At 43.6% G+C, this 144,179-nt stretch overlaps 1 protein-coding gene across 1 annotated transcript; it reads right to left on the bottom strand.

The window, feature by feature from the left end:
* Positions 1-36,559: 36,559 nt before the first annotated feature.
* PKP2 (plakophilin 2) lies at positions 36,560-107,570 on the bottom strand. Its single transcript, XM_056846582.1, has 13 exons — positions 107,366-107,570; positions 96,418-96,530; positions 91,735-92,417; positions 90,493-90,628; positions 78,306-78,513; positions 66,824-67,001; positions 50,293-50,410; positions 48,082-48,243; positions 45,491-45,664; positions 44,874-45,027; positions 43,323-43,515; positions 39,870-39,945; positions 36,560-36,838 (listed from the first exon to the last, which is right to left on the bottom strand). Exons 1-13 carry the CDS (start codon positions 107,568-107,570, stop codon positions 36,770-36,772), a joined length of 2,469 nt encoding a protein of 822 aa, XP_056702560.1. The 3' UTR covers positions 36,560-36,769.
* Between the last annotated feature and the right edge of the window lie 36,609 nt (positions 107,571-144,179).

The following is a 144,179-nucleotide window of genomic DNA, read 5'->3' as shown; positions in this document are numbered from 1 at the left end:
ACCAAACTGTCTATGTGAACATGTGACCTTAGGGAAGGTCTTCAAATGAACACACTAGACTAATATAAGGGAATATCTTTAAACTGTAAGTTCTATCACAACAGATTCTACATTTCTTGTGTTCCCTCTCTTTCATGTGGGTGGGAGGGCATGGCGACAGCAGAGAAGCATGCTGGCATTAGCATGTGTTGGCTAGCTCTTTTCATGTATGGCTGACAGAAGGTGTAGGTGTTCTGCTCTGTGGCTGGTATCAGCAGAATTGCTAGGGACCCCAGTGCGATTGCCATGCTTACAGTTCCTTGGAGTTGGTTTAAAAATAAATAAATATGTGTTCCCTTTTGGGAAAGCGTATGATTCTGACAAATTACACAGGAGACACTCTGGTGTAAGCTGCATTGGTCTTAGGAACAGTGACATACTATGGGAGCGATCCTAAGAAGGTGTACTTAGAAGTAAGACCCATTTTATTCAGTGAGGCTTACTCCCAGGAAAGTTTTCTTAGGTTTGCAGCCTTTGTTCACTGGCAGTAAAACTGGAGAAGTAAACTAATTTCAAGGATACAAACAATTATAGCCTATAAATTGATTATATTTCGCAATTCTGTTTACTGTATGTTGATGTAAATGCCTAATAAAGGTAATGATGATAATGATGATGATGAAAATTGATTATATTTATTTGAAATTATTCTTTTACATAACAAAACTTTCTTTTCCCATAGGTTTTTTTTTTTAGCTAGCTGTTTTCTAATAATATTTTTGTTTTCTTTTTACTTTCTCATTTTGTAGGATTCGGTGGCTTATTTACACTTTAAACAGTGGCACTCTAAGCTGAGTTACACACTTCTAAGTCCATTGACATCAGTTTTTAAGTCATTGAAGTCAATGGACTTAGAAGGGTAAACGGTACTTAGGTACATGGTTAGTCCTCCAGTTAGTCCTTTAGTTTAGCCATGAAATGAGATGTCTGTATCCATTAGTCACAGAACTATTTAATATTGATTCTTAAAGAAAGATGGATTTCTCTGCTCACCAAAACCATCTCAGTTTCAACCATTTGCAGAGTCTTTAACTTGTATTGGGAATGATTACAGACATACTGTTTGTTGTACATAAGGTCAAAGCAATAAGCTCTTTGCACAACAGAAATATTCTAGTTTTAAATCACCTATTGTGTTGCACCATTTCAGTTTCCCAGTAGGTGGCAGTATGGCACTTTCCCAATAATAATGTCTGCATTGTCTATGAGCTGGGATGTGGGATGGTATTGGTATAGCCCCATCTCATCTGAGCTTGGAAGCTAAGCAAGTGGAAGACCACCAAGGAAGACTCTGCAGAGGAAGGCAACTTCTATTGGTGGGGGAGATTATGGTTGTAATGGGCTCGATGACACACTGGGAGCAAGGCAAGCCTTGGGTGCTGCCAGCACTTCAGGGCATGCCTTGGACCTGGTTGACATTTGTGTGGGTCCAGAAGGGGATGATGGTCATAAAACCATGCCCATCATGTTCTCCTATGTTGCCAGTCTAGTAGCACTGTCAGCACCTCAGGGGGGTCTCAGTCTCACCTTGGTAAAGATCTGATCATCTGGTGATTAATTTCATGAAGGTATTAGCAGTCACTTTCATAATTATAAGATCACGGACTAATTTTGCTTTGGACTTGACAAATATTTTTTGATAGTGTTGAAGGCATCATAGATTCTGAGAAAATATCTGAGATTGTTGTGCTCAGACTAAGAACCAAACCAAGTCTGAATTTTCAGGTAACGGCTAATTAAACTGGAAGCAAGAGTATTGTCAAGAGAAACTTGTTAGATCCAGGGTTCCACTTGGTAACTTCTGGTCATTTTTTCAGGGTATTTGGTTAGCTATAAATGCTGATGTCCTTTGAAACTAGAAGGATTAGATACAAGGGCTGCACATCTGATGTATGAGCACAGCTATGCTATTTACAGCCTATAATGTCCCACTGTACTCAAAGACAGACCCCTAATCCTGTAAGAGAGAGCTGTACATAGAAGTAGGTACTTCTACACTCTTTCCTTGTTGATATCCATCTGGAAACATCTGCATAGCAATGTGCATCTGGGCATGAGGTCTCTGATGTGATCTCAATTTTTGCAGCTGGATATGGATATGCACACCATCTATCTTGCAATGTAGATAGAAATGGGAATGCATATCTCTAGGTGCTCAGTGTCCTACTGTGAAATCCAATGCAGAGTTACATCAGTCAGTTTTAATTGTGTGTGTGTGTGTTTTAAAGAAAAGTACTTTTGGGGTACTTTTTAATTGTCCAGTCTCAGTTGTCTGGAGAAAAGGTGAGTGCGAGATAGGTACATTATTTATGTCTGACCACTTTATGGAATAAACTCTCTGCCACAGCCCATTTTGGGAATCATAATGCCGTGGTGTTGGTTTTGTTTTGTTGTTTTATTCCTTGTAAATGCATTAGATGCTTGTTTAGGCATTGGGATACCTTGTTTTAAAATGTGTCAAAACCAACAGCAGTTTTTTTTTTTAGAAGAACCTTTCCCCAAACCCTGTTCTGGCTCTTTTACTGACCTCACTACCCTTCTCACGTATGAATTAGTTTGGTTGTAGACAACTATACAAATTTCAGGCTGTGATCTGGCAGATTTTGCAAGATAAGCATTGAGAAGCCTGGTTAGTGTTTGAGGGTTAGATTTCTGCAGCTGCATTCCAGAAAGATAATACAATGTGATCAATCAGCAGCTCACAGCCTATTCTGTAAGCAGCTCTCACAAATAATGCAAAGAAGGAAAAGAAGATCCTTGCATTTGCTCTTGGGAATGCATTTTAGGGGGTAGTTCCCAGTCCCTTCTCTGCTTGCTCTAGGTACGTCTCCCTCTTTCTCCTCCATAAATGCTCCTCATCTTGTCACATGCACTTCTTCCTCTCTCTGTGTTCTTGTTTGCCCTTGTACAAATCTATGGTGAGACCACACTTGGAATACTGTGTACAGTACACCACACCTAAAAAGGATATTGCAGAGCTTGAGAAGGTACAGAAAAGAGAAACCAAAATGATCAGGGGACTAGAGCAACTTCCCTATGAGGAGCGGTTAAAACAATTAGGGCTGTTTAGCTTGGAAAGAAGGTGGTTAAGGGGAAACATGATGGAGGTCTATAAAATTATGCATGGTATGGAGAAAGCGGACAGGGAGAAGCTTTCCCCCCTCACAATACTAGAACGTGGGGTCATCTGCTGAATCTGGAGGGTGAGAGACTCAAAACAGTTAAAAGGAAGTATTTCTTCACATAACGCATATTTAAATTATGGAACTCCCTACGCCAGGATGTGGTGATGGCTGCCAGCTTGGAAGGTTTAAGAGGGGAGTGGACATGTTCACGGAGGAGAGGGCTATTCATGGCTACTAGTAAAAATGGTTACTAGTCATGATGCATACCTATTCTCTACAGGATCAGATGAGCATGCCTATTTTATTAGGTGCTTTGGAACACAGGCAGGACAATGCTATTGTAGTTGTCTTGTTTGTGGGCTTCCTAGAGGCACCCGATTGGCCACTGTGTGAACAGACTGCTGGACTTGATGGACCTTGGTCTAATTCAGCATTGCCTTTCTTATGTTCTTATGTTTCACCTCTTCGGCTTTCCCTTTCTGAACTGCTGTAAGGCAACATTGCAATTTGCTCACACAGCCTCTGGTCTGTCCTCGCACTGGTAGTGAAATTTAACCCTGGAATGAAGAAAGTCCTCCTCCTGAATCAGCATAAAGGAGTGGTCCAGATCTGGAGCATATACAGACTCAGGGGAGTTTAACGAGAACGCAGCCTCCACCAGGAAAAGAAATAAAGAAGTGTTTATGATAAAATTATAAAAGTGCTGAGTAATCCAAGGCTGTGTAGCTAACCGAACAAGTGACTGTCAAGTCTGCTCCCAATTGTCTCGTGCTCTTTCTGCCCATATCTAGAGTTTACACTGGCAGATTAGAACGGGTCATATTTGCGAGTATTTACTTCTGGGTGTGACTTCAAGGCTGCCAAAATATTAGTCCAAGATACTGTTCATTATTGATTTGAAATGGACTGCTCACATCCGAGGGAGTGCTAAAGCAGACATTTAAAACCTGGTGGGAATTATGTGAAAATTTTACGGTGAACATTTATGCCCTTGCTCTGATGGGAGTATAGAGACCCTTGATTATGTCATGTTTGACTGTAAAAACTATAGCAAGATACGTGAAACCATCTCTGTAATAGATGGCTTCCCAGGGAGATCCAGAGCAATCCGCCTTTCTAACATGCTCTCAGATAAGAACATGGAGCTAACCTTTAAAGTGGCCAAATTTGGATGGCGAGCTAAGAAGACTAGGCGAGCTTGGCTTGAACTTAATGGATAAGCAACTTTTATTTATATTGACTGCAATTATGTATCCTATTTTAAAATCATGTTCTTAATGGCTCCCCCATGAGCGAGTGACTGTTTTTGTAAAATATTTATTGGTGTATATAGTCGTTATCCTGTTACTATGCATATATTTTTATCTGCTGGTCTTGGACCGTATTAAAGTTGTTATTATTATTATGTGAAAATTGAATGAAAGGACAGATTTGAAGACAGGGCTGCCGAGAGACACCATGGGGCGCTGGACAAAAATTCCATCTGGCCCCCCTCGTGACCCTGATCCAAAACAAATATCGTAACTAAACAAATCGCATGGCTTGCTGTAACTGTGAACAGAGTAATACTTGTTCATTAGGTAGGAAACAAGCATGTTATACTAAGAATTGGATAATCGATCCGATGGATATTTTCCATTGTATGTTTTACATGGTCATTTACACTGTGGGAAAAGGTAACACATGAAATGAAATTTAGAGGGCCAGGCATAAAGGAGGCTAAAGTTAATGGAATGAGTAAAATCACAGATTATGTCAGCCATTGAGCAAACGTGAAACATTGAGTTGCTCGTTATTTCTGCCTGTTCATCACAAAATATGCTCACTGCAAAGCAAGCAAAATCACAGTACTTGAGAACAGGAAGTAAGAAGATGCTCTGCTTTCCAAGCATATTTCAAATGGTATCTGTGTCTGGACATGATCAAGACATTACACAGCTTACTCTGAGATTAGCCATCACCAATGCAGGCTACCAGCGTGGGAGGATATATGTGTGTGCTTCCTGATAAGCAACTCAAGTGGATATTAACATCTGGAGAGAAAATGAGAGTCACCGGCTCCTGCCTCTTTTCTGTCCTGGTATGTAGTTGTTTGCCATCCCAGTTTATCCTGTATTTTTCCATGCATGGCTTTGCTGCTGCTGCTTCTTTCTCTTCCTCTCCTTTATCACACTGTTCTTAGTTATCACTCTGTCCATCATGAGGTGGGTATTGTATGGGACACTGCTGTCAGAGAGTTTCAGAGGATAGCTGGGAGAACAGCTAGATTCAAGTCCAGTAGCACCTTAGAAACCAATGAGATTTTTGGAGTATCTGATGAAGGGAGCTTTTTTTTTTTTTAATATAAATTTTATTAGGTTTTATACTAAAAGTTTTCCATTACATTGAACAACATCTATAACAATATCAAATTTCAATTCTAATATAGAGTTGTTGTAAATCCATATCATATAATAAAAAAAAGAAAAAAGAAAAATGGAAAAGTTTTTAGACTTCCCCTTCACCTCTGTCTGCCTCTTAATAAAAAGTTCATCCCGTCGTAGGTAATCTAATCTTAATAAACTATCAATACTATATATAAAAAAAATAAAAAAAAAATCATAGTCTGTTAGTAAATATACTTATACTTAATCATTATAAAAAAGATCAAAAATAATCCTCTGGATCAGATTAGAAAGTATTCTTCCATTCTTCCCATTTTTAACTCATATTCACAATAATGCATCCAGGCCCCCCATTCCCCCAAAAACCGAACGTCATTTTCTTCATTTAGAATGGCTGTGAGTTTTGCTATTTCTGCCACTTCAAACATTTTGACAATCCAGTCTTTTTTCTCAGGAGTTTCTAGCCCTTTCCATTTCGCTGCATAAAGCAGTCTCGCAGCTGCTGTGGCATAAATCAAAAAAGTTCTTTGTATTGCTAAGTCGTCTGGAATCATACTCAGTAGCATCATTTCTGGTGTTTTGGGTATATTCTTTTGTAGTATTAATCTCAATTCATTATAAATCATGTCCCAAAAGTCTTTGGCTTTGTCACAGGTCCACCACATGTGGTAAAAGGAACCAATTTCTTTGTTACATTTCCAACATGTAGGGGACATCGTTTTATAAATCTTTGCAATTTTCTTGGGTGTTAGGTACCATCTATACATCATTTTATAAATGTTTTCTCGCACTGACTGTGCTTTTATTCCTTTTAGATCTTTGGACCATAATCTTTCCCATTTATTTAAAACAATATCATGTCCCACATTTTGAGCCCAATCGATCATAGTTGGTTTAATCGTATCCTGCTCACAATATATTGTTAAAAGGAGATTATACATTTTAGAAATCAGTTTTGTATTATTATCTAGTAAAATCCTTTGAAAAGAAGTTTTTCTTTAGAAAAACCTTTTTTAGCATCTTGTACAAAAACTGATTTGATTTGGTAGTATTGGAGCCATTGTAAATCATCCTTAAGAAGTTGAAAGTCTTTTAGTGAGCATTTCCTTCCTTCCCAATTAATTAGATCTTGATAAGTAATAAATTTGTCTGGTCTAAGTGGGCGCAAAGTTAGCATTTCTTGAGGCGATATCCACATCGGTGTTTCTGGTTCCAAAATGTGTTTATATCTCATCCAGATATGAAGTAAAGAGGACCTGATTATATGGTTACGAAATGTTGCTTGTAATTTAATTTTATCATACCACAAATAACCATGCCATCCACTTAAATTATTATAACCTTCCAAGTCTAACAAACGTGTATTTGACAAGTTCATCCAGTCTTTTAGCCATACTAAAGCTGCTGCTTCAGCATAGAGTTGAAAGTTAGGCAGTGCTAAACCTCCTCTAGTTTTTAGATCCACCAAGTATTTATAAGCAGTCCTTGGTTTTTTCCCTTGCCAGATGAAGTTTGAAATGTCTTTCCTCCAAATTTCAAAATATTTAGTTTGTGATATTATTGGTAAATTTTGGAATAAGAAGAGCATCCTCGGTAAGACATTCATTTGGATCGTTGAAATACGTCCCATTAGTGACAATTTTTTATTTGACCATATAATCATATCAGTTTTAATCTTACCCCATAGCTTGAGGTAATTGTTGGTTATCAGATCTTTATTCTTTGCAGTAATCCAAATTCCCAGGTATTTAACTTTGTTAGCTTTCTCCCAACCAGTATATGATATAAATTCCTGTTGCTGTGTTTCCGATAAATTTTTAAATATTATCTTTGTTTTTTCTTGATTCACTTTAAAGCCTGATACTTTTCCAAAGTCGTCCAAAGTCTCCTGAAGTATATTCATTGACTGTGTTGGATTTTCCAAAATTAGCAGTAGGTCATCCGCGAATGCTCTCAACTTAAATTCATGTTTTTTAATTCTTAACCCGCGGATGTCCTCCATACTTCTTAGTTTCACACATAGCGGTTCCAACACCAACAAAAATAAAAGTGGAGACAAGGGACATCCCTGTCTAGTCCCTTTCGTGATTTGGCAATTATCTGACATTGATTCATTAACCAAAATTTTAGCTTGTTGGGAGGTATAAATAGCCGATATACCTTTCTGAAAACGATCTCCAAAATTCAATTTAACCAAAATCCGTTTCAAAAAGTTCCAAGAGACCATATCAAAGGCCTTTTCTGCATCCAAAAATACAAAAGCTGCAGTTTGTTGAATATTCTGATCATAATATTCCAGTGAGTCTAGTAAAATTCTTACATTGTCTTTTATTTGCCTTCCTGGTATAAAACCTGCTTGGTCCTCGTGTATAAGATCCTTAATAAATTGTTTTATCCTACATGCCAAAACCGAAGCAAAAATTTTGTAATCCACATTTAACAAGGATATAGGTCTGTAATTAGATGTTTTTTCTGGATCTCTTCCTTCTTTGGGTATCAATGATATAAATGCATGTGACCAAGTCTCCGGGGATGTTCCCTCGTCCAAAATTGCGTTGTAAAGTGAGCCAAAAAATCCAACTATATTGTCGCTAAATGATCTATAAAATAATGCAGTAATTCCATCTGGTCCAGGTGTTTTATCCATTTTTTGTCTCAGTATTGCTTCTTGTATTTCTTCCCTTGTTATTGGAGCTTCAATACATTCTCTCTGGGTCATTGACAAAGCTTTCATCTGTATTGAGTCTAGAAATTTATCTATTTTCTGTTTTGGAGTATTTTCTTTCTGATATAACTTAGAGTAGAATGAAACAAATTCTTTCTGGATTTCTGAAGTTGAGTGAACTGGTCCTTTAACAGTTTGGATTTTTGTTATAATCTTCTTTTGGAATGAGTCCTTCAGTTGTGTTGCTAAAAATTTTCCTGGTTTATTTGCATATTCAAAATACTTTTGTTTAGCAAGTTTCAGATTTTTATTCATTTCCTCCATTATTACCAAATTTAATTGGTGTTTAGATGCAGAAATCTTTATTTGAATTTCTCTTTTCTCTTCTTCTTGTGTTACCGATACCAATTTTTGCTCCAAATTTTGTAAGTTCCAAAGTATATTGTTTGTAAATTGCAGCTGGGTCTTCTTCCAGGCCGAATGTTTCTGTATCATAAAACCTCTCAAAACAGCTTTGAATGCATCCCAAACTGTATTCAAAGAAGTTTCCCCATTAAGGTTAATTTCAAAAAAGTCTTTCATTAAGGCCTGTAATTCCTTTTGTATCTTGTTGTCTTTTAAAAGTTTATCATTCATTCGCCATCTAAATGCTTGTTTATTGTTCCAATCAAAAGTAACAGGATTGTGATCAGAAAAAGTTCTAGGTAAGATATGAATTTTACGTAGTTGCGTGAAGATTGATTTACTGGCCCATATCATATCGATTCTGGAGTGTGAATCATGTCTTGCTGAATAAAAGGTATATTCTTTAGCTGTTGTATTCATTGTTCTCCAAATGTCTTGTAATTCTAATTCTGAAGCCATGGTAAAAAAAGTTTTAGGCAAGCATCCATCGTTGATGTCTTTTGCTTTTGATTTTTTGTCCAGTGATGGGAGAATAATTCCATTGAAGTCGCCCATCAATAAAATTTGGTCTTTTGCGTGCTGGAGTATCAAATCGTGTAATTTTTCATAGAAGGATTTTTTCCCTTCATTGGGTGCATAAATTCCAACCACTATTGTCCTTTGTCCCAATATTTTGGTTCTGATAATTACAATTCTTCCTTCATTGTCTTTATATACTAATTCTGGACAAAGATTAGGGTGGGCATAGATTACCACTCCCTTTGTTTTAGTTTTGGCTGAAGCAATAAATGCTTGTCCAAGCACCTGTTTCTCCAAGTATTTTTTATGCTTTGAAGCTATGTGGGTCTCTTGTAAACAAATTAGGGAGTATTTATATTTCTGTAGATATTTGAAGATTCTAGCCCTTTTAGTTTTCTCATTCAGTCCATTTACATTCCAAGAAATTGCTTTTGCCATAATGTAGTATTTTTTAGCAAAATAAAAAGTCTATAATTTGGTACCTCCTTCTGCACCCTGTAGCTCTTCTTCTTCCTCTTCTTCTTCCTCCTTCTCTCCAGGTAATTCTTTAAGGTCCATCTTATATTTTCTCAGAAATTTCCCCACATCTGCTTGAGATAGAATTGTCGTTTTCACTTCTTTGTAGGTGAAAGCCAAACCTTGTGGCATAATCCAACGGTATTTGATACCATTAGCTTTCAATGTAGACACAAAGTCTTTGTAGTTATTCCTCTGTGAAAGTAAATGCCTTGGAATATCCTTCAGTAGTATAAGAGAGGAGTCTCCTGCTGACACTGGATTTTCATAATGAATCTTCATAATCTTATCTTTAACTCTGGTGTCATAAAACACTATCATCAAATCTCTTGGCTTAGATCTTCTCATTCTAGCAGGTAATGGTATCCTATATATTCTATTAATGGCATGTTTTAATTCTTGTTCATCTATCTGAAATAAGTAGGCCAAGTTTGGTATTGCAGTTTCTTTATTGTCTCCCATCATATCTGGAAAGTTGCGTATACGAAGATTGGTCTCTCTGACTCTCATTTCCATCATTGCCATTTGATTTTTTGCCGCCATCTGATCAGTTTGTATTGTTTCAATCTGTTTTTCTTGGCTTGTTAATTTTTTCTTTGTGTCCTTGTGCTCATCCATCACTTTCTTAATTGATACATCCATCGCTTGCATATCTGTCTTCATAACAGTCATTTGAGTTTTTACTTCTTTCAAGTCTCCAGTGACCACATCCAACTTCTGATTAATAGCTTGACCAAGATTTGTCATCATAGAAGTCAGCTGTGCCATCTGTGTGGACATCTGTTCAAACTGTTTATTTGTTGCCTCAGTTTGTTTTGTTAGCATATCCTGTAGCTTTTTTTCCATGGTCGAGGTTTGTAAAGAGTCCCTTAGTTTAGTATAGGCAGGGCTATGTAGTGAGCCAGAACGGGGTCGAGACATTTACATTCAAAAAAAGCTGGCAAAATACATGTCCACAGACAGGGCCTTTAAGGTGCTGATTAAAAGATGATAATTCAAACAACAGCCTAATAATTTTTTCGGGTTGAAAAGAGTCGAAATTGGCTTTAAAATTGCATTTTAAAGTTTTAAAATACCAGTGAGTTTTTTCGGTCGCTCTAGGTCGGGTTGATCAGGAAGTATACCGGAAGTTGCAAGTGCTGCGGACCTTCTACCGCCTCTTCTCGATGGTTATTCCTTCAGGAATGTTTTCAATGTAACTCGAGTGCGACGCATAATCAGTCCCACAGCTACTTCCTGTTGTTTTAGTTCCGATGATAGAGAGGGTGTTGTAGAAAGTCTTCCGTTCCAGGCGCTCCCTTACTACAAACGTGGCAGGAAATTCTTTTCGCCGGAAAATCAGGAAGAAAGATCACCCTCCCCTTCCCTCGGACCTTCTCATTGGTGATAGTTCTTGTCAATCTAAAAGGTATCCTTCCGACTCTTTGTTATGGTTTAGGCTGATCAATTTGATAAAGGTCCTGTCACTAATCCCGATGACTAACTCAGATCAAACTTTTTCAGTTCGAATTAAGGAGGAATGGGGGTCTCAGAAATGTTCTTATCAGCCCCCCGTCTGTTCAAATATTCCAGTAAGTAGACGCAGAGTTCTTTGTACTCACTTGGGTGTCAAGAGGTGAGGTTCTTTTCTTTATGTAGTCCTTATGCTGGTAATAAGGTGGTGGAGGGTAGAGCTTGAGGCCAGAGTTGCGTTTTGGCGATGTCCTTCCCTAGTGCCCTCGCAGGACCGGCATCCAGGACTCCGAGGGGCTTAAAAAGCCCCCTCAGAGTACCTAGGAGGTCAAACCGCGTTTGCGGGCTGCAGGGAGTTCCTGCTTTCCAACCCACTTACAAGGGTCGGATTGGGGTATCTATGTACCCCAGAAATAACGCAAACTTGGATTTCTCCCAGGACAGCCTGGGGAAATGGAGTGCTCTCTCCAACGGCACCACCGGAAGTCTGATGAAGGGAGCTTTGACCCTTGAAAGCTCACATCTTGAAAATCTTGTTGATCTCAAACTTTTTCCATTCGCGACCCCTTTTTGCCCAAGAAATTTTTAGGGGACCCCGCTGGGGATATAGGTATATAAAATTGGTATACAAACAAAACATTTACTGATAATAAATGATAAAGAAATTTATTTTAAAACAATTCATTGGTGTACCTATAATTATACCATTTATTAAAGGATTTTAAGGATGGATTTTTTCCTTACTGAGACTGCACCTGAAAAGTGTTTATACTGCAGAAAAAAAGTTACAACCTGCCCTTCATAGTGCTTAGTGACTGAGGGTGTATGTGTGCAGGGCTGTTTAATATTCGGCTGTTCCACACGATCAGTAATCGCCATCTTTTGCGTTTCTAGCTGTGTGGGTGCTTCTAGTGTTAGTGCTTCAGCTGGCTCAAGGGTGTCAAACTCAATTGTTATGAGGACCGGCTATGACATAAATGTCACTTGGTCGGGCCAGGCCATGCCTCACCAGCCCAGATCAAGAGTGTGTGTGTGTGTGTGTGTGTGTGTGTGTGTGTGTGGCTGGCTCGCAGGCCAGATAAGATCTCTCAGGGAGTCAGAGCCGGCCCGCGGGCCTTATGTTTGACACACCTGGTGTAAGGCTTTAAAGGTCAAAACTAGCACCTTGAACATTCACAGAAAGCATTCTTGGGTTTCACTGGGGAAAGGTACCCCTGTGGCAAACAGGAGCTATGGGCTCAGGGTCCATCCCCAAGAAAGTTGGCAAGAAGGCAATGCTCACCTTTAAGCCAGCAACAGACATGTCAGCCGCAAAACAAGTGGAAGAGTCCAGATGAGAAGCCACACCTTCTCACTTTGGATCCATTGGGGAGGTCCAGTTTAGACTGCAACTGCAACATCGGGCAAGGAGGGTTTTTTTCTATACCAGCCATAGATTAACCATCATGAAAATCACAACAATATCCCTTTTTTAATTAAAGCATCCTCCTGAAAAATGTGGTTCAGATGACATTGGCAGGAGTATGCACACCCTGCCTAACAGGCTGCAGTCATCTGGAGGCAGCTCTATTCCCCCTCCCCAAATGCAAACAGAGTGCTCTGCAGCCAGACAAAGCTCTTCCTGGCAGCCCATACCAATTTACACTCAGGTTGCCAAATGACCAGGAGAAACTCCAGCCTGCCCAGCACCTGTGCCTTTAGCTTAGGTTTCATCTGCAATAATCAGGAAGGGAATCTGTTCCCAGCCTGGAGACAAACTGGATTCCTGCCTGGCTGTCATTCCAGTCCCAGAACACTTGCCAGGCAGCAAGTACTTGAACATGGTTATCATATCCCCTCTGAGTCTTCTCTTCAGGCTAAATATACAGGCTAACTACTACTACTACTACTACTACTACTACTTATTATTATTATTATTATTCAACTAAAACTCACATGACCGACAAGTAAGATTTTTTAAAAATTAGGTGACAGCTCTGTTTAGAACACAGCGATTATATATACACAGGTGTGTTTCCCAGCAATTTGGAGTAAATAAATAGCAGGATAATATATATATATATTTCTGCCCTTAAAAGCCTCCCAAAGTGCGCCCAGTTGAGAACTCAACAAAAATGCCTTGTTGTCAACCCTGTTCTGGAAGCTTTGCAACGGTATGGTGAGGGAGGTTTGAATTTGGAGCACATGATCGCATCAGATCAGAACTGGCTGCCAAGTGGCTCTCCGCAGCCTGTACCTCAGCATATGAATTTGATCACATCGACTGGTCCAGCAAACATTTCTTTTTCAGCTGCTGCCTGGCCAGCAACAACTGCTTATCACATCATATGGCAGAAGCAAGCAAGTCTCCTTTAGGTGTCGCTCTGCACCAAGGAAAGCACTTTCCTAGTTCTCAACAGCTCAGAAAAGAGCAAATGTTTGGGAGAGTGTTTGTGACCAATCACAGAGAACTGAAGGCTCTTGCATTTTTATTTTATTTTATTTTGTGGACATATCCTGCCCTCTGCCCCCGCCGGAGCTGGGGCTCAGGGCGGCTAACATCAATTAAAATATCATACATACGGTAAAAACATCCAGCATTTCAATATTCAGTCAAAATATAAAATGCAATACAAATTCAGGGGGTTACTGCACTTTGTATTCCCAGCGATGTATTAAGCATTTGAAAATGTTATAAAAACATCGCTTTAAAAGGGTTTTTGGATACTATGGCTTATAAATGGTTGGAAGATGTCTTCACAGCTAAAGGGGCCAAACAAAAAGTGAACGGTATTTTTTATAACATTTTCAAACTCTTAATACAATGCTGGGAATACAAGTGGGGTAACCCCCTCAGTTCCATGTTAATTTAAAACCCAACATTGGTTCTTGTAGGTTATCCGGGTTGTGTAACCGTGGTCTTGGAATTTTCTTTCCTGACGTTTCGCCAGCAACTGTGGCAGGCATCTTCAGAGTAGTAACACTGAAGGACAGTGTCTCTCAGTGTCAAGGGTGTAGGAAGAGTAATATATAGTCAGAAAGGGTTGGGTTTGAGCTGAGTATTGTCCTGCAAAAGTATTGTCCTGTAAGTATCAAGATAATGTGCTAATGAGGGTATGGTATGTTAATATGGAACCATTGTATCCTGAAGTGATCTGTTAATGTGTGTAATCCAAAGCTAATCTGTATGGCTATTGTTGAATGTTGTCTTTGTCTGGAGGTTTTTCAGGGCAGGAAGCCAAGCCTTATTCATTCTTAAACTCTCCTCTTTTCTGTTAAAGTTGTGCTGATGTTTATGAATTTCAATGGCTTCTCTGTGCAATCTGACAAAATAGTTGGTAGAATTGTCCAGTCTTTCAGTGTCTTGGAATAAGACCCTGTGTCCTGTTTGTGTCAGTCCATGTTCAGCCACTGCTGATTTCTCAGGTTGGCCAAGTCTGCAGTATCTTTCATGTTCTTTTATCCTTGTTTGTATGCTGCGTTTTGTGGTCCCGATGTAAACTTCTCCACAGCTGCAAGGTATACGATATACTCCTGCAGAGGTGAGGGGGTCTCTTTTGTCTTTTGCTGATCGTAGCATTTGTTGTATTTTCTTGGTGGGTTTAAACACTGTTTGTAGGTTATGTTTTTTCAAAAGTTTCTCCATCCTATCAGTGACTCCTTTAATAAATGGCAAGAATACCTTTCCTATGGGAGACTGTTTTTCTTGAGTTTTCTGATTTTTGTTTGGTTTAATGGCCCTTCTGATTTCATTATTGGAGTAGCCGTTTGCTAGCAGTGCGTGATTTAGATGATTAGTTTCTTCCTTGAGAAACTGTGGTTCACAGATCCGTCTTGCACGGTCCATTAATGTTTTGATTATTCCTCTTTTCTGTCGGGGGTGGTGGTTGGAGTTTTTGTGTAAGTAGCGATCTGTGTGAGTTGGTTTCCGGTAGACCTTGTGACCTAACTGAAGGTTTGTTTTACGGATGACAAGGGTATCAAGAAATGGGAGTTTACCCTCAATTTCCTTTTCCATGGTAAACTGAATGTTTGGATGGATATTATTAAGATGGTTTAGAAAGTCCATTAATTTTTCTTCACCATGGCTCCAAATGGTAAATGTATCATCTACGAACCTGAACCAGACTGTAGGTTTGTAAGGTGCTGATTCTAATGCTGTCTTTTCAAAATATTCCATGTAAAAGTTTGCTATTACTGGACTGAGTGGACTTCCCATAGCTACTCCATCAATCTGTTCATAAAATTCTTGATCCCATAGGAAATAACTTGTTGTCAAACAATGGTGAAATAAGGCTGTTATATCTTCTGGAAAAATCTGGTTAATCAATGAGATTGTGTCTTTTCCTGGAAAAGACACAATCTCATTGATTAACCAGATTTTTCCAGAAGATATAACAGCCTTATTTCACCATTGTTTGACAACAAGTTATTTCCTATGGGATCAAGAATTTTATGAACAGATTGATGGAGTAGCTATGGGAAGTCCACTCAGTCCAGTAATAGCAAACTTTTACATGGAATATTTTGAAAAGACAGCATTAGAATCAGCACCTTACAAACCTACAGTCTGGTTCAGGTTCGTAGATGATACATTTACCATTTGGAGCCATGGTGAAGAAAAATTAATGGACTTTCTAAACCATCTTAATAATATCCATCCAAACATTCAGTTTACCATGGAAAAGGAAATTGAGGGTAAACTCCCATTTCTTGATACCCTTGTCATCCGTAAAACAAACCTTCAGTTAGGTCACAAGGTCTACCGGAAACCAACTCACACAGATCGCTACTTACACAAAAACTCCAACCACCACCCCCGACAGAAAAGAGGAATAATCAAAACATTAATGGACCGTGCAAGACGGATCTGTGAACCACAGTTTCTCAAGGAAGAAACTAATCATCTAAATCACGCACTGCTAGCAAACGGCTACTCCAATAATGAAATCAGAAGGGCCATTAAACCAAACAAAAATCAGAAAACTCAAGAAAAACAGTCTCCCATAGGAAAGGTATTCTTGCCATTTATTAAAGGAGTCACTGATAGGATGGAGAAACTTTTGAAAAAACATAACCTACAAACAGTGTTTAAACCCACCAAGAAAATACAACAAATGCTACGATCAGCAAAAGACAAAAGAGACCCCCTCACCTCTGCAGGAGTATATCGTATACCTTGCAGCTGTGGAGAAGTTTACATCGGGACCACAAAACGCAGCATACAAACAAGGATAAAAGAACATGAAAGATACTGCAGACTTGGCCAACCTGAGAAATCAGCAGTGGCTGAACATGGACTGACACAAACAGGACACAGGGTCTTATTCCAAGACACTGAAAGACTGGACAATTCTACCAACTATTTTGTCAGATTGCACAGAGAAGCCATTGAAATTCATAAACATCAGCACAACTTTAACAGAAAAGAGGAGAGTTTAAGAATGAATAAGGCTTGGCTTCCTGCCCTGAAAAACCTCCAGACAAAGACAACATTCAACAATAGCCATACAGATTAGCTTTGGATTACACACATTAACAGATCACTTCAGGATACAATGGTTCCATATTAACATACCATACCCTCATTAGCACATTATCTTGATACTTACAGGACAATACTTTTGCAGGACAATACTCAGCTCAAACCCAACCCTTTCTGACTATATATTACTCTTCCTACACCCTTGACACTGAGAGACACTGTCCTTCAGTGTTACTACTCTGAAGATGCCTGCCACAGTTGCTGGCGAAACGTCAGGAAAGAAAATTCCAAGACCACGGTTACACAGCCCGGATAACCTACAAGAACCAATGAACTCTGACCGTGAAAGCCTTCGACAATATTTAAAACCCAACAGTTCCAAGCTAAAAACAGATGACGCTCCATTTTGGCAGTGAGTATGTATGTGTTAAGTGTCATCAAGTTGCTTCCGACTCATCCTGCAAACTGAGGGCTGTGGCTTCCTTGATTGAGTCAATCCATCTCTTGCTGGGTCTTCCTCTTTTCCTACTGCCTTCAACTTTTCCTAGCAATGTTTCCCTTTTGGCATTACAGGGCCATATATCTATCTAGCCGTAGTTCGCACAGGTTCAGGATTTCTACAGCCTCCCTCAGATCAACCAGAGAGATGGAACTGAGTGTCATTCACATATTGGTGACGACCCAGAGCAAATCTCCAGATGATCTCACCCAGCAATTTCATGTAGATGTTAAAGAACATAGGAGAGCCCACAGGCCAAAGGCCAAGGATCTGAGCAGGAGTCCCTCAAAACCATCTTCTTAAACCTACTTCCAGTCAGGGCTGGCTAGGGTTGCCAGGTCCCTCTTTGCCACTGGCAGGAGGTTTTTGGGGCGGAGCCTGCAGAGGGAGGGGTTTGGGGAGGGGAGGGACTTCAATGCCATAGAGTCCAATTGCCAAAGCGGCCATTTTCTCCAGGGGAACTGATCTCTATCGGCTGGAGATCAGTTGTAATAACAGGAGATCTGCTACTACCTGGAGCCTGGCAATCCTAGGGCTGGGATCCACATTCCCTGAGGTGGAGCAGCTGCCAGGGCTTCTGGCAGGGTCCACTGCTGTCGACTCCCCGACTCACTTATCTTTCTATGGTATCACTCCGCCATGGTCCCAGCTACACTTACTGCCCAGTGCCACTGGAGAAAGAGCTTCAGGCATAGGGTTGCCAATTTCCAGGTCCTAGCTGGAGATCTCCTGCTATTACAACTGATCTCCAGCCGAGAGAGATCAGTTCACCTGGAGAAAATGGCAGCCTTGGCAACTGGACTCTATGGCATTCAAGTCCCTCCCCTCCCCAAACCCCGCCCTCCTCAGGCTCCACCCCAGAAATCTCCCGCCTGTGGTGAAGAGGGACCTGGCATTCCTATTCAGGCAGCATAGGCAGAAGGAGTGCTCACAAATGGGCAGGGTAAGTACTAGGGTTGCCAACTATGAGTTGGGAAATACCTGGAGAATTTGGGGGTGGAGCCTGTGGAGGGAGGGGTTTGGGTAGGGGAAGGACCTCTGTAGGGTAAAATGCCATAGAGTCCCTCCTCTAAAGGAGCCATTTGCTCCAGGGGAACTGATCTCTGTCACCTGGAGATAAATTCTAATTCCAGGAGATCTCTAAGCCCCACTTGGAGGCTGGCAATGGTAGGAAGGACATGCAGGCAGATGGGAAGCGTGTAGGTGGGTGGGAGGGAAGAAGAGCATGTGTGGGGGCCTGGTGGTGGGTAGAAATGGGGAGGTGGAGGGAGAACCTAAGAACTCTGCCCAGGGCCCTTGAAAACCTGGGACTGGCCCTGCTCCAGGTAGGACTGGAACCACTGCAAAACAGTGCCTCCCATATTGAAAACATGGTTCAGAAGGATACAATGATCAATGGTACTGAAAACTGCTGTGGCTTACCCTGGAAGTGACCTCTTCTGGTCGATGCGCTAGGAACCCCCACATCTCTATGGTATAAACCTAAGAGATTTGGGAGGGTTGCTAGAGGTTGCCCAAATGCACATCATTTCTAGAGCTGGACACCCTTCTCCGCCCCCTTTTCTCCAGCGATGACCATCGGTGGCAAAGGGTAGGGTGGACAGCTGACAAACCTGTATATTACAGTGATCCTTAAAAAAATCCACATTTTTCGGGCATGGAGTATCAACTATTATCTTTTTTTTAGAACCAGAAGTTTCCCCATTCTAAAAACAAGATCTCCTGCTTGAAATTGGAGGCTGTCACAAATGCCTATTTTGGGACATTCGTAGGTAGGGTGACGTTTTGGTCTAGGTGGGACTCTGCTGTATCCACTGGCCCCACCCTGGTTATGGCTCAGATTCTCCCTTCTCAGCTTTAGGACTGGACTCTATTCTGAAATCTACATCCACATTTCTTAATGGGACCACTTAAAAGCACATATAATTATATTCATCTCCTATTTATCTCTCTTAGCATAAATATAAATAGATTGATCCTTTTGGCTTCAACATGCATTGCTTTTGCTGTGTTTACGCTGACATTCCTTCAGGGAGAAAAACAGCTTAATGTGCTGTTTCCCAAATAACAAAACTCCTACACACAAATGTTTGCAGTGGCCCTGATACAAAATGCAATTAAAAGCTTATCCATTCTAATTTTTATTTCCCAAGCCTCCTAGTTAACTTTCCTTACTATAGAGCTGACAAGCGACCAAAACAAAAGCGCTCTAGCTTGGTCTGTTTGTGGGCGTTTAGCAATAACTTGATCACTGGGAATCAGAACAATAAAGCTTTTTTCCCCCACAGAGAAATAAAGATTATCAACTGCTAAAGTGTAGCCACCAAGCTGCTGTTAATGGCACAGCTACACTAGCCTGAAGAGGAGAAGGCTGAGAGGGGATATGATAACCATCTTCAAGTGCTTGAAGGGCTGTCATATAGAGGAGGGTGCCGAGTTGTTTTTTGTTGCCCAAGAAGGTTGGACCAGAACCAATGGGTTGAAATTAAATTAAAAGAGTTTCCATCTAGACATTAGGAAGAATTTACTAACTGTTAGAGTGGTTCCTCAGTGGAACAGGCTTCCTCGGGAGGTGGTGAGCACTCCTTCTCTGGAGGTTTTTAAGAAGAGGTTGGATAGCCATCAGTCAGCAATGCTGATTCTATAACCTTAGGCAGATGATGAAAGGAAGGGCATCTTGGCCATGTTCTGTACATGGAGAGGGGGTCACTGGGGGTGTAGGGGGGGAGGTAGTTGTAAGTTTCCTGCATTGTGCAGGGGGTTAGACTAGATGACCCTGGTGGTCCCTTCCAACTCTATGATTCTATGAAAAACTGTGCACTTGGCATGCAAATATAACTTCATAAATAACAGCTTAAAAGATTCACTATGGGTCTTCAGACAAAGAAATACAAAATTTAGAACAAAAGGGAGGAAAAAAATGAGGTGAAATTAACCCCACTGACATCATTGCACCCTTTCCCCTCTTCAAGTGTCTCACCAATCCTTAAGGAAGGGAGCTTGAAAATGCCCCTCTAGGAAACTGTTTGCACACATTTGCTTAATTAGAAAATCGAGCAAGTGTTATTTTACTGCAGGCAAGCATTTGCTATGATTTCAAGTCAAGCACAGGTTAGAATGAACAATTATGGATTGATAGAGAGTAGAGTTGCCATCTACCTGGAGAAAACATCCTATCCCTTTAATAAAGGCTTCATGTTTCGAAACAGACAGCAGAACCTTTCCTGGCATGGAGGTAAGTAACATCATCTGCTAAATTTTATCCCATCAATCCTCTGTTAAAGGGACAGGACATTTTTCCTCCCAGCAGTAGGCAATCATACTAGAGAGGGTTTAGCTGTTGCTGAAACCACGAGACTTAAGCTTTCACCCCAGACCGACAATTATTGAATGGCTTCTTCCTGGCTTTTCCATGAAAACAAAATGAAGGAAGCGGACTGCCTGGCTTCTTGGTTCACCAGAACAACCTGACCATAAGGAATGTTGTACCCCAGAGTCCCTTTCACAGAAGCCCTGCAAGTAGAGACTTCTGATTCTGCAATTGTGTTGACTGGTCTCCCCAAGGGCGTCTGATAAAATGAGGCTGGCTGCACTCACTTATACATGTTACTGGTGCAAATCAAGGGCTAGGATGTGCTGGAATCCAAGAGGTGTAACATTTGTAGAACCTGAGACGTAGGGATGAAAACAGCTGCACCTGTTGGATTTCTCTTGGCATGCAGCTTGTGAAGATGGCACCTCCGAGAGGAAACTTCAGTGAGGAGGCTAAAGATTATTGACATTAGGATTAACACAATTTGGCAAATACAACTACTACTCAAATATTTTTATTAATCTTCCTGCTGGTACATTCCCGTATTAATGGTTTTGGAGGTGCATCATGGGCATTGAAAGACAGTTTCAGACTGATAAAAAATAAGCTCTCTTGCCTGCTGAATCACTTGAAGCCATTTTGAACTTGTTATAAGAAGCAGAGGTAACTGCTTTTGACAGGCCTGGATTTCTACAGCCATGGAGTTTCAAAATAAACTAGGAGGTATTGAGTAACATTGGAAGAAAGTTGGGAGAATCACGGTGAGTTTTAAAACACAGCAAGTATCCTAGTTCTGAGGAATACTGTCAGGGGTCATAGGACTTGGCAATAATTAGACAGCTGGGTGAAAAAAAGCCGGAGTCTTGAGGCAGCTTGAAGAACAGCAAGTTTTTATAAGCTCTCATGGATTAGAGCTTATAAAAGCTTCATATCATCATAGAGCTTCATATCATCAGAAGGCAAAGGTACAGGGTTATGAAGAAAATGAATTGTCAACAAAATGGTCAAAAGGCCAGGAAGAACACAGCCTGGTTCAAGCTGTGATCCGAACTCATGTCCGTTATTTGTCCAACTGGTTAAATACGAGTAAGCCATTTTATAGCTCCTGCTATTAGACTTGAGTCCAAGATGAAACTCACACATGACATGAAGTGCTTTCCAGCCCATTTTTATACAGGATTCTCAATCTTTTGATGGCCTTGCGGATTTACAATTGTGTTTCTGCCTTCCTTCATTTGGCAGCGCATCTTGGATTTCAGTCCTGTGCTCTTGGGTGTACTTGAATTGTTGTCCTGTTTCCCAGAAACCTATGAAGATCCATTTCTGAACATATTAAGAGCAGAACTATGTTGCTCACAACTTAATGAAGTAAACTCCACAGGGTCTCTGTAACACCTGCTGTTACAAACTGAAGTAAAAGTAGACCTAATCCATGGCTGTTCTTTGAGTTACTTTGTTGGTGCCATTTCTATTTATCAAGATAACCAAAACACTAAAACTCAGTAGAATAGGTTGCTTAGGGTTGCTAGCCCCCAGGTAATAGCTGGAGATCTCCCGCTATTACTACTGATCTCCAGCCGATAGAGATCAGTTCACCTGGAGAAAATGGCCGCTTTGGCAATTGGACTCTATGGCATTGAAGTCCCTCTCCTCTCCAAACCCTGCCCTCCTCAGGCTCCGCCCCAAAAACCTCCCACTGGTGGCAAAGAGGGACTTGACAACCCTAATGTCACTAGAGGCCTGACACTGTTTAGAAATTCTGGAATTTGCTGGAGCGATTTTTCTGTTGCATCTATGTGAGAAATGCAGATTTAATTACGGTACTATCTATAAAAACAATGCCTGAGTGTATTCTGAAGAAACTGACTGTTCACAGAGGGGACCTGTTGGATGAAATTTTCAGAAATCCAGGAAGCTCAGGAATACATTCTGTAATGGTCTACTGAGAACATCCTAATAAAAGTTCTCTTTGTTCTGGTAGGGCATGTTGTGAAATATTTGGCAGTGTCAGGTGTAGGTAGTAAATTACACCTAAATTTAAGCCAGCTTTACATAGTCATCCAGATAATTCAAGCTAGAGAGCTGTTGAGACTCTTTGTTACTCTGTTATGGTTCTGGGAATACCTTGGGTCTAAAGTAAAGTCTCAAGCTAGGGTTGCCACGGCCCCCCGGCCACTGGTGACGGATGGGAGGGGAGGGTTGCCAGCTCCAGGTTGAGAAACTCCTGGAGATTTGGGGGTGGAGCCAGGGGAGGACAGGGACCTCAGTGGGGTACAGTGCCACAGAATCCATCTTCCAAAGCATCCATTTTCTCCAGGGGAACTGATCTCTGTAGTCTGGAGACGAGCTGTAATTCTGGGGGATCCTCAGGTCCCACCTGGAGGTTGGCATCCCTATCTCAGGCTCCACTGTGAACGTTAGCAACAGGGGACAGAAGAGTGTTTTGGTATGAAATATATTTAATCAGACTCATTTTTATTGAAACAAAAGAGTACTAGCTTTTGGGTACACAAGATCTCCTTTAAGAAAAGAGATTTATTTTTAAAAACATTGGCTCTGTTTTTATGAATCTTAATCTTAGCTTAATCAACCTCACAGAATTGCTGCGAGTACAAGCAGATCATTCTTGTCCAATATCCCTCTGGAGCATTTTAGCTGAACAGAAACTGGAATCTGGGCTTCCCACGTCTTAACCCAATCGCCACTGAAGAACAAGGACTCTTGGGATCAAAATGTACATGATACACAGATACGCGTACTTTCCTTTGACTGCAATATATCAGTGTATCAGAGAAAGGTTCATCCTACCATTAATTCATAAATTTTCCAGCCATATGGGACAATTACATATTCTATCTCTGCTACAAGATGTAAACTCTGATACAACGTTTTCAGTTGCTGGATTCTGTGCCGCTGCAATTGATTTATGACGGAGGAGGGTCTGTGCTACTCAGCAGTCTTGAAAATGAAGGGATACAGTTTAATTATATCTGCTCCCCTTTCTCGCCAAGTGGTTTATCTATATTAACAAGTGAACCAGCATGTTTTATTCAGATGTGTATTTTAGACGTATGTAAATTGGTATCTTACCTGTTTTACCTGTGTTGGTCATTGACTGTAATAAAGAATTGTATTTGTATCAGCCAGTAGGTTGATACTGGAAAGTTGTTCAGTGGCTTGATATCTGAGCATTATCAGAGTGGCTGACTGGAAAAGAAAGCCATGTCTCCCGCCACAGCAGGCAATGCCCATTCAGTGGCTTCCTGGCACCATCTGCTCTCCCCAATGGAAACACAGGTGTGCAGGAAGTGGTGTGGGACAGTCAACACCAGGAACAGGTATATCTGGCATCTTGTTTAGAGCCTCCCCCACACACACAGGAGGAAACTGAGATGTGACCCTGAGGCTGAAAGGTTTGCCCTCTCCTTCTCTATGTTCTGCACTACACGGATTTATTTCCTTCCAATATACAGATTGTTCCCATGGGTAGAGTTGCCAGGTCCTTCTTCGCCACTGGCGGGAGGTTTTGGAGGCAGAGCCTGAGGAGGGCGGGGATTGGGGAGGAGAGGGACCTCAAGGCCATAGAGTCCAATTGCCAAAGAGGCCATTTTCTCCAAGTGAACTGATCTCTATCGGCTGGAGATCAGTTGTAATAGCAGGAGATCTCCAGCTAGTACCTGGAGGTTGGCAACCCTACCCATGGTCACTTAACACCTCAGCCTGAAGGTTTAGCAGTTTGGGGTTTTAGTGTGGGAGGTATGTGCTGTCAAAGCATAAATCCAGAGGGAAATAGTTTTACTTGCACAAGTTCTCTCTCTCGTTTCCCCTCCCTCTCTTGCGTTGAAGAAATATATTCCTTTTCATCTCGTCTGTCTTTCCATTTTCCTTTGTTCTTATGAGTAAATAAAGGGCAGCAACAAATTCTGTGCAACCGTTTCGATGCAAAACAGCTGGCTCCAGTGCAAACCCAGTCTGACCATGGGTGCGGCTGTCCTTGTGTGAAACTCAGCCGTCACAATGAAATCCCTTATGCAAGGGTTCACGCACAACCGGAATCGGCTATTATTCATTAGACACACATGGATTGTTCTTTACAATTGCACTTCCCAGTGCAAAGTGGCTGATTGAATGTCCATGAAGGTATAGTGCAGCTCTGAGAATGAATAAACCAGTCATCGTTTCTGGAATCACCCTAGCTAGAATGAAGACAGATGTAATATTTTAAATGTTAATGTGGTTTGAATGCTTCTTTGCTGCCCTGAAAAAGTACATTTCCCCCCTGTCCTGGAGTGAATTTGGAACACAGAGAAAGACATGATTCTACAGTTTGGTAAGGAAAAGCCAGATATGAAGGGATCCTATTGGCAAATGCCAGTGAGGTCATCAACGTCTCCCCTGCACCGATCGCAAAACCGTTTTGCAAGTGACAACATGCTTAATATGTTTTAACTTTAAAAATGTGTTTAAATATGTAAATCTATATATACTCTTGTGAAATCTATTTTCAAAAAGGAAGACATCCTGCCTGAAGCTTGAGGGGAGGGAAAAGACTGAGAGCTAATCCAGCTTGCTGCCTTATATACAGGGTTAGCTCATTAGTCCAAGGTTGCTATTGTGACTTTTAAATCCCTAAATGTTTCAGGTCTAAGGTATTTGAATGAATGTCTCCTCCCTTTTATCCTCACAACAACCCTGTGAGGTAGGTTAGGCTAAAGGTGTGACTTTTCTCCCCAGTGGGCACTCAAAGCAGCGTACAACATTGTCCTACCCTCCTCCATTTAATCCTCACAACAACCCTGTGAGGTAGGATAGGCCAACAGAGAATGACTGGCCCAAGGTTACCCAGCAAGCCTTCATGGCAGAGGGGGATTTGAACCAGAGCCTTCCCAATTCTAATCTTGACACAGTTTAATCTCTCTTTTTTATATGCCTTTTGTGTTGTCATTTTTTAATCCTGCTGTTAAATAACTGTTCATTTAAAAATATTTCTATCTGATTGCACGAAATTAGTCATAACATATTGCTTCTTAATATGTTTGCTGCTTTTGACATTTCGGGTATTAATAATTATTCATTTTACTGTATTTTTATGGAAAGTGTATTCTAGTTGTTTATTATGTATTGTACTTAGGGTTGCCAGCTCGGGGTTGGGAAATACCTGGAGATTTTGGGGATGGAGCCTAAGGAGGGCAGGGCTTGGAGAGGGGAGGGACTTCAAAGCCATAGAGTCCAATTGCCAAAGCAGCCATTTTCTCCCGGGGAACTGATCTCTGCCACCTTGAGATCAGTTGTAATAGCGGCAGATGTTCAACCACTACCTGGAGGCTGGCAATCCTAATTGTACTATATATTCCTGGAACAGAAGAATGAGATAGAAATCAGTTCACTAAGCTGCAAACCTGGGTCCAGGATGCATTTCAACAGAGGGATATCTGGAAAATATCCCAAGGTGCTAGGGATGACAGCCTTCAGGTGGGCCTTGGGGATCCCCCAGAATTACACCTCGTCTCCAGACTACAGACATCAGTTTCCCCGGAGAAAATGGATGCTTTGAAGGGTGGACTCTACGGCATTGTACCCCACTAAGGTCCCTGTCCTCCCCAGGCTCCACCTCCAAATCTCCAGGAGTTTCTCAACCTGGAGCTGGCAACCCTACCCCCCATCCCCTACTGGTGGCCAGTGGGGGACCAGGCAACCTTACCAGGAGCAGTGTGGGCCAACACTAAAACCAACCCTGAAATTCTGCTTGTCAAAGGATGCTCTTGAGCACATGACCATTTTTTTTCAACCCTGTTGCAAAAATCCTTCTATTGACATAGTTTAAGGGAGTTAAGTGCCTAACTGCACTTAACTGCACCCTCCCAAACTGCATGGACTGAGAACAGCACTGTGATGAAATTATTGGCAGCCAACTGATATCCTTTATGGTGATTTAACGTCTAATCCACACTTCTTTATCGGCTGTCAATCCTATTCCAAACATATGGGTGAGATTGCTGGATCCATCTGTAAAGTACCTGTTTAACAGTCTCTTTGCTCAGCTCCATGAATACTCAATGCTGTATTAGGAGTGTGTTACCAACTGGACACCCTTGACAAGCTGCACAGGACATAGGTCAGCTGGGATTCGATCACCTGAGTGACATTTGCAGAGCAATCCTAAATAGGTACACTCAGAAATATATCCCATCAATTTCAAGATCTCCCAGAAGATCTTCCATATTATATTCTGTTCTGTCCTTTGTACCCAGACCCCTGAAATAAATTTCTCACTGGAAGAGTATGTCTCTTATAGTGTGGCAAAGTTTGCCTTGGCAGCCAAGAAAATATAGGCTAGAGCTGTGTCTAAAGGTTGAAATACTTCATTAGTATACAGGGAAGGTGCTTATATGTTTTTAAATACGTTTTAAACTTTATAATGTCATTGTTCTTGCTGCAGTTTGTCTGTGCTCCCTTTTGTGCATCCTAATCGTAATGGCGCAATTGTAATGGGCCTACATGATACATAACACCTACCTACTCCCTAGAGTTGCCAAGTCCCCCCTCGCCACCGGTGGGAGCTTCGTTGTGGTGGGGCTGGGAGAGTGATGGGCACAATAACATCACTTCCGGGTTTACCCTGGAAGTGATGGGAACGCTCTAGCACATTCCTCCAAAAACTCTATGGAAACCATACAGGGCTTTTTTGGAGGAATGTGCTAGCATCCCCGTCACGTCCGGGGTAAACCCGGATGTGACATTAATTGCCTCCCTTCTGCTGGCCTGCTTCCACCCGCTGGCCACCTGAGGAGCAGCGGGTGGCCCCCTTAATTGGCGGGCAATTGCCCGCCATTACTTGGTATCTGGTAACCCTACTACTCCCTAATATGTGTCTTTAGAATTGCAGACTGATGCATTTATTAAAATATTTATGTCAAAGAAAACTATACATAAGGTTGTACAGGGTCTAGGAATTTTGTATTCCACTGTTCAATTAAAAAAATACCCAGTCCCTTACTGATCGATTAGATTGATTGTCCTTTCCTTCACTTCAATTAATAGATTCTTCTATACCGGTCCCTTATCGATGATAGGTTCTTTGATTTCCATGTTTACAATCATCTAGTTCCAATGCAGTTCTTAAAAGAATCCTAACAACAGCATGTTGAATCCAAAGTGTACATAAATAACAGCCTCAAAGGCATGAAATACCATCTCAGATGACATTTATAATAACTTTCTTTCATAGATACCATCATTACATATGCATACATAAACCAGTTCTGCTTCTCGCTTGCCTTGAAAACCCCTTAGCTCAGGTTGCATAAGTCGGTTGCGACTTGACAGCACTTGCATGCATTATTTACAGTAATTTACATTTCCCTGCATACCCAAAGATTCCTCTGAGTGTGCAGAAAGCCCTTATTGGTTCAGCCACCTATTTTACAGTTAGACATAGCAAGGCTGATAAACATATTAATAATCAGCAAAAGATAAATCGCTTATGAAATACTTGGACCCAACAAGCAAATGATGACTTCTGTTATATAGTTACTTCCACTTTAAAAAAAAATAATTCACTCGATTTACTCTTTTTAAGGGTTGTGGAGGTTCCAGTGTTGTGATTAATGATGGATAAGAACAGTGCAACCAAATGAAGCTGAGTGTTCCTGCACATAATTTATGTGGTCTCGACAGATACTGGATGAAAAGAATGAATGCAGAACACACCAATTACCTGACCCGGAGGGTGGAAAGCCTTCTCAAGAAATGCTAGTCATATTTTGAATGTTAAAGTATTTGGCTGAGGAAAAATGTTGTGAAACTTTCTATTGCTTGTACAGATCTTCAGAGATAATCCCTACGGGGTTTTTTTCCCCTACAGCAAAGCAAGTGATAAGCAGCTGTCAACATAAATTATAGGTTCTCCTGAAGAAAACCTCTGTGTTCTGACCTCTAGTAGCCATGGTGGTAGAAGACAAGGAGAGAGTGGTCAGCTTTTGGAAACTAAGTAGGGTCACCCCTGGTTAGTACTTGGATGGGAGGCTACCAAGGAAGAAGAAGAAGAAGATAGGTGTGGGAGGTGGGGCTGAGAGAGCTCTAGGAGAGCTGTGACTAGCCCAAGGTCACCCAGCTGGCTTCATGTGTAGGAGTGGGGAAACCAATCCATTTCACCAGATTAGCATCCGCAACTCATGTGGAAAAGTGGGGGATCAAACCTGGTTCTCCAGATCAGAGTCCACTGCTCCAAACCACTGCTCTTCACCACTGCACCATGCTGGCTCTCAGGAAGTCCAAGGTTGCTCCACAGAGGCAGGCAATGACAAACCTCCTCTAAATGTCTCTTGCCTTGAAAACCCCACGGGGCTGCTATAAGTCAGCTGTGACTTGTTGGCAAAAAACTATTGAAAATTATTGTGTTGTATTTTATTACATTTAAACAAATTAGCGTATTTGGCACTGAAGTAGCCTTTGCCTCTCTTGCGAAGGTGGTTTCACTCCCTTAGGCTAAATTTATATCTGACTTTGGCCAAAAAGCTCCTGACAATTTGAAAGCAGAGCTGTTTGAAAATGATTATTGCTGGGTGTGGGAAGATTAAAGGCATTGTTTGAAGACAGGAAAAACCTGTTGGTCTGTGCCTCCGGTTCAAACCGAAATACAACAGTATTATTAGGCATGGGAACAGCAAACTCAGAGTTAGGACTTCCCTCAATAAAATAACTTATTCTTCCTTTAGGGCATACCTAGACATGAGCTAACAATGTCAGCTTGACATAACCAATTAACTATAAAGTTGGGAGAATGGGGAGGTAGTGTGATTTAAGGTTCAGCAGGCGCAAGCAGGAACCCTTCCCCATCCACCCCCTTTCACTTGAAATCACTTTTCCTTAAGGCCATCCCACCTCTCCTAGTGAAGGCTCAGGGTTGCCATCCTCCAGGTGGAGCCTGGAGATCTCCCAGAATTACAGCTGATCTCCAGACTGTACAGATCAGTAATTTTAAGTTAAAACATATTAGACCAGAAGATTTTCATTCTTTTGGGGAACATGGCCCGCACTGACTTGTCTGCAACAGAAACTCTCATCCAGTATGCATGTATCACCTATCCAGTATTCATGTTCCTCATTTTTGCTACATCTGGTTAACAAAAATGAGGGACATGCATACTGGATGAGGGATACACTTCTGGGCAGCAGTGTGTGAGCAAGATCTTGGGGTATGGGTGGACCATAAGTTAAATATGAGCAGCCATTGTGATGCAGTGACAAAAAAAAAAAAAAAAGGCTAATGCGATCTTGGGGTGTATCAACAGAGGCATAACATCCAAATATCACAAGATGTCATAGTCCACTGTACACTGCATTGGTCAAGCGGCACCTGGAGTATTGTGTGCAGTTCTGGAGGCCTTGCTTCAAAAAGGATGTGGGCAGAATGCAGTGGGTGCCGAGGAGAGTGACAAGGATAACCAGGGGCCTGGAGACCAAGCCTTCTGAGAACAGGCTGAGGGAGTTGGGAATGTTTAGTCTGGAGAAGAGGAGGTTGAGGGGGAACATGATTATTCTCTTTAAGTATTGAAGGGCTGTCACTTGGAGAAGGGGAAGGAGCTGTTCCTGTTGGCAGCAGAGGCTAGGCCTTGCAATAATGGGTTGAAATGATAGGTGGAAAGGTACAAGCTGGATATTAGGAATGTTTTTTAACAGTAAGAGTTGTTCAACAGTGGAATTGGCTACCTAGGGAGGTGGTGAGCTCCCCTTCACTGGCAATCTTTAAGCAGCAGCTGGACAAATACTTGTCAGGGATGCTCTAGGACCGTGTTGGCGAACCTATGGCACGGGTGCCACTTCCGGCACGCGTAGCCCTTTCTGCCGGCACACACGGTTCCTCCAAGCCACTGGTCTTTCCGGCTCTGCCCCACCCCGGATGGGGGAGGCTGTAGCCCAGGGGTGGGGAACCTCCGACATGATTGGCGGTGGCCCCCGGACTCTCCCACAGAAGCTGCCGCCATTGCCGCCGCTGGAGCGTGCGCGGCCAGCCAGGCGGGTGGGAGAGCGGGGAACAGAAGCCGAGCGCTCACACTCGGCATGGCCGGCGGCTTCTCCGGCTCCCTCTGGGCCTGTGCGGGCGGAGGGGCATGGCTGGTCGGTGGGTGCGAAGGAGGCGCCCTCTGCCCCACCCTGCTCGCCTCTCACAAGCCTGCTGCCGCGCCCCACCGAGTGGCAAATCCAAGGCAAAACCTCCCATGCATAAATGGCCTCTTTCTTTTTCTGTCTCCCTCTGTCCTTTTCTTTCTCTCCCTTGCTCCATTTCTTTCTCCCTTTCTCTCTCTTTTTCTTTCTTTCTCTCCCTCCCTTCCTTCCCTTTCCCCCTCCCTTCCCTTCTTTCCTTCCTTCCTTCTTTCCCTCCAGCGGCTTCTCCGGCACCCTCTGGGTCTGTGCGGGCGGAGGGGCGTGCAGTCCTATTCCACCTTTGAAGTGCCCACAAGCTATCCTCCAAACACCTTTCCATTTGTCTTGATATGTAGAGAGAAAACACTAAGGAATTAGTTGCCAATCTCCAGGTACTAGCTGGAGATCTGCTATTACAGGTGATCTCCAACCAATAGAGATCAGCTCCCCTGGAAAAAATTGCCACTTTGGCAATTGGACTCTATGGCACTGAAGTCCTTCCCCAAACCCCGCCCTCCTCAGGCGCCACCTCAAAAACCTCCCACTCATGGCGAAGAGGAACTTGGCAACCCTAGCCTCTCCCTCTGGGCCCCCTCTGGGGGTGGTATTCAGGTTAAATTGCCGCATTGGCACTCGGCGATAAATAAGTGGGTTTTTGGTTGCAGTTTGGGCACTCGGTCTCTAAAAGGTTCGCCATCACTGCTCTAGGATGATCCTTCATTGAGCAGGGGGTTGGACTAGAGGGCCTGTATGGCCCCTTCCAACTCTTATGATTCTGAGTGCAGATTTTTCTGGCGCTTATTCCAGGATGTATCATTCAGGGCACAGCTTGGCCTCAGCATTGCTCAATGTGAACTAATTGTCCTAATCCTAAATTGCTCCTAGCACTCCTTTGTGATACCATTTTACAACTTGTAAGGTATGCCTTAATCTTCGCAGTGTGCAATGCCTAGTAGCATTCCAAGAAACCCCAGTGTTCTTTATGATGTAGTTTGAAAACTGCTCGAGTTCTCTACTATGTGAGGAAAGGTAGAATAGGACTATGTACACATTTAGATGTTGGCTGTTATGCATTGACTTAAGCTATTGCCCTCCTTCACCCATGCACTGCTAAGGTTATAATGGACATGGAAGAATTGTTCATCTGTGATGTCACAGGTCCCATTCAGTAGCTACCTGTGGCCCTTGTACAAGTACATACTGCACAATACTTGGTATAGCTATAGAGAAACACATTTTCCTAGAATCGAAATAAGGTTATGAGAGCTGTCTGATGTTAATGCACGTTTAGAACCCTTGAGGCTGCCAGAAGTCGGGTTTTTTTTCCAGTTGGTATTCTTCCCCCCACAAAAATGCCTAACTACCTGTTTGAATTATCTCTTCCAAAGTATAGAAGGGCATTTATGCTTGCCTGTTTGAACACCTTGCCATTGGCAATGCTGTTAGGAAGATTTAATGGTATTCCACACGCTAGTAGAATCGGCAGATGTGGTACTAACTGAACTGACTCTATAGATCATATTCTTGGATTACCCTGAATTTTCAAATTTGAGAGCTGAATTGATTTCTCCTTTGCTTAAGCAGTACCCTACTTCTTTAGAGGCTAAGTTTCCTTGGTTACTAAGAAATGAAGATAAACAAGTAACTTTATACGTGGCTAAATTTTGGGCTGATGTAATAAAATCATGTTGTAACTCAGGTAGCAAATCTTAGGCTTCTCTTTTAGTGTGTGATGGCTCACTGTTTGTGACTTTTGTTACATGAACAGTAATTAAAAAGAACAGAGGATTAATTGTCACTGGCAAAAACAATGATCAGAGAAGAGTTTAATTGAATAGCTACAAATACAGTAAACACCTCCAAGTCTAAAAAAAAATTAACTTTTTTTTTTTTGCTGCTTAATTTTAAAATTGTACTTCATTGTTTAGAGGACAGGGTCAAAATGAAGAACCAAATGTTTTTGTTACTCGTGAAACTAGCCTGTTAATTGCGGTGGTCCACAAAATCGAGCTCATAGCACAAGTTCCTGTTAGATCAAATACAAAGCAGGATTTCTTTAGTAGCTAAGCCAAACTTAGCGGAACCCTTTTGATGTGGTCTGCTAATCAGTGTTTCAGTTCTCCCTGCTTAAACAGGGCCTTGAACCACCTGCGCCAGGTTAGATGGATCTCTTGAAGGATTCCAGGTCATGTGAAAGAGTTGATTCATTAACTGAAGAGTCTAACACCTGCTGTAAACAGTTTTGGCTGTAGAAACTGAAAGGGGGCTGTCCAAGGCTAGGCAAAAGCCTGTCCAAGGTCAAGGAAGACATCACGAATCCATAAGGCAACAGCAAAGTGTTGAGTGTTCAAAACAGGTAGCAGCCAAGCACTGATATCAGCAGAGTTACCCCAGTCTTCTCATTACAGAAGGGCCCAGCATGGGGTCACCAGCTTTATACCTCCAGGCTAGAACTTATTGGACCCTTCAATCAACTGTTTCCTGAAGCTGTGCTTCTTTCGTTGGCTTTCTTGAGGAGGGTGTTGTGGTGCAGAGTTCTCATCGGGCCATTTTGGGATTTTTTTCCATCTGAAAAACGTATTTTTCTGCATACATGGGGAAGCTTACATTGTGGGTGGCCCATTCCACTCCCCTTTGGTAGGCATGCAACTTGATTGGATGTATAATTTCTTTCACATGGATGGAAAGCGGAATATTCCTGCTTTTAGGGGGGTGGGGGAGCTTTCACACAACATTGTGCTCATTGTGAGTGTCACACAGGGTTTCTGGGATTTTTCCCTTTATGCAAAAAGAACAAAAAACCTCCTTTGGACCAACTTAAAGGGGAAATGTGGGATGGCTGTGGGATGAGCTTCCATCAGCACTGCCCAGAAGGATGTGTGGAGCTGAGCTGTGCATTCCAAATGATACGCCTCAGCTCCACATCCCTCCCTTTTAGGGCTGCATCACTGCCTTGTCAAATGCTGAGAGATTCTGAGGGCAGTGTCTGGTAATATTAGAGTTTGGGGAGGCTGTGACTTTGCTTCCCAGCGATGGCTCTAAGAATTTCCCCTAATCTCTATGGCAAAGATCATAGACACATGGGGAAATTCCTAGAGTGTCAACAGGGAAGCTATTTTCTAGCCATTTTATCCCCAGTGGTCAGTTTCTTGAGGGTGGGGGTTTACCTGCTACAGATGGTTAAATGGCAAGCTTACCCTCTTTTCAGACCTTTTATTGGGGCTTTCCCCCCATTCACAGCTGGAACCGTGGTGCTTTGAGCACTGTGGCCCAGCTCAGGTGGAAGAAGAGAGAAGTTCCTGGGGCATGAGGGGCCGCTGTGATAATGGGTGTGTTGTGCTTCTACACTGACTCAATGGAGGCTGGGGGGGGGACAACCAAACAAGGCTGTTTCCCCCCCCCCCCAAAGTGTGGTGATCCATTCTCCTTTATACACACTATGTGTCCCTGCAAACCAACGTTTACTGCCATATAATGTGTGGAAAGGCTTTGAGTAAAGCCTATTCAGTGTGTAAAAGCACCAAGGGGACAGCAGACGACATTCTAAAAATATTAGCAGCTATAAAAGTGGGCTGTCACTTCAAATGTATTTGACATTTGGCTCTTAAATGTGCATTGCTCAGCATTGCAACAACACACAGAATTTCACAGTGTGATACAGAAGGTCCCACCCTCTAGTGACTCTCCTTCCAGAAAGAATGCATTTTTAGGAAGGGCGTGTGGAAGGCTAAATAAATACCTCCCGTGTACATATTTCTGAAAACAGCTATTTTTGATACTTGGAGTGGCTGGAAATCAACTGAACTACAGGGGAGAGACAGATCATCCTCTGAACAGCTGCAAAGAAACAAAACATGTTATTTTATAAAGGAGGGGAAAATAAAGAAAATAAACCACCCACACTTGGGCCAGCTCTGTTCTGCCAGAAGCAAATCCTAACTCTCCTACTAAGAGGAAGAAAGTATTTGTTAGGATACTACAGCCTTAACGGGTTGGATCCAGATGAAATTTCCCAGGGGCAGAATGGAACTTTCCTGCTACCTCCCTTCAGCCCACTGATCTCCATGACATGCTGCACCTGGGGATGGGGGGTCCTGAGCAATGACAAGGGGGAGGGTCTGCAGCAGGAAGTAGGTATCAGCAAGAATTGCAAATTTAGCCTGTATCCGACCCTGTGTGTGGGAATGGGCAGTTGAAGCCTTTCATGGCATCACCTGATAAATAACAGCCCTGTGACACAGAGTGATAAGCTGCAGGACTGCAGTCAAAAGCTCTGCTCACTACCTGATTTCGATCTCGATGGAATTCGGTTTCAGGTAGCCGGCTCAAGGCTGACTCAGCCTTCCATCCTTCCAAGGTCGGTAAAATGAGTACCCAGCTTGCTGGGGGTAAAGTGTAGATAATTGGAGAAGGCACTGGCAAACCACCCCATAAACACAGTCTGCCTAGTAAACGTTGGGATGTGGCATCACCCCATGGGTCAGTAATGTCCTGGTGCTTGCACAGGGGACTAACTTTACCTTTTTAAACCTGTTAAAGGGACAGGTGTGTATTCTGACAACACACGGCAACTACTGTGGACAGAATCCTCACAATCCTATACTTGGTAACAACCTAATAGGGCTTATGCTTTATGTACTGAGCTGCATTCTTCCCTAGATCAGGAAATGATTGCAGCAGTGAAAATGGGGTCCACAGTTATTTCACTGGCCGTACTCCCACGCCCAACACACAAATGTACAAGTTGGGGTTTGTTTTCTGGCAGGAAAATAAAACGATTGTGAGAGATTTCCCAGCTTAATATCTGCTTGTTGAGCTTTGGTAGAGCTGCCAAGTTCTCAACTGGTCTCTGCAGCTATCTTTTAAATCGCTGCTTCATATGCAATGACTGGCAGCTGAAGCTTTTCATGTCATGAAGACAAACATCCTCTGCGCTAACAGCTGCTCAAGCTGCTATTAAAGGCGCAACAGCAAAATGTAGCTGGAAGGCTGGCAAAACCAGAGTGTTACAAAAGGTACAGGTGAAAAGGTTGCCAGATTTTTCATTGGTCCCTGACTCCTGTGCATTTAACAGTTATTTATAGACATTAGCCATGCTAACGTATAGTCTAATCTCCACCTCCCCCAAAAATTTATAGACATATTGCTGCTGATAAGGCAGCTGTCAAGCACACGGAGAAGCCTGACCAGTCTCATTTTCCTGATCAGCTGGCAAACTTAAGTAAAAAGGTACAAATAATGATAAGATAAAAATTTTAATATAGCAATTTTGCACTGGTAGTCGTCAAACAAGAAAGAATTGTGATCTGGAGAAGTCAGAAGAATGTGGATGTCTACAAGGAATACAGAAAGGCAATCCCAAATTTATATGCATTTTTTTTTTAAAAAAACAGCTTCTTCAAGACCTTATTTCAATTCCACATTTCTAAAAAACCCAAAGTTTTGGTAAACACACATGCATGAGGCAATAACCATTGCAGCAGTACGGCAGAAAACTACACCCGGGATAGTTTCATGTTTCAAAAGCGGTCTTATCTGCTTGCACTTACAACAAGTTGCATAGATGCCTGCTGGACCCAAAGCAGTGTTGTATGAAGCACTGATTAGTAAAAAAGCATAGCAACCCCCTCCCCAAAGCAAACAAAAAGTATGCAACAGAAACTCCCAAAGTCAACTATCTTTGGTTATTGGCTTGTTGTTAGGATTACCAAACTCCAGGTTGTGGCCAGAGATCTCCTGGGATTACAATTGATCTCCAGGTGACAGAGATCAGTTCACCTGGAGAAAAGGGCAGCTTTGGAAGATGGGACTCTATGGCCTTATACCCCATTGAAGTCACTCCCCCCCTAACCCCGCCTTCCTCAGGCTCCACACCCAAAACGTCAAGGTGTTTCCCAACCCGGAGTTGGCAACCCTACTTGTTGTAAAGTAGCATATCGAAACTAGTCTACTGCTGGGTATCACTCTTTGGTATGAATGTCAGATTTTTTGCTAAAAATATTGACTAGGTTGCAAATGGGAATTACAAAAGAGTCCTGAGTTGACACTGGCTACAAAACCATGGTATAAGGCAGATAACATTGGAGGGGGCACATTTTCTTCTCATCATGCATTGAAAGTATAAAATCAGCCTCCTCTGGAAGGTGCTCCGAAATTCTTGCTGGTGGGTTGATGCACCAAAGATGGCTGCCCAAATTTCCAAATGGTTTCATCATTCTCCTGGGGCTTTTGTTGCCTCTTTTTCAGTCTTTGAGTGAATTGTAGGCTCTCAATGTCCGGTTATTGATAAAATCAGTCTTTTTAAAGCCAGCCTTTCAAACGAAAACAAAATATATTAATTTATAGTGAAGAATGCTGTAAATAAAATAACGGAGCTTAATTTATAGAGAGACAGAAATGCTAAGCTGAGTTTGAAAGCATTGTGGTCTGTTATCAGGTATATATAAGCTTGCAGTCCCCGTCCTACTCAGAAATGCAAGATGGACTCCCCCCCGCCTTGTGACTGCAGAACACAGGGAGATGAAGCTTCACTCCTCCACCAGACCATGTAGTTTTCACATCCTCAGACAGCTTTGTGGACCTGCTCCTGGTTCCAATGCAAAAATCACATTACTTATGTGGCTACATGTAATTTTTGCAGCAGAGTCAATCGCCAATTCAATGGCTGGCAACTCCTGGGAGATGGAAGGAGGAGGGAGGAACATCGGTGGTGGTGGTGTTTGGTGCAACGTGATATAACGTCCGGTGAAAACCAGAAGTGACATCACCTGGCTCTAGGAATCGTCAGAAATTCTATGGTAACACCATAAAGTTTCTGGCAACTCCTAGAACGAGGTGATGTTACTTCTGGATGCCACAGTGGGAGACCCTAGGCAGCTTGAGGACGGAAAACAGCAAGAGGAGGAAGGGTGAAGCTGCTTCTCCCCAAGTACCAAGGCTGTGAGTAGAAAAGGGGGAAATGTGGATCTGGGAGGCACAGAACTCTCATTGCAAAGTCCTTGTGTCATCCACCAACAAACATGAGGATTTTGTAATATACAGTGTGGCCTACACTGGGACAGTCGGTACTTTATGCTTGAGTTCCATGACTGGTAATTGAGAGGTGTTATTTGTCCCTACAGGGGCATTTGCATTTGGGTGTCACTTGGGAGCGGGCAGCCTGTATTGAATCTGCGGTTCAGGAGAAGGGCATTTTAACTCTTCCCCCCTTGAACCTTTTTCCTATGATAAAGAATGCTTTAAGTTTTGATTAAAAAAGAAGGCAAATTCCCGTATTGTGCATTACCCCCTCTAGAATAGATAATAACATCCTGGGGAAGGGGCATTTTAAAGGTAATTACAAAGAGGGAGGGAGAGTTAAACCTCTGACTTCTCCAATGCTGCAGCCCTAATCTATATGAGCCCTACAGTTGTTTTTCTGGGTGGAGAAACCATGTTGGGAATCCCAATCATGTAATTAAAAGATCACATGCAGTTTGGGCTATAATCTTAACTATAAGGAATGAGTGGCATCCTTAATAGGATGTTAATTTGTAAACCCCCTAAGCTGTGTTAAAATCGATTTTGGATCCTGTGAGGATGCAATTAATTGCAAAAATGTATATGTAAACAAATAACTGTCAAAACAGCGGCTGGCTGACAAAGGTAGAAGCTGCAATGTTTAAGAGAATCATTCTAAACCCATCTTTGCTTTGTCAGTTGCTCATTTGCAATATATGCATAATTGGAAAGTGCTCATTAATTTGAATACATTCTTTAGCAACGACCTCTAATGTTGTTATTGAAAATGACAGCATTTCAATAACTTCACTTGGAAAGGGAATCATTCTCTTTTTTACTTCTGCCAGCCTAGAAATTTAAGTAATGTGCAAATATACTGGGCTTTGTTTGCTGGATTTCATTTAATAAGGTAAAGGAGAGAGATTTCCCCAAGAGCATTCCATCGGTTGTTTCACAAAGAAAAAGACGAAAACAGAATCGTGTTTGCCATTTTAAAAATGGACTCCTCCGTTATATGGGCTCCTTAGTAGAGTTTATTTACAGAGATTTCTCATTGCAGGGTCTGAAGCATCTGCTTGTTTCTATGAATGCACATGGAGAAAAAGTACAACTATGGACATTAGAAATTCATGGCATACAGTTGTAGTGCAGCTCCAGTGCTGAGTGGTGGGGACAAACAGGAAGTGTTAGGCTGGTGGAACTTATATATCCACAGCTGAATATCCCACCTTGCTGTTCACGAGACACAGAAAGGTGACAACGGCAGCAGCTGGTCAGTCAAAACTCTCAAAGCCCAACAAGTGGTTTAATGGCGGTACTTACACACACTAGGAAAAAATACTCAGATCGTAAAGAGGTGGACGACTAGGGAATTAGTTTTAAAACTGGTCCCCAGCCCCTCAAATTCTGAAGCTTCATGGGAGGACCATCTCCTCCCATATTGTCCAGCCTGCCAGTTTTCTCTTCTCAAGCTCAACTTCCTTTGCCCCCGCCTGCAGAAGTTAATAGTGATCAGAGATGGCCTTTCTACGGTGGCGCCTCACCTCTGAAATGTCCTCCTTCCTTGGGGCTCACCTGATACCACCTTGCTGTCCTTTAGACACCAGGCCAAAACATTTCTTGTTACCCAGGATTTTTAATTAAGGGGTTCCATCTTTTTTTTTTTTTTTTTTGCTGTTTTATGGTCTGCTTCTATCATTTTAGACGGCTCAGTGTTTGTATTATGGTATTTTTATGCTGAGCTTTTTATTGGCTTGGCTTGTTTTTATTGTTTAGTTTAGTTTTTGTATTTGTTATGAGCTGGAGCAGGTCTCTGGAGAGGTCTCGTATTATATACGTTTCCTCAATAAATGTATAGATATGAGATAGTTACGTCATGGGGTGGGAATTTATGATATTACACTGAATAGCGGTACTAATTCTAGAACTTCCACACAACACTAGGAATAGTAAAATGTAATGTGTTTATTTGTGGTTTTGAAGAAATGGAATATTCTGAAGTTATCACTTGAGAACTTCAGCGGAGGGGGCAGGATTGTGACAAGATGGGTGCCAGCTTGTAACATCCAGGCTGTGTATTTTTCTTCCTCCCCTGCTGCAGGTATTTAAAGCCATGTTGTTGCCAGGGGTGTGAGCCAGGGGTCAAAGGACTCATGGCCCTTGGCTTTTGCCCCTTGGCTGGCGGCTGGCGGCCTTGGTCTTGATAGACTAATCAGCCCAGAATGTGTTGTGTACACTTTGTGTTAGGTTTGTTTTTCTACTGCATTTTATTGAACTTTGTTTAAACTATTTTGGGAAAAGCTAGCTAAAATACATTCAAACAACAAGAATCTGCTAGCTTACCTTTTTGTAGGCACCGTGGAGATCAACGTGAGACCATAAAGAATACAAGAGGATGGAAGCAGCTCTACCGGCTTTGCTGTGGATAATAATATTACAATCATCATTACCATCAAGTGGTTCAAACAGGGTTGCCAACCTATTAGGAAATTCAAGGAGATTTGGGGGTGGTGCCTGGGGAGAGTGGAGTTTGGGGAGGGATATAATGCCCCTGGGCATATGATGCCATAGTCCTCCCTCTAAAACTACCATTTTCTCCAGGGGAAATGATTGTTGTAGTTTGGAGATCAGTTATAATTCCAGGAGAACACTAGGCCCCACCTTGAAGTTGAAGCCAAACAACAGCAGTACAAAACCAATACCACGTATATGCAAAAAGTGAACGTTGTTGCAAGTGAGAAGGTATAACAATTACATACAAACAATATACATGACACAAAATAGAAGTCTGGGATCCTAATACGAGAGCCCCAAGAATTATAGTCCAAGTCTAGCATACAGAATAAAGACCAATTATCAACATGTAGATCTAGTTCACATGTTCGTGTGAGAGATTTTTGTACTGCTGTTGTTTGGCTTCAACTCTCTTTGGCAGCAGGCTAACTTGTTTTTTTGCCTGCCCACCTGGAAGTTGGCAACTCTAGGTTCAAACATTAGTTGCTGTACAATACTAAGTTAAAAAGAACAAATTCCACTCACAGGTTTGTAATTTAAATGGACATGGCCTTTAGGAAATAAGGGACATAAAAGAAAGGGTAATGGAAGTGAAATGGCAGAGATAGGATTGCCAGCTCCGGGTTGGGAAACACCTGGAGATTTCTGGGGCAGAGCCAAAGGAAGCTGGGGTTTGGGGAGGGGAGGGACTTCAATGCCATAGAGTCCAATTGCCAAAGCGGCCATTTTCTCCAGGGGAATTGATCTCTATTGGCCGAAGATCAGTTGTAATAGCAGGAGATCTCCAGCTAGTACCTGAAGGTTGGCATCCCTAGGCAGAGATAACAGACAAAAGAGATATTTTCAGTGGGGCAGAGAGAGTTTCAAAGAGAGACAGCAAAAGAGAAAGATTGGAAGCAAGAAACAGAAGAGGTAACAGGAGGTTGAGTCAGGAGGAAATATCAGCAGAGTGGAGATGACAAGAAATCCAAAAGAAAAAGAGAAAAAATAAGGCAGATAGGAAGGAGCCTAGCAGGTTGACAAATAAATGGTGCCATCCTAACCCTAAGCAGACTTGCCCCCTTCCAAGTTCATTGAAATCAACAGACTTTGAAGGGTATAAGTGAAGTCTGCTTATGATGGCACCTCAAAAAGTAGTAACTGAAGCTGAGTGAAATAAGGCCCCAGAAGTCAATGAAGGGAGTGCAACCAAGGAGAAACGTGGGCAAAATAATTTGGGTAAATGTAGGCAAAATAATTTGGGTAAAACAACCACCACCACCTAGCAGCTACATTGAGAACGGAGGAGAGAAAGTGGCAAGGCAGAGCAAAGAGAATCACCACAGTGAAGTGGGAGAAAAAGAACATCTTTGCAATAGAGGTTAATGATAAACAAACAAGATAATCATTCTTAGCAATATAGACAAAAATAAAAGAAGAGACCCTAGAATGGGGAACTCCAGGTCCAAGGTAGGAAAAAAGATGAACGACTGTTAATAGATACGGGGAAAGAATGCTGAGAAAGATAAGCATGAAGCAAAATAAATAAATAACCCCCAAACCATTAAAACACATGACAAAGAGATAACAGAATGAGGAATGGTACCAAAAGTTGCAGATAAGTAAAAGAAAATAATATTGACCATGTTATTTAGCAAGTATGAGGTTACTGAAAATGCAAGAAAGCAGATTCAGTGGAATTTCAAGAATGAAAACAAGACTGAAAGGAATCCAACTATGAATCAGTGGACTTGCTCAGCAATCCTAAGAGAGTTGCACTTTTCTGAATCCATTGCTGTCAATGTGCTTAGAAGGGTGTAACTTTGCTTAGCATTGCAGTCTTATAGAATTTTTAAGTATAGTATAAACATTTTAAATAAATAAGAGAATTGTTAAAAACATGTACTAGAAAAGGAAGATAAGAAAAGCAAGACATTTTAATAAAGTGTTTGGAAGTGGATCCAGCATACAATTCTTTTTGAAAAAGAGAAACAGGGAGCAAGGTAGTCAAACTGACAAAGCTGAGGGAGAGCAAGAAGGCAATTAAAAGTAAAAATGTAAGGAGTTGGCAGAGAAGCATGAATGGTACAAAGTTTATCCACAAAGAACTGACCATCAGTGTGAGAAGAAAGAAGGAAGGCATGATCAAGAAAGAGTGGAAATGTGAATTAAAAGTGGAGTACTAGTGCAGAAGGAAGAAGTAGAGTTGGTTTTTATATGCCAACTTTCTCTACCACTTAAGGGGAATCATACCGGCTCATTCCCCTTCCCCTCCCCACAACATTCCCCTTCCCCTCCCCTGTGAGGTAGGTGGGGCTAAGAGAGCTGTGACTAGCCCAAGATCACCCAGTTGGCCTTATGGTAGGAGTAGCGAACCAACCCAGTTTACCAGATTAGTGTCTGCTGCTCATGGGGGAATGGAGGAGTGGGGAATCAAACCCGGTTCTCCAGATTAGAGTCCACCCCCCCCAAACCACTGCTCTTAACCGCTTAACAGAAGAAGAACAAACAAAAACTAATGAAAAAAAATCTAATATATGCAAGACCAGAAAAAGTGCAGAACACATACAATGCATGCCTAGGAGCATGAAAACAGGAGCATGGATAGTGAAGGAAAAGTGTTAACCAGGGCTGAGGAGAGGAAGGCCAACAAGCATGCAGAAGAAGTGGAGCAAAACATTTGAATGCTGCTGATAACGTAGCAGAAAGCAAAGTGGTAGCAGAGCTCATATGTTGGAATGGTGTCTTATTCCCTTCCCACCATTTCTATACACAGAAAAGCAGAATGCCTTGAAGTACCCTCCTTGTTGTTTAACTTTCTTTGCGGAAGGATTTTTTGCTTTTAGTACTGAGGAGCAGCGTGTCATTTGGACTCCCACCTGCAATCTGGATACAGACCAGATACAAGTTTACCAGCACAGTGGGAGTTACGATGCGAGCAGTTCTTCCAGCGAACTAGGAGAGATTCAGGTACAGCCTGCCACCACATGATTGTAAACAGCAACAGGAGTATGTAAACAGCAACAGGAATATATTGGCACAGATTAGATTCATGTGTACTTTTCAGTATCTGGAAAGCCCACTCTTAAAACCTCTCATTAAACTGAATTATATGTGACTTCTGTCCTAAGCAAGTAATCACTTAAAATATGGCACGTCAACTACAATTGCACTGTAAAGTCATGGAACATGGTACTGTATTTCCTCAGCATTGCAGGGATCCTATTCTAGTACAAATGTGTAGGATGCCTGCTTGCCTGTTTTTTTTTTTTTTTTTAGGGAGGTAATGTCAAAGTGGCTCACCTCTCACTTGTGCTGATGTTCATAACCTTTGAGATGCCATCATCGGAGTTCAGGAGAAGCCGAGCATTCTGGGAGCTGTTCTGAGTTAGGTTGTATAACGCATAGCAGGCCGAAGCGGTGGTCTCACTGGCAATGTCAGAATGTGAGACAAAATCTGGAAGTATGGCGACCAAATCGGACAAGACTCCCCTTGCTAGAAGATGAATGGGAAATGTCCTTATTCTAGCAATTACATTTGCAGCTCCCTGCCTCTATGTGTGTGTGTGTGTGTTAAGTGCTGTCAAGTCGTTTCGGACTCATGGCGACCCCATGGATCAATGTCCTCCAAAGTGTCCTAGCCTTGCTCAGATCTTGCAAATTGAGGGCTGTGGATTACTTTATAGAGTCAATCCATCTCTTGTTGGGTCTTGTTGGCCCTGCCTCTATACTAGTCAGCATTTATAGAAAATGTCTGACTTGCAAAGACCTTGACGATTTTTAGTGCATTCATATTTGTAGCAACCCAATAAGGTATGTTGCTATTATTTCCATTGCAGAGATTGGCAACAGAGTTTGAAAGATATGCTCAAGATCACATTACCCAATGTTACACGTGGAATGGTTGACCTCTCAGCTCCACATCCAACATTTTAACATCTGGTTTTGTCCCTTAAGGAGCACTTACAATTGCATGTTCATTATGCTATGACAGAAAGAGGAAGTGCTCGCTTTCAACATGTAGTCCTATCCTGATGCTCAAGTAATTTTGTATGGTGGAGGACAAAGATCATGTTGGCATACCACACCACCATTGCACGGGGTGTGTTGTAGAAAACATTTGCACAAAGGTCTAAACTGGTAGAGCTCAATGAATGCAAAGCTGATGTGTGCATTCGCCTTGCTTTTGTGGGGTATACATCTCATGGACTAAGTCTAAACACACTGGGCTTTCCATGGCATGATAGATCTCCACTAGAAGGCATTTCCATTGGTGGAATGGGACTTCTTTGCTTCCCCACCACCTGCAGTCTGAAATGATCCCCGAAATGGTGTTACTGGGGGACAGGGGATCTACATGCACAGCATGAAGGGCTAGTCAGAGGTCTGCAGCAGAAGAGGGAAACTGAGGAAAAATAGTGCCCCTCTGTGCTTCTAGAGCAAAGTTACTATGAGATTCAAGTCTATGTGTAGTCCTCTGAGTAAATGGCAGATGACAAACGAACGCCAAGTGATGACACAGGCATGAAAGGGGGGCAGAGGGAAGAGTGTGTCATATCAGTACATTCCCGACACCCTCTATGTGAAGGATTTGAATACCAACACAGAATGAGCGGGGAAAAAAACATCACAGATCAAGCATCTCTCAAAGAGCTTTCATATCACTTCACGCCATTTCAAATGCGAAATGATAAAAGGGATGTAATCCACAGTGGAAGGTTGTTTATTGAAGAAAATATTAGAAGTTCAAGGGCATTTATTCCAACTAAAAATTCTTGCATTTGGCACTTGATATACTATAGCACGCTCTTAACATCCCCTGACAGAACTCTTTGCCAGCTGTTGCGTATTTACCTATCTCATTCCGTAGCGAGGTGTTACGAGACAAATTCCTGATCAGGGAGACCGCTGTTTTCCTGACGCTTGGATTGCTCACATGAAGCATGCTTTGAATACTTGGGAGGCCGTTGGCCTTCTGAACAATGATTTGGGCTACCGCAAATGGCATCTGTCACACAACACAAATAACTGTCAGGCTTTGTGAACCATCCTTTTCTCTCAGATGCATTGTTAATAATATTATTGTCCTTCAAAGATCATTATTAAGACTGTTGAGGCATAAATATTAATAACTCCCTCCCCAAATCTTTTCTCTCCCCAGCAGCATACTTTTATTATTAATTCATTTCTTTAGGCTACTTTTAACCCACTTTTCTCCGCTCAATAGCGGACTCAAAACAGCTTGCGATATTACCTTCACCCTCACCCCCCACAAAAAAATATATCTAAACCCAAGTATGCACCCAAGATTGCAAGTTTCTTGGATCAACAGTGGATAAGGCTGGATCTGTAGATTCTTTTTCACAAAGTAGTTTGAAGAATATTCCTTTGGAATTAGAAGCTATGAAGCAGGAACACGTTAAAGTCTCTCATTATGGTTTCTGATGTCCTACAGAAATGGTGCTACTTACTGGTCCGTTGCCTGCTGTGAGATTTTGGAGCGCTCCCAATGATGCTTCCCAGGTAAAGTTCCTTGTGCTTTTTGCTATTAAGGACAGATATATCCTTATCAGTGTGGAGTGCCAGAGTTTTTCAATGCCAAGGGGGTTGCTTTTTTCCTCTGGCAATGGCAGGTCCTGCTGGTTCTAAACACAAAAGCAGATTAAACTATGAGGATGGAAGTATTTACAGGGTGTCTTTTTTACTTCAAACCAAAGGGCTGCACAGGGGGCCAAAAATACACCTCAGGCATAGCAGCAGCTGCAAGTGGGGCAAGAGTGGTAGCCACACTCTCCATTCCCATGTCACTTGATGAGGCCACTGCCCCACCCTCTGCTCTCCTCTTCTTCCTCTGTCACACCTATACAAAAACACAGGCAAAATGGCAATTGTGCTGGGTCACCCTATTGCCCTGAAACTCACTTTCCCTACAAAGCCATGCTGTAATGTTAGGATTGCCAGGCTGTGAATGGCGACCAGCAGGAGTCCACAGGGATGGGACATGGGGGGCACCATCAGTGATGACAGTCCTCTCTAGGAATTGACAGAAAACCTATGGTAAAACCATAGTTTCCAGCGATTCCCAGAAAGGCCTGACATCACTTCCAGTTCTTCCTGGAAGTGACATCATGCCTATGAATTCCCAGAAACTCTATGGTTTTACTATAGAGTTTCCAGAAAATCCTAGACAGGACTGATGTCTCTTCAGGACCTTCCCTAGAAGTGATGTCACACTGTTGGGCAGCTCCTACTGGCTGATGCAGTGCAGGCGGGCAATGGCTGCTGCTGGTGGGAGATCTCCCAGAGAGTATATGGCAACCCTATGGAATATTACAGGATGGTGAGGGGAAAAATCCCTTTAAAGGGCTATAAGTGTGGGACAGAAGGTCCAGGGCTAGCAAGCTGTCCCATGCCATTTTAAAAGCATAGCTTTATACCCAAAGCCAAATGGACACTTCTCCTGCAGTCGCTGCAGATTCCCAGTTATTTTTTCCTCCAGTTTAAATGAGAAAGCCTCAGGAATTCCACAAATCATGCTTGAACTGAGCATGGTGCCATGTCGACATTCCCCTTTAATACAGGTGCTTCCTGCCTTCCGTGAAGGGAAAAAGTCCCCATTTAGAAGCAGGCCTAGACCATCACTGTCTGCAATACAACAAAAGTTAACAAATTTATTGGGGCATAAGGTATCCCGAGCCAGAGACCACTTCATCAGCTGGCAGACAGGTTTATACCTAAAACTACAAACAGCAGAAAGGGGGAGGAATTCGTTACTCAGGGAGGTCAGTAGGACCAGTTTCCCAGGACAAGGTCCATAACAGCACATTGCAGGGTGAAGATAAAAACAAAATCCGGTCAGAAGAGTAAACATTCCACTGGGAGTGGATGAGGACTGCTCCCAACTGTTGATGAATTGGCAAAGTAAGATGGATCTGAACCGTGCAGATAAACCTAACTGTCTCCAATGATGGCCAGCCCAGCTTAAAGCACAGACCCCCATATCAGATTGAATTGCTGGCTGTAAATCCCTGAGGAAACGTCAGAGACATCTACTTCTCTTCAACAGTTAAGAACAAACTAACACATGTTCACACTTTTTATTTCCCTTTGTCTGCAAGCCCTTTGTAATATGTAGACATTTCTATATTGCTCACTCTATATTGTTTTGGGTTGGATAGATCAGTACGTGACAAGAAACAACTAATAGATTTCAAACATTTTATCCCTTTTCCTCTTCTTCACCAGGAGCACAAACAGTTGGGGACAGGTAGGGCCTGGTATAATGCCAGCCGTGGGGCCATGGCATCTCCAGTAAAAACAAGGAAGTGACGTAGGGTAGCTCTAGGAATCACTGGAAGTACTATGGTAAAACCATAGAGTATCAGCTGTAGGAATTCTAGAGCAATCAGCTCTAGGAATCACCCTCAGGCAGCACCCCTTGCTGAGCAGCCACTGAGGTGTTACGAGGCAAGTTCCTGAGCAGGGGAGTTACAGTTTTCCCTCATTGGGACTTCCTCACTTTTTAAAGGCCATTTTCATTCTGGCCGATAATCTGAACTCCGATAATCTTTCACACAGCACTTTGAGGCTTACTGAGGTCACCATGCCTTAGAGCTTTCCTGTGGCCTATTTGGGCCTCAGCCCTTGCCCTTGTTCTCCCTCATTAGCCCTTCCAGCACCTATCTGCCCATCACTGTGTATAACCATTTATTCTTCAGATTCAATTACGTCTGGCATTAGCAGCTCCTGAGTCAATGTAGTCCCACACCCATGGGACTTCCCCCCACCAAAAAAAAAACAAAAAAAACCCTTATCCTGTCACCTTTCCACACCACATTCTACCAATTACAAAGTTTTAAATTAATATGAATTTAAGGAGGCTTCTGCTTCCATGTGTGACTAGCACAGAATCACTGTCTCAGAAGGGACCGGAAAAAAAGTCACCTAGATTAATCTCCCTGACAAAACAAGAGAACTGTTCACCACTACCCCAGGTCCCACTCATTCCTGAAAGCTGCACTGAAGAATCATTGGTTTGCTATGCACTGATAAGTACTATTACCTGCTTTGCTTTCCTGCTCCTTGATCCAAAACATCCAATGCTATTGTTGTTGGGGGAAGTGTCTCTTCTTGGTGTATAGATATTTTGGGTATAACTGCTTGGGAGCTCAGACTCTAATTGGTAGGAGAGATTATGAAGAATGCACGCACAATTCTCTGTGGCCTTAAAGAATGAACAAACATGAAGGGTTATGCAAATAATCAGAGGAGACAAGACATGCACTTCTGTTTCAGTCACTGAGCTCTTTGGCCTTGGTTTAGAGCCATTGGTTGTTTATGGATTACAGTCTATTATCTTAATTTCCTTCTACGGGAAAGATTGTTGCCTGCCCTCATGGTCAACTCTGACCAAGCAGAGGGTACTGAAATGAAAGGTCTTGACAAGATTTTCCTCTGTAATCACAAATGCTATTTTTTCCCTAAACCCACCAGAACTGACATTTTTGGATTTGAATTTAAATTTCTGGAATTGACAGAATTTTTATCATGTTTTTATCCCACCCTTCACCACAAGAAGCTCAGGTCAATGTACATAGCTCTCCAACACTCACAACATCATAATAGCAACTCCCCCCCGCCAGAAGTCCAGAAAACTTGTTACAGCATTATTTCTTTTTAAAATCTCTTCCATATTTTCTCAGCTTGCTTTGGTGGTGGTAGAAAGTACCGTCAAGTTGCAACTGACTTATGGCGATATTTCTAAGGCAAGAGACATTAAGAGGTGGTTTATCATTGCCTGCCTCTGCATCACAACCCTGGACTTCCTTGGTGGTCTCCCATCCAAGTATGAACCAGGGCAGACCCTGCTTAGCTTCTGAGATCTTACAAGATTTGGCTAGCCTGAGCCATCCAGGTCAGGGCAGCTTGCTTTAGGTTAACAATTTATCAGGCAAGGAGGGATTTTAGCAATGTTGTCAGTTCATTAACTGAATTCATGTTGCCAACTGAAATGCACCAAACTAAGTAACATAGAAACGAATCACTGATTTCTGTAATGCACAAAAAATAAACAGAGGAAGGACCAAACAGGGAACAACTGATTAACTTTCAAACCAAACCAAAACAATCATATCTACATTAGGGTATTTTCTTCCATGAAATAAGTGGAAATGCTCAACTAAGGAATCTTACAAGGCCAATTTATTTTTGTGATAATATATAATGCAAGGTTGACGACACTTGCATTTTTCCAATGCTGAAACTGCTTTTATATAGAAAATCATGTGGAAACACAGCCTGATATGCTGATTCTCAAAATTAGGGGACTGGGGGAATTCAGCATGACATACTGCACTCAAGGAAAAAGACAAAGCCTAGGTGTGCATGGAGATATGTTCATATGGCGCCTTTCTGGATACTGGCCAGAATACTGAGGTTGTCTGTAGGAAACCTGCATTCAAACCCCATAGTTAAAAACCTAGTTTGGATGGTCATGGGCTAGCTGATATCAGCTGAACGTTTGGATACATGAAACCACATATGAAGTCAAACCTTTGTTCATTTACCCCTAGCAATGGCTCTCTAGGATACCAGTTATGGGTCCTCCTCAGCACTGCTATCTGAGATCACTTATTAAATCAAGATGCCAGAGACTGAAGAGAGGACCGTAGGTGTTCAAAATGTTGCAGGTGAAGGACTGTGTGCTGTCTCTTAACCTCAGACTTCAGAGGGGGACTATAGAGAGTCAGATAGACTGAAAGGTCAGGATACTGAAAATCCTTCCTTTCTACTGCTCTGATGCTATCCCTTTGGTGTGTGGATTGCTTTGATGTGTAGATTGCTACTTTGCTCCGGTTGACACCTTCTCTCCACACTTCTCTCTTCTCCATCTGGGAACCATGAAGGCAGGACAAGCATCCTGCATCTCTGTCCATCCTAGCTATTTAGACTAGATTAGAATCCTATCTCCACTCTGTTCTCCCAATAAACAAACTCATGTTAGTTTTGCAAAGGTAAAGAGACTCTGTGTTTAACTTCGTTGCTTAGCAGCACACCCAAACCAGATAGTACTCTGCTGCGTTATGTGCCTTGAGCACTGCTAACCTAATATCCCAACACAAAATACATGGTCCTATAACCTATGCATCCTTTTTAGGAGATACATAACAGGGTTGCTGTGTGGATAATGAAACAGGATAATTAACAACCCACTTATGAATAGCACAGTTAAGAAAGTTAAATAATCAGCGTAGCCCAGATGTGGAAGATCTACCTTGTCATCAGGCTGATGGTCTGCAGTTGTTCCTTGTATGTAATAAACCAAAGAATCAATCAGCCCATTACATTCTCTCATCTTTTTCCTTCCTTCAGGACCAGCAGAGCTCATGTTTCTGTTAAAACAATGAAAATTGATTACAGGACTATTATGCATTGCTTTCTTGTATCCAATTCTGTCTTGGGGTCTTGCCTCCGAAGCAGAGATTTTCAGAAAGTGGATGGGGCCAGTGTAAGGCATGGCGTGTTACTGGTTGCCCTCATAAAAATGAAAGGATTTTCCTCTGGGGAATCAGGAAAACTGGTAAGCATCTGGGCTTTCCTTAGTGTGTAGTCAACGCAGGGGTCACGGCTCAGTGGCAGAGCATCTGCTTGGCATGCAGAAGGTCCCAAGTTCAATCCCTGGCATCTCCAGCTAAAAGGATTGGGTAGCAGGTGATGTGAAAGTCCTCTGCCTGAGACCCTGGAGACCAACTGCCAGTCTGAGTAGACAATACTGACTTTGATTGACCAAGGGTAGGGTTGCCAGCTCCGGGTTGGGAAATACCTGGAGATTTTGAGGGTGGAGTCTGAGGAGGGTGGGGTTTGGAGAGAGGATGGACTTCAGTGCCATAGAGTCCAACTGCCAAAGTGGCCATTTTCTCCAGGGGAACTGATTTCTATTGCCTGGAGATCAGTAGTATTAGTGGGAGATCTCCAGCCACCACCTGGAGGTTGGCAACCCGAACCAAGGGTCTGATTCAATATAAGGCAGCTTCATGTGTTCATGTGTGATTCCATTAGCCCTTCTGGCTTTCCTTCCTCCCAGAGGGGAGGTATTCTGTTTGGCTCTGTCTCTTGTGGAAGCTGGTTATGGGGTGGTGCTCACCATCCCCTCTCTAAATTCCTAATGGGCCACAGGCTCAAAAAGGTTAGGGACCCCAGGATTAAATAACAGCCCAGTTTAGGGAGAATACAAGAATTAAAAATAATAATCACTGTTGTCCATTTCAAAATAGAATATCTGTTCTGATTTCACTCAAGCTATGCTTAAAATTTTAGAGACAGGCGCTTGAAGATGCATGAAATATGGAATGACAAGAGTTGCCAGTTTCTATTGCAAAGAGAAGAAATGAGTCAGGCAAGATTCCAGAAGGAATTTTGTCTTTCAGACTGAACTATACATATAAGAACATTTTTCTGACTTCATATTTTTTCTACTCTTTGAAAGGCATGCTGGAAACAGTTCTGAGCGGTCTTAGGATAGGCCCTTAGAATCTATTGGTCTTGATCACATATAAATCTGCCCAGTCACTAAGATCCTCAAAGGCCTTTTTCTGGCTATCTCTTGTAGGCATTTATTTATTATTTTCACTTGCTTTTGGTTAATTTTTATTCTTGGTCAGCAACGTTCACATCTCCTTGGCTGCAATCTAGCTTATTGTGCGGCTTGTTTTAATAAAATAATTTATGTTGGCTGATATAATTTTTTAAAACAATTACGTGAGCCTCTTTGAACAACAGTAATTTCTGAAACTGCTGGAAATAAATATAATACAATATTGATTTTAATTGATTAGAAGTTGCATGTTAGGAGGATCACACCTTGAGGTTGTTGGATGCAAGTATATAGACTTCAATTAAACATTTTTCAAATTTTCAATGTTGTTCAGCGGACCAGGAAGTGGGATTGCAGTGGAAAGAGCCTCCCTCGACCTACGTGCATTCACTGGAATGTTATGTATAGAAAACGTTCCTGATCACATTGGCACCATACATTCCCATGAACATGTACAAATCATGGGCAGAGGCTGCCCCCACAATCCCCCTCTTCCCCCATCCCGTGTTCCTTCTATTCATTTACAATATTTGAAAAGAAAGCCTTTGTTTCGCTGGAAATTAGCTTGTTAGGCCTTCGTGCCTTCACTGGTTTCAGCTTGGCTGAACAGGAGAAAATCACTCTGGTGGTGGAACCTGAACAGTGGCTGTGGGTGGAACAGTTTGCAGGCTGGATCAGGCTGCAAATCTGATGTGCACACTTGTCACCCAGGTGCACTGCATCACCCATGCAAGGTAGTAGCTGAAAGGGCCTATTCCCTCCTGTATAACTGAGAGCTACAGATGGAGTAATTTATCTTCTCCTTTGGGCAGTTGCAAGATTTGCGAGTTAGCTGCCTGGGGAGCTGCTTTCACTGATGTCAGCATCATCCCGTACCTGCACCAGGGTCAGCTGCTGCGTGCTTGCACAATGCTGGCTCGGGCAACTCTTGCCTACTTTGCTTCCTGTAAAGGCGGCAATTGCCCATCCCTCTTTAATCTTTGTGTCACAGCAGCCAGGGGTTCCGTTTTTTTAAAATAGCTTTGCTATCTGTAGCCTGACCAAAATATATCCCTTTGAAAACCCCACAGAATCCTAAAGGTGATATTTTTTGGCAATTGTTCAAAGAAATATTGTTATGTGGCCTATTAAACCAGACTTCCACTAGCTTAGAATCAATCTACTCCCTAGCTTAGCATCCTGAGAACCTCTGAATGTTGGAAACATGTAAAATAGAATGGTTCAGGAGGCCATTTTTATAAAGGGGATAGGGTTGTAGGTTAACTATGGAAAAAAATGCTTATTGTACATATTATATATTTTTAATTATTTATTTTGTTCATTTATACCCTACCTTTCTCCCCTATGGAGATTCAATATGATTTATCATTCCCTTCTCTTCCATTTTATCCTCGCTACAAATCTGAGAGGTAGGTTAGGCTGGGATAGTGTAACTGGCCCAAGGTCCCCAAGCAAGCTTCCATGCCAGAGTGGGGATTCGAACCCAGGTCTCCCAGATAATATTGTTTCTAGTGCATTGGTTAAAAAAAATTAACTGCCTTACGTTTTCTGAAAGAAAGGCAGACTATAAAGTTAGTAAAATAAATAAACACATATATTACTCGACCTCCCTCAATTCATCTTTCAACCACACACTTCCTTGTTAAAAACATTTCAAACAGCTGAAAATTTGTCTTAACAATGGAGAAAGAGGAAATATACTCCATTTGCAAAATTAAATTGTTGTGTCACGTTTTCCTGATTGCAGAATTTAGGAGAAGAGGAGGGTACAGAACACAACTTGACTGAAAACTTTAGAAAATCTGTGAGAAAGCCTCATGTAAATATGTGCTAAATGTATTTGACAAACGCTTTCAAATGTGGGTCCTTTTTAATCATATGTTAGAAGGCACCCAAACTTTAAAGCATGTTTCTATGTTCAAATGTGGTACCTTTTAATGTTTTTTTTTAAATCTCCTGCCACTTTATTTGCCTCAAAAAAACAACAGCAGAGTGTGTCTGTTTATCCCCCTCTTCCTTCAAGGAGCTTAGGATGGTTTACATAATTCTCCCTTTCACCATTTTCTCCTCACAGCAAACGTGTGAGTAGTTTAGGTTAAGAGAGAGTGAGTTTTGCATCCCAAATGGACCTGAATCAGAGCCTCCCTTGTTTGACATTCTAACCATCACACTACACTGGCTCTCACAAAGACTAAGCAAACAGACAAGACTCAACAAACAAGTGTCCTTGCAATAGTTGTGAGGGTCATTACGTTTCTGCCTGACAAAGATTTTCCTGTAACTCCCCCCAAACTCTCTACGGCAAGCTGGGCCAATAAAATATTTACCATAAAACTTCCATCTTGTTGCTGCGAGTCTCCAGAAGCTCAGGTGAGCATCCAAAGCTCAATTCCCACAAGATGGCACACCTTTTGGAAGCATCCACTAAGTGCACGAAACTCTGCACATTAAAGTTAGCAAGAAAGCTGACATTGTGTAGAAGTATTTTTCATTTCTCTTCTTTTTTATGTTAACAAATACTTGCTTTTTGGTTGGAGAGAAAAAAAAAACCTTCCACTGAAATGCTTTCTCAAAAGACTGGTGCATCTTGAACTTACCCAAGGCACAGGACAAATTACATCATTTTGCATAGCTCTAATTGATACAGGAGGGAATCAGCCTTTTCAGCCGCCATCAGGGAAAAGGAAATGTCATGCTCTGCTTGTATTGACGACACAGTCCGCAAGGACAACACAGACGCACTAAACCCTCCATCCTTTAACTTAGAAGCAACTAGGGATATGCGCGCAACATCCCAGTTTTCGTACCACTGCCCACGCCCTCCTTTGTGTACTTTGACAGATCAACTCTACCTGCTATATTCATTGAATTTGAAACACAGCTGATCCTCCACTGATTTAAAAGCCGAGAGGTTTGTAGAAATGTGAGAAAAATGTAAATGCCCTACAATAAATTATCAGCAGATGCAAATATACCTCAGCAAGCAGTGTTCGAAATGGTAGGCTATTAGGATTGCCAACTCCGGTTTTAAAAATACCTGTAGATTTGAGGGCGGAGCCTGGGAGAGTGGGGCTTAGGGAGGGGAGGGACCTCAGTGAAGTATAATGTCATGCACTACACCTTCCAAAGCAGCCATTTTCTCCAGGAGAAGTGGAATAAATGTTTTAAATAAATAAATAACAAATAAACCATTGATGTAGTCTAGAGATCAGTTGTAATTCCAGGAGATCTCCAGCCCCCACCTGGAGTTCGGTAAACCTACAGCCTATCCTCAACATCAGAGTTGTCAAACATAAGGCCCGCCGGCTGGATCCGGCCCCTTGAGAGCTCTTATCCGGCCTGCGAGGCAGCCGAGGCAGCCACACACACACCCCAATCTGGGCTAGCGAGGCATGGCCCGGCCCGACCGAGTGGCATTTATGTCATATTTGGCCCTTGTAACAATTGAGTTAGACACCCCTGCTCCACAGCCTTGGTGTTCATATGTCTGTGTGCAGAGCCATTTTGTGTGTGTACAAGAGAGTGTACAAGCACACATTTGTGCGAGGCCGCCTCTCTCCTCTCCCCAGTCTCAAAAGTGGGCTTTTATCTGGTCACCCTAATGATACCACTCTATAGAAATACAAGAATTTGATCTTTCCTTAACCTTGATTGTTATGTTCTATTCCATTACAGTGATCTGAAAAATCACCTTCCATTTTGCAGGAGACTTTGTTTCTCTCTGCTTTCTGATAGTCTTACAGAATATGTCTAGATTTATGCAGCATGAAGACTTTGTGTCCTTGCCCTGTACAAATTCCCAGATCATTACCACCATATGCTTTTAAAAGCACGGAAACTGTTGTGCTTGGTTTTTCCATGATATGAATGCACTCACAAGGACACCATCGCTCTTTTGTCAGGCTGCGAGCCCTGTTGACAAGAGCGTGGCTGCGATGGCCTTGCTTGCGCAGACAGAAGCAGATTTGAGGGTATGCGGGAGCTAAATAAAACAAGATGATAAGGGTGGCATTTTTTGACACCGCTGATTGCGACTGGAGTGCGCTCAATGGGTTTTAAATGAGAGTTAGCTGTGGCTGTAGCAAAGCCAGTGTTGTGTGACTGAAACTGGACTGTTGCTTTCCTACTTGGTCTGTGAGTAGGGAGCCCTGTGTCTTTTGGCCAACAGAGTATACTGTGGATCATAGCTATAATTTCTCCTTCAATGCTTTGCGCAGAGAATAAAGGTGCTTTTTTATTTTTTGGAGCAGAGAATAAAGGTGCTTTTTTAATTTTTGGAGGGAAAACGTGTATCTTAAGTATGTGCACCTGCCTGTACATGCCACTTCCTTTTTCTATTCTTTATCCTGGCTTCCGCTTTCATTCTGCAGCCAGTATAGAGTGTTTCTTTGGGCGGAATTGGATTATTTTGGCAGACACGTTTCCCAGATCCACGTTTGATGAGGTTAAGGCAAATGTGCTGGGCCGGGAGCGTTTGGGTGAATGTTTTACTTTTAATACATTCTTGTGCCCTGACCTGGATAGCCCAGGATAGCCCGATCTCGTCAAGTCTCAGAAGCCAAGCATGGTCAGCCCTGGTTAGTATTTGCCTGGGAGATCACCCAAGAATCCCAGGGTTACGATGCGGAGGCAGGCAATGGCAAACCACCTCTGAACATCTCTTGGCTTTAAAACCGTATGGGGTTGCCATAAGTTTGCTGTGACTTGATGGCATGTTACACACATACACTGCAAGAGAGATCCCCCCAAAGGGTTCACCAAGGCTCTTAGCCCTTCCCACCTCACCTCAGTGAATTTTCAGTTTGGAAGCTAGAATTAAAAAAACACACGATTTAAAACTATCTGGGGAAGGGATTATTGGTGGTTTCTTCACACCGTGGGGAGTCCTACCCTTATTAATTTACTAAAATGTCTGTATTCTCTTTATCCTTGTTATGTAACTCCTATCATCTCTTTTCAGCTTGCTTTTATGGTTTTTATTCTTTTAGCATCAATCTTCTCCACAAAGCTAGAATGTCCACTTCTATCACTTGCTATTGCCCTTTTCATCTGGCCTCCATCCCAAAACCTCATGACATGTTTGGCCTTTTTCCTCACAGCACTTGAGAAACGATAAAAGAACTACAGTTTCTACTGCAATTTTCTGGCTTGATCCTCCTCCATAAACACTTTTTCCTCCTTCCTTTTATTTTGTACTGGATTGTAAGCTTGCGGTCAAGTAGAGCAGATTATGGTCCTGTTGTACGTGCATATGTCAATATCAGCACACCAAGGTGAAACTGGCACATGCTCCATCCCCCCATTTCACCTGCAAGTGCCTTGGGCACTGGTGGGAAAAGAGCCAGGATGCCAGGAGGTCACGTGCTATAGGAGGAGACCACCTGGCATCCCTAACATTGGTGCTTCCTGTTTCTAGCACCATCAGCTCTGGAAACAGGAAGTGTCAAACTCAGCATCTTCAAGAACTGGAGCCTCAACATGGCCCTCAGGCTGAAAAATCTGCTTAGTCTGGATCTAAATCCTTTAAATCCTGCATTTGGATTAATCATCAAAGTTATTGGCACCATACAAAATCTGGTTCCGTTTCATTTACAAGTTATTTCACTGTGGTTGTGGTCCAGGGTTAATGAAAGCTACAATATTTTTAAAGTGACAGAGGCAATCTGATAGTGGAGCCACCAACTGGCAAAATATATGTTTTCTCTCTGGGGGCACCCTCTGATGGAAAAAAAGAAGATTTTGTGTGGGTTTAGAAGAAACTGAATGGGACAAACACTTCTGAAGAGTACCTATTGGCTAGTATCTGTGATACCATTAAATTTTCTTCAATCCCCCTTTTGGAAAATAAATTGGTGCGTAAGATGAAAAATGAAAGCCAGTGTAGTCTCGGACTAGGATTGGGAAACCCAGGTTCAAAACCCCACTCTGTCATGGAAACTTGTTGCATGCTCAATGCATAAAACATCATGTTTGTGTTTAAGTGTTTTATTGAACTGTTTAATCATTTCATATATATACTTTATTTTAAATGCTGTTTTAATGTCTCAAACGTTTTAATGTTGAAATATTTTAATGTTTTGATGTTAGAGGCCTTGGGGAACCTATTTGGTGGGAAAGTGGCACTGAATTTTTTTAAGTAAATAAATATACAAAGCATCTGTTCTGAGGTTATTCTGAGTCGTTCAATTACATAATTGCAGAATAAAATAATAATAATAATACTTTAAGGCTAATACTGTGCAATTAACATAGTAAGGCAGGGTAGTTATTTATTTAGCAGGCTTATAATTTGGTAGTGTATAATAACAGCACTACCGCAACTCACAATAAAGCGAAGGCCTGTGGTCTGGCAACTCTTTTGAGAAAAGGTAGGGCTGGGCATTATTTCAAAATAAATGTACGGAACTCTGCAACTCACCAGGAACACTTGCTAAGCCTCATAACCTTTTAGCACTCACTGCCTCTACAGCCATGATCATTAGAAACTGAGCATGTTTGCAACAGGAAACGACATCTGTGTTTGTGCAGTGTGCAAAATGCGTAACACCTGGTTTCACAAGTCCCTCCCATCCCCACTCCAACACTGCACCTGCTCCCTTGTGTGCTGGCTTTAAATCCTACATTTGGATTAATCATCAAAGTTATTGGCACCATACAAAATCTGGTTCAGTTTTGTTTGAAAGTTTTTTCACCGTAGTTGTGGTCCAGGGTTAATGCCTTGAAAACCCTATGGGGTTGCCATAAGTCAGCTGTGACTCGATGCCCCCCCGCAAAGGTGAAAAATAAGTGTATACCTGAGATGTGCAAATATCCATTACTTATAATAATAATAATAATAATACAAAAGATACATAACCCTCTTGATGCAGGAGGGGAAGACCAATAGTTGAAATTGCTGATATGTCTGTATGTCATACAAGTTACAAAACTGGACTTCTTTTCTGGTAAAGAACCCATTATGAATGTTCTTAAAATCTTACATCTGTCATCTTAACTCAGCAGCTGGAAGATGACACATATCTCCTACCCTCTCCTGGCCTAAAGGGTCTTTGGTCACAGAACACAGAGATAGATATCTGACATTTGCACATGAGAGGAAAAACCATGATGTACTTTGTATAAATCTGTTGGTTTGACAGCTATGGCAGAATATCTGAGGAAAACACTGGGGAAACTATCCTTTTTCGTGCCAAAGAGAAGATCACTGTTCAGAGTATAACAGAAAGGCTTGTGCTGGAAGTCATGCCAGCAATGCTGTAATATGCACCTTCTACTTAAAGACCAAATGACAACCAAGTACATGGTACTAGAACATTTCAAGGAATGGGATCACTTTGTAACATCAAGTTCCATTCAGTTAAGAAGTGACGCAAGCTGAAGATCACAATTCCACTTTCACTTGGTTCGCTTTAGGAGTCTGACACTTGTTTTATTGCGGAAACTATTGCTCGTAATCAAAGAAGCCGTCCGACTGCTCGAGGACTCACAAACCATGGTGGTACCATAGAACATCCAGCATTCTGGGGTAGAGTATAGACAGTTGATTCTTGGACAAAAACAGTTATATAAGACAGTGGACCCCAACATGGAAACTGTTGGTGCCACAGTGCCCACCAATGTGTTTCCCCACTTGCTTGTTCCTCAAAGCATTTCTTCCCCAAAGCAAGGAGCCAATCTTGGCTTGCCTTCACTTCATAGGAGGCGTTTCAGAAGACTTGCCAAACTATCTTACTTCCAACCAGTCTTCACACAATTATCACCACCTCCTACCCTGTTCGTTGCAGTCATTAGTGTCGCCTAGAATCCAAAACATATCATATTTGCAAAAAAAGAAGTTAAATCTACTTTTAATCTCCCTTTTGCCCAAGGCACTAACAATAAGCCATAAAATATCCTTAAACCACATAAAACAGAGAGAAAGGATCACATGGCTGTGATGACTCTGAATGGGTCTAAGCTATGAGCCTGGCCTAAAATGGTGGGAGCAAAGGCAAAAGAATGTTAATGTTCCTTGGTGATGGTAGATGTATCCTCCATGGCTAGGGTTGCCAGCTCTGGGTTGGGAAACACCTGGGGATTTTGGGGGCGGAGCCTGAGGAGGGCGGAGTTGGGGAGGGGAAGGACTTTAATGCCATAGAGTCCAGTTGCCAAAGTGGCCATTTTCTCCAGGGGAACTGATCTGTATTGACTGGAGATCACTTGTAATGGCAGGAGATTTCCAGCTAGCGCCCTGTCCATGGCCCATAATTGTTAGGAAATAGTTCAGTTTAGGTAACCCTCAGAGTTTGGGGAAGGTTACCCTGAAACTGAAGACAAAATGTGTATGCGAGAAGGATTCCTCTTTGGAGATCTGCTGTCCTATAGGAGTACCTCATTGGCTCCTCCTGCACATAGAGCAAATATTACCAAGAAAAGAGAGAAAGATTTCACTGCTCTTTCCTCCAAAGGGAATTGTGCCACATTTATTGTATACATCACAATGGAATGGTCTCCTTTCCCTCAATATTTGTGTGAGTTGGCTTAGTCTGTTGGGTTGGAGTGCTTGCCCTGCTTTGTTCTGTTTGTTACCTAGAAATACTGACAGCATGAGCTTCCTTATTCTGGAACCAGTTCCTTGTGTCCCTGTATTTTCTTGTTAATAAATAGTTGTTTTGAGCACACCCATTTTCTGTTAGGAACCTGGGAGAAGGAACCTGAGTGAGTCCCCTAATCCTGACTTACAAATAAAAGGGAACATTACCAGAACTGGACAAGCTGCCTCTGAAATGTTTTACTTTTCATGGTGTAGAGAAATGCATTTTATTTGGACTTGATGAAACTGCTGCATTAAGTTTAAAAAGTTCTTCTCTCCCTTAGCTGGACACAGGCAGGAAGGGGGGAAGTTAGTTGCCCCCCAAGCCTTGATGCCAAGTACCAACCATCAAAGCTCGGGAAATGCTAATAGCCTTGATGGCTGGAGGCAGTGAGATGGACAGTTGACATCTTGACAGGGAATCTGCTGCTTTTCTGGAAGCGAGTGCCGGTGCCGGTGTTGGGGGCATTCCAAGGGGTGGAGCAGCCTTTAGGCAGCTTCCAAACCCCTTTTGGCCCGGGAATGCCCCTTTGCACTCTTAGGTATCACATCCAAGCTGAGGTTCATCCCCTGCCCAAACTCTGCCCCCCAATCTCCAGGAATTTCCCATGCCAGAAATGGCAACCCTACTTCACAAACAATAACCTGCCTGGGATTTGGGCTCTGCCGTGGTGTAACAGTCAGTGTTGTCCTAGGACCTGGGAGACTTGGGTTCAAATCTCTGGCCACAAAACTCACTGGGTGGACTTGGGCCAGTCACTGTCAGCGTAACCTACTTCTAGGGGTGAAAGTAATCCATCCATCTTGAGTCTTAGTGAGAAAGGTGGACTATAAATGAAGTAAATAAAATAAATACATAAGCGAGCAAGTCAGTACAGGCTGCTGTGGACTACAGTAAGAAAGATCAAGGACTACCTCCCATCTTCTGCTTCAAGCCCCAGTAAGACATTTAAATTACTTTTGCACTTGCCTACCTCACAAGGTTGTTATGAAGATAAAATAGGAGAGTGGGAAACCAAATATACTTCACTGATAACCTTAGAGGAACGGTGGGATCAAGCTGATGCCATATAGCGGCTGAAAGAGTAAAGCTATAAATCAGGGTATCCCCAGTTTAACTCATCTCTGTCATAACTAGGGTTGCCAACTCCAGATTGGGAAATTCCTGGAAATTTGGGGGGTGGGGTGGAGCCTGGGGAGGGCAGGGTTTGGGGAGGGAGGGAGCTAAGCAGGATATAATGCCACAGAGCTCACCCTCCAAAGCAGCCATTTTCTCCATGGGAGATGCAATTCTGAGAGATCTCCAGAAACTGGCAATCCTAGATAGCATCACTAGGCAGCTTAAGGCAAGCCAGTCCCTCTCAGTCCCAGCCCCACATCTACACTATGGGGATATTCATATTCACTTAGTTTACACGGCTGTTGTAAGGATTACATTGTTAGCCTTAGATTTGCTCAGCCCTCTACTTTTGGTGTAATCTATCTTTTGCTGCAATTCATCCATTACCTCCCCAAAATGTAATAAGTGGATCAAGAACAACTCGGGTAGTTATGCATGCAAACAGCAGCACAAGGTTGCTTTCTGCAACAGATGCTGCAGGCTATAGACTTTTACAACCCACGCAATGAGCATGTCAGCTATTACAAAAGGAAGAACTAATTGGAGATTTGTAATCTGGCAGATATGCAAGCATTCAGGCAAATTACTTGTCAGCACATTTCCCTCTTCCATGGAGACAGAGCATGATGAGTAGCCGTGTTTTTGGCTGTAGCAGTAGAAAAGAGCAAGAGTCCAGTAGCACCTTAAAGACTAACTAAATTTCTGGCAGGGTATGAGCTTTAAGGATAGATGGAGTCACATTCTAGCTGTATCTGAAGAAGTAAATAAAAGTAAATAAAGTAAAGTAAAAAGTAAATAAAGAAGTGTGTGAAAAGGATCTTGGTGTCTTAGTAGACCAACCACTGAACATGAGTCAGCAGTGGGATGCGGTAGCTAAAAAGGCAAATGCGGTCTTGGGCTGCATCAACAGATGTATAGTGTCCAGATCACACGAAGTGATGGTATCGTTTTACTCTACTCTGGTTAGACCTCACCTAGAGTACTGTGTTCAGTTTTGGGCACCACAATTTAAGAAAGATGTAGACAAGCTGGAACGTGTCCAGAGGAAGGCAACAAGGATGGTGAGGGGTCTGGAGGCCAAGTCCTATGAGAAAAATTTGAGGGAGCTGGGTATGTTTAGCCTGAAGAGGAGAAGACTGAGAGGGGATATGATAACCATGTTCAAGTACTTGAGGGGCTATCATATAGAGGATGGTGCTTTGTTTTCTGTTGCCCAAGAAGTTCGGACCAGAACCAATGGGTTGAAATTAAATCAAGAGTTTCCGTCTAGACATTACGAAGAATTTTCTAACAGTTAGAGCGATTCCTCAGTGGAACAGGCTTCCTCGGGAGGTGGTAAGCTCTCCTTCCCTGGAGGTTTTAAAGAAGAGGTTCGATGGCCATCTGTCAGCAATGCTGATTCTGTGACCTTAAGCAGATGATGAGAGGGAGGGCATCTTGGCCATCTTCTGGTCACTAGGGGTGTGTGTGTGGGGGAGGTAGTTGTGAATTTCCTGCATTGTGCAGGGGGTTGGACTTGATGACTCTGGTGGTCCCTTCCAACTCTATGATTCTAAGTGAGCTGTGGCTCATGAGCTGCCAGAAGGTTTGTTAGTCTTTAAAGGTGGTACTGGACTCTTGCTCATTTCTTCTTCCATGCTTAGCTTTTCACCATGGCCTCTATGGCAAAACAATCTAACCACACAGAAATCAGCAAGACTTTGTAGATTTGGCATTGAAAAAAGGGTGCTGTTTACTGCTCCAGCAGTCAATGCACAACCAGAAATGTATGCTATTTAAATATTTGTGTCATGTTTTTCTTTCCAAAGTGGCCCAAAGTGGCTCCGTAACAACACCACAAACAAAGAAACACAATATAAACCAACCAACAAAACAAGATAATAAAGTCTATATTGGACTTGTCTGGGGTTCAAAAGCTGGCTTATATAAAGACACCATATGCAAGCCACTGGCTATCAACCGATGGGCCAAGATGGGCCATGCACTTCTGGCACCTGAAACAGGGAGGGAAAGCAAGATCTCAGCACTTTTAGGGTGGGAAAGATGTTCTTCCCACTTTTTCTCTCCCAATTAGTAGACTTACATACAGTGCAATCCTAAACACAGTAGCCAACTCTGGCCTGGGAGATTCTTGGAGATTTCAGGATGGAGCCTGTTGAGGGGAGGTGAATTTGGGGAGGGATTTTACCTAGAATCTATGGTATATCAGAGAGTCTGCCCTCTGAATCAGCCACTTTCTCCGGGGGAACTGATCTTTGTTGTCTAGAAATTAGCTGTAATTCCAGGACAACTCCAGGCCTCACCTAGAGGTTGGAAACCCTAGTTGCGCCCTTCTAAATTCCTTGAGGTTATTGGGCTTAGGAGGGTTAACTCCATTTAGTTTTATACTGTTGAATTCTATTTTTAAACATCAATATTAAAAGTATTGAAACAGGTTCAGAAAACCAACAGAGGCATCATAGGGTTTTTAGGGAATGTTCCATAAAAGGGAAGTTATCTTCCCTGCATGTTCAAATATCTCCTTTATCACCTATTTTATGGCTTTGATTGGTGTTTAGCTGTGGCCATAGCACAAACATACTCCATGCAAGACCATGGATCAACACAGCACCTGTATCAAAAGTCCCTTTTGGCTGTGTTTGACAATTGACAAGTTAGGGTCAAAATAGAGATGATGCTGGAAGAAACAAGCATTAGCTCCCAAGTGTTTTCTTGTTTTAAAACAGGTAGTATGCAGGGCCAAGATTTGGATATGGAATCACACTGTTGCAGGAAGGATGGTGTTAAGACTTCCCCTATGCCATTTTCCCAACCTTAAAACAGCTCCACAGAGCTATGATCTGCCCCTGAATGAAGAAATGTAAATTTACCCAAATCGAGCAAAGAGCAGATCTGTAGGGCGGTTTCAGTCTGGAAAAAACAGCATGGTGGGGAAAGGCTTAAACTTCCTCTCTTGCAGTCCTGATCTGAATTAGACTCATGTGTGTTTATGCTTTAAAGCAATAAAATAAAATAAAACATTGAAAATGCTTGGGTGTTCCATACATGAGACTTCTAACACTGTGTCTGTTTGACCCAGTGGATCCTAGATATCTGAAGGGCTGGCTCCTCCTCTATGTCCAGCCATGGGCCTTGAGATCCTTGGGGGATGCACTTCTTAAGGTCTCCATCTGTGCCGTATCAAAACATCAAATGAAGATGAGAAGGCATTTTAAGTGGAAGCTCCCAGGTAATAGAAAATCCTCCTTTTGGCAGACTACATGCCTGAGCCTGGCTTTAGTCAAGAAGATATGAGTTGAGTGTTCAGAGACAAGGATTCCCGCTATTTAAAAATGTAACTAACAGGTACGTGGCCATTTCTTGAGCAAGACAATGTTCACAGGTGTCACTAAGGTTGCCAGCTCTGCGTTGGGAAATACCTGGAGATTTTGGGGGTGGAGCCTGGGGAGGGCAGAGTTTGGGGAGGGACCTCAGCAGGGTATAATCCCATAGAGTCCACCCTCCAAAGCAACCATTTTCTCTAGGGGAACCGATCTTGGTTATCTGGAGATCAACTGTAATAGCGAGAGATCTCCAGGTGCCATCTGAAGGTTGGCCACCCTGGGTGTCACAATCAATTCACCATGATACAAGACATAGTAAATAGAACTTCACTACCTTCATGATGCCAAAAGTCACCCATTAACAAACACACCTCCTTGCGGTTTTATTTGCATTCCTCAGTGCCAAGTCTTAATGTTCTCACTTTGCGCTGGTTAATTATTCTTTACAGAACTGACACCAGTGGCCTTGGAACACTCCCACAGATATTCAGACTTTACTAAACCTGTACCTCCAACCTGTCTATGCTCTGGTGGACTCATGTGGGGGGGGGGGGAGAGAGAGAAACCCTTTGTGTAGAAGCCTTTACCCCTCCAGCACTGGAAATGCTGCCCAGCCTCCACACCTGCCCCAACCCCTTTTTAGACCACCCCCTGCCCCATTCCCAACTTTTAATTTACAACAAGACCTAATCATTGTGGTTCCCCCCCCTTTGGGAAAACTCAGAGTCAAGAATCTGTGCTTATAGGATGACCTTTTGCAAACACAAAATAGCCACAGCTCCATTTACTACACTGTGTATTACATTCCCTTCCCTCTCGAGATTCAATATAGTGTTGCTGGGAAAATATGACCCATTTCTGAGCTAGCAGGTCAACTGAGGCTTGGAATGCCAGATAGCACAGTGAGTCAATACCACTGGAAATATTTAGACCTTGCACGCACGCAACGACACAGACAAAAAGCAATGCAACAAATCCGATGTGATTTTCTGACCCTTTGGAGAGGTTTTATTGTTACTGTTATTCTAGTTAAGGCAGAGAATTCTGTCACTCTACGATTAGGGAATACGATGGCACGAATTAATCTAGTCTTGGTGGCCAGTGACACATCCTTGGAGCCCCGGAAGTGCAGGACTGGAGGCTCGGGAGGGGGCGGAGCCGGGAGGGGCCTGGCCCAGATAAGCCCGCGGGAGCGCAGAGGCCAGGGAGGAAGAGGCTGGCCGTTGGGGGAGTGTTGGAGCCACTCCATTCTCCAAACCAAGGCAGACGCAACGGCTCCTCAAGTTACGCGTGCGTGCCCATAGAGAGGGCTCTGAGTGCCCACTCCGGCACGCGTGCCATGGGTTCGCCAACACGGGCCTATATGCTGGCTAGACTAAATGTTCTCCCTTCTGCCGTGCTGCAAGGGAGATATAAGAAAGTCCCTTTTGCAGAAAGGGTATGTCCTTGTGGGGAGGGTAAAATTGAAACAGTCTCCCACATTTTAATCAGCTGTCCTCTGTATGCTAGAGGTCATTTTCAATTAATAGACCCTATCTTCGCGGACAAAGAATGGCTACCTGTAGGCATTAAGGCCTCCATCCTTATGAATGCGCAGGATCCACTAATAATTGATGTGGTTGCAAGATTTTTACTGAGGGCAATTAAAGTGCGTGAAAGCTTGTGCAACTCATGAGGTAATTTTAGGGCTGTGAAGTGAGTAACTTCTAATGTATTTACACCTCTTTTAGTGTCAATTTTATGGAGATGATTCTAAATTGTTTTTATCACGTTTATATAGATGTTGTATAACTAATGCCAATAAAGGCTTCGTATTCGAAACCTGACCAAGTACAGACAGCTTTTGAAACGGATACCTTTAAACTGGGCTTCTGCCTGCCTCTTTAACAGCAGCCAGATACCACAGATAAACATTTCCTTGCCCCAGAGATAAGTAGCGGGTAACATCTCATTGGTGAAATCTGTGTGTGTCAGCTTGTTATAAGGGCACAGGACCAAGGTCTTTAAAACATATTTCATAACGCACATAAAGAAACCATTGAAGTCCATTACATTGACCTTTGTATTTCAAGGATGTTGCTGGGCAACAAACGCCAGACACGGTCACCCTCCACACATATGACTCTGGTACAACCTGAATGAAAACATTTGTTTGGGCCGTGAGAAGTTCAAAACAAGATTATATGCTCATCTTACCTCAGGCAGCCTGTAGCATTGTAGAAAATATCAGGGTCAGGTACAACACTCGATTTGGGATAGTCTCTTTCCGGCCAGCCTGAGTAAGGGATGAGAACCGTGTCGGTCAAAGGCTGCAGGGCATCTCGGATCAACAAGTTCTTCAGCTGGTCATTGGAAGACAGGTTCCACATCAAACCTTCAAGGAATAAAGACATCAGAATGATAAAACTGCCTCTTGGTTTGCAGGGTTTTATCAAAATAATCAATGAAATGGTTAATCAAATCTATTGGGCTTTGAGCCACGAACCCAGTGCTGCAATCCTAAAGAGAGTCAGGCCTTTCTAGGCCCGCTGAAGTCAGTGGGTTTAGACAGGTATAACTGTACTTAGGATGCCACTGTAACTCTAAGAATATTCCATATTCCACTTCTTTTCCCTCTGATCAAGATTCAGGACAAAGCATGTTTCGTACTTAGAACTCCGGCTTTTCTCTACAAGGATTTCTGTGACTATACAACAAGGAAAATAACAACTGTAGCTTCCCTCATGACTGCATCCTAGGGTTGCCAGCCCTCGGATCCCTTGCCCCCAGGTAGCATTTCCCACCACCGTTTAGAGTGGCATCTTGTGCAGTGATCTCTAAGGCATGGTGAAGAGCTAGGGGGTTGCCAGGCCGTAGCGCCAAACCCTGGGAGGAATTGGGGACAGCCCTTGGTGTGCTGGCATGCTTATGTCACTTCAATTTGTCCCATGGTTTTACCATGGAGTTTTTTTTTTGAAGTGCTAGGATCCCGTGTCACACCTGGTTTTACCAGAAGTGACATAAGCACGCCAGCATGATAGCAGTGCACATTTGTCCCCCTTCCTTCCTCCCACTGGCATCCAAGTGCTGGTGGGCAACGAGATGGAATGCCAGGAGGTCTCCCCATACAGCGATAGGCTTAGTATCCCTATGTAGAGCAAACGAAGGTCACATTATCATAGAGCTCATTCTCAAACAATCAGTTCCCTTTAGGGTTGCCAGGTCCCTCTTCGCCACTGGCGAGAGGTTTTTGGGGTGGAGCCTGAGGAGGGCGGGGCTTGGGGAGGAGAGAGACTTCAATGCCATAGAGTCCAATTGCCAAAGCGGCCATTTTCTCCAGGTAAACTGATCTCGATTGGGTGGAGATCAGTTGTAATAGCAGGAGATCTCCAGATAGTACCTGGAGGTTGTCACCCCCAGTTCCCTGATACTGTCAAAACATAAGGGAATGCCTCTAGATTACAAATAGTATCATTGCACAGAAGGTAAGTAAAGGTAAAGGTCAACTGTGCAAGCACCAGGTTATTCCTGACCCATGGGGTGACATCACATCCCGACATTTACTAGGCAGACTTTGTTCGTGGGGTGGTTTGCCAGTGCCTTCCCCAGTCATCTTCCCTTTACCCCCAGCAAGCTGGGTGCTCATTTTACCGACCTTGGAAGGATGGAAGGCTGAGTCAACCTTGAGCCGGCTACCTGAAACCAACTTGCGTTGGGATTGAATTCAGGCCCTGAGCAGAGCTTGGTCTGTACTGCAGCTTACCACTCTGCACCACAGGGCTCTTATGCACAGAGGGTAGTCACCATGAAATCCATAACAAACCATAACAGCTAGAAGTGTGCCCTTGAATTACATAGGCATTTTCTTCTCAGGATGTTCTGTTGAATGCAGACTTTGAATTTCACGTTGGGAAAGATGATCATGTAAGTTGCCCTCGGTGACAGACACATCGCTGGCTCTATGCAAAAACTACCTCCCCCATTTTTTTCAAGTGCTTATGTGAAAATCTGGTCATGAGTCTACTTGATTCTCAGAGCTTTCCCAAACTAAAACGACCTTTCAACTTGTGTGACTGTTTGAGAGAAAGCAGCTTTAATTTAGAAGCCGTAATTTATAGACCTGTGCAAGTTAAAAACCAAGAGATTAAATGCAGCGCTTTATTTAATTTTTTTGGAAGAAGATTTTGTATCGTTTGGCATTATATTATATAAACAGTGGCCCCTGCCATACAAAGAGAACTATTGTTTCTACAGCTAACTGCTGTGAATTCCAAAACACATCCTTAGTTCAATACAGAAGGCATTTAAATCTCAGCACAAAACTACTTCTGGTCCCTGGCTCATAGATAATAATCTTTTCATAACATGTCGGTACAGTAGTTGCGTTGTCATGTTACAGGGGGCGTTGGTGGAAAGAACTGTTTTTATAATTTTGGCATTATTCTCTCTCCAGGATATGAAGATAGCAGAAATTTAAAAGGAAAAGGAATATCTCTGGGGGGAAAAAAGAGGAAGAGGAATGTGCCATCTAGCGAGAGCCACAGAATGTGTGGGCAGGGCATGGGAAAATGAGATTCAAATCGCTACCATATCATAAATCTCTTTGAGCAGGTCACTGTTAGCTTAAAGAATAAATATGTGTGGGGCAGCCAACATTTTTTCTAGCAGTTCTCCTGTGTCTTTGCATGTCTGTGACACGCAGAAATTTAGCAAGTGGACGCTTGTTTGTCATTTTATTTCCATGCCGGGGAAAAACTTCAGCCAAGAAATTTCTGCGCACATTCAGTAGCTGTATAAAGGCAAGAAAGTCATGCCAGGAAAGAACTGGCCAACCCTAAATGATATAAGAATAGTTAACCATGTGCATGTACAAAACTTCTATGGAGAAACTTGAGATTGATGAAGACCGAAGCTAGATGAAGCTGAGTTCAAGTATTCTATCAGGCAGCGTAGCACAATGGTCAATCTGTTTCAAATCTCAACTCTGCCATAAATGCTGAGGTGGCTTTGCTAACTTTTCAAGCTGTTTTGCAACCTGTGCCTTGAACACAGCTTGCTATGCTAAAAGGTGCAGGTGAAGCTTTTCAAAACAGAGAGAGGGGCTTGGTTCTTGTAGGTTATCCCGGCTGTGTGACCGTGGTCTTGGTATTTTCTTTCCTGATGTTTCGCCAGCAGCTGTGGCGGGCACCTTCAGAGGAGTAACACTGAAGGACAGTGTCTGAGAGAGAGAGGCCTTTTATGCAAGGATTATTGCTGTTGGATATGCTGTTCTCTGGATGCACAGAATATGCAGTCGAATTCTCAAATCACTCTGCACAGGGGTCTGAAACTGACCAACGTTCACTGTGAAACTGACCAAATAACCAGCCTCATAGAATTCCAGCTTCAAGGGGAGGGGGTGGATGAGGGGGAAAGACAAGTGGGAGGGGAAAGTGACAAGGGGCATGGAGAGAAAACCCCAAATTGACAAGTATGCACAGGATCAGCTTTCGATTTGGGATCAAGACAGATATTAAACTCTGGGTAAAACAGCACCCACAAAACGGGGGGGAAACGCGAAGGGAGAACAAGGCAACTTTTAAAGGTCAGAAAATACATGCATAATAAAAACAAAGCCCCAAAGTAGTCAGGGCTTGACAGCGCCAGAGAGGTGCGTGCGCATGCACACAAAGATGCTACTACCAGCTATAGTTGCCAACAGGCTTGGACAAAAATGTCCTGGCCCTTTAACAGAAGTTTAATGGACAGCTGGAATATTCATGGCATGGAGATGAATAACATAATCTGGTAAAGAACATCCCATTAAGTCTCTACTAAAGGGACAAGATTTTCTCCCTCTAGGCAGTTGAACACCCCTACCACAACAAATTTTCTGCAACTCTGCTGCTGATAAGAGATCCAACAGTAGGGACTGGTTGAAAAGAGAGAAAGCCTCACTGACAGAAGGTGTCGGAGGTGCTTTAAACACCCCTAGAATGGTATCAGTGCAAAATATTGTTATTATACTGAAAAAGAATCAACTGGATTAGACCACCACCCTAATTTTGTTGACCTGTCCCCTGTTTATTTCCAAAGGTTCATGACTTAAAGACCCTTCCCACTGAGAGATGCCGGGAGAATTGGGTGTTTGGATGCAGTTCTATTTTCACCTACATTTAGAGTTGCCAACCTTCAGGTAGTAGCTGGAGATCTCCCGGTATTACAACTGATCTCCAGCCGATAGAGATCAGTTCATCTGGAGAAAATGGCTGCTTTGGCAATTGGACCCTAAGGCCTTGAAGTCCCTCTCCTCCCCCCCCCTCCTCAGGCTCTGCCCCCAAAAATCTCCAGGTATTTCCCAACGCGGAGCTGGCAACCCTACCTGCATTCTTTTCAGAGTAATGTACAGTTGCGACTTTGCACGACAGACTTAGTACAGGAGAGGTGGGGCTCCCTTTCATATTTATGTTTCCTTTCATGGCAGGCCTGCTTGACTGCTCTATAATTCTGCCTGCAGAAAGAATGTTCCTCCGTCGCTCAGATATATATGTTGTAGGAGACAAGAGGTTAGACACTCCCTGAAGGCTTGGCTGACTCACCTACAAAAGCTTGTTTTGCCTGCCTCCGCCTTGCTGTGTTCTGTTGCTACAGAGTTTACTAGGCAATACAGCAAAGCTTCCGTTCCTCTCAGCTCTGGCATTCTCACTCTTCTAGCTCCTCTCCAAATGTCTTCCATGCCTCCCTCGAAAGCATTTGCTGCTAATGGAATGGGGAAACTCGTCCAGTTCTTACAAAGCGAGCTACAAGGGTATGACCCTGAGAAAAGACACTCAGGCTCTATCAGAATTCTGTGACAAAAAAAGGTTACCAGAATTAGGAATACCCCAAAAATGTGCATGTATTTGGCACAATGTATTCCTCTGCCAGTTATGGGGAAAGAGCTACAGAGAGCACTGAAATACTGCTGCCCCATCCCTGTTATCTAAGCAGAGCCAAAATGTGTAGGTTTTTGCACCCTTGACAGCAGCTCCTTGGGATGCCAGCCTCCAGGTGGGACCTGGGGATCCCTCGGAATTATACCTCCTCTCCAGACTACAGTGATTGTTCCCCTGGAGGAAATGGATGCTTTGAGGTTGGACCCTGTGGCATTGTGCCCCATTTAAGTCCCTGCCCCCCCCCCCCAGGCTCCATCCCCAAATCTCCAGGAGTTTTCCAGCCTGGATGTGGTAACCCTACCCCCATCCCCCACTGGTGGCCAAGGGAGACCTGGCAACCCTAGCAGTTCTCAACAGCATCAGTGTCCAGAAGAGGCAGGAGAAGACACAATGACTGTCTTTTGCTTGCTGCTAGGCTCTTAGGGATTATATGATCTCCTGCTGCAATCTGGCAACCCTAGTTGCAGTTCATAGAATCATAGAGTTGGAAGGGACCAGGGTCATCTAGTCCAACCCCCTGCACAATGCAGGAAATTCCAAACTACCTCCCCCCCACACCCCCAGTGATCCCCTACATGCCCAGAAGATGGCCAAGATGCCCTCCCTCTCATGATCTGCCTAAGGTCATAAATTGCCAGACTACCATCCAGAGTTGCATTTCTCTTAAAGGGGCTATAAGAGCTAATGCGGTTGTGTCTCCTCCTTCCCTGACCCTCATCCATTCCTTTGCTTGGCCTTCTTGCCCATCTGTGTTGGGGCAGAAGGCTCCAAACATTTAAAAAGACACACAATGTTTCTGGGCTGCAACCCTGACAGCCACAGTGGGCCTGAGCACACAAGCTTCCTTGTGCTGAGTTAGATCTTTGGTCTCAGACCAAGGTCTTTCAAACTACACCCTTTCTGTTCCTTTTCACTGAAGGGGCCAGGGATTGAACCTGGGACCTCCTGCATGCAAGGCGGAAGCTCTACCACTGAGCTACAACCCCGACCCTAATTCTTTATCACCTCTTCATACTATTAGTCACTACGATAGACATTTTGTAACTCAGGCATTGTACGTGGACCTTTGCTTTACTCGTTTGAAGGAGGTAGCAAGGCACCCACAGCTCTTCCGTAGGGGTGCCAACTGCCTGGCATAAAAATGTCCTGCCCCTTTAACAGAAGCTTCATGGGATCTTATTTACCGGGTGATGTTACTTATCTCCATGCCACGAAAGGCTGCAGCTGCACACTTCCACACACTAAAGGGACCGGACATTTTCCTCCAGGCCTGGAGCCAACCCAGCTCTTCTGGCACGTACTCTGCTTCCTGCTTCACCTGGTAACGGTTTCCCAGGTGTGCCCTGCCTCCTGATTTAGTGAGACATTTGTAGGCTCACGTCTGGCAATGGGGTGACCCTATGGTTAGGTCACCCTTGCACAATCATTCCTGTTTGCACGTTGGAGGAGTCTGCAAACAGAAGAAGGGCTGCTTCACACAGCAGAGGAACAGGGTTGACATTTCATCCATGTTCAGCAAGCAAATCAGGCCAAGCAAGCTGTCAGAGTGTAAAAGAGTTTCTGATAAGATCCCAGATCCTCAGCTTGCATTGCTTTGATCCTTGGATAAGTAATCAGAACAGTAAACAAGAGGGATTGATTGTCTCTGCTGGGTGGGGTTCCCGGTTCAGTGATAAAACCATCCTTCCCATCTTGATAAGGGAAACAAACCTCAGTACTTCAAAATCCTGGGTGGCCAGAACTAAAAATCTAACTAAGAGAGCCCAGACCTATTGATGTTTGCTTTGTCAGGAATAGCAAACTTACTTTTTTTGCAGACTTTGTAATGTTTTTGTTTTTTTAAAAAAACAAGCTTCGAGAATGCAGGGTTGCCCAAGAAAGCACTCAAAAGAGAGTCCCTGCCTCCCGCCCACTTTAACCAGAGGGTTTGACATCATCAAATAAAATCCCAAGTAATAAGAATGCCAGATAGGAGCTTCTCAGAGGAGTTCTATATCTGGCACTGCCAGATACCAGCATTCCTGAACGGTGAAATATTTTGCTGCATAATCTGTAGAGGTGTTACCAGACAGTAATGTCATCAATCTCTGATAGCAATTCCCCACCCCCCCTCCAGCTGCCTAATTTACAGTGATAGGAATGGAGTGGGGCAGTCATCATTCCAGGCAGTGGGAGATTCTGGCTTGAGCTTCTTCAGACCCAAATTATCCTTCCCTCCGTTTGTTTTCATTGCGTCACAATGTCATCATATTACATATTCATGGGACAGTTTATTGCATTTTCTACAATATATGGTTTCAAAACGATGGTTTGTTGCTCATGCAACGATGCCGTCGGTTTAGATCCAGAAAAAACTTCTCCAGAGCTTGGTAGCCCTCAATGCAAGTTTGTACAGAAAAACATGTTTGTACCCGATCCAGCAATTATCAACCCACTTACCGAAACATATAATATATTTGGGTTGGGTCATAGAATCATAGAGTTGGAAGGGACCATCAGGGTCATCTAGTCCAACCCCCTGCACAATGCAGGAATTTCACAACTACCTCCCCCCCACACCCCCAGTGACCCCTACTCCATGCCCAAAGATGGCCAAGAAGCCCTCCCTCTCATCATCTGCTTAAGGTCATAGAATCAGCATTGCTGACAGATGGCCATCTAGCCTCTACTTAAAAACCTCCAGGGAAGGAGAGCTTACCACTTCCCGAGGAAGCCTGTTCCACTGAGGAACCACTCTAACTGCTAGAAAATTCTTCCTAATGTCTAGATAGAAGAATTTTCTAACAGTTAGAGCAGTTCCTCAGTGGAACAGGCTACCTCGGGAGGTGGTAAGCTCTCCTTCCCTGGAGGTTCTTAAGCAGAGGCTAGATGGCCATCTGTTTTAAACAGAGGCTAGATGGTCCAACCAGCTTTTTCACTCAGTGTCATCCAATTTCCATATGTACTACAGCCTCTGTCCCACGTGTCTTCTGGCAATGCAGGTCCCATGGTCCTCAGCACTGCCTGTTCGGGCAGTCAAAGGGGATCCCCTCCCTTCCCTTTTCATTAGGGGATAGGCTGGATCCAACCCTTTGTACCACCATGATCTTAAAACTACCCTTTTTTCCTATATGAGAGCCAGCGTGGTGTAGTGGTTAAGAGCGGTGGTTTGGAGTGGTGGAGTCTGATCTGGAGAACCGGGTTTGATTCCCCACTCCTCCACATGAGCGGCGGAGGCTAATCTGGTGAACTAGATTTGTTTCCCCACTCCTACACACGAAGCCAGCTGGGTGACCTTGGGCTAGTCACAGCTCTCTTAGAGCTCTCTCAGCCTCACCCACCTCACAGGGTGCCTGTTGTGGGGAGGGGAAGGGAAGGCGATTGTAAGCCAGTTTGATTCGGCCTTTAGTGGTAGAGAAAGTCGGCATATAAAAACCAACTCTTCTTCTTCTTCTTCTATATAATAAGTAGGACTGAACAGCACATCTTTTTCCGGCCTGTACCGTTTCAGGCTGAAGGGGGCAGCTGTGTATCGGGTGCTCATTCATACAACATTTGTAGAGCATTTAAAAAGCATCCTGTTGGATAGCAGGCTATCGTTCTTCTTGGCATGCAAATTTCCGAAGTTTTTACCCCCTTCAGGAAGAACAACCTCTCTGCTCCCCACGTGCCTGAAGACTGAGGTGGTAGAGTCCAGGAAAAGCTCTGATACTTTCTTCTGCTGATTATATGAACTGACCTACCCCCTTGACCACTAGTTTAAAATATGACCTCTACCTATTTCAAAGGGAAATTTAAAGCACGGTTAGACATGCTGAAAGATCAGCATGGAAATACATTAACTGAACAGGACAAAATAAAGAAAAGGTGGGAACAATACACTGAAGAACTATACAGAAGAGATGAAAGGATAAAAGATTCTTTCCAAGAAGAATCTTTTGAAGAAGAACCTACAGTTTTAGAAAGTGAAGTGCAAGCTGCATTGAGAGCAATCGGGAGAAACAAATCACCAGGAGCAGATGGGATATCAATAGAGCTATTCCAAGCCACAGAAACGGAGTCCATCAAAATCTTGACAAGAATATGCCAACAGATATGGAAAACAAAACAATGGCCCACAGACTGGAAACAATCCATTTACATTCCAATTCCCAAGAAAGGAGACATCAAAGATTGCAACAACTATCGGACCATTGCATTAATTTCTCATGCAAGTAAAGTGATGCTCAAAATCTTACAGCAAAGGCTGTTACCATATATGGAACAAGAAATGCCTGATGTTCAAGCTGGTTTCAGAAAAGGAAGAGGCACTAGAGATCATATTGCAAATATACGCTGGTTACTGGAGCGTACGAGAGAATTTCAGAAGAAAATCAGCTTGTGTTTCATAGATTACAGCAAAGCTTTTGACTGTGTGGATCATGAAAAGCTATGGCTGGTTTTAAAGGAAACGGGTGTGCCACTACATCTGATCGTTTTGATGCGCAACCTGTACTCTGGACAAGAGGCCTCAGTTAGAACAGAATATGGAGAAACGGAATGGTTTCCAATTGGCAAAGGTGTCAGACAAGGATGTATTTTATCTCCCTATCTCTTCAATCTATATGCAGAACATATAATTAGGAAAGCTGGATTAGATTTAGATGAAGGTGGAGTGAAAATTTGAGGGAGGAACATTAATAATTTGAGATATGCTGATGACACTACATTATTGGCAGAAAATAGGGAAGATTTGAAACAACTATTGCTGAAAGTTAAAAGAGAAAGTGCCAAAGCAGGACTACAGCTGAACATCAAGAAAACAAAAGTAATGACTACAGGAGTATTACACAACTTTAAGGTTGACAATGAGGAAATTGAAATGGTTCAAGACTTTCTATTCCTTGGCTCCACCATCAACCAAAAGGGAGACTACAGCCAAGAAATTAGAATGAGATTGAGACTGGGAAGGGCAGCCATGAAGGAGCTAGAAAAGATTTTGAAGTGTAAGGATGTGACTCTGGCCACCAAGACTAGATTAATTCATGCCATCATATTCCCTATTACTATGTATGGGTGTGAAAGCTGGACAATGAAGAAAGCTGATAGGAAGAAAATAGATTCCTTTGAAATGTGGTGTTGGAGGAGAGTGTTACGGATTCCGTGGACTGCCAAAAAAACAAATCAGTGGGTTATAGATCAAATCAAGCCTGAACTGACCCTAGAAGATAAAATGACTAAACTGAGGCTATCGTATTTTGGTCACATCATGAGGCGGCAAGAGTCACTGGAAAAGACCGTCATGCTAGGAAAAGTTGAGGGCAGCAGGAAAAGAGGAAGACCCAACAAGAGATGGATTGACTCAATAAAGGAAGCCACAGCCTTCAATTTGCAAGATCTGAGCAAGGCTGTCAAAGATAGGACATTTTGGAGGACTTTCATTCATAGGGTCGCCATGAGTCGGAAGCGACTTGATGGCACTTAACACACACACACACACCTATTTGCCACCACTTTGCCCTCTACGTCTCAACCAACCCAGTGATCTATTTTTGTGAAAGGTTAATGAGAAACATTCCTCTTTCATCGTTACTAAAAATTACTTATTAATTTTGCAGCCATGGAACTATAACACATTTCTTAGGCAGTGCCTACCCTTCAATTTTCTTCAGGAATGTAAAAGGTAAAGGTAGTCCCCTGTGCAAGCACCGGGTCATTCCTGACCCATGGGGTGGCGTCACATACCGATGTTTACTAGGCAGGCTATGTTTGCGGGGTGGTTTGCCGTTGCCTTCCCCAGTCGTCTACACTTTACCCCCAGCAAGCTTGGTATTCATTTTACCGACCTCGGAAGGATGGAAGGCTGAGTCAACCTCAAGCCAGCTACCAGAAACCGACTTCCGTCAGGATTATAAACCATTCTTCAAATCATTCTGACTTTTGCAATGTCATGCTATCTCTCTCTTGTACTATAAAAGAAATGCAGATAGAAAATCTGCAAAATAGAGGAGGAGGAGAATGGAACAGCGAGGCAACATTTTTACCATGTTAAGCAACAGCTATCTCATGGTTGCTCCATCGTCTGAATCAGCCTATACAAGTCTCACATTCCCTGCAAAATCTGCAGAAATTGCCTAACCCAGACCTACTCCCTGAACCCCCTTCTGAATTTATGTTTGTGGAAACACTTCTAGCTGTGCAAAGAATACTTTATGCCACACAATTAGAACACCTAAGTCCAGTTGTCACTGATGTTTTGGCAGTGGCCACAGAAGAAATTGAATCAGATTTGAGCCAGACAAAAAAGTCAAAGTATGAAACAGAAGGACTTGTATGTTCACAGACCACAGAATGGCTGACCCGCACTGCTATCATAACAGGTCTTGACAAGCAGAAGTCTGCCTTCCATTGGCTTAACTGCTCTGATGTCATAAAGGGCAGGGCTGTCTTGGGCTAAGTAGGTGAATGCTAATGAGAATAGCAGAAATTCACACTGCAAAGTCTGTGAGCAGTTTTTGTTCAATCACCAGCCTTATTCTAAACACATTTTCTTGGAAATGATTGGTTTAAAGGGAAGTTCTTTTCAAGTAGGTGTGGTAGCAGCATAAGCAGCGTAAGTATCACTGAAACTCCACGGCCTTTCAAATGGCACCTGTTGAATACAAGTCAATTGAGTGGGTTTGGAGCTGTTTAATGAGAGAGACAACATGTGCTGGACATGCTATGGAATTATGCCCTCTTTAAAGTGCAAATTTTTGGGGGGTATGGCCCTAATTAAATACAGCACCATATTGAGCATCTGCAGTAAAGCAGTAATTTGCTTTTACCTGTAATTTGCTTTTTTGTCTCCACATCTCCTGTTTGCCGCAATAACCTCAATAAGATCGAGATTCCTTTCTGCTCTGACACTTCCAGCTTGTTGTCATTGTCTTCATACACCAGGTTCCTCAAAGCACCACAGGCCACCCTCTGAATTTCCTCATTTTGCACATTGAGAACTTCAAGGAGCTTGGGAATACCTTGCAGCAAATAAACCTGTTGGGGAAACACGGGCAGATGGTTAAGCTAAGCAAAACATTCTACAAAGACAGCAGATATGGAGGCACCAGATAAGCCTGCTGAGGAGTCTAATGTTTGGAAGTCAGTAGGAATGACAGTTGTTAAGCCAGGACCATTAATTTTGATACAGAAATGCTTAACTCAAGGGGTTATCAGCATGTTAGTGAAAGTCTCCTGAAATAGGCAAATTGTGCAGTTCAGTTTGGAAAGTATCAGACCTAGAAGTAAGGAGGCACTCATGACTGTTCAGGTTCTTGGCATGTATCCTACCACTCCTCTGAGTAAAGTTTGAAGCCTTCTCCAGCCTAAGACTTCCTCTAAGTTAAGTCGTTTTTTCACTGAACCGTAATCCGTCCATCAACTGACTGTATTCAGAAGTCACAAATTCATTCTAGTTTTTTTTGTGACAAGAACAAACCTGCCCTGTTCCTAGATTTATGTGCCCTTTCCCGTTTCTTTTAGAACATGGAGCAGAGATGGAGTTTTAGGAACCCTTCACTCTAATTACATTTGTTGCAATGCCTGGACTGGGGACATTTTAACTAAGTGTGGTGTCTTGTCTTCCTTACCCACAAACTGGGATTCTAAACCACAGGTTAAACCTGTTGTGTCAGTACATATAAGAGGAAGTGGTCCTCAAGATATCTTGGCCCCAAAATGTTCAGGGCTTTAAGCGTGAGTACCAATGCTTTGAATTGGACCCAGAAGTCCACTGGTAGTCAGTAAAGTTGATATAGTACTGGAAGTATATACTTCATTCTTCAAGTTCCACTTATAATGACCTCACCACTACATTTTGGACCAAATGGAGTTCCTGATAGGTCTTCAAAAGCAGTCCAATGTAGAGTGCATTGCTATTAACTAGTCTGGGTCAATTTACTAAAGCATGAATGTCTGTAACTAAGAATGTTCTTTTCTCGCTAACCTGCTGGGGTTTAAAAAGGCTATAGAATTCTAAAAAACAACAACACTCAACCTTGTAAGATTAAATTGTGGAACTCCCTGCCCCAAAATGTGGTGATGGCTGCCAACTTGGAAGGGGAGTGGACATGTTCATGGAGGAAAGGGGTATTCATGGCTACTAGTTAAAATGGATACTAGTCATGATGCATACCTATTATCTCCAAAATCAGAGGAGCATGCCCGTTATCTTGGGTGCGGTGGAACACAGGCAGGGTGCTGCTGCTGCAGTTGTCTTGTTCGTGGGCTTCCTAGAAGCACCTATTTGGCCACTGTGTGAACACACTGCTGGGCTTGATGGGCCTGGGTCTGATCCAGCAGGGCTTTTCTTATGTTCTTAAGATTGGACAAACAACTGAAGCCCACAAAGTTGTGGTCAAATCTGAGCACCTGAAACACCATGCATGTGAACGGCTGACATCAATCCTTCCCTAGTGTAATCATTCTAAACGTCTGCACAAACATGGTTGCCTGCAGTGCTGATATCACTTCAAAAAAAAAAACATTTTTTTAAAAAATTAGGAGCATGTGTGTATTATTGTATTGATTGGTTTCTGCCCTTCCATGTCATGGCTAAGTGGAGGCTACAAGTCTAGCAGACATCGAATTACAAAAACCAACCAACCAAGATAGGATTGTGAAACTGCTTCTTTTTTTTTTTTTAAACCCTCTTAATTATTGTTAGGTCTAGTAAAATTTGTCCCAGAAGCCAAACAGTTTTGAAAAATGGAATATTATGCTTTGCAACTAGATTTGAGTCCAGTAGCACCTCAGAGAGGGGGTATGAGCTTTTGAGAGTCAAAGTTCCCTTCATCAGATACCTGACAAAGGGAGCTTTGACTCTCAAAAGCACATATCCCACAAAAGCTTGCAGGTCTCTAAGGTGCTACTGGACTCAAATCTAGTTGTTCTACTGCAGATCAACAAAGCTACCCTCTGAAAGTTTGCTTAACAAGTACCTTTTTAAAGAAGCAAAATGTTTCGCAGTAAGGGAAGGCACAATAAGAGATGCTTCAAAGCAAGAGTTGCATAATTCAATACTGATTCTCTCATGGACAAACCTATCCTTGTATAATCAGAAGGCATGCATAAAAACATGGAAATGCGATCTCTCCCCTAGCAGAGGTGAAGAGCTTTGCTGAAGAATGAAGAATTTAACTGGCAGGTGCTGAGAACAGGGAAAGGTGAAATGTAACAAAGACTCCTCTTACCCTCGCGGTGCTCAAGAGGCAATCTGAGAACACCAGTTTTTGTTTTCACTCAAATATGCTGCCTACTCATTCCCCGCTCCTTTCAAATCCTTCTGTTCTGGCCGAAAGAATTGCAGATTTGCCTCTCCTGCTCGAGAGAACTGAAGCACACGAAGGATGTTTTTGTTTATCCTCTCCTACGCCCAAGGTTTACGTGCTATCTAAGGTATGTCATCCTCATCACATACAGATAGTTGGTATTCCTTTGACTCTGGTCCAATAGTGCAATCACAAGGACAACTTTCTGGAAGTAAGCCTCATTGACTAGGATTCTGAGTAGACCAGCACAGAACACACACACGAACAACACATGAAGCATCTTTATACTGAATCAGATCCTTGGTCCATCAAAGTCAGTATTGTCTGCTCAGACTAGCAGCGGCTCTCCAGGGTCTCAGGCAGAGGTCTTTCACATCACCTACCTGCCTAGTCCCTTTAACTGGAGATGCCGGGGATTGAACCTGAGACCTTCTGCATGCCAAGCAGATGCTCTACCACTGAGCCACAGTCCCTCTCTAATTTTCTGATCTCCTAATCATAGAATCATAGAGTTGGAAGGGATCACCAGGGTCATCTAGTCCAACCCCCTGGACAATGCAGAAATTTCACAACTACCTCCCCCACACATCCCCAGTGACCCCTACTCCATGCCCAGAAGATGGTCGAGATGCCCTCCCTCTCATGAACTGCCTAAGGTCAGAGAATCAGCATTCAGGAGGTGAAAAGATAGATGGTAGTCTGCAGTCCTGGAACAGCAAAACCAGAAGACGTTCACTGCAGTGGACTTGTAGCTACGGCTGTCCCCCACCCCCATATAGTAAAATAATAGAATCATATCCGAAGGTGAGCTCCTTAAAAAAATTACAGTCATAGAAAGCCTTGAGCGTCCTGCAGTATCACGCCGGAAACCGGAAGCCCTTTTCACAGTTATAGAAGTAATGAAATGTACTCAACCACCCTTTACCACACTTCACAGATGGAAAGAAGGACATGTTTGAAACTTTCCCTCTTCTCATAGCAATATTACTTGGTGGGTCTCTCTCCATCCACACGGTTGAAGACCTTTCAATGCCTGGCTTTATGCAGTACTTTGTAATAGCCTATCTTCCATCAGTTTAAAAAGCGCTAAGCATGATGGTTCTTTTAGACTGCCTTAAAATATATATTTATTAGATTTTTTTTAGTTGCCGCTCACCCAAACTTGCAACACTTAAACAACATCATAATAAATAAGTTAAAACCAATAAAAATCAGACAATACATATAAAATTAAGATATATAACTCGGCACCATACCAATATCAAAGCAGCCCAGAATATCTGGTTAACCTCCAAACGAGAAAAAGAGGGGGCCGCACCAAAACAAAACAAAGACAAAAAGCAACGATGGGTGCAAGGGAATAGAATTTAAAATTTAATCATTGAAGTACCCCTACACGTTTCGCACAGTCTTCTTCAGGGGGCTCTTTCTCTGCCCAAGCATGCTTGTGCAGAGAAAAATCCCCCTGAAGAAGACTGTGCGAAACGTGTAGGGGTACTTTAATAATTGCATTTTAAATTCTACTCCCTTGCACCCATCGTTGCTTTTTAACCTCCAAAGGCTAACCTGAACAATTCGGCCTTGCAAGCCCTGAGGAAACCAAGCAAGTCCCGCAAAACACGGGTGTCCTCAGAAAGTGCATTCCACAGGGGGCCATAACTGTTCCCCTGGTAACAGCTAACCCAACCATCCAGCATTGCCCTTGGTAAAGTACCATCTTCAGACCTATCCCCTTCGCTATATCAAATTTATGCCAGTAGGGTGTGTGTGCATGCAAGTATAACAGTGCTAATATGGGCGGAAAAAATAATAATAATAAAATAATAATGCACACTTTTTAGTCCACACAATATGCCGTGTACTTGGACTGCAGTCTTTACGGCAAGTTTGTACCTAACCACATGTGGGAAAGACTGTGGGAAAGTAGGGGGAAAAGTAGGTGACAACCTCATGCCGATGCTCCCCAAAACAGTGTCCCAGTTTAGAAGCAAGGTGGAGCAAAATATCCAGGTGAGAGCAACAAGAACAATTAGTCTTATATCTTTGGTTTTGTATTGTGTGGAAACACAGGCATCCTGGCTTAATTCTAACTTTCCCCACACTGTTGCGCTCACCACAATACGCGGTGATGTCAGTGCTGCGAAGGAAAGAGCAACAGTGATAAAACCAGAATTGGTTAGGGCAAATCAACAGCTGAACCAACCAAATACTGGTATCGCAACCTAACTATACATACAATAAACCAGAGCTTTGTGTGTTGTCTGAACCAAGTCACAAATGAACATTAATGTGAAGGACATAGACAAACATAAAAATAATAAAAAAACAGGTCCCATATATCATAGTCCTGGCATTAGGGTTGCCGACTCCGGGTTGGGAATTCGTGGAGATTTGGGGAGGGAGCTTAAGGAGGCTGGAGTTTGGGGAGGGACCTGAGTAAGGATGTGATGCTACACAGTCCACCCTTCAAAGCTGCCATTTTCTCCAGGAGAACTGATCTCTGTAGTCTGAAGTCCAGGAGAACCCCTGTCCCTACCTGGAGGTTCAAACAAATAGGAAGTAGAAATTATGCAAAAATCCCTAAGGAAAAAATCATCAGTACGCAGCCACTAGAATGTTAATTAATTTTACTACTCTTGAGGTACTTTCTTACTTATACAAGACAATAGTGCTAGCATACAAAATAATGATACAGTGAGCTGTTTCTCATACAATTACACAGTATATGGCAAACGGGTGTTGATTGTATACAGAACGCACAGAGTCCCCTGAGATCAACGAGATCCATTCCGTTGCAGTCCCATGCCGTTTGCAGATCAAAATCTTAACTGTGTAGTAACCACTGTTAAGGAATGTAGTTCGCCAGGGATTTTTAAACGTTAAATTCAACGTGGCTGCGTGGATCCTTCGCGCCGCGAATGCCAAAGAGATGCGCTTGCTCCAGTAGTCAGCTGATTATTGCTGGCCAATCGGGAAAGGTTCCTTAGAAATATCGCTGCTGTTCCCAGCTGAGCGTTGCTGTCGCTGCTGTGCACAGCTTAAGCGTTGCCAAATATAATATAATATGATATGGCAAGACCCCGATTTTTATCTTGTTTCCCTGGCTTCTTCAGACTATATATTCCTTTTATCTATAACAATAATGAAAGTATAATAATATCCACAACCCCATCTCTCAGCACAACAATGAAACTAACATCAATATTTCGTCTTGAAATTTCTACTCACCCGACCGCAACTTTGCAGTTCATGGAGTATGACTCTTATGTCCATTAATACAAAGCCCAATGACAATTCTAATATAGCAATTATCCACAAACAGGTGTTTCAATGATGTACGGTAAGTGTTCATGGTAAGTATTCTTTAAAAACTTTCATCACAGTGTTTCCTTTGTTACTATGCTGACTACCCATATCTATAGTAGACCTGCATGACAGGCAATTATTTAAAGAAAATTGCTGTAAATGAAACAGTATGAGGAGAATTATTACATATAACTAGATAGATCCATGGAGGAATTCAATCCATAAGGATGGACTGATTTAAATAGGTGGATAAATTTAGCCTCCTGCTGGCATAATATTCTTTCTACATAAGTATGTATATTTTTATGTAGCTGCCAAATTGCAAACAAACAAACAAACTGCATGTCAGTGTCCCTGTCCTTTTTCCAGAAAATGTGGGAGGTTGGCAACCCTAGCTGACACCGAAGTAGAAAAGAGCAAAAGTCCAGCAGCACCTTAAAGACTAACACAGTATCTTCAGATATATCAGACTAACACAGTATCTTCAGATATATCAGAAGCAGTGAGCTGTGACTCACAAAAGCTCTTTCCCTGCCAGAAATTGTGTTGGTCTTTAAGGTGCTTCTGGACTCTTGCGCTTTTCTACTGCTACAGACAGACTAACATGGCTATCTGTCCTGACACTGAAGGTTGGTTTCAGGTCAGGGGAAGGCTACCTCGCTGTTTTTGAGTTCTAGCAGTGATAAGCTGAAGCCCATTATAACTGCAGATGACTTAAGTGTGTGCTGAAAAATATGTTTGGCAAACCAGGTCTTTGCTTAGAAGTAGGAGAGAGCGGATGGTAGAACACAGCAGAACTTTTTCAGATTGGGACAAAGTGTTCCCAGCAGAGGTGCTGATAATGAAAGGGATTTGTTTGGGAGAGTTTATTTTGGAAGAGCTTATTTTGAGAAGTAGTTTGAAAGGCTGTCACTTAGAGGCAGGCAGGAAGCTGTTCCTGTTAGCCGCAGAGGATAGGACTTGCAATAATGGGTTTAAATTATGGGCGGAAAGGAACTGTCTGTATATTAGGAATTTTTTTAAAACAGTAAGAGTAGTTCAGCAGTGGCATCGGCTACCTAGGGTGGTGGTGAGCTCCTTGTCCTGAAGCAGGGAGATAAAAGGGCCGAAGGCGGGAAATGTAGTCAGTAAATCAGTCCAAGGTTGAGCACTGTTGTGTCAAAGTCCAAGGCATCAGTACAAGAGGGGGCAAAATCCAAGTCCAGAGTCAGGTTACCCTAGCCCCGTGTTGGCGAACCTATGGCACGGGTGCCACTTCCGGCACGCGTAGCCCTTTCTGCCGGCACACACGGTTCCTCCAAGCCACTGGTCTTTCCGGCTCTGCCCCACCCCGGATGGGGGAGGCTGTAGCCCAGGGGTGGGGAACCTCCGACATGATTGGCGGTGGCCCCCGGACTCTCCCACAGAAGCTGCCGCCATTGCCGCCGCTGGAGCGTGCGCGGCCAGCCAGGCGGGTGGGAGAGCGGGGAACAGAAGCCGAGCGCTCACACTCGGCATGGCCGGCGGCTTCTCCGGCTCCCTCTGGGCCTGTGCGGGCGGAGGGGCATGGCTGGTCGGTGGGTGCGAAGGAGGCGCCCTCTGCCCCACCCTGCTCGCCTCTCACAAGCCTGCTGCCGCGCCCCACCGAGTGGCAAATCCAAGGCAAAACCTCCCATGCATAAATGGCCTCTTTCTTTTTCTGTCTCCCTCTGTCCTTTTCTTTCTCTCCCTTGCTCCATTTCTTTCTCCCTTTCTCTCTCTTTTTCTTTCTTTCTCTCCCTCCCTTCCTTCCCTTTCCCCCTCCCTTCCCTTCTTTCCTTCCTTCCTTCTTTCCCTCCAGCGGCTTCTCCGGCACCCTCTGGGTCTGTGCGGGCGGAGGGGCGTGCAGTCCTATTCCACCTTTGAAGTGCCCACAAGCTATCCTCCAAACACCTTTCCATTTGTCTTGATATGTAGAGAGAAAACACTAAGGAATTAGTTGCCAATCTCCAGGTACTAGCTGGAGATCTGCTATTACAGGTGATCTCCAACCAATAGAGATCAGCTCCCCTGGAAAAAATTGCCACTTTGGCAATTGGACTCTATGGCACTGAAGTCCTTCCCCAAACCCCGCCCTCCTCAGGCGCCACCTCAAAAACCTCCCACTCATGGCGAAGAGGAACTTGGCAACCCTAGCCTCTCCCTCTGGGCCCCCTCTGGGGGTGGTATTCAGGTTAAATTGCCGCATTGGCACTCGGCGATAAATAAGTGGGTTTTTGGTTGCAGTTTGGGCACTCGGTCTCTAAAAGGTTCGCCATCACTGCCCTAGCCTGTTAATTGTTGGGCTGTTTAGAGCCAGGCTCTCTTGGGGAGGGCTTGTGCGGACTGCGTGCTGTTTTTGCCTTCCCTCTTGCTTTTTAATTAACATTTTCATAGCCATGAAAATAACAATGTAATAGGATGAGGGTTGTAGAATCTACCAGAAATCTAAAAACAGAACTGAAGCAAAGCAAAGTATTAACATGACACATTAAATGATGCAGATTTATACAGTAGGATCCTACTTACAGCAAGGCATACACAGTAGTATAGACTGCAGTCTATACTACTATGTACTATAAATTATAGCATATAATTTATAGTATAATATATAGTACAGTATATACTATAATTTATGCAAGTAACTTTGTGAATCATTTTGTACAGTGCCTCCTGATTGCCTGCACAGAAAAGCCCTCTTGAATAATACAGTTTTGCATACTTTGTGCAAAGCCAGGAGTGTAGGAGCCTTCCTGACCTCCTCAGGCAGGCCTAGGATTGCCATGTCCCTCTTCACCACCGGCGGGAGGTTTTTGGGGCAGAGCCTGAGGAGGGCAGGGTTTGGGGAGGGAAGGACTTCAACGCCATAGAGTTCAATTGCCAAAGCGGCCATTTTCTCCAGCAACTGATCTCTATCGGCTGGAGATCAGTTGTAATAGCAGGAGATCTCCAGCTAGAACCTGGAGGTTGGCAACCCTAGGCAGGCCATTCCATAAGGTGGGGGCCACAACGGAGAAGGCACGTGTATGTGCAGTTTTGCCCATTTGCAGGTTCACACCAGCAGAAGGCCCTGCTCCAATGAGTGAAGCTATTGTGGCAGCACATAGGGGAGAGGCAGTCTGGCAGATATGATGGTCCAAGGCCATGAAGGGCTTTGTCTGTAATAGCTCATACCTTAGATTGAGCCTGGTAACTGATGGGCAGCCAACGAAGGGCCTGCAGGATGGGAATAATGCTTCATCTAGCTCCCGATAATATCTGAGCTGCAGCACTCTGCACCAATTGGACTTTCTGAATTAATTTTAAGGGGAGACCAATCTGCAGTGCATTAGTCTAGTCTCAATGTTACTGAGGCACAGATCCAAGGCAGCCAGATCAGCCGTAAGGGGCCATCGTATGGGCTAAGTTACGTTGGGAGAAAGCCTTTTTTTGCAGCTGAATTAACATGCTTCTTTAGTAATAACATTGGATCCAGTATAACCCCAAGGCTCTTAACCCAGTCAGCAAGGGTCAGCTGAACTCCATCAAAAGCGGGGAGCACAGTGTCCCTCAAGATCTTCGCCTTCCCAACCAACAGCACTTCTGTCTTTTCAGGGTTTACTTTCAATTTGTTAACTCTTAGCCAATTTACCATAGCAGCCTGGCAGTTATTTAGGAACTCTAATGCATCACCAGGATATATTTGGATAAGAAGAAGAGTTGGGTTTTATATGTCGACTTTCTCTCCCACTTAAGGGAGAATCAAACCGGCTTACAATCACCTTCCCTTCCCCTCCCCACAACAGACACCCTGTGAGGTAGGTGGCGCTGAGAGTGTGACTAGCCCAAGGTCACCCAGCTGGTGCTGAGTATCATCCACATATTGATGACAACCAACCCCAAAGCTACAAATGATTTGTCCTAAGGGCTTCACATAGAGATTGGAAAGCATGGGGGATAGAATTGCACCCTGTTGAACTCCACAGGGTACGTCCCATTCTGATGATAACTGGTTTGCAGTAGTAACCCTTTGAGTCCAATCCATGAAGAATTATTTGAATGAGTTCAGCATGGATCTTCTGATACTTGCTTCTGCCTCTAAGCATCTCAACAAGGTGGTATGATCTACTGTGTCAAAGGCTGCAGATAAGTCCAATAAGAGCCAATAGAGAGGCATGCCCTTTGTCTATACTCAAACAGAGGTCATCAACTAAAGCTAATAGAGCCATCTCTGTCCCATAGCCTGGCCTGAAGCCAGACTGAAAAGAGTCTAGAGTAGATGAATTACTCAAGAAGGTCTGGAGTTTGTGCAGTACTGTTCTCTCAATTACTTTGCACAGAAAGGGCAGGTGAAAGACCAATCCCAGGATCTTATCAACATCCATCATGGAAACTGGGTCAAGATGGTCCATATATAGACAAGGTGGTGTATTAGGCCTTTCTTCTGGTTGCCTATGTTACAATTAACTTCCAGATCAAAGTGTACTCTTGATACTTTACAAGCAAAAAACTTGACAAAACTACCACACATAATTGTCTTTTCTTGAGATAATAAAGGCTCAGATTTTGGCATCAGGAGTTGCTGAGCTACCCTGAATAATTGGGATGGTTGTGACCTAGGTTGTGAACAAGGGCAGAGTCAGAATTTGAATTCTGATCACCCCAGTTCTAACAAAAGTCTAATGGCTTATGCACTGCGCTACAAATATCTGATCTGTTTCTGTGACAACCTGTAAAGGACAGCAGGCTCCAGAATTAACAGTTGTTTCCAAGACAACTGGTTCAACTTGGTCATAGAGTGAGAAAAACTGCACCTTTTGAGATGCACTCTGCTACAGAACATGCAAAAGGCAGAGGAACCCCATCATCCTTTGCATTTGGTCACCTTACTAATCTGATTCCCTAGGTTGGAAGTTTTAGGGTTTTAAAAAAAACAGAACTGCATGATAAGGTGAGAGGGGATTATTCTTTCCATTCCTGTAAGGTTTTGCACATTGAACCATATTGCTCTTACCTTTGGAACGAAAAAAGACATGCAAAAGATGTCTGCATGTCTTTTTTTCCCCCCTTGAGGGACAGTTTTATTAGGCAAAACCTTTCCAGGATTCAAGAATTCAACCCCTTCATATGGCCACAAATCTGAATCAGAGCCTGCACAGTTGAAATTTAGATGCTGGGAAGATCCTCTCATTGATTTCCTAGAGTCTCAAAGTTTTTCCTTCTTCTTTAAGAGGAGGGACAGGTGCTAGAGAGTTTCTTTGTCTGCATCTGAATTCTGCCTAGGAGTTACATGGGCTTCCTGGAGGCATGGGCGGCCCAAACTAAACACGCCACATCTTGGACTCTTTAAGAGCCCCTGCAGAAAAGCATTTGGCCCCTTGTGAGTTTTGGCAAACAGAAAAATAATAAACTAGCTTTATAGCTTCTTCATTTTGTTTTGTTTTCACGTTAGGACTGGGATGCTTTCTCTTATTTTTAAAAAATGTTTTTACGTATTACACGTGATTTTTATTCAGCATGAGATACATGGTAATTTATGAAGAAAGACTGAAAATTCTCTGAGAAAGGAACATAAGAACTTAAAAAAGGATATGCTGGATCAGACCAAGGCCCATCAAGTCCAGGAGTCTGTTCACAGTGGCCAATCAGATGCCTCTAGGAAGCCCACAAACGACAACTGCAGCAGCATTATCCTAACTATGTTCTAAAGCACCTAATAGGCATTCATTCTCCTTTGCACTTGGAGAGAATAGATATGCATCATGACAGTATTCATTGTGACTAGTAGCCATGGATAGCCCATAAGGAACCTTATGCTAGGGCAGCAATGGGGGAACCTAGAACTCAGGCTGGTACAAATGGTATGCCTTGGACCCAAAAAGCAATTCTTTTGCACAGCTTAGAATTGTTTTTTTTTAAGGAGGAGAAACTACAACACCCTGTCCATGGCACGAACGCGCGCACACACACACAAGAAAACAGGTATTCGGCCTTCCCAGGTCATCAGCAACATGGTCTCACATATACAGCAGGAAAAATCCTCTGTGAAAATACTAGAAGACCAATTTCAGCAATGGAATTTCATGAAACTCATTTCATTTTTATCCCTTTCTTCCAAGGAACTTGCGGCAGTATTCATGGCCTCTCCCCTCCCCATTATATCCTCATCACAACAGCCATATGATGTAGACTGGGTAGAGAGATTGTGACTAGCCTAATCACGGAGTTTCTGCCTATGCAGGGATTTGAACCCTACTTTCCCTGTTCCATAACAGATATTCCGTAACAAAGATGGAGGACAACAGAGAATAGGATACAGAGGTTTAATTTTAGCTCCCATATTCTCCTATATGGACAACGGGCACAATAATTCTCATGCAAGAGTATCCCCTGAAAGTCCATTGAGGGGTTAATTGTTACTCACTTTCCTCCTGGCATCTGCTCTCTGGAAGCTCTCATGCTGTATAAAAACAATAGCTGTAAGGACTCGAGGGGATGAGGCCTTCTCAGTTTGCAGTATACGTACAGCAAGCTCCAGAGTCATCTCCTCTTCTGGACTCCTGAGTGATTCAACATAAAAACTTAGTAAGTCACGACAGTGAAGATGCGTAACTAAGCCAATGGTTGTCAGTTTGTAAATAGCTCTTCTGCCTTGAAGAACAACAAGAGAATCTTGTGGCACCTTAGAGGCAAAAGAAGAAAAAGAAGAAGAGTTGGTTTTTATATGCCGACTTTCTCTACCACTTAAGGGTAGAGAACCGGCTTACAATCCCCTTCCCTTCCCCTCCCCACAACAGACACCCTGTGAGGTAGGTGGGGCTGAGAGAGTGTGACTAGCCCAAGGTCACCCAGCTGGCTTCGTGTATAGGAGTGGGGAAACAATTCCAGTTTACCAGATTAGCCTCCGCCACTCATGCAGAGGAGTGGGGATTCAAACCCGGTTCTCCGGATCAGAGTCCACCGCTCCAAACCACCGCTCTTAACCACTACACCATGCTGGCTCTCCAGCTAGGGTTGCCCACCTGCAGGTGGTAGCTGGAAATCTCTCACTATTACAGTTGATCTCCAGATGACAAAGATCAGTTCCCCTGGAGAAAATGGCTGCTTTGGAAGGTGAACTCTAAGGCATTATACCCTGTCAAGGTCCCTCCCCTCCCCAAACCCAACACTCCCTAGGTTCTACCCCAGGTATTTCCCAACCCACAGCTGGCAACCCTAATCATGGCATAAGATTTTTTGACCTAGAACCCAATTTAACAGATGCAAAATGTGTCAAAGCTCGATTGACAGATTTCAGCCCCCCTCCCCACGCTATGGTTGCCAAGTACCAGGTGGTGGCGGGCAAACCCCCGCCAATCCACCTGGCTGCCCATTGACCAGCTGAGGGTCGGCGGGCCACGCGGGCCTGCCTGCAGCAACACGTCACTTCCGGTTTACACCCAGAAGCGCCACATCGTAAAGGGCTGTTTATCACTCAACTCCCAGTTGGCCACTGTATGAATTCGGATAGATGGACCAAGGTCTGATCCAGCAGAGCTCTTGTTATGTTTGTGCTTACATGTACATGGTGCTTACAGCACAAGGTGCTCATAATGACTAACAGCATGCTCTTATATGTTGATAACAGTAGCCTAAAAAAAAAAAGTAGCACAAGGCTAAAACTTACCCAAGTTGAGACCTGCTGGTGGTGGCTACTCTTTCTTGCTCTAAGAGACCACTTCCTGATACGGCTGCCATAGCTGCTGTTATCCTCTTCCCACCCGTCTCAGCTGTAGCACTGGTGACTGAACCTCGCTGAGAGGCCTCCCTCTGGCCCTGTGTCTGGAAGGTACTCTGATGCCAACTGGACCTCATCGACTGCCTGTATTGAGATCCCATTTGGGAAGTCATGGGTGACCTGACTTGTCCCACAGCAGCATCAGAATTCTGGTAGCTCTCTTTATCCAAAAGGTTGGTCATGCTACGACTATTCCTAATTTGCTGATAGACTGGCACTCTTGGGCTGGTAGGGACACTGTCGACCATGGTCTCATGGGCAGGCCCCACATAGAAATGCCTTTGGAAGCCGCTCCCTCTATGTAAAAGGCTGGAGCTACCATAGCCACCAGCCTCAGAGCGAGCATATCTCGGTGGCACAATACTGGATCTCCAGCTTTCTCCAGGCCGTAGACTGAGACCTCTGCTGTACTGCAGGCCATTCTGTAGATAAGCCAACTTGTCGGGACCATCAGGAGAAACCTCTAGTCTCTTCAGGGGCTGCCTTTGAGACCTCTCTTCCATGGACTTGTATGAATTGTACTGCACACTTCGAGGACCCCAGCCATTTTCATAAGTAACTGGGGAGTTTTTCTGTTAAAAAACAAAAACAAAAACCAGAAATAACACCAGTCAACAGAAAGGTATGGAGGTAAACTATGGAAAAAACAACACCCTGTAATTTGGTTCAGTCCTTGTAGCAACAGGCCAGCCGCTGTGTGGTATCGCAACCAAGCTCACCTGGGTTTGGTAAACTCACCCAATTAAAAGTTAAAACGAGCTTTATTAGAGAAAATTTAGAAAAAGATATTAAAACAAGGCATACAGTTCAGTGATGGCAGGATGCATGGAAAAACAACAAAGCTAACTTGCTGTCTACTTACTGAAGTCCTAACACAACACAGTTAGTTCTCTAGGCATAAAGTTTCCAGAGCTTAATACAAGTGTCTTTCTGGCAGCCAGGAGGGGTAAGGGGGGGGGAAAGGGATCACATGAAACTGCCTTATACTGAATCAGTCCCTTAGTCTATTGAAGTCAGCATTGTCTACTCAGACTGGCAGTGGCTCTCCAGGGTCTCATAAGGATAAGAGACTATTCTTACTAGCTACACTTATGGAGAAAGCTAGCCCTAATCTCCTGACCTCCACAACCAACCATAGGGCTGTCTTCATGGAAGTTTCCAGGGAATGAGCAAATTGCCCCCTACCAAGTGAGATTCACAGCTGAAACGCATGATCCAGTTAAGCCTGCCTGGGAACCTGTCCTTGAGGAAGGCTGATTTGGGGGAGTGAATTCTACACCTGCAAGAGGCAGAGCTCATAGAATCATAGAGGTGGAAGGGACCAACAGGGTCATCTAATCCAACCCCCTGCACAATGCAGGAATTTCACAACTACCTCCCCCACACAGACACCCAGTGACCCCTACTCCATGCCCAGAAGATGGCCAAGATGCCCTCCCTCTCATGAACTGCCTGTCCTAGAATCAGCATTGCTGACAGATGGCCATCTAGCCTATGCTTGAAAACCTCCAGAAAAGGAGCACTTACCCCCTCCCAAGGAAGCCTGTTCCACTGAGGAACCACTCTGTTAGAAAATTCTTCCTAATGTCTAGATGGAAGCTCTTTTGATTTAATTTTAACCCGTAGGTTCTGGTCCGACCTTCTGTGGCAACTAGTTCAGGCTGGAAAAATCTTCCAAGATGGATACTCTCTTGACAGTCCTGTGCTCACCTCCACTGAATTCCACCTATTTTAATGACAGTGCACTAAAAAGTGCCAGAAACGCTTAACAGGTGAAAGCAGTAATACAGGATGAGAGATGCTTATGCTGGCTTGGATCCCACCCAGATTTCCACAGGTGCAAAGAGGGGGTGATTTCCACTGATTCCCCCCTCCTGAGGAAGAACTCCAATCCCCCAAGCTATTGCTGGGGGTTCCCTGTACCCCCCAGGTGCAGCATTTTGGGGTGTGTCTTGGGCTGCTGCAGGAGGGCGGAATCAGCAGAAACCACCCTTCTTTGTGCCTGCAGAAAACTAGGTGGGTTCCAAGCCAATATATGCAGCAGAGAGCTGTGAAGCGCTAGGGCAGTCATTTGAACTGAACAGAAGTGAAAAGGGCACAGTAGATGCAATAGTGGATAGACACGTTCCTAACTCCTCAGAGCAGGCAGCACTTCCAGCGTAGCCTTATGGCAAGCACTGGTTGAGCCGGTTTGTATATCAGTGTCAGTTAGCTGCAGGGTTCTCCCGAAGCATCTGAGAGTCCTGAATAGAGGCTGGAGTCTTTATTCTCCTAGCATACCAGTTCCTCCTCTAGCACCATCACATTTTCCTCCTGTCTTTTTGAGATCTGTGCCTTTGGACAGTTCCCTTCCCTTTTCTGATCCTTACATCAAGTATATTTGCCTTTTGCCACTTAGAATCATAGAATCACAGAGTTGGAAGGGGCCGTACAGGCCATCTAGTCCAATCCTCTGCTTAATGCAGGATCAGCCTAGAGCATCCCTGACAAGTGCTTGTCCAGCCTCTGCTTAAAGATAGCCAGTGAGGAGGAGCTCACCACCTCCTTACGTAGCTGATTCCACTGTCAAACAACACTGTAAAAATTTCCCCCCTCGTATCTAGTTGGTACCTTACCCCCCTGCAATTTAAACCCATTATTGCGAGTCCTATCCTCTGCTGCCAACAGAAACGGCTCCCTGCCCTCCTCTGAGTGACAGCCCTTCAAAGACTTAAAGAGAGCAATCAAGCCGCCCTTCAACCTCTTCTTCTCCAGACTAAACATTCCCAACTCCCTCAGCCTTTCCTTGTAGGGAAATCAGGGTCTCCAGGTCCCTGATCACCCTTGTCGCTCTTCTCTGAACCCGCTCCATTCTGTCCACATCCTTTTTGAAGTGAGGCCTTCAGAACTGCGCACAATACTTCAGATGCGGCCTGACCAATGCAGTGTATAGTGGAACTATGACATCTTGGGATGAATGGAGGATAGGGGTGGGACTAATGGGCAAAATGTTGCCTGGTTCCACAAAAGCTTGAAGAGGGCTACCTGACTGGACCCATGCAGCTTGCAAGGTATTTCAGTTTCCTTAAATAAATCTTCTCTTGGGTTTTCATCAGTAACTTGTATTAGTTTCCCATTCCAACACTTTCCCAGACTACCTGCCCATCCATTGCTGTAACCTAACATTAAAGTTACCTGAATCAGTGTTTTTTTTTTTTTTTAATTCTGTGGCAGGAAAACACAGAGGGGCATTATTAGGCAGGTGCAAGGTATTCCATTGATAGTGGAGAAAGGGGCAAAGCAAAGCAAGTAATTAGATAAATTCAGACACTGTAATTAAAATCTAGCATGTACTTAACTTCAACCAACCAAGATGGTTTCAGTCTACAGAGGCCACCATGTGTCTGATGAATATAAACAAAGGCAGAATTCCTCTTGGCTCATGTAAAATCAAAAGCTCCAGTGTCTGAAATAAGCATCAGGTTTTTTTCCTGGTCGGATGTTGTATTTAACAGTTGCTTGGCTCTTTTGAATTGGTTTCTTGAATTGTGTTACCAAGAGAAAACAGTGATTACTTGTGTTCATGAAGTCATAACACTGTGTATGATCATCAAACCAAAAACATGACAAAACCAGTAGACATTCTCAGAAAGGAACCTAATTAAATACGGAGAGTGTGCGTTCATTTCCTAATTATATTTTTTCATAAAAAACAAAACAAAACTAAAAACCAATTTCTTTAGCCTGAGGAATGAAAAAGAACGAGGAAATAAGGAACAAATGAATTCCTTGTCCTAAAATTTCCACCGTTTCCCCTTCATCTGTCCTCTTTGCACCTTCCCTACTGTATTGTGGGCCAGGGCTACGAGCTACGGCACTGTGACCAGGAAGATGATGGACGGGTGGGAGAATTTCTCCGTTCTCTTGCCACTTCAGACTCCTCCCCCCAGAGATGCTTGAGGCAACTCAGTTGGGTGCAGTCTGTAGGATGCGATCTTCAGAGGGCCTGCCTAATGTCAAACCGGCCCCAGGGTACACTGAGGTGCGGTGCCTCAGATGCATCAGAAATTGCATCCTAGAGAGAGAATGCTACCAGCTGCGCATTAACTGGTTGACTGGCAACCTCCCTGTTTGTCCAGCCATGGCATGGAGCAGCAGCCCAGCCTGGAAAGCAGCGTGGGAGGGCAGTGGGTAGGGTTGCCAGGTCCCTCTTCGCAACTGGCAGGAAGTATTTGTGGCGGACCCGGAGGAGAGCAGGGCTTGGGGAGGGTAGGGTCTTCAATGCCATAAGAGTCCAATTGCCAAAGCGGCCATTTTCTCCGCATGAACTGATCTCTATCGGCTGGAGATCAGTTGCAGTAGCAGGAGATTTCCAGCTAGTGCCTGGAGGTTGGTAACCCTAACGGTGAGGCGAGAGGCAGAGATGGAGGTGTTTCCATTTAAAACACAGAAGAAAGAACGGTACAGACACAAAAACGAGTGACATTTTTGAAAATGCCAAATGCAACCTCTGCTAAACCTCAGGCACAATAAGCCCCTCATTCGGACCCTCTCTCCCCCCCCACCACTGTGCATTCCTTTAGCATTCCTCACCTGATGAGACTGATAATACAAAGTTCTAACAGTAGGTCGTGAAGCAAAGTCCGTTTCAACCGTATCGAGATGATGCACATATTCTGGAACGCTTGCGGTACGATGCAGGCTCCCTGTACAAAGGAACAAGAAACATAATTATAGCCAGGTTTTAATTAGATGAAGCAGAAATGTTCAAACCATCGATTCGCAAGGCCCTGGTTCCAGAAAAAATAATTGAGAAAAAACAGTCAGTTTCTTCAGAGTTCAAGCAGCTGGGCTTGAGAGTCAGTGACTGGGCTCTCCTGCCTTTTTTTAAGTTAAAAGCACCAGCAGAGGGGTAAGGATGCCAACCTCCTGGTAGTCTGGAGAAAATATGCACAAGTACTACAGGGATAATTATGGAAGTATAGTGCTAAGCTCAAACTTACTTTGATCTCACTTGTATATATATTTATAGTTGTTTTCACTTGTTTGTAGATGTTACACGTATATGTTTGCATAGTTTGCTTGAGTATTATTATATCTTTTTGTTTGAGCTTAGTACTATACTTCCATAAAAAACCTCCTGGTAGTAGCAGGAGCTCTCCTGCTATTATAATTGATCTCCAGCCGACAGAGATCAGTTCACCTGGAGAAAATGGCCTCTTTGGCCATTGGACTCTATGGCATTGAAGTCTCTCCCCTCCACAAACCCCACCTTCCTCAGGCTCCACCCCAAAAACCTCGGTTGTAATAGCAGATCTCCAGCTACTACCTGGAGGCTGGCAACCCTAGATGTAGGTGAGGCTGAGAGAGCTTGAAGAGAACTGTGAGTAGCCCAAGGTCACCCAGCTGGCCTCATGTGGAGGAGTGGGGAATCAAACCTGGTTCACCGGATTAGAGTCCACTGCTCCTAACCACTACACTACGCTGGCTCGCTATAAATAAATAAAATTTAGAGCCATTGACATCATTATATAGACACTGATGGAATTGAATCCTCTTTTCTTGTTGCCTCAAGAACAGCCGTGACTGCGCAGGTGTAAGAGGAGTGCTTATGCTTACGGTGCAGCTGGTTTTTAATGAGGCTCGACGTGCTAATAACAACTTGGGGACACGCACAAGACAGTAAATTGTGAGCAGGCACCGACTGTGGCTACCAAGCAGCTGCCATGCCGCACAGATACGAAGCCATTCAAATATTGCTCCTTTGTAATTGCATGCAAATTGCACATCGGCTATGTGGAGTTCTGTACCAGCAGTTCTGAACCAGTTCTGCAGTTCTGAATCACCTTGCAAGATCTACGGTTTTCCCTGTCCTGGGCGCTATAAACTGGGCAGACTGGAAATGCCCGATCATTTTAAAGGAATAATAGTAAATCAAAGTATGGAGGCAGGACAAACAGAGCAGACAAACATTACACTAAATGTGTATTATTTGACTTTTAATACAACTTCTTTAAAACTATTATTGGCATCTCCTGACAAGTTTGAAGGCAAATTATTGTCTATCTATGGACGTAAGCAGCTCAGGTCTAGCAAAAACCCTCTCGCATAGTTTGCGAAGGAGCCGAGGGGTTGCAAGACTTCTGATTTCATCTAGCAGCTGAGGTTTCACAATGTTTATTTTGGAAAGCTTAGCTTGCAAAAGGGGTGAGCTGCTGAGCAAACTATCCTGCTTCCCACCTAGTCAGCTGAGCTCTTAGTCAACTTCCCTTAATTGACAAAAACATCTAGGAAATTTCAAAGGAAGAGAAACTGATCAGAACAGAGGCAGAATTGAGGAGATTGGATTTCAAAATGACAACATCAGCTTTAAAATTGGGCGTTCCGTATTCAGAGTCAGAGAGCCCTAGAGGTGCAAACACCACAACGTAGTGTACTGAGCTTGCACAAATAGAGTTGCCAGGTCCCGTCCCCCCACCCCCCGGCCAATGACAGGGGATGGGGGGTAGGGTCGCCAAACCCAGGTTGGGAAACTCTGTTACTAACTTTACTTTGACTTTGGGCAAATGTTTCTTTTTTATATTCGTGGAAGGAACACACTACAAAGTTGTCAAATTGTTTGTGATTATATGTAATCACTTAGGTGTTCTCATTTTGTGTATCGTGATTCCCTGCTCTGGCATTGTTGTAATGGGAGATGAAGAATTTTCTCCCTAAAATTCATTGAGAGCTGTGAGCACAGCGCAGCTTGCGGAACGGGACTCCTCTGCCCCTTCCTTGTGCTGCAGGTCACTGAGCTCCTCCCTAGGGTTACCAACCTCCAGGTAGAGATTTGGGGATGGAGCCTGGGGAGGACAAGGACCTCAGTGGGGTACAATGCCATAGAGCCCACCCTCCAAAGCATCCATTTTCTCCAGGGGAACTGGTCTCTGTAATCTGGACATGAGCTGTAATTCCAGGGGATCCCCAGGTCCCCCCCGGAGGCTGGTATCCCTGTGCACAAATAAGTTGCAACACGTGAAGCAATCTTCTATTATAAAAGGATCAGGGGCAAATTAACACAGAGTTGTCATTAATATTGTCGAAGGCTTTCACGGTCAGAGTTCATCGGTTCTTGTAGGTTATCCGGGCTGTGTGACGGTGGTCTTGGTATTTTCTTTCCTGGCGTTTCGCCAGCAGCTGTGGCCGGCATCTTCAGAGGAGTAACACTCAAGGTGCCTGCCACAGCTGCTGGCGAAAAGTCAGGAAAGAAAATACCAAGACCACCGTCACACAGCCCGGATAACCTACAAGAACCGATGAGTTCTCATTAAGCTTTAGGTTTCGAAGGACACATTTATCCATTCTTTACTCAGTGGAGTCATTATGTTCTCAAATGGATGGAAAAGCTCTTAAACAGCCCTTATTACCTTATCCTGCCCTGACCTGGATAGCTTGATCTCATCAGATCTTGGAAGCTAAGCAGAGTCAGCCCTGGTTTGTACCACCAAGGAAGACCAGGATCACAACCAAAGGCAGGCAGTGGCAAACCATGGCTGAAGTCTCTTGCCACGGAAATCCTACCAGGTCACCATAAGTTGGCTGTGACTTGATGACAAGTAAATAAACAAATAAATAAACAAATAAATCTCATCCTATCACTTTAAGATTTGCATCACAGCTGTGATTCTTTCACATACTACTCATACAGTCCTACATGGGAAAAAACCATTCTTAAATTCTATGAGTGCCTCATAACCTGCCCTATTTTATTCCTAGGTATTGCTCAGCAAGAATCACATCTATTTCACTATAGTGGTTATATCTCTAATGAACATAGTATAGCTCAACGGTGATCAATGGGTGGCTTAAAGACCAGATTTAGCACTCACTGGGCCTATCAAATGTCCCAAGAACAGCAGGATATGAAGAGTTTATTCTACAGTGCAGGAGTCTCCAACATGCAACTCAAGAGATACAGACAGCTCACCAGCTACTGCAGGTTGGAAATCCCCTAGAAGACCCACAAAACGTCAGTAAAAAGATGAGCTCTAGGCTTTATTTTTTAAAAAAGCTTCTCTTACACAGGATTTTTTCTCTGAGCTGCTTAACTGAAAGCTTCATTTCTAGGGGTCATTCCAGTCCATGTTCTAGTTCTAGGACTTGGTAACATCCATGGGAAGGAGTAAGCCTTTCCTCTTATAACTCCACAACAAAAAGGGATAAATACTTTGTTGAAAAATGAAACCTGGGAATTCAGAGAACCCAATACACAGTTTTACTGTTGTAACAACATAATAACACCCAGTTACTGATTTAAAGCAATAAAAGCCCCCCCCCCAAGCAGAGAAAGGAAATAGCTGCAACAGGGACAAGGAAAATGGCTACCATGTGGGTGGGTCCATGAAAATCCTTCCCTTTCCCCCAGAAGCCACCCATGGATTGCTATTATCTTTCCCAAAACTTTGCAGAAGAGCAGGTTTGGAACTATCAGAGAAAGCCTGAGGAAACCCTGGAAGATGCATGAATGTGTCACGAAGCTGCAGGGAAGAAGGAAAAAAAACCCTTTTCCGATGGCATCAAACCCAGGGCATATAATTCATAAGAAAGGGCCAAAGACACCTGGTTTTCATTATTAATACACAAAGGGCAATAATAGGCATTTACATACATTAGATCTATTAAACACAACTAAATGCCAACATGACTAGTGGTGTAGTCCTAAGGACACTTTCCTGAGAGTAAGCCCCATTAAATAATGTGGGACTTACCTCCAAGTAGGCTTGCTTAGGATCGCACCTGAAATTTAAGCGTTAACATGAAGTACTGCTTCCGAGAGCTACAATGGGCCCCTTTCTCACATCTCCTAGACCCAACCCAGTGTAGTATAGTGGTTAGAGCCAGTGTGGTGCAGTATTCAGAGTGTCAGACTAGGGTCTGGAAGACTCAGGTTCGAATCCCCACTCTGCCATGGGAGCTTGCAGTGTGACCTTGGGCCAGCCCCATATTCTCAGCCTAATCTACCTCACGAGGTTGTTGTGGGAGTAAAACGGAGGAGTGGAGAGCACTGTGAGCCACTTCGGGTCCCAACTGAGGAGAAAGGTGGGATATAAACATAAATAAATAAACCCATACATCTTGTTGAAAACGAGGCACATAACATGACTACCTCCTTCCAAATGTTGTCCCTCTAGTTACCCCCTCTCTAGGGTGGCCAACCTCCATGTAGTGGCCGGAGATCTCCTGCTATTACAACTGATCTCCAGCTGATAGAGACCAGTTCACCTGGAGAAAATGGACACTTTGGCTATTGGACTCTATGGCATTGAAGTCCCTCCCCAAACCTCACCCTCCTCAGGGTCCACCCCAAAAACCTCCCGCCGGTGACAAAGAGGGACCTGGCAAGGCTACCCCTCTCGCTGACCCTAGTACGGAGCAGAAGGGTCCAAAATGGCCTTTTTGTAGTTCACCGTGGAAACAAAAAAAACAGAAATGCAGTTTATAGTAGGCCCTTTATACATCCAGCAAGCCAAGCAGAGGAGGAACTCCTCAGGTGCAAAGTCCATATTTGCCTAAGGGACTCACTGAACACGACAATTCAGTTCCGTGTAGGAAAGTATTCATCAAGTCCCCTGTTTAAACAGTCCCACATAACGATGGCACACCTGTCTGTTTCGCGAAGTATACATGCAATCTGCCACCATGTGTGCCTTCTTGACTGAGGTATGTGTAAAGAAGCACACACCTGTATGGTCGTCACGTGCGTGACCCACATGGGATTTCCTCCGAGGAAGCGTCCTTTCAGAAAGAACGTCTGTCTTCTCTGCAGAAGCCCCAAATGAGGATACAGCTCCCCTATGATTCCTTTGCATTCTTGCTTAAGGACGTTATTTTCTCAAAACGGCTGGCATTTCAGAAATGCAAAATGCCCCAAATACCAAAACAATTAAGTCAGCTAGAAGCAATTTAAAAAAATCTCAAATCTCAAAATGCTTCCGGAGCATAATCATATCATTGCCCCACCAGTCAACTGCAAATACTTATTACAGTATTTACTCCAATGCAAGACTAAGTTATTTCCCCAGTATGCAAATAAAAAAGGCAGGCATTGTTTTACATTTGCATACAAGTTCCAGTTAAGTCCAGTTAATGTTTTGGAGGGCGCACAACATTTCCCCCCTGACCTGGATAGCCCCAGGACAGCCTTATCAGATCTCAGAAGCTAAGCAGGGTCAGCTCTGGTCAGCATTTGGATGGGAGACCACCGAGGAATACCAGGGTCATGTTGCAGAGATAGGGAAACGGCCTCTGAGCATCTCTTGCCTTGAAAACCTTACGGGGTCACCAAATGTCTGCTGCGACTTCATAGCAGAAACAAAAATTTCTGTAGGGGATCCTCTTACATGCAGGGTCACCTTCTTTTACAGTAAATATGGTAAGTTAGAAAAATGCTGGAGGATTCTCTTCCCTTGGTGTATTTTGCATGTGTATGTATAGGCATTGTTCCAGCCTGCCCTGCCATCTCATTGGTCAGCTTCAGATAAAGGAGCGTTTTGCAATGATCTTTGCCACACCATCAGCAAATAAACAGCCAAGCTCTGTATTCAGTAAAACCAGAGCCATTGTCTGACCTCCTCCAGAAGTTCTCTGTTTCCGAACTGAAAATCACTCACTGTAGCTTGGATCAGCTGGTCTCTGGACTATTTTTTGCAAAGCATGCACCTCTTCCATCGGAAGCAGGATGACACATAACACGCAAATCCAGTGGAACATTTATGAAAAGCGTTAATGATTCTTTATTCATCTCCCCCTCCCATCCACGACAAATGTTAGGAGTCCATACGAAATTCACAGCCATTGTACGTTGATAAATTGCCCATTCTGGAATATGGCACAGCATTCCCCCACACCATGTGAACACAATCCCTGCCAAATACATACATGGCTAGAAAATATTAATCACAAAAGAAGCCAACATATAATCTTCTGTGAGTGACACATGACAGAGCAGTCTTCCTCATCGACTATATCAGACTCAAAACCACACACCAAATCCAATACCTTCCAGCGGATTAAGACACATTCAAAAACCATTCTTTAAAATGCACCTATTACATAGGAACTGCCCCTTGGAGTCTCCCATTTTCACTGGCCACAGCATGTGGAACCCCACAATGGGGCAAACTGACCCCTCTTTGGCCATTTACACTCAGGAAAAAGGCATGGAGAGAAGGGTGAAACCCTTCCTCCTCACGCATCATGCTCACACACTGAATCCAACTTTATAGCACTTGAGAATGGTAGCCTCTGACTGGTGTCACATGTACGATCTAGTTGACCCCATATACTGATTACATTTATTTAAACATTTGTACCCTGCTTTTCTCCACAATGGGGACCCAAAATGGGTTACAGTGTTTTCCTCTCCTTCATTTTGTCCTCACAACACCATGATGTAAAGATGGACCACCCATTCATTAGTCCAGCACAAAACAACCTGAGCAATCAAAATCCAGAACACAGAATGATGGAAGTAGATACGCTGTACAAAGATATCATATTCAGCATGGTGAAAACCACCTAAACTAGTGATATCTAAAATGGTGCCTGCCAATGAGTTGGCACCCATGTGCTTCTCCCCAAAGCATCTCTTCCCAAACCAGAGTCAAGACGCACTGCCCTCCACCTCAGTGGAGCAGAAGGCGCTTTGGAGGAACCCAGCAGGCACCATGGTCCTGTAAAGGGGCATCCGCTGCGTTATAAGAGGACGCTTGGCTTACACCCTCCCCCAAATTTTTTGATTGGCCCCATACCATATGGCAGCCATTATGTGGTGTACCCACTCCCTGTTCTCTAAATTCCAAAAGTGTCCACAGGCTCAGTGCTATTTGGGATCCCTAATCTAAACCAATACATTGCCCCGTGTGGGTGTGCAAGGTGCCATCAAGTCACAGCTGACTTATGACGACCCCTCATGAGGTTCTCGAGGCAAGTGTTTAAGCAGAGGTGGTTTGCCATTGCTTTCCTCTGCAGAGTCTTCCTTAGTGGTCTCCCATCCAAGAACCAATCAAGCTTAGCTTCTGAGATCGGGGTATACTATACCATTCCACATCCCTTACATTGTCCTTTTTTGGGGTGCCATCAAGTCAAAGCTGAGTTATGAGAAGAAGAGAGATGAAGAGTTGGTTTTTCATATGACAACTTTCTGTATCACTTAAGGCAGAATCAAACTAGCTTACAATCACCTTCCCTTCCCCACAACAAGGTGGGACTGAGAGAGCTCTATCAGAGCTGTGACTAGCCCAAGGTCACCCAACTAGCTTCATGTGTAGGAGTGGGGAAACCAACCCGGTTCACCAAATTAGCCTCCGCCGCTCACGTGGAGGAGTGGGGAATCAAACCTGGTTCTCTAGATCAGAGTCTACCAAACCACTGCTCTTAACCATTACACCACACTGGCTCTCTACGGGGTTATGGCGGCCCCATAGGGTTTTCAAGGCAAGAAACGTTCAGAGGTGGATTGGCATTGCCTGCCTCTGCTTCACAACCTGGCATTCATTGGAGGTTGCCCATCCAAATACTAACCAGGGCCAACCCTGCTTAGCTTCTGAGATCTGACAAGATAAAGTTAGCCTGGGGCTATCCAGGTCAGGGCTACATTGTCCTGTGTGTGTGTGTATGTGTGTGTGCTGTCAAGTCACAGCGGAATTATGGTGACCCTGTAGGGTATTCACGGCAAGGGACGTTCAGAGGTGGTTTGCCATTGCCTACCTCTGCGTGGGCTGAGAGAGTCCTGAGAGAGCTGTGACTGGCCTAGGGTCACCCAGCAGGCTTCATGCAGAGGAGTGGGAAATCGAACCAGGGTTTCCAGATTAGGAGTCCCCCGCTCTTAATCACTAACCACACTGGTTCCAGACATTGTTCTACCCTTGCAATATCCCAAGGCAAAATCCACCACACCTAAATAAGCCCTGAACTGTTTATTCAATTCAATACAAGAATGGCCACCGGTGATGGAATTACAACCTAGACAAACAGGCAGCGAGATAGAAGAAGCATTCCCATTTAAGGAATGTGCCTTGGAGGCAGAGTGTAAATACATTAAGATCTCTACAGATAAGCCTAGGTCATTCAGAGAATGCCTGGTGAGAAGATTCAGCTCCGAGTCACCAGCTTAGGGCGGCGGCAGCGGGGGAGGGGGAAAAAGGTAGTATAGTATCTAGGAACAAACATGTTCAAACAGGCCACAGCAAAACGGCCAAATGTAAGAAGATGAATTCAAACTCCTCGATAGGCAAAACAATACAAAGCACCAGTGGATTGCTGGTGAATAGCGATGATGTCCTTACCTGGATAACCCCAGGCTAGCCTGATCTCATCAGATCTCAGAAGCTAAGCAGAATCAGCCCTGGTTAGTACTTGGATGGGAGGCCACCAAGGAATACCAGGGTCGTTATGCAGAGGAAATTAATGGCAAACCACCTCTGAACGTCTCTTGCATTGAAAAGCCTACTGGGTTGCCCTAAGGCAGCTGTGACTTGACAGCGTGCACGTGTATGCACGCACACAAACAGGGATGGTGAAGTGCTTTCCTCATACACAACCAAAGATTCCTTAAGCATAGACGGTGAGGGCTGTTTGATGGTGGAATGTGCTGCCTCGGAGGGTGGTGGAGTCCCCGTCTTTGGAGGTCTTTAAGAATTGGCTAGATGGCCATCTGTCGGGAGTGCTTTGATTGTGGGATCCTGCATGGCGGGGGGAGGGTTGGGGTCACTGGGGATGTGGGGGGAGATAGCTGTTAATTTCCTGCATTGTGCAAGGGGTTGGACTAGATGACCCTGGTGGTCCCTTCCAACTCTATGATTCTATAGACAAAACCAGGGACCAGTTTTACAACTGAGGAGTAAGCTCTGGATCAACGCTGTTCATTATTTTTCACGTAGCAGCACACAAACCATAGCTTGGACACAACATGGTATAGTGGTTAAGAGCAGTTGTTTGGAGCGGTGGACTCTAATCAGGAGAACCGGGTTTGATTCCCCACGCCTCCCCACGAGTGGCGGATGCTAATCAGGTGAACCAGGTTGGTTTCCCCACTCCTACACATCAAGCCAGCTGGGTGACCTTGGGCTAGTCACAGCTCTTAGAGCTCTCTCAGCCACGCCTACCTCACAGGGTGTCTGTTGTGGGGAGGGGAAGATGATTGTAAGCTGGTTTGATTCTGCCTTAAGTGGTAGAGAAAGTTGGCATATAAAAACCAACTCTTCTTCTTCACATGGGAATCAGGTAGTCTGTAGCACTCAAAGGCCGTTCTCACACTGGTAGAGGTGGCGGCTATGCTCCCCTGGACCCTTCCCATGCGGCCGCATGGCCATGCCAGATTGCATGCAAGTAGCTCATGCAGTGGTCACTTCTCACTACAGTGTTGCCCCTTCTTAGGGCTGGGCAAGGGGGCGAGAAGCGAAGAAGCGGCGGTTCTCTTCCGAACGGCCTCAGCGTCCTCCCATAATGAAATCAGTGTGGAGTGGGGAGGGGAAGCAGCAACCAACCGCCTCGGATCTCAAAAAAGTCACTCTGCTATTGTGTTGCTCCATTCCGTCCAACTCCGTTTTTCAAAGGCAGAGTAGAATAAGTGATTTGCAAAAAATCAACCAGTGCAGGCCTTTGGCAGGTTTTTTTTTTAAACCCTCACAACAAATCAGAAATGTGGACTAGGAACAGCATGATGAAATTTGCCTTGACTTTGAACCTGGAACTCTCAGAGGCTCGTCCAACACTTTAACCAGAGCACCGCACAGGCTTTCTTTGCAAAGATAAAGTGACGGTAGGGCCCCCCCCTTGGGAAACAAACAACAATTCGATACAGGAAGCAACAGTCAGATAATAAAGCTGAAAGCAAAAAAGCACCTGGGAATGGAGGGAAAAGAGAAATGTACCGGTGACTTAAAAGCAGGAAAACGCACTTATCTTAAAAAAAAAAACACACACACACACACACTCACCAGAAAACCTGCCAGTCTATTTTTGCAAGTACAGCTACAAAGGAGTCGAAAAAGTTAGAAGACTTTTAAAAACCACCGATTTCAGCGGAGAAGGGTCATTTATGCATGGGAGGTTTCCCCTTGGATTTGCCCCTCTGTAGATGTACACCCCCAACCGTCCAGCTGCTGAAAACTCTGCCTGGGGGAGTTTTGAGAATTTGTTGAGTTTTGAGAATTTGTTGAGTTTTGAGCATTTGCATGGGGGGGGGGAACGCGCACCTAGAGAGCGGCAAATCCAAGGCAAGCCCTCCCGTGCGTCGACGGCCGCAGCAAGCAGCGGGATCCGAACCCCGGGCGCTCCGCAGAGGAGCCCGGCCGGGTTCCGCGCGGCCCTGGCAAAGCGGCTTCGGGCCCCCCGCTAAGGCGGGGTGTCGGGATCGGGGTGCCCTTTGCCACCCCTGGGCCCGGAAAGCGCCCCGCGCCGGCGGATCTGCAGCGGCTCCGCCACCTGTCCCGACGGGGGTTGCAGGAGGAAGCCTGGGGGGGGCAGGGCGGGGGTCCCCCCCACCCCGCGCACTCACCGTTGCCCGCGGCGCCCCTGCTCTTGCGGGCCAGGGTCTGCTGGACCTGCCGCTGGAGGCGGAGGGACTTCTGCGCCGGGGCGCGGCCGCCGCGCAGCGTGGCGGGCAAGGCGAGGCTGGAGGCGTCCAGCTGGCCCAGGATCTGCTGGCCCGAGACGGTGCGGATGTAGCCGGCCTCCGAGCCGCCCAGCGGGGCTGCCTGCATGGTCGGCCGGCCCAGAGCCACGCGCGCCGCGGACGGGCGGGCGGATGGATGGACGGGGCGGGCTGGACGCGCGGCGCCTCCGGGGGAAAGGGGGTGGCTCTGCCCGCCACGCCCGGGGCCGCAGGGCGCGCCCCCGCCGCTCCGCCCCCGCCCGGGGCGCGGCTTCTCACCTGCCGGCCTCGGAAACTTTGCATCGCGCTCTTCGCTGGGGACTGCGGAACTCTCGGCGACTCCCAGAGCCTTGCGCGCGTCTCCACCAGCGAGGCGCGGGGGTTTGGAGCGGCGGACTCTGAGCTGGAGAAGCGGTTTTTTTTTTTTTTTTTTTTTTTATGATTTTTTGGGGGGTCACGTCAAACCAAACAAACACAATAATAAAAAAGGATGAAAGGAAAATGCAAAAGAGTCTCAACTACGGACTCTAATTAATACATGCTTAGTTGCAAAGTTATACAGTTCAGAAAACAAAAAATACCCCTTTGACCCTCCGCCCACCTTGGAAAAGGACCCAGCACCAGACTTCCGAAGAAGTGTCGAAACAGTTTTAAAAACTACATTATTAACAATAAAATAGAGAAGTAATAAAACTTGTTTCGATAACTCACTAACTAAATTAGTGAAATTCATGTTTGCCAGTTTATCCTGGAGAACCGGGTTTCATGGCCCACTCCTGGCGGTTAGGAGCGGTGCGCTCTAATCTGGAGAACTGTCTGGGTTCGTTTCCCCATGAAGCCTGCCCGGTGACCTTGGGCTAGTCACAGCTGTCTCAGAACTCTCTCAGCCCCACCTACCTCACAGGGTGTCTATTGTGGGGAAGGGAAAGAAGAAGAAGAGTTGTTGTTTATATGTCAACTTTCTCTACCACTTAAGGGAGACTCAAACCGGCTTACAATCCCCTTCCCTTCCCCTCCCCACACAGACACCCTGTGAGGTAGGTGGGGCTGAGAGAGTTCAGAGTGAACTGTGACTAGCCCAAGGTCACCCAATTGGCTTCATGTGGAGGAGTGGGGAAACAAACCCAGTTCACCGGATTAGCCTCCACCGCTCCAAGGAAGATGATTGTAAGCCGGTTTGATCCTTAAGTGGTAGAGAAAGTCGGCATATAAAAAACAACTCCTCCTTCTTCCCCTGCTATTGATAGGGTTGCCAACTTCCAGGTACTAGCTGGAGATCTGCTATTATAACTGATCCCCAGCTGAAAGATATCAGTTCACCTGGAGAAAATTGCTTTGGCAATTGGACTCTATGGCATTGAAGCCCCTCACCAAATCCCACCCTCCTCAGGTTCCGCCGCAAAAACCTCCTGCTGGTGGCGAAGTGGGACCTGGCAACTTTAGCTACTGAACACCTTCCCCCCCACAAGGGGTTTAGAAAAAGATTGAGGCTGCAGAAAGTCTGGAAGGAAACCTGTCCGGATATGCAACGCCTTCTCGTGATCTCTGCCTGCAGCTAAAGATGTTTTCCACTTCTTCTGGACATGACAGGTTCCAGGGAGCTGGCACTGGAACCGCTTGCCGGGGCTGAATAACTCTTCTTTGTCTTCTTCTATACAGTGGTCTGGATTGAAATAACTCCTTCCCCATGGCTGCTTTTTAAGTTTAAAAAGTATGTTGAGAGATGTGATCAAAGATCCTTCCAGTAACATGCAGTTTGATGCAGACAGGCCTCGGCTGTTTCTGCAAGATGCTTCTTTGCATTCATCAGGAAAAGGAAAACGACAAGAAATCTCCAGGGAGAGTATTTTGCCATGGGTATTGGAAAGCCCCTAGCTAAGTCAGCACATTGGCATTCCTGGCTAGGTGCCATCTTAGGCACCTTTTGTGGATAAGCTTTTTCTGGAATTTCCCTCAGGGAAGGACTACCAGTTTCACTTCCCTGTCTCAGGATCCTCCTTGATCCTACCCTCCTCTCTCACTTCCACTCTAGGTGCCAACCTCTAACTGCCACTCTCAGCTGCCAATCTCCCAGGTCAATAGTAGAATTCTTTTTGAACCCCCATCAATCAAGCTTCCCAGACTGGTATAACGCAGCAGCAGCTAGCTGTCCGTCACAGACCCAGTTAGCATACTATAGTACAGAATGCACACTACTTGTATCAAAACATGCCTCTTCCTCAGTATTGTAGTTGAATCTGATACATTTTCATCTGCTAATAATGACTTCTTCCTAGTTTTTAATACTCTGTAGCCCTGGCATTTACGCCAATATAATCATACTAAAACAACCTCCAGCCAAAAAAAAAAAAAATGTGCCACTTTACGTTCTCAATTAAAAATAACTTACAGTCCAAAGCAGGGAAATATTATTTTGCTTCAGATCTGAAAATACCTATTTTTAAATAAAACATGCTACTGTTTTTTGGGGGGGCGGGAAATTGTTTTGATCTCCCCACCCGATTTCTGTGCGCTCTCCAATTATGCTCATTGAATTCCTGGTGGTGGTCGGGAGAGGCTCCAGGTTCAATAGAAGGGCAGCCCTGTGCATTGAAAAGGATCTGGTCATGGTGCTCTCTATCCATTGAAGTGCATGGGGGAGATGAGTCACTGATGTGCATTGGGGACCTATACTTGCAAGAAAACCCTTCAGTTGTTTCCCAAGCAACATGTACTCTTCCTGGTGTCCATAGCTCTGAATGAGCACATGAATTTGCTTATACCAAGTCAGATCATTGGTTTATCTAGCTCAATATTCTCTACTCTGACTAGCTGTGGCTGTCCAGGGACTCAGGTAGAGAAAGGACCAGACTTAGGTCAAATGCCTTCTTGGCAAGGAACATCTTTGATGCCTCACCTTCATGTGTTCATCTTCTGAATACTTTTGGAGCCCATTTCATGAGGTGGGTGCACAATTTGCATGCATGGTCGATCATAAACTATCACCAATTTGCATGTGTGGATCTGTAAGCCTGTTGGTTTATGCCTTATATAAGCAAAGAAATATAGTTTTTTGAGGGAGGGGGCTTCTTAATTAATGATATTTGATTGTTTTTGTGACAATGCTGGTCTCCCCCTTTGAACTTATGGTCCCCACAGTGCCATTCGATCAACGAAAAAGAAAGTCTGTTAAAAAGTATCCACGCATTACAGAGAAGCAGCCCTGAAGGGGTTAAATTGTAGTCACTATAAAGCACTGGTTCCCAACCGGGGGTCCGTGGACCCCCAGGGGTCCGCGAGAACTAAATTAAGGTCCGCAAAACAAAGTTATAAACCCATAATAAATTAATATTTTCAATTAAAAGTTCTCTATTATAAACATATATATTCAAATATTATTGTAAGTTTAATGTTTAACTAACAGTTATTATTAAAGTTTATTTTCAAATTCTCGGAATTTTTATTTTGAACCTTGGGGTCCCTGCACCGAACAAAAAAGTCCTAGTGGTCCCTGGTCAAAAAAAGGTTGCGAACCACTGCTTATAAAGCAATACAGTAAGAGAAAAAAGAGAAAAAAGCTATAGTGACACCCTGTGGCTAATTAGAGGAACAGCACCTATTAAATTAATTTTATGGGTGCGAAAGCTGGACAATGAAGAAAGCTGATAGGAAGAAAGTAGATTCTTTTGAAATGTGGTGTTGGAGGAGTGTGTTACGGATACCCTGGACCACCCAAAAAACAAATCAGTGGGTTACAGATCAAATCAAGCCTGAACTGAAGCTAAAATGACTAAACTGAAGCTATCATACTTTGCTCACATCATGAGAAGACAAGAGTCCCTGGAAAAGTCAATCATGCTAGGAAAAGTTGAAGGCAGCAGGAAAAGAGGAAGACCTAGCAAGAGATGGATTGTTTCTGTAAAGGAAACCACGGCCCTCAGTTTGCCAGACATGAGCAAGGCTGTCAAAGATAGGACATTTTGGACGACATTGATTCATAGGGTCGCCATGAATCGGAAGTGACTTGACGGCACTTAACACAAACGATATTTTTGAGCAAGTGCTTCAATCTTAGGCTATAGTTAGGAATAATAATAAAATAACAATAACAACAATAATAAACTCTTTTAACATCCGTTGCCCACTTCCCTGGATCAGATATGACCTGAGCCGTGAATGGCCTTTTAGCCTCTGACCCTAAAGTGGACTGTGGGGATAGCAATATTGGTTTACTATGTCAGGCTGAGGTAATATAATGGATACAAAGTATTTTGAATACTTCCAGCAGTACTGTGCCTGTTTACTTGGAAGTAAGTCCCAAATAATTAGCCTCAGAGCTACATAAGTGTGTATAGCATTGGAGCCTAATAAAACAGTACTTAGAAATATCATTTACATGGGCATTTGATGTACAGGGGCTCCCAGCACATATTTTTAGGGTCAATTAGAATGATGCAGGATCTCTCAGCTTTCTCCCCACTGAAATGCAATTACTGGGGAGCAACAGCAAGAGGGAGAGAGCAATTCTTTTATTCCTGACATAATCTTTCCCAGTCAAAATAATCATAAGGAAAAATGCTAAGTGTTCAAATATTATAATTGCATTGTTATTCCAACTTCTTTCTCTTAAGGAACTCTAGGAAGCTTATGTGGGATTCTGAAGTGGAATCCATTCCGGGCCCTGGCTAAGCCCAGACCTAAATATGGATATGGTTCTATGTGACCTGACCTGGGCCATGTCCGCACTGGGCGGCGCCAACTTCTGCGGGCTTTCCTTGCATGTTCCCACTTACTCTGTTTGAAGGATCTCTGAAGCGTCATCAGAGCACAATTTCTCCGCAGTAAGAGGATCCGCTTATACGGCGAAGTAAAAAAAATGAAGCATCTTCCTCACCGGGAGCCTTACAGTGGGAACATGCAATCAGTGTTGAATCCACGTCCTCTTGCTTCCAGCGCCGACTGGGCATGTGTGGGAACCCGTTGATCCTGGCTTATCACATGCAGCGAAGAAAGGCAGCGCGGTGGGAACAGAAATTTAAAGTCGAGTTGGATTCTTGTGTTCTGGACACGTTGAAATTGCGAGGTAAGTTGCTAGTGCGTTCACGGGCCTGGATTATACTGGCAAGCCTGATCTCAACAGATCTCTGAAGCTAAGCAGTGTCGGCCCTGCTTCGTACCTAGATGGAAGACCAACAAGGAAGTCCAGGGTTGCTATGCAGAGGCAGACAACGGCAAACTACCTCTGAACATCTTTTCCTTGAAAGCTTCATGGCAGGGGTGGGGAACTTCAGGCCCAGGGGCCGTTTAAGGCCCGTGAAATCATTTGGTCTGGTCCTTCGTGGGTCCTGGCAGATCTCTAGCTCAGAAGGATCTAAGACTGGTGATCCGCCCCCTCCCGCGGACAGGAATAGCCTCTATTCAAGGCAGATGTGAGTTTGTTTTGCCAAGAAAAGGAACCTTTCCCCCCCTTGCAGAAGAGTCGTTAGCTATGGAGCTTCTAGGACCGCCCAAGAAACTGTTAACCCTTTCCCACCCAGGCCGTGGAGAAACGTATTCCCTCTGTACTACAAGAGGGCTGGGGGCGGAAGTGGTGACAATGGAAGGGTTAAAGGGGGCAGGGCCAGAATGCATGCAAGGGGAGGAGTTCTTAGCCAGTGTGTCCTCATTTCATCCCTGCAGGTGGAGGTAGCAGGAGCCGGCTGTAGAATCCGGCCCCAACCATGCGGAGCAGGAGCAACTCCGGCATGCAGCTGGACAGCTATGCCCGGCTGGTGCAACAGACCGTCCTGTGCCACCAGGTGGGCGAGTGCGCCACTGGTTGGATGCCTGCCTGCTTGCCTGTGCGGGGGGGGGGGGTCATCTGGGGCAGCTGCCTGCTTGGGGCTTGGTCAGCTAATTTTTAAGTTGATAATTTTGTATGACCCACAAATTATGTTATAAATATCCAAATGGCCCTTGGCAGAAAAAAGGTTCCCCAACACTGCTTTATGGGGTGCGGCAGGATCACAGTTTTGAATGCTCTTTTTTTTGTAAAAAGCTAGCACAGCAGGGAATGGCCTGGGTAGAACTTTTCTTTGTGACATGTTACATTTTTAACTTGCTGGGTTTTTTTGTCAAAAACATGGAGATAATAGAAAATGGCATCCTTTACTTGCAGCAATACACTCCACTCTAGCACCTCAAGATTCTTCTGCATGTGAATCTGACTTCCTAGTAAACATGCTTGCGTGGCACAGCTGTTTGCCATTTCTGATCATACTGAGGAATTTTAGAGAAGCAGAAAAAGAAGGCAAGAGCTAGAATCCATTGCAAATAACTTTTGCTGGCTGGGGCTTCATCCCTTATTTATCACGCACGTTACATTTACCATCTGTCAGCTCAGGTGTTTAAGACCATCTAGCTGAAGTCTTTTGGTACCATATTTACTCCGCTGACCAATTTCAAGCCAGTTTTCCTTCATCAGTAGTCATGGAACATCTTCTTTCTATTGCCAATTAGTGGAGTTATTTGAGGAATTTTTTTTAAAGGGTTCTGTTTTATATGTGTAATAACTTCCTTTTTAATGCTGTTGGTCATATAAAAAACCATGTCCTATGGAGACCGTCTGAACTCCACAATGGTAGGGTTCTTTTCTGTACTGTGACCCTTTCTCATCACTGTCACTCGATGATTGATGAAATTTTATAAAGCAGTTCCTGGAACCATGGATGTCTCATCCCTCTTGTGTTGCACCATAGATAATAGTGGTGATTCACTGGTCCCAAATGTGGATGCTTATTGAATCTGTCTCATTTGCTTTGGCAGAGTGCATCCTTGTAGAATCTTTTAATGAGTTAGTGAAGCTGGCTATGTACTGATTCACACCTGCCAGTTTTCATTGCTCAGTGTGGATGGCAGAATGTTCGTTACCATTCTTGCATCTTAGTTAAATGTGTTTTCAGATAAACATGTACATACTCTGACCAAAATGAGGTTCATTAAAAAGAGGAACTGGAACAGACACACACGCAGAGAGACATGTATACACACACAATGACTAACACAATAATAAGGGCTTTAAAAACATTCTAATACTACCATTTTATTTCTAGATAATTGATTTTACTGGATCTTGATCCGATCATTATTTTATGAATGGCTGTTTTCAAGTTTATATATTGCAGTAAGTGAGCCAGTGTGGTGTAGTGGTTAAGAGCAGTGGTTTGGAGCGGTGGCCTCTGATCTGGAGAACCACGTTTGGTTCCCTACTCCTTCCCATGAGCGGCGGATGCGAATCTGGTGAACTGTATTTGTTTCTCCTCTCCTACACATGAAGCCATCTGGATGACCTTGGGCTAGTCACATGCTCTCAGCCCCACCTACTTCTGTTGTGGGGAGGGGAAGGGAAGGGGATTGTAAGCCGGTTTGATGCTTCCTTAAGTGGTAAGAAAGTCGGCATATAAAAAACAACTCTCCTTCTCCTTCTCCTCTCACTTCTGGATAAGAATATGATTTATAAATATAGACCAGCATACAGACAGCTGCTTTAAAGAGGGATATTTTTAAACTTTTCAAAGTGCTTTCAAAAGTCTCCTTATTTTAAAGAGTCATTTGGTACCTGATCGGTAGATCTGCTTTTGTGGTAGAGAAAGTTGGCATATAAAAAGCATCTCTTCTTCTTAAGGAAGAATCAAACCAGCTTACAATCACCTTCCCTCTCCACAACAGACACCCTGTGAGGTAGGTGGGGCCGAGAGAGCTCTAAGAGAGCTGTGACTAGTCCAAGGTCACCCAGCTGGCTTCATGTGTAGAAGTGGGGAAACCAATCTGGTTTACCAGATTAGTGTCTGCCGCTCATGTGAAGGAGTGGGGAATCACATCAGGTTCTCCAGATCAGAGTCCACCGCTCCAAGCCACCACTCTTAACCACTACCCCACACTGGGCACAAAATTACACAGTAACACCTTAAAGACTACCAAAATTGATTTCAATGTAGGCTTTCATACGTCTGAGCTCACTTCCTCAGATGCACAGAAGATGCACAGGTCCATTAGCCTGGTTAAATACCCAGCAGGGCCCAAAGGACCATCCACAGAAGACAATGACTGTATTAAGTGTCATCCATAGCCAAATTATGGTGACCCCATAGGGTTTTCAATGCAAGAGACGAACAGAGGATGTTTGCCTCTGTGTAGCAACCCTAGACTTCTTTGGTGGTCTCCCTTCCAAGTACTAACCAGGGCCAATCCTGCAGCTTATTTTTATTATCTTGTCTATTAATTATAGGAAGGCCTTTACCCTTGCCAGATGCCAGGCCCTACCATCAGCTGTTTTAGAAGGGAAATTTAAGAAGATTCCTAGATCAGAGAGGTTATGTCCGTGTGGGACAGGGGGCATTGAAACCATCGAACATGCACTGATATGTTGCCCATTCTATCACAAAGTTAGTTCAAAGCTTATTTCCCCCTACTTGGTAAATTCCCTGATGAGTCAGTTGAGCTTTTGGCAAAGAAGCTCCTATTAGGAGAAGATCCTCTGCTTACGCTCCAGACTGCCAAGTTCTGCGCCGTTGCTATTAAAATACGCAGAACTTTATTAGAGAATGATTGTTAGAATCAATTTTAATATGATAATTTTAACTAGGGGTTGCTTTTATTGACCTTAACACCTTTATATGTACAGGCAGTCTGTGACTCTGCGGTGCAAAACTATTGTGTCTGGAAATTTTGATGTGTTGGCACATGATTGGTTAGTCGACCATATTAATAAACTTGACTTGACTTAACCAGGGCCAACCCTGGTTAGCTTCTGAGATATGACGTAATTAGGCTAGTCTGGACCATCCAGGTCAGGACAGTAGGCAGTACTGAGATAGACAGTCTGGCACTTTTATTTACCTGTATGAAACTGACTCAGAAGCCCCTACAACGTCCCTAGGGCCTTTGGACCATCCTGGTGGGTGCTGATGAGCGAAGCATATCTGCTCAGAGGCGGGCCCTCTACCAGTCCACAGGCCTTCGCAGATGCCAGATCGAGCTGACCCTGTCTCTGTTGCCTGATTTATTGCTTTACGGTGCTTCATGGTAATACCAGCCCTGCTGACTCTGCTTTCACAGTACCGCAAGTCTGCTCATTGTCAAACTAAACTTGTTCAACACACCATGTAACTCACCTAAAGGACTATGGAGGGAAGCGAAAGCTTCTGTAGGTAGTAGCTTTAGAGCATGAGGAGGGAGGGGGGTGAATTTATTTTAAAATGAGAATGGAAATGGTTTCAGGGATTTGTATAGATTAAGCCAGGGACAGAAAAGTGATGTTTATTATATCTGGGGTTTTGTTTGTGCATCTCCAGCAGAAAAGTATGGAAAACACATGCCGTGTTCATTGTGTACAGTAATTTACACGTTGATGTAAAAGACCAAGCGGGTATGGGAAAACTGTCGACACAAAGAAGGTGGAGGGGAATGAAGATGTCCAAAGTACCACGTAAATGAGCTTGATTTCCAAATGCCATAAAATGTCTCATTATAAATTAAAGATGCCTGGGTATCTGAAAAGCTCCAGTTCTTTTCCCCCTAATGAGACAAACACAAAGATAAAATGTCAGGCTATATTTCAACATCCGTCTATAATTCTCTCTCTTTTTAAAAAGTCTTAGCAGCAGCAGTGGAAACTGAGGAAGGGGTGGTGAGGCGGGCTCTTTGATATTATTTATGGAGAGTTATGAAAAAGCCAGCCTGAGTATTTTTTATTATTATTTCATCACTTTTGCTGGGGATATGTTCAGTAAATAGGGAACATTAAGATAACATGCCTAGGAAAGAGCCCCTGCCTTTTATTGACAGAAACCAAGGCTTGAATGCTGTGTGGTTTCTTAGCAAGGGCCACAGAGAGCATTAGTTTCTTAAATTTACAGGCACTGCTTGTGTTATGGGTAGAGGTTAACTCCCAACATATTTTTCTTAAGATTTCAATTTTTCCCTTGCAAAATTGGCACATTTTCCAGGTTTGTAGACAGATCGGTCAGGCTTGTTCATAGCTCTAATCTCTGGATTTATGTATCCACAGATATAGTCATGTTGAGAATTAGATACATTGGAGTAGAGAATCTATATGCCACCTCTCCAGAAACTGCTTGAGACAGCTCATTACAACTAAAACAATAATGCAAAATAAATAAAAACAAACCTAGCCAAGCCACCAAGGGTTTTCATTCTAGCAATTAATCTTATCTATCAGGAGAAACTCATTGCTCATCACCGGAGGTGTGAAGGCCTGCACATGCTCTGAGGAACCTGCTACAGCCTAGGTAACATGTACTTGAGTTAGATCAATGACCTTGCTTTTTATTTGAAAGTGCTGTGTTATTGCGTACCTTTCACCCTGCATTTTGTTTTGCCTTTTCCCCTACTCCTTTTTGAATCCAACCACCCCTTCCCCCTTTCCCCCCTCTCTTCTATAATAAACCTTTTTCTAAAGAATTTTTTTGGCTGTGTTTAATATAATCTATTTTGTCTGGGATATTTCTCTTCATCACTTCCCTATGTCCAAGATTGCATAGGTGATAGTTTGTCATTTTCCAGGGTCTCCATCCTGTTATTTCATAATTGGTCTAGTACTGTGCTAGATGGCCCAGGCTAGCCTGAACTTGTCAGATCTCTGTAGCTAAGCAGGGTGGACCCTGGTTAGTACTTGGATGAGAGTCCACCAAGGAATACCAGTGTCATTATGCAGAGGAAGGCAATGGCAAACCACCTTCTTTAGTCTCTTGCTTTGAAAACCCTACTGGGTTGCCATAAGTTGACTGTGACTTGATGACACTTTACACACTGTGCTAGAAGGATACCTTCTCAGTGGATCAGTCAAATGTTCTAAGGAGGTCCTAGGGTTGCCAGCACTGGGTTGGGAAATTCCTTGAGATTGTGGGGTGGAGTCTGGGGAGGTACCTCAGTGGGGTATAATGCCATGCAGTCCACTCTCCAAAGCTGTCATTTTCTCCAGGGGAACTGATCTCTGTGATGTGGATATCCCTTGTAATTCTGGGAAACCTGGCCCCACCTGGAGGCTGGAAACTACCTGAGTGGTAGCCCTTGGTTACCAAGGTGCTTTATAAGGAGCCCTTGACCTAAGGCAGTTTCCCAGAAAGGATAGGCGCCTTTCCTCCTTTCCTTCCATAACACTAACGAAGTTGTAAATGTTGTTTAAGCAGGAAAATAGGAAGTCCTATCTACATATGCCACCGTGAATTCTTTGGTGGAAGAGTGGGCTATAAATGTGTGAGAACGACTGGATGAAACCTAGATTGCTCAGACTCCCCAGACACATGTACTCTTGTGCTCAAAAATATGTTTCCAACAGCAATCGTGATGCATGGAACAGGCACTACTCCCTGTGTTCAAAAAGAGCATCCCAAAGAAGCTGTTTCTTTGAAGAACATGAAGTTGCTGCAGTAACTTGCAACCAGTTTTACCTTGAAAGTTAGTGATGTTCCATGATAAATTTTTTAGGAGGGCCCTAGAAGGACACAGTGTGTCCTCGGTTGCTCTGACTGCCATCATCAAGGTGGTTTGACAGAAGGCTTAAGTTTTTTTCCCCTCCACAAAGCAGCCCGTGGTCCTCAATAGCACTGCAGGAGTGATAAACCTTTGCCATATACGCAGTGACACAGTATACCCTCATTAGTTGGTAGCCGAAACTTGGCCCCCTTCCTCTCCGCAGAGAGGTATGCTGCCTCCTACTCTTTAGAAGCAGAGATAATTAAATCCCAAAGTAAACCCTGAAAATTTGCATTCATGACAGAATGAGCTCTTGGCTTATATTAAGGAAACTTGAGACATGAAATTGAAGCGGCAGCTTCTTTCCCTCAAAATACTAAAAATATTTTCTTCTCCTGCAGTTCCGCCTCCCCTGGGCAAGGACAATACTGATACTGGTGGCAGTTCCTCACAAAACAGATTATACAAACCCAGTCTGAGTCTTAAATTCTGCCACGACTACTCTCTCGGCTTCCCCCCCCCCGCTACCCTTTTCTCATCCTCCTGTCTCATTATTTATTTATTATATGTGTTAATTAAAATATTTATATCCCATTTCTGCCCTTCACGTTTCTGTCCCGCCCAATTTCCCAGGTTCTCCTCCTCAGCTGCTTCTTTGCAATGGAGACAAAAATCCAGGAGCTCCTCTGTGGAAATGGGCCGGAACAAAGAAGGAGGGATAGAAGAGTGGGCTGAATCAGAATCCCCCCTGCCTCTGTCCTCAGTTTTCACTCAGTGTTGGCGGCTGATGTGTGTGAGCAGCTCTTACGGCCTGCAGCCACAGATGATTGACAAGCAAAGCGATGAGTGGCGGCAAAAAGCGCTGTCAAAGTGCAGACATAGGGTTGCCAGGTACCTCTTCATAACAGGTGGGAGGTTTTTGAGGCGGAGCCTGAAGAGGGTGAGGTTTGGGGAGGGGAGGGACTTCAATGCCAAAGAGCCCAATTGCCAAAGTGGCCATTTTCTCCAGGTGAACTGATCTCTAGCCACTGGAGATCAGTTGTAATAGCGGGAGATCTCCAGCTAGTAGCTGGAAGTTGGCAACCCTATGCAGACAAATTATGTGTTTTCAATGCAAGAGATTAACAGAAGTGTTTTGAGCTTGCCTGCCTCTGCATAGCGCTCTTTACTCGCCTGTCTCTGTGTTGCAACCTTGGACTTCCTTGGAGGTCTCTCATCCAAGTACTAACCAGGGACCACCCTGCTTAACTTTTGAGATCTGACAAGATCAGGCTAGCCTGGGCCATCCAGTAACCCAGCTCAGTCTACTCATTCCTGGCCTTATCGTTTGTGCTGTTTCCTTATGTGTGAAAAGTTTCTAGCGCAACTCTCTCTGGAATGACATCAGGAATGCATCCTAGTGTGTATCAGCTTTCCAGAAAGGTTGCACAATGAGTGAAACAGAGCTGGTCCGGAGAACACATTAAGTCTCAGGCCCATTGGCAAATTAGAAGAAGAAGAGGATTTTTTTTTTTAATATGCCGACGTTCTCTACCACTTAAGGAAGAATCAAACCGGCTTACAATCACCTGCCCTTCCCCTCTTCCATATCACATCTGCATGGATTTTCCACTCCTGGTGTATGGACCAGTTTCTTCAAAACAGCTCTTCAAAAATGGTTCAACTATTGAATGTTAATAGATGGATAAAGATCCCTTTTCTAAATAGACAGGAAAATGAGAACTATCATGTCAAAGTGTGAGGCGAAAAATTTAAATGGCCATCTATAGTAGTGACAGCAATATCACGATAATCTGATTATTAAAAAAATTCTGCCCTAGTATTACCCCAAATCATCCACCCAAGTAAGGCTTCCTCCACTGGTCTTATTGTAGGGCTAGCCCAGGTTTTGACAAATGTGGTTTGTCATGTTGCGCTCCCCAGGAACAGGATTAGAATAATTAACAAAACAAACAAACATAAAAACCCTTTGTACTTCCATGGATAAAACCCAGGATTGACACAGACCTGAACTGTAAATTGAATGGGGGTAGCATAGTTACAAAAAAATGAAACAAAGAGAGTTGTGCGGCATTTTAAAGCCTAATAGACACAGGAGAAAGCCTGCAGGCATCCAGGAGACTTTCTAATCAGATCACAACCTGTAATCATAATAATTTTGTTAACAATTGTCTAATTCGTGAATCTAATTTGGTGGCAATTCAGTTTAGCAGCCCACCTGTCTGAATCTTTGACAGATGTCAGATATTAGTAAGATCCTACTAACTTGGAAGGAAAAGTACACATATTATTAGCTAAAATGCAAGGATCATCTGTATGAAACACACCCATTAGGGTTGCCAGGTCCCTCTTCACTACCGATGGGAGGTTTTGGGGGTGGAGCCTGAGGCAGGCGGGGTTTGGAGAGGGGAGGGATTTTAATGCCTTAGAGTCCAATTGCCAGTGTGGAAGCCATTTATCTGAAGCCACATCAGAAACTAGGAAACCATCAAATCCCATCCCCATGTGGAGTAGGGTTGCCAGGTCCCTCTTTGCCACCGGGGGGAGGTTTCTGGGGCAGAGCCTGAGGAGGGTGGGGTTTGGGGAGGGGAGGGACTTCAATGCCATAGAGTCCAATGGCCAAAGCGGCCATTTTCTCCAGGGGAACTGATCTCTATCAGCTGGAGATCAGTTGTAACAGCAGGGGATCTCCAGCTAGTACCTGGAGGTTGGCAACCCTAATGTGTGGAGTCACCATGGAAATACGGCTAGGTGGCCATGTACTAGCATGCACTTGCCAAGTCTTACTGAGATAAATGGCTTGTACCCCAAATGCCACTGAGAACAGAACTGTATGTCAAGCCAGTCATTTTGCAGATGCGCTTGTCTTCACTGTGTTTATCAACTCTTGGTAAATTGCTTGCTTCCTTCGCACCTCATCCAATTGGATTAAGGCGCAACTAATTGCATTCTCTGAGCGAAACTCTTGTTCTGAGTGTGTTGACCACGTACAGTCTAATTCTGCAAACACCAATAAACCAGGTTTGTAAAATGTATGCGTTGCTTTGCTAAATTAAAAAGATTTCGGAAAGTAACTTAACAGCAGCAATAAAAATGCGACACTAAATTTCACTAAAAGCATACTCCATAAGCCATTATATACGATCAACAGAGGCTAAGCCAAAAAGAAGAGGATGGCAGCAACGTCAAACAGTAGCATTAACTGCCAGGAAAGGTTTTTGTTTACCTGTTGGCAAAAGGATACCAAGGAAAAAATATAGGCTGCTATGAGGAACAGTATTGTTTCTTAAAGGCCATTTACGCATGGCTGTTTCATCACAGTCACCCCGCCTACTACTTCAGGGCTTTGCTTTGCTTATGTTTGCATTTTCCAACCATCATGGGTCACCTCGCTCTCCCTGCGTGTTTCCGCGTGTTTTGCCCGCGTTTTATGGGTGCCAGCATCCACAACAGACACCTTGTGAGGTAGGTGGGGCCGAGAGAGCGTCAAGAGAGCTGTGAGTAGCCCAAGGTCACCCAGCTGTCTAATAGTCCTTTCAAGAATTATACTTGTTATCCTGTAAGCTGCACTGAAAATTACATTCTTCTGACAATCAGTTTTTTTAAATAGGGTGCCATTAGAAAAGGCAGTAATGGATAACCACAGTCAACTGCAGTCAAAGGAGACAGAGATAACTGTACTCTCATCAGTTTACAAATCAATTTAAAATGAGGGAACACTACTTATGAGCAGTCCATGTCATTGAGGTTGTTGTGGAAGAAATTGGAATATGCTTGACATTTTGAAGACGTGTGAGTCTTGTACTTCCTGGAAATCTGCAGCAGATATAGGGGATGATGCCATCAGCATCACATACAAGTTGAACATTTCAGCGGTGACATTTCTTCCTGTTGTAATAGGTTGATTTACATGTCCTTGGAGGTATCGTGACAATATGGGTTGCACTGACAACTGCAATTATGGCTGAATAGAAGACAGTCTTAATTCTTGAAAGTGAGGCCAGGATCATTGGGGGAATGAGATGAACTCATGGCAACCAGGAAACAAAACATCTACTCACAGATGATTGAGCCAACTTATGAAACCAACAACTTTTGGAAAGGAGGCAGAAACAAGGACATGAAATCCAACCAGGATTTTTTGTAGAGAAGGAACTGGTCGTCTACCAGGGTCTCTGCTTTTCTAATGCTCCCTCAACAATGACTAGGGTTGCCAGCTCTGGGTTGGAAAATACCTGGAGATTTTTGGGGTGGAGCCTAAGGAGGGCGGGGTTTGAGAAGGGGAGGGACTTCAATGCCATAGAGTCCAATTGCTAAACCGGCCATTTTCTCCAGGGGAACTGATCTCTGTCACCTGGAGATCAGTTGGAATAGCAGATCTCCAGCCACCACTTGGAGGTTGGCGCAACTCTATCAATGACACCAGTTATGTATGCAGGTTCTGTTCAAATGAAACCTCAAGCTGCATTTTCTCATCCTTACATAACAAGGCTCTAATTGGAGTGTCAAATTTTCTTTTCCTCCTCTGAATTGAAACTGTACAAGAGAGGCAGTGGTAGCCAAATGCAGATTTGGGGAATCTGTTGCAGAAAGAACAGCAGCAGAGAGAAGAAGCATTCCCAGTCTTGATCAATGCTTTTTAAAATGGAACAATATCAAGGAATAGATTAGAAAATTTGTGGCAGCTGCATATTTCAGTCTGGGACCAAAGATTCCCTTGCAAGAGAGGGGTTTTGTGTCTGGGCTTTGCAGATTGCTGAGATGCTAGGGGCACAGGGAGTCCTTGGGTGGCCAACAATGTCTATGGTACAGAATAAATATTTGCATTTTAATGCAAGAAAACATATCATTTTAAATGGTGGTATACACAGAAAAATGGTACTGCAATACATCACTGACTTTCGATTCAGTCCTAGGGAGTCCATCTTTGGCACTGCATACAGAGGCACAATCGAGTGAAACCAGTGAGGAACATTCTGGTAAATACTTGCACACTAACTAGCCAAGCAGATCTGGTTAAACCACTATAATCAGGGATGGAGGAAGAAAAGGAAGAAGAGTAGTAGTAGTAATAGTAGTTGGTTTTTATATGCTGACTTTCTCTACCTTTTAAGGAGAATCAAACTGGCTTACAATCTCCTTCCTTTCCTCTCTCCACAACAGATAGGGTTGCCAGGTCCCTCCTTGCTACTGGCGGGAGGTTTTTGGGGTGGAGCCTGAGGAGGGTGGGGTTTGGGGAGGGACTTCAATGCCATAGAGTCCAATTGCCAAAGCAGCCATTTTCTCCAGGTGAACTGATCTCTGTCGGCTGGAGATCACTATGCCACACTGGCTCCCGTTTGCTGCTGTGTGTTGATGCCCAGCCCATAAATCTGCTTGTGCATAATATATTCTCAAGCCCACACTCTATATGAACCCTTCACCAGTTTGTTTACCATTTTTAGTAACAAAACAACATAGGACAGTGATCCCCAGTGTGGTGTCACTGTCCGCCAATATCTTTCCTGGCATCCACTTCTCCCTTCTCCAAAGCATGTCTTTCACAAAGCAAAGACCCAATCTTGGCATTCCCCCAGCTCAACAGAGCCAGAGGTGCTTTAGAAAAGCCCCGTAGGGATCACCTTTGTGTCTGCAGTTTTCAAGTCAGAACCGCATATATAGAACAAACGATGCCTTTCCAATTTAGGTATAGCAAGTTAAGATCTACGTGTCAGAACTGCCAGCCTATGCTACATCTCAACTTCAAGGGGAGCAAAACAATATCAGGTGTGTCCTTCTGCTAGTGTTGTGGGCATTCACAAGTTTAAGAGGATGGGATTGTTTCACACTTTCCCCTTTATTTCTGTGTTCTGAGTCCAAGAACAGCCAACAGCTTAGCCATTGCTATAAGGAACACCCTTGCAAACGGCTATTTCAGTGTATAATAAAGACAATTTAACTAATCAATAGAAGCATGAGTATCAATCGATTTGTTTGTGCGCTGTTTCTGAATAAAACTGTTGGTTGCATTAAATAAATCTCATTGGCTAATTACTATGATATCTGTTGCACAATACATGCTTACTGCCTTGAACCGGCACGAAGATATGTTGCTTGTGTTTGATTATTTACACTGGCAGTTGGAATAGGCACTGTGTGCTGTTATCCTCTCATGTTTGTTAGAGGATGACACAATTTAAGACTGAAGTTGGGTACCCAAGGTTGGGTGGGATGAAAAAAATAATATACATAATGAAAATATATAATTTATTAGAAACACTATATCAAGATTAGAACTATTTAAAAACTGTTAAAATAGCACAATGGCATTTCCTAAGGTTGATGTCCGTCGCCACAAGCCAAACGCGTTTCAGCCTATATGGCCTTCCTCAGTGCTCTCTTTGAATCACGTGTAAAACATGCACACACATTACAAATATATTTACGTATACAGGCAATATAAAACAGACCAGGCATGTAATAGGTTGTCTAAATAAACAGAATAATACTAGGTTAGTCTCTGTCTATGAATAAGCCAATTGTATAAATCTTAAAAGAGATGTTTGGAATTACTTACATATATTACCAATTTTGGGGTGGAGCCTGAGGAGGGTGGGGTTTGGGGAGGGGAGGGACTTCAATGCCATAGAGTCCAATTGCCAAAGCAGCCATTTTCTCCGGGTGAACTGATCTCTATTGGCTGGAGATCAGTTGCAGTAGCAGCAGGAAAAGAGGAAGACCCATCAAGAGATGGATTGACTCAATAAAGGAAGCCACAGCCTTCAATTTGCAGGATCTGAGCAAGTCTGTCAAAGATAGGGCATTTTGGAGGACTTTCATTCATAGGGTCGCCATGAGTTGGAAGCGACTTGACGGCACTTAACACACACACATTATCAATTACACCACCATCTGGTAAGATTGTCTTAGGTTTTTATGCTGTAAAACATAATTATATAGGGTTAGCATAAAAACCTAAGATAATTTAAGACTGAGCCAGAATTTTTTTTTAGAAAGGACTTGAAAGGGCCGTAATGGCTACCGGGGGGCTTGTTTGGCTGGCAAACAGGGTCGAGGCATTTAGGGCTCCTGCAGGCCTAACTTTACTCATGGGTAGCTCTTCTCAATGATCAGCCATGTACTGGGTTGCACTGATAAGTAAGCGAGAGCGCAGGGAAGCCATAAAGTGCAGCTACCCTTATACTTCTTCAACAAAATGTCACGCAGTAGGTTGAGCAGGCTGTCTTCTTATAAATAGCTGAAACGCACAACCGTTATAGTCATTGAGCTGCTGAAAACATAGCGCCTTTGAACTCAGCCAATTCCATTTAAAATTTTCAAATATCTTTGCAGCACTCTACAGAGACCGATGCAGAGAGCTTGAGGCACACATTTAGGAGGAGGAATCCAATAGCATGAGCCTGCGAAGAGCGGAAAGGAGACCTTGGGGAACAGCAAGCAAAATCTTCAAGAGGAGAACGGCCAGGGTGATGATGCCAGACCTGCTGACGTCCTGCCTAGCGAGACTAGTCCTGGATTGCCTCTGCATCCATCCATCCATTCCACAAGCCCCAGTATGTCTGTTGAGGGACGAGACAGATCTATGCAGTGATCTCAGAGACAAAAGCGAGTGCTCAAAAAAAAACCCTCCCATAGAACAGGCTTTGAAATCTCAAACAGGCCATTTTGCCCAACACTTTGTCCTTTCTTTTTTCCTCAGTCTGCGATATGAATGCAGTAATGCTGTAATGATGGGAGTACAGAGAAGCATATGTCTTCATAACCGCTGGGTGACAAAAACAGAAAAGAAACGGCTCTGCTATTAATCCTCCAAGAAGAAAAAACACTTCAGTTGAGCAACTTTATAAGTATGAGAGAGATATTTTGAGCTGATTAACAGTTTCTTAGAGCCAGTGTGGTATAGTGGTTAAGAGCTCTGATAAGTATGGACTAGGCTGGGCTGTCAAGCTGGACATTCACAAGCAGGTTGCACAGAAGATGGCCTTTCGTGGTCTCTTGCTTCTGGAATGCTCAGATAGGGTTGCCAGGTCCTTCTTTGCCACTGGTGGGAGGTTTTTGGGGTGGACCCTGAGGAGGGGAGGGACTTCAATGCCATAGAGTCCAATTGCCAAAGTGGCCATTTTCTCCAGGTCAACTGATCTCTATCGGCTGGAGATCAGTTGTAATAGCAGGAGATCTCCAGCCACCACCTGGAGGTTGGCAACTCTATATTCAGAGATAGACTGCCATGTATTTTAAAGGTTCTATTTAGGTATCATGGCTACCTTGCATTTCTACTTCCAGTTTTTATTCCAAGATCGGGAATTCAAATTTTCCAAAGCTTTATTTGCTTTAATTCTCAATTTCTGGATTTGAAATTGTGAATGTGTGATTTAATAATCTCAGCACTTCCTTATCTGTAACTTTTCCCATGGCTTTGTATGTGTAAGTATGCATGAGTGTGTATATGAAGTCTGGTATTTAGAGAACAGTTCCTATCCTTTCAGACATCTATAATATTTTATAAGGTCATATTTCACCTCCAATTGAAATCCAGCAGCCTATATAATCCTTAAAGGAAATACTTAAAATGTCTGACTGAAGCACAAAGCCATAGAGGTGAAAAACTGAAAGTTGATTATTGAAATGTCATGTCGTTTACTGTGGCCATTTTTCATTATTTTCTTGAAATGCCAGGAACCCTTGAAATACTCCAGCCTTTGAAAAGAAGCTAATATGACATGCAAAGCAGTTCCAGACCAAGCTAGGCAAACTTTCCCCCAGATTTATTAGAATTAGAACTGAATACTGGATTTAAGAAAAGGTGTTATAGTGTTTGTCATGGTGATATCAGGTACCCCTCAAAACCAGAGCCAAGATATCTCAGGGTGTTGAATTCATTTGTTATGAGGGCCATATATAACATAAATGTCACTTGGTCGGGATGAGCTATTCCTTGCCAGTTCAGATCGGGACTGGGGAGGGTGGCTGCCTCAGCCGGCTGGTGGGCCAGATAAGAACTCTCAGCTCCATGGGCTTCCCCACGTCTGATTTTAGTGGCCATTCCTTTCGTATAGGAGCAGCCACACAGGCGGCTGGAGAGGGCATGGCTGTCAGCCAGATACAAGCCATCGGCCGATGTCGTTCTGCATCGTATAAGTCTTATGTCAGGCCTGACCACGTTTTCTTTTAATTGTGCTCCGAGTTCTAGGACCGTGGCGGACTGTGTGGGTCGTGGGCCACAGCATCGTTTTCTGGAATGGACGTTATGCGGCTGCATCTGGATGGGGACAGCATTTGGGACTGAAGCAAGCAGTCCGGGTGCAATGGTTCGGCCAACAAGGCATGCGTTGGCGTTCACTGATGCCGGTCCTTCATCACTTGCTTGAAAGGTTTGGAGCTCCTCATGCACTGGTCCTCCAACTGGGTGAGAACGACTTAGTACATACTCAAGGCAAAGACCTTGCTACTGAGATTTGTCGTGATCTCTCGACATTTGCATCGTTATGCCCAGCAACGGTGATTTGCAGGTCGGATCTCCTAGAAAGGAGGTGCTGGAGAGGTGCCCACAATGTGCAAAGGGTAGACATGGCTAGGAGGAAAGTCACCAACGCTGTTGGGAGGGAAGTGAGCAGACTAGGCGGAGCGATCATACGACAATGGGACATTTCTTTCCGCATAGCGTCACTTTATCGCCGGGATGGCGTGCACCTCACCAGCTGGGGCATGGCCCTATGGCTGCACAATGTTCGGGGAGGCTTAAGGAATTGGCTTCAGCTGTGAAGTGTGGCGGAAGCTGCAAGGGTCCGAGAGTTGAGTTCGGGTCCGAGAGTTGAGTTCGGTTTCCCTGCGGCTGCAGGGGCCCGTGAGTGAATCGGTCTCCTTGCAGCTTGTTGCGGTTTAGCATGTGGATGTGTCATTTTGGGGGGGAAGCTCCATAGGAATTGGTCGCTTCCCTGGTTTTGGGAACCCTATCCCAAGGGTTTTGGGAGAGGCTTCAGGGACATGCCCTGGCGGCAGGGCAGGTGTCCGCCTCTTCCCAAGTGGTGGGGGATAACACCCAGTGGCGTTCGTCCTGGTGTCATCCTGGTACTGCCATCCCAGTTGCCCACAGCGGGAGCCCTGTGGGCGGAGGTTACTTCATGGCCGTGGTGGACACGGCCTGGGCACTTGACACATCACGCATGCTGCGCCACAAGGGTCGCAGCTGTTTGCCAATTCCAAGCTGTGGCCAATTTATTCCAAAATCAATCTAATTCCTACAATTAAATGTTTATAATATTGTTGTTTAATAAAGTTGTGTTTTAATAAAATGTTAACTTTTAAAAATTTTTGAATTTATTGAATAGCGACGTTCCTTTTAATTAACCCTGGGTCAGCAAGATAGGGTTCCCGGCCCGCCTTATCGGGAGCCATTTTTGCTGCCCCGGGGGGAGGAAGGAGCGATCGCGGCAGAGGGGGAGGGAGATCGGGTCCGGCCGGCCAACATGTGCGTTTGCGCGCGCACGGAGGCTTGTGCCGGACCCGATTTGCCCAGATACAGCCTTCTCATTGGCTGGGGCAAGGAAGGGCTCCAGCCAATGAGGGCGGAAGGCGGGAGCTGGGTGGGGGCGTGGCTAGCCTCGCCCCCTCAGTATATAACAGGGGAACGGGCCCGCCCACAGCTCACTCCGTTTTCTTTGTGAACTCACCCACCCTCCCTAAGGTTTATTGGCTTATAGTCACAGCTTGGTGCGGTTTAGCATGTGGATGTGTCAGTTTCCCTGGTTTTGGGAACCCTATCCCAAGGGTTTTGGGAGAGGCTTCAGGGACATGCCCTGGCGGCAGGGCAGGTGTCCGCCTCTTCCCAAGTGGTGGGGGATAACACCCAGTGGCGTTCGTCCTGGTGTCATCCTGGTACTGCCATCCCAGTTGCCCACAGCGGGAGCCCTGTGGGCGGAGGTTACTTCATGGCCGTGGTGGACACGGCCTGGGCACTTGATACATCACGCATGCTGCGCCACAAGGGTCGCAGCTGTTTGCCAATTCCAAGCTGTGGCCAATTTATTCCAAACTCAATCTAATTCCTACAATTAAATGTTTATAATATTGTTGTTTAATAAAGTTGTGTTTTAATAAAATGTTAACTTTTAAAATTTTTTGAATTTATTGAATAGCGACGTTCCTTTTAATTAACCCTGGGTCAGCAAATGTCACTTGGTCGGGATGAGCTATTCCTTGCCAGTTCAGATCGGGACTGGGGAGGGTGGCTGCCTCAGCCGGCTGGTGGGCCAGATAAGAACTCTCAAGGGGCCTTATGTTTGACACCCCTGTTCTAGTTGGTCAGTCATCTACCATCTGACTGTTCTGTACTTGACTAGGAAAAGTCATAATTTGGAGTATAAATTTTGCATGCAGAAGATCCAGGTTTTATTTCAGGCAACTCCAGTTAAAGGATCTCAGGTGTTAGGTTAAGGCACTTCTCTGCCTGAGGCCCTACTACTGCTGGTCACAGTAGACAATACTGCGCTAGAGAAACCAAAGTTCTGACTTGGAATAAGGCAACTTCATATGTATGATTATTATTTAAAGCTGGAAATTGTCTTGAGGATTTTTTTTTGATTGCGTGGGATCAAAGTGTGTTAAAGGGGGTCCTTATGACAATATCATAATGACAAAATGTTCTTAATTGGAGAAATGATGGATTTTATGAAGGTCAGTAAGAATCAAAATAAAAACTTTATTTCTTTAAATTGATGGCTGCCAATTTTTCTGTCTTTGGGAATCTTTTTACTCACCAGAGCATCTCTGAATGTCTCCTGCAGAAACTCACTGTATTGCAGAAGATAGCTATGGGGAGTAACACCAACACAGGCTGTTATTGTGAGCCCTAGATCAGGCTTCAGATCCCTCCAGATCTAACTGGCCCATAAATGATCTGCGCATACTAGCAGCTGTAGTCTTCCCATTGCTCCCACTTCTGTGAGGAAAACCCCCAGCAAAACCCCTTTCAAAAATGTAGCAGCAGCAGCAGTGCTATGTAGGTTATTAATAAGACCAGTGGGCTTCACCACTGACCCATGGGAAATGAGAGTGGGGCCCAGAGTGTATTTTCCTACACCTGCTAAACTAATTTAGCATCAGTAGAAAAGAGCAAGAGTCCAGTAGCACCTTAAAGACTAACAAAAATATTTTCTGGCAGGGTATGAGCTTTCGTGAGCCACAGCTCACTTCTTCAGATACAGCTAGAAGGTGAATCCATCTGTCTTTAAGTAGAGGAGAGTGAATTCAGACAAGCATTAGTATGTAAATGTTAACAGTATGTAAATGTGAATAGCAGGCGTGATGGGATTAGGTGTGGTATGCAGAAGAGTCTGTGATGTCCAGGGGAGAGATGGGGGTGGAGAAATCAGCATTGGTCATGAGCCATGAATGCAAGGTCTTTATTCAGCCCAGGTAAATGCATTGTCTTTAGTTTGAATATCAACTGTAGTTCAGCAGTTTCTCTTTCCAATCTCCCTTTGAAATTCCTTTGTAAGAGAACTGCTACTCTTAAATCTGCAACAGAATGTCCTGGAAGGTTGAAATGGTTTTATCTTGTTGGTTTTAATTGTTTCTGTTTTTAATTATGACTTGGAAGCTGCCCTGAGCCACGAAGAAAGGCGGGACATAAATATTTAAAGAAATTAATAAATAGAACTTTGGGTAGAAATGTCACAGTCTGTGGCTCAAACAAAACGTTAACCTTACACAGCTTGGGACACGGGCGCCTGTCCCAACCTGTCGACACACAGAATAACAGGATATCTTACCTTAACAGTGCTCCACTGCTCTGTTTGGCATTGGAGCACTGCAAGGGGGGGAGAGGATAGGGTTGCCAACCTCCAGGTGGTGGAAACAAATAAGACACCTCTATACACCTATCTTAAGATGAGAAATTCAGTATAGGAATAGCTGTAACTAATGCCAACAGTTTTGAGGCTATATATTTACAGTATGTGGTAATATACCCACCAGCATCACATATTACCAACAACACATGTATTTATTTCTTTTACACATAGAATTTATGAACAAAGACGCATTCTCAGCACTTCCTATAAAAGGTAAGTATAATAGTATTGTATCATAATCAATTTGTCCTTTATGATGTATTTCTTTTTCTTTTGCAGCAGCTGATTAGTTGAAGGAGAAAACGATCGTTTCAAGGCACAGGGGCCGATTCTTCTTCAGTTCTTCCTATATGATACAATAAATAAAGCTCTCTGATAATCATAAATATCTTTCAAATTATTCTATATCAAAACTGCAATAAATAACAATTCAAACACAAACAGTATATACAATTTCCATCATGTACTTACAATCATACGTCCTATGCAATTTATTTCTCATCATCCAAAGTTTCAGGTTTCAATTGAATAACCATTTATGGATATGATGTACAATAAGTCCCCACACGGGGTAAGTAACAGGAATCAGTCCACTCTGGTAACGATCCCAATGGCGTTATTACAAAAGTGCAAGCTAGTTACCTAAATAGCTCTCCGGTGTTTGCTCCCTGATACAGCTGATGTACATTGCCTACGAGCCAGGTTCTTAAAGTGCCAGTACACATTTACAGAAAACAAGACAAATCGTTCTCCAAGTTTAAGCCATGAGGAGCCATGGTATTTAAAACATGTATAAAGTGTGCTTCCTTGCGTCTAAGGATTCTTTCATTATCATTCCTGTTAAATCTATTGCCTTGCAGACGCCAAATTACAAAAAATCTTAGCTCATTCTCATTATGTTTCAATTTTAAAAAATGGTCGACAACCGGGGCTGTAGTTAGTCCTGCCCTAATTCTAGATTTGTGCTCTAGGATCCGTGTTTTTATTGGCCTTATGCTAGATCCAACATAAATTAATTGACAGGGGCAAATGAGGCAATAAATACAATATTTTGTATTGCAATTAGAAAATGAGCGTAATGTAAACTTGAAATCTGAATCTGTTCTTTTGAACTCCTTCACCTCCAATGCCAAATTACAAGCGAGGCATTGATGACACTTGTAATGTCCCACAACAGATTGTCTTTTAGTTTCCCTGTATATGTCAGAATGAACCAGTCTATCTTTCAACGAGTTAGTTTTTTTAAAAACTATTTTAGGAGGTGCTGCACATCCGGGAATATCGGACAATAAATGCCAATGTTTCTTGACAATCCCTGCAATCTGTGCCGATAGATGACTATGCTGTAAAGCGAAGGCTAAGGGTTTCACCCCTTCTCCACCCTTGCGATTCCTGTAAATTATGGTATCCCGGTCCACATTATTTGCCTTCCATCTGGCTTTTTGGATGACTTTACTGGGATACCCCCTATCCTTCAAAGCAGTTTCTAGAGCTGCTGCATGCTGCTGATAGTCCGGTGGGCGGGTATTGTTGCGTTTAATGCGCAAAAATTGTCCGTAGGGTAAATTCTCTCTCATATGCCTGGGATGAAAGGATTGAAAATGTAAAAGAGCATTCCTGTCCGTATCTTTTCTATACAGAGTCACTGCCAGTTTATTATTGTCCTTATATACCATTGTGTCCAGATAGGGGATATGCTCCCTGTCCGATTTCCCAGTGAATTGGATACATAAAATTTGATGCATTTTTAGATTGGTTAAATAGCTGCGCTAGTATCCAATTCACTGGGAAATCGGACAGGGAGCATATCCCCTATCTGGACACAATGGTATATAAGGACAATAATAAACTGGCAGTGACTCTGTATAGAAAAGATACGGACAGGAATGCTCTTTTACATTTTCAATCCTTTCATCCCAGGCATATGAGAGAGAATTTACCCTACGGACAATTTTTGCGCATTAAACGCAACAATACCCGCCCACCGGACTATCAGCAGCATGCAGCAGCTCTAGAAACTGCTTTGAAGGATAGGGGGTATCCCAGTAAAGTCATCCAAAAAGCCAGATGGAAGGCAAATAATGTGGACCGGGATACCATAATTTACAGGAATCCCAAGGGTGGAGAAGGGGTGAAACCCTTAGCCTTCGCTTTACAGCATAGTCATCTATCGGCACAGATTGCAGGGATTGTCAAGAAACATTGGCATTTATTGTCCGATATTCCCGGATGTGCAGCACCTCCTAAAATAGTTTTTAAAAAAACTAACTCGTTGAAAGATAGACTGGTTCATTCTGACATATACAGGGAAACTAAAAGACAATCTGTTGTGGGACATTACAAGTGTCATCAATGCCTCGCTTGTAATTTGGCATTGGAGGTGAAGGAGTTCAAAAGAACAGATTCAGATTTCAAGTTTACATTACGCTCATTTTCTAATTGCAATACAAAATATTGTATTTATTGCCTCATTTGCCCCTGTCAATTAATTTATGTTGGATCTAGCATAAGGCCAATAAAAACACGGATCCTAGAGCACAAATCTAGAATTAGGGCAGGACTAACTACAGCCCCGGTTGTCGACCATTTTTTAAAATTGAAACATAATGAGAATGAGCTAAGATTTTTTGTAATTTGGCGTCTGCAAGGCAATAGATTTAACAGGAATGATAATGAAAGAATCCTTAGACGCAAGGAAGCACACTTTATACATGTTTTAAATACCATGGCTCCTCATGGCTTAAACTTGGAGAACGATTTGTCTTGTTTTCTGTAAATGTGTACTGGCACTTTAAGAACCTGGCTCGTAGGCAATGTACATCAGCTGTATCAGGGAGCAAACACCGGAGAGCTATTTAGGTAACTAGCTTGCACTTTTGTAATAACGCCATTGGGATCGTTACCAGAGTGGACTGATTCCTGTTACTTACCCCGTGTGGGGACTTATTGTACATCATATCCATAAATGGTTATTCAATTGAAACCTGAAACTTTGGATGATGAGAAATAAATTGCATAGGACGTATGATTGTAAGTACATGATGGAAATTGTATATACTGTTTGTGTTTGAATTGTTATTTATTGCAGTTTTGATATAGAATAATTTGAAAGATATTTATGATTATCAGAGAGCTTTATTTATTGTATCATATAGGAAGAACTGAAGAAGAATCGGCCCCTGTGCCTTGAAACGATCGTTTTCTCCTTCAACTAATCAGCTGCTGCAAAAGAAAAAGAAATACATCATAAAGGACAAATTGATTATGATACAATACTATTATACTTACCTTTTATAGGAAGTGCTGAGAATGCGTCTTTGTTCATAAATTCTATGTGTAAAAGAAATAAATACATGTGTTGTTGGTAATATGTGATGCTGGTGGGTATATTACCACATACTGTAAATATATAGCCTCAAAACTGTTGGCATTAGTTACAGCTATTCCTATACTGAACCTCCAGGTGGTGGCAGGAGATCTCCTGCTATTAGAGATCTCCAGCCATTAGAGATCAGTTCACCTGGAGAAAACGGCTGCTTTGGCAATTGGACTCTATGGCACTGAAGTCTCTCCCCTCCCCAAACCCCACCCTCAGGCTTCACCCCCCAAATATCCAGGTATTTCCCAACCCAGAGCTGGCAACCTTAAGTGTGGGAGGAGGAGCTTCTCCCTTACAGCACTCAAGCCTGTATCTTTTGTTTGGTTAACTTTTGACCTTATATCTATATATATATATATATATATATTGCTGTATACATATACCTACCAAGTACACATTTCAGGTATCTGATTAAACTGACTGAAGTGGTTACAGTGTGTGTCATACTAGGATCTGGGAGACCCAGGCTCGAACCCCCACTCTATAGGGTTGCCAGGTCCCTCTTCGCCAGTGGCGGGAAGTTTTTGAAAAAGGAAAGTGCCTTCCCAAGGTGGTCTCCGGGGACAGGACTTGAGCACAAGTCCATGCACAGTGCAAATGCACAAGAAATGATATCCAGAAAGGGTTTTTCTAGGGACCCGTAGCACATTTACCTCCACCATTGTAAAAGGCCAAAACCAATTAATTTCATCCTTCATTCATTTCCCCAATTTAACAAGTGCCAATTTACCCTTTTTAAACATTCTTTGCTCATTGTCATTAACCAAACACAGCTGATGCATTGAAAGCATTTAAACTAGGCACTGACAACATAATGCTACAAAATTAGAGGCTTAGAGGGATGATTTATTTGGTTGAACACTCTTATGTGTGTTGCCAAATAAATAAGTTTTATTCACACTATCAGCGGTGTCTGTCATACATAAACATGATTTTTTGGTTACTTCGGATTAAAATAATGTTTAAAATATTCTTATTAAAATATCCCTCATGTGCCAGCCTTGGATTCTGGAGCTTCTTTATTCCCCTTTTCAAGACAGCCGGTCAGCTAAGCCTGCCATTCTCTTTGGCTTCTTTCTTCTACCACCCCAAGTCCACATTCACCACCCTCAGAGGTCACCAGCCTTCCCTTTTGTGACCAGAATGTATGCAGCTTGTTTGTCTTGCAGGCTCCTCCCTTCCCTCTTGCTACAATTCACCAGTAGTAAACTCAACATCCAAATGACCTCCCCAAATTTTTTATAAAACATTGTCCAATAGTCTCTTGGGAGGACTAAGAAAACCTTGCTGGGCTTCCCAGGGCAGGCGTTTAACAATGTGGGTGGTGGTGGTGGGACGCGCCGTTGAGTCACAGCTGACTTCTGGTGACCCGGTAGGATTTTCAAGGCAGCCGCTACAAACTGGCTCCCATTTCATATATTATCAGTGATATTTAGAGAAGTGGTAGCGTGTGTGCAACAATAACAAATAACTCAAGTATTATAATTCACAGTGGGTAGCCATGTTAGTCTGTTTGCAGTAGTCAAAAAGTGCAAGAGTCCAGTAGCACCTTAAAGACTAACAAAAATATTTTCTGGTAGGGTATGAGCTTTCGTGAGCCACAGCTCACTTCTTCAGATACAGCTAGAATGTGACTCCATCGGTCTTTAAGTAGAGGAACAGTATGTAAATGTGAATAGCAGGCTTGATTGGATTAGGTGTGATATGCAAAAGAGTCTGTGATGTCCAGGGGAGAGATGGGTGTGGAGAAATCAGCATTGGTAATGGGCCATGAATGCAAGGTCTTTATTCAGCCCAGGTAAATGCATTGACTTTAGTTTGAATATCAACTGTAATTCAGCAGTTTCTCTTTCCAATCTCCCTTTAAAATTCCTTTGTAAAATTCCTCTACTTAAAGACCGATGGAGTCACATTCTAGCTGTATCTGAAGAAGTGAGCTGTGGCTCACGAAAGCTCATACCCTACCAGAAAATATTTTTGTTAGTCTTTAAGGTGCTACTGGACTCTTGCCCTTTTTGACTCAAGTATTATAGTGCAGTCTGTACACGGTCAGAAATTCAATTTAGTTGCAATTTAAATGTAATGTTTCCGCTCTTCTCACCCATACACACTTTTTAATTGCAAAAATTAGAACAGTTCTTAAAGTCACCAAGGAAAGGGAGGGGACTATATCCCAGGGGCTCTAGCCATTTAGGGGTCCTGTGGATATGGCAAAGCCATGTGTATTTCTTTCATGTGATGATTAGATTGGATCTGGATGCTGTATGGAGGGGGGCAGAATTCCACCCCCTGCTTTATACACAAATGGGCCATACAGGTGAACAAATATGGTACCCCCTCCCACTCAATTAGATTTAGTCTAGCCCTGATCAGTTAGCCCTGACCTGGATGGCCCAGGCTAGAATCTCAGAAGCTAAGCAGGCTCAGCCCTGGTTAGCATTTGGATGGGAGACCACCAAGGAATACCCTGCCCCCCTGCTCAGTTCAGGTTTTGTGTCTGGTGAATCAAGCAGGGCCCATATACACAAAATCCATGACAGTTCCTCAAAAAGACAGTTGACGGATACTATCGTTATAGTGACACATTATTTTGGTAATTCACAGTGGGTAGCCGTGTTAGTCTGTTTGCAGTAGTCAAAAAGGGCAAGAGTCCAGTAGTACCTTAAAGACTAACAAAAATATTTTCTGGTAGGGTATGAGCTTTCGTGAGCCACAGCTCACGAAAAAGATCTGAAGAAGTGAGCTGTGGCTCACGAAAGCTCATACCCTACCAGAAAATATTTTTGTTAGTCTTTAAGGTGCTACTGGACTCTTGCCCTTTTTGACATTATTTTGGCATAGGGTTGCCAGGTCCCTCTTCACCACTGGCGGGAGGTTTTTGGGGCGGAGCCTGAGGAGGGCGGGGTTTGGGGGAGGGACTTCCATGCCATAGAGTCCAATTGCCAAAGTGGCCATTTTCTCCAGGTGAAGTGATCTCTGTCGGCTGGAGATCAGTTGTAATAGCGGGAGATCTCCAGCTAGTACTTGGAGGTTGGCTACCCTATTTTGGCAGCCGAATCTTTTCTCACAGCAGTCAAAAAGCTGCCTCATTCAAATGCCTCTCTGCTCAGATAATTAAGCAAGGCATCAGCCGGGGTCCCCACACTGCACATTGGATTAATCCTTCAAGCTTCTCTCATTATCAGGAAATAATTGAATTAGCTTTGGAAGGGCCCAGATTTGTTTTACTTGCTCCCTGAAGTTCATTTATACATCAGAGATTAATATCCACTAATGAGACAGACAATAAAAAACTGATTTGTTTTCCTTGTGGAAAGACAAAAAATCGGCACCGTTGCAACCAACAATGATGACAAAGGAGCAAAATGATGTAGGAAATTGTGTCTTAATGAGACTGACCTTTTGCCGTATGTATGTACCCACCGCTACCTGCCCCAAATTTGTTTGCAAAACTACCCATTATTTCATTCTCAAGGCTGTTAAAATTTGGGATTACTCTCCTTGGACTATCTTTCTTGCCGATTTTATTCTGACGCCAGTTGTTGCTTCTAGTTCATACTTGCCAACGTTTGAAAATGTTAATAACGTAGCACCGAGCTCTTCCCAAGTGGTGCAGCTTTCTGCTCCCAAACCCTTTTGAAAGTGAGGCAGCTTATATTGTAATATTTGGAATCATTCTTCTTATATTCTTCTGCTAGAAACAACAACTGAAGTGACTTACATGGCTTTATATTCAGGGTACAAAAGTAAACCAGAGAGGTTTTTGGGTGTGTGTGTGTGTGTGGGCATTCTACTTCATTTCCATTCCTCCACAAGGGCTAGTCACTGTTCTCTCAGCCCCATCTACATCACAAGGTGCCTGTTTGCGGGGGGGGGGGGGCGGCAGCGGCGAAGGGAAGGCGATCACTCAAAGGTAAGCTGCTGTGAGACTCCTTAAAGGTAGAGAAAAGTGGGATATAAAAACCAACTCTCCTCTTCCTCCTCCTCTAAGTTATATCATGAACCTGCAGATAAGCTAAGGTCTTGCAAAGAGTCATGTATGTTCTTGCAGCTCACTTCTTGCACATTCACCTCAGCTTACATAGCCTAACTTCACTGTTTGTTTAGCATGGTTAAATTAAATCTATCTGAATAGAAGCAAAGGATGGGGGTCTGAGGCTCACCACATCTGTGCCTTTGACATACTGACCCCAATGTTCAGTTCTTGGCTAAATGGCTTTTTGTATCCAAGCCTGAACTATGAACTAGTGATAGGATAGAAAGTTGAAGGGTGACATTAGCAGATCTGGGAATAGTTCATGGTCCCTCCACCACAAATTCTGGATCACTCAAAGGTACATGTTTACCTGTATACTCTTTAATTCATTTAATTTCCCTTTAATTACCCTCTGACACATAGACCTTTGGTCTGTTAAATGTACATAAAATCCTTCTAAGTTCAAATTGTAGCTAAATTTCCTTAGTCAAAAGAAAGGCCCATTGGCTATGTGTGATTATGTGATTATGTGCCACAGACAGGTCGGCCTTAAGTCACTCTTTAAGAGCAAAGCCTGTTTTCTTCTGGTCAGAAGATCAGCACCATTAAGGAACCTGCTGATGTGTAGCTACAGTGTAAAAATGAACCTAACTCTTGCAGCTATATCGAGAAGTTTACAGGATATCATCTTGAATTGTGTGAACCACTAAGCAGAGCAAGGCATATTGAAAATCATAGGCAGATTCTCTGTAGTACTACATTCTAAAGTTAGGTGCATGACTACAATATAAAATGGAAAATGCTCATTCACACATGCAAATTTATCAAGTGATGCAGATGTGAATTGATAAAAACATAGCATCTCATTCATGACACTTTTAAATAGTCAGTTTATATCAATATACACATTACTAATCAACATTAACCGTTGCAAGATATCATCATGCTTTTATGCTGGCCAAATGTAATGTTTCACCATCTGTATTGATGACAAGAAGATATAAAAATATTCCAGTTAATCATAGATGAGTTTTGATAATTTGATTGAATCACTGGCTCATGTATTGTTTCATTGTAGTTATTCTACTCAAGCATGCCTGGAATTACTGGAACTCGTTTTGGTTGATAATAAACTGTTTTCTGAGCAGAAGACCCTTAAAAATTTATTGGGTGGGGTTGATGAAAGAATCATTGTATAAGCAGCTACGTTTCTGTCCTCTGCTATAAATATACAGGCTGAGATAATGTCTTGTGTACAGTTTCCTTTGATGAGCTCTAATTCGTTTCACTGTCAGATGTACTAGAAAGAATGATTTATGTAGAGATATGATTTTAGGCAATAAACAATTAACATTGCTTGTTGTGGTATTTTGACACGCAAATATTGTGTGTTTGTTTTATTTTTGTGTTTTAATGTGGGGTTTTATGTATGTTGCTGTGGTTTAAAAAGGTAGGCCTCTGGAATAAGAAAGAGGAGGGCTGGGTGAGTGATTGAAATAAGTGGCAATTGAGGAAAATAAGCATGTATGGGAGTAACAGTGCATTCCTGAGTCCATTCCTGTGCCAGGCTTAGGAGGGAAGGTGGCGGTGCTGCCTCCAAAGGAGGTTTTGGCCCTGCCGAAACCTCTTCCTGGTGCAAAAAATCCATGCAACACACTGTGACGCCCGGGGAATGCATCCCGGGACGCCGCCACAGCCTTTGCTGGAGTTTGAACGCTGGTGGAAGGCTCCATCGGCATCCTGGGCTGGCGCTGCCATGGCAGCGGCCTGCAACTGGCATCCAGGCCTTCCTGCCGGCATATGGGCCACTTACACCGGTGGATGCTGGCCGGACGTTGGCACGGGAGGCCGGCAAGGGAGATCCCTCTTCACCACCACTGGGAGGTTTTGGGGGTGGAGCCTGAGGGGGGCGGGGTTTGGAGAGGGGAGGGACTTCAATGCCATAGAATCCAATTGCCAAAGCGGCCATTTTCTCCAGGGGAACTGATCTCTATCGGCTGAAGATCAGTTGTATGTCAGGCTGATTTATTGTAATAAGTTTTTAATATTTATTATGTACTAAGAGCACAATATTTGACAAATAGTATTTTTACAACGAGTACTTTTACAAATAGTATTTATTATATTTGTGTAGCAGCTTTGCCTCCCGAAATTGAACGATGTTCTGATGAAGCCGCTAGCGCGGCGGTGAAAACGTTAAGTTAATCCGGACTGTGTTCCAACCCGACTTGATTATTTCTCACCGTCTTTTCTGCTAATTGACCACGCAAGAAGTCCTTTGCGACCTATTAGATAATATCAAAGAAGACGTCGTTGGAGACTCCTTCGGGAGCTATGTACAAATAATTTTGTATTGCCTGTTTGCTGTTTGTCACTGTCATATATATTTTTGCACTTTTTTTGCACTTGCACTAAACTTCGTGTTTGCATTTATCGTTATTGTTTGGTACTTATTTTCTCCCCATTTCCACGTAGTACCAAGTGCCTATTTTCTCCAGCACTACCTGGACGTTGGCAACAGTAAGCACTGCCTATCAGATACTCGCACCCGAGTTTTCTTTGTCCCTTCATCTTCTTTTCCTGCCACCAATGCTTTACGTCAGGCGCACAATTATAAAGCTCGCCAGGAGACAAACACCTGCACTCTGCAGACTCTCCAGATCTGCCTTCAGCTTGCCAATGTGGGGTGGGGGGAAGAGAGAGTGCCTCTTGTTGTAATAATGCATATTGGGCTCACACTCCCTCCAGGGAGAATAACCAGGCCAGGTAATTGGGCTCCTGCAAATTTGACAACTGCAGGCAGTCATCACTCTCTTCCCTCTTCCTCCCATGGCAACCAGCATGTTTACATTGGGGGCAAAAAAAAGGGCACACTTTCCCCCTCTCCCACCCTCCAACAGGAGAGGAGGCAAAAAGGAAGCACGGCAAATTTCAAGGGAAGACTGGGGGGGTTGCGATGGCAAAGGCTTCGCTTCCATTAGCAGAAAGCAATGATGTTTACTTTGCACAATGGAAACCTGAAAGTTTAATAGAGTGCCTTCAGAGAATGACTGACAGCCTGATTGTCCTTTGGAAGTGTACACAGTTGTTATTAATCATGTCTATAGAATTTCTAGAGGCGCAAAACCTTTCTTCCATTCATAGGCAGAACTGCAGGAAGCAGTTGTGCTAAAATGCCAAGGGCTTCCTGAAAATACAGCACCTCATTTTTTTTTTATTAGAACCCAATTGTCACAAATCAGCGAACAGCTGTAAAACTCTGCTTTCCACCACTAGGAAATGCTACCCAATTTGACTTCTATTAAAGAGGATACCATTTGGCTTCTTTCTGCAGTGCATAGGGTTGCCAGGTCCCTCTTTGCCACTGGTGGGAGGTTTTTGGGGGGAAGCCTGAGGAGGGCGGGATTTAGGGAGGGGATGGACTTCAGTGCCATAGAGTCCAATGGCAGGATCAGCAGACAGGCTGCAAAACCTAGGGAAGAGGCAGTGGACTCAAATTAAGGGGGCAGTACTTTTGTGAAAAGAAAGTAAATAAAAGGCTCGTGTAAGTTTACCATGAGGTGGGCAAAAAGGAGAACACCAGGTGATGGGTGCCCCTCCTCCTGAGACACCATTGAGCATAAGGACTGTCATGTTTTAATTCTGGTCTACTCTGCCTTATGAGTGATCTGTGTAATCCCATTCGTGCCAGGAAAGCAACGGATTAAATTTTAGATTTCCAAAAGAGCTGCTTCTATCTTCCAGTAGTCTCTAGTATACCATGAAATCTGATTTGCACCCACAACCATCGTCAACTCCTCCTGGTTTCCATTTTAAACTATAGGATTTAGTCTTTTCTTCTGTTCCCTGAAACAACTGCTTACCTCCTTCCCTTGTTTTTGTACTGAACATCCATCTTGAAGCTGAGTTGTGGAGCATTTGAAAAAAATCTTAATTTTTTAAAAACACAGTTGTACAAAATACATAGTTATTTAAAGACATCACATTCCAATGAGGACAGATAAAGAACTATATAGACTCTACTAAGCACACTGTAATATCTCTTGCTGTACAGTAGTTAGCCTATGAACTTGATTCCAGTAATTAAAGGGACAGCACTGCTCAGTGAACACTTTTCGATTGTAAATGTTTTTGTCTCTTATACTTAATTGCTCTTATTTAATTTGCTAGCATATTTTTCTTAGTCATTCATCTGGGAGAGTTTTCTTTTTCTAGGACTGAGTGATTACTATGCCGACAGTGGTCAGAATCCTAAGCATTAATGTTCTGAATATATATGGTACTTATGCAAACAGGATCCCTATAAGAAAAAAACTTAGATCTTTATTAATTTACTTGCCCAGAATCTTATTTATAGCCTCATATTTTATCTGTGCACAGTTAGGCATCCAGGCAGCTTCTCCAACGTTTGTTGGCAACCTAAGAAAAGGCTAACTGTGTTGTCAAAATTTTGGAACACCCTCCCAAAGGAGATTAATCTGTCTTCCTCTACTGTTGTTTTCCAGTAATTCCAGTAATTAATAAAGGGACAGCCAGTATGACGTAGTGGTTAAGAGTGGTGGACTCTAATCTGGAGAACCAGGCTTGATTCCCCATTCCTCCACAGGAGTGGCGGATTCTAATTTGAAGAACTGAATTTGTTTCCTCACTCCTCTACATGAAACCTGCTAGGTGATCTTGGACTTGTCACAGTTCTCTCAGAACTCTCTCAGCCCCACCTTCCTCACAAGGTGTCTGTTGTAGAGAGGGAAAGGGATGGTGATTGTAAGCTGCTTTGAGACTCCTTAAAGGTAGAGAAAAATGGGGCACAAAACCCAACTTTTCTTCTTCTTCTTCTTGTTCTACTGGGCAAAGACTTTTTTGTTTTGTTTGACATACCTCCAATAACTGTTATTGGTCCTCCTCTCTGGTTGTGGTGTTATGGGTGTTTTTATTGAGTTATTTTTATATATATTTTATTTTAAATGTTGTTTTGATGTTGAAACGTTTAATGTTTGCTGGCATGAATTAACTTGATCTTGGTCGCTAGTGATACATCCTTAAACCTAAGAATCTTTT

The sequence above is a fragment of the Euleptes europaea genome, chromosome 3 (genome assembly GCF_029931775.1).
Source record: "Euleptes europaea isolate rEulEur1 chromosome 3, rEulEur1.hap1, whole genome shotgun sequence".
NCBI classification, from domain to species: Eukaryota; Metazoa; Chordata; class Lepidosauria; order Squamata; family Sphaerodactylidae; genus Euleptes; species Euleptes europaea.
Note: the sequence above shows the minus strand (reverse complement) of the source record. Positions and strands in the feature narration are given on the sequence as shown.

Coding starts and splice junctions, on each gene's coding strand:
- PKP2 (XM_056846582.1), bottom strand. CDS start 107,570: ATGCAGGCAGCCCCGCTGGGCGGCTCGGAGGCCGGCTACATCCGCACC. Junction 90,629..91,734: donor ACCAGCAGGTCTCAACTTGG/GTAAGTTTTAGC, acceptor TGAATCACTCAG/GAGTCCAGAAGAGGAGATGA. Junction 39,946..43,322: donor AACATCAGCACAAGTGAGAG/GTGAGCCACTTT, acceptor TATTATCCACAG/CAAAGCCGGTAGAGCTGCTT.